The 144,179-nt window shown below is 37.9% G+C and overlaps 6 protein-coding genes and 1 pseudogene across 9 annotated transcripts; 3 read left to right on the top strand and 4 right to left on the bottom strand.

Moving 5' to 3' along the window:
- Window positions 1-263: 263 nt before the first annotated feature.
- LOC137725975 (uncharacterized) lies at window positions 264-1,049 on the bottom strand. The gene is made up of 2 exons (XM_068464826.1): window positions 702-1,049; window positions 264-650 (listed from the first exon to the last, which is right to left on the bottom strand). Exons 1-2 carry the CDS (start codon window positions 1,047-1,049, stop codon window positions 264-266), a joined length of 735 nt encoding a protein of 244 aa, XP_068320927.1.
- A 1,839-nt stretch (window positions 1,050-2,888) lies between these two features.
- LOC137744522 (aspartic proteinase Asp1-like) lies at window positions 2,889-6,707 on the bottom strand. 2 transcript variants are annotated; one of them, XM_068484321.1, is made up of 9 exons: window positions 6,289-6,707; window positions 5,306-5,423; window positions 4,995-5,215; window positions 4,460-4,690; window positions 4,210-4,348; window positions 3,928-4,122; window positions 3,740-3,812; window positions 3,267-3,354; window positions 2,889-3,184 (listed from the first exon to the last, which is right to left on the bottom strand). In XM_068484321.1, the coding sequence occupies exons 1-9, from the start codon at window positions 6,474-6,476 to the stop codon at window positions 3,094-3,096; spliced, it is 1,344 nt and encodes a 447-aa protein (XP_068340422.1). In that variant the 5' UTR covers window positions 6,477-6,707; the 3' UTR covers window positions 2,889-3,093. The 2 variants fall into 2 exon arrangements, with proteins under 2 accessions (XP_068340422.1, XP_068340426.1); XM_068484325.1 differs by having other exon boundaries at window positions 2,889-3,354; window positions 6,289-6,705.
- A 25,393-nt stretch (window positions 6,708-32,100) lies between these two features.
- LOC137725994 (superoxide dismutase [Fe] 3, chloroplastic-like) lies at window positions 32,101-37,273 on the bottom strand. The gene is made up of 4 exons (XM_068464847.1): window positions 37,259-37,273; window positions 34,880-35,071; window positions 32,541-32,638; window positions 32,101-32,197 (listed from the first exon to the last, which is right to left on the bottom strand). The coding sequence occupies exons 1-4, from the start codon at window positions 37,271-37,273 to the stop codon at window positions 32,101-32,103; spliced, it is 402 nt and encodes a 133-aa protein (XP_068320948.1).
- A 1,110-nt stretch (window positions 37,274-38,383) lies between these two features.
- Window positions 38,384-39,819, top strand: LOC137732547 (uncharacterized). The gene is made up of 2 exons (XM_068471869.1): window positions 38,384-38,824; window positions 39,151-39,819. Exons 1-2 carry the CDS (start codon window positions 38,418-38,420, stop codon window positions 39,593-39,595), a joined length of 852 nt encoding a protein of 283 aa, XP_068327970.1. The 5' UTR covers window positions 38,384-38,417; the 3' UTR covers window positions 39,596-39,819.
- A 22,158-nt stretch (window positions 39,820-61,977) lies between these two features.
- Window positions 61,978-72,575, bottom strand: LOC137740965 (aldehyde dehydrogenase family 3 member H1-like). Of its 2 annotated transcripts, none has more exons than XM_068480779.1 (10): window positions 72,262-72,575; window positions 64,583-64,651; window positions 64,338-64,434; window positions 64,025-64,231; window positions 63,804-63,919; window positions 63,579-63,683; window positions 63,325-63,497; window positions 63,122-63,212; window positions 62,636-62,785; window positions 61,978-62,462 (listed from the first exon to the last, which is right to left on the bottom strand). In XM_068480779.1, the coding sequence occupies exons 1-10, from the start codon at window positions 72,487-72,489 to the stop codon at window positions 62,223-62,225; spliced, it is 1,476 nt and encodes a 491-aa protein (XP_068336880.1). In that variant the 5' UTR covers window positions 72,490-72,575; the 3' UTR covers window positions 61,978-62,222. The 2 variants fall into 2 exon arrangements, with proteins under 2 accessions (XP_068336880.1, XP_068336872.1); XM_068480771.1 differs by lacking the exon at window positions 72,262-72,575 and adding an exon at window positions 67,035-67,448.
- A 15,469-nt stretch (window positions 72,576-88,044) lies between these two features.
- Window positions 88,045-92,051, top strand: LOC137746147 (probable L-ascorbate peroxidase 6, chloroplastic/mitochondrial; annotated as a pseudogene).
- Window positions 92,052-104,745: 12,694 nt separating this feature from the next.
- LOC137716457 (protein ALTERED PHOSPHATE STARVATION RESPONSE 1-like) lies at window positions 104,746-110,525 on the top strand. Of its 2 annotated transcripts, none has more exons than XM_068455921.1 (5): window positions 104,746-105,123; window positions 105,385-107,012; window positions 107,661-107,872; window positions 108,196-108,419; window positions 109,146-110,525. In XM_068455921.1, exons 2-5 carry the CDS (start codon window positions 105,557-105,559, stop codon window positions 109,939-109,941), a joined length of 2,688 nt encoding a protein of 895 aa, XP_068312022.1. In that variant the 5' UTR covers window positions 104,746-105,123; window positions 105,385-105,556; the 3' UTR covers window positions 109,942-110,525. The 2 variants fall into 2 exon arrangements, with proteins under 2 accessions (XP_068312022.1, XP_068312028.1); XM_068455927.1 differs by having other exon boundaries at window positions 105,437-107,012.
- Window positions 110,526-144,179: the final 33,654 nt, after the last annotated feature.

The following is a 144,179-nucleotide window of genomic DNA, read 5'->3' on the forward strand; positions in this document are numbered from 1 at the left end:
CTTGGATCTCTAGGGGTAAGCATGGCTTCCTTGGTACTAGGTGTGGCAGTAGCAATGGATGCAAGGCTCCCACTTGCTCCATTAGCAACTCGCTCCTTTGCATGTAACTTTTTCTTCAATACAGGGAACCATTTAGGGACTCCATGGTTTTGGAAATAAGTATCCTCAGTATGGCGGGTTTAACTGTAGAAAGTACACTTTAAATCATCTTTATTTTTACAAGTAAAAGGACGGGAAGTTGTCGATGAAGGTGAGACATACAGTTAGCCAGCAGAGAGTGGCCGTGACAGCATGCCTACGGACGGTGTCGGGATTCCTCCTTGGCTGCCGACACTACTTCCTCCCATCATGGTAGCATGACGTTGGGCTTCACACCTAACAATAGAAAACACCTCATCAACTGATGGTAGAGGTTGAGTTCTGAAAATATCACTACATACGTTATCAAATACGTCATCAAGTCCCGCCAGGAAGGCATAAATCTGGTCCAATTGGATCTTCTCTTGAAGCATCTTCAAGCCAATAGCACACTCCATCTTAATCGATCTTTGATCCAGTTCTTGCCATACTACTTTGAGATCGGCATAGTACACACTAATAGGATGCCTTTCTTGACGAAGTCGAAACGACTTTACTTTCAACTCATAAATCTGAGAAATATCAGAACCATCATAATATGTCTGAGCAACTTCTTACCATACTTCTTTAGCAGTACGAAGATGGATGAAAAACCCCATGATGGTAAGATCCATGGAATTAATCAACCACCATTTCACAATTGCATTCCCAGTTTCCCAAGTTTCATACTTGACACTTTCTTCCTTGGGTTCCTTGATACTCCTTATCATGAACCCTTTCTTACCACGCCCAATGATCTGCATCTCCAATACTTTGGACCAAAGAGGATAATTTGATCCATGGAGTTTTATGGTATTCGGTATGTTTGAAGCATCATTATGTATCACTACAGGGCTCACAACTGAATTGTTGGTGGTCGCACGTGAACCACCATCCAACTTCAGCAGTGGGTTTTCTTCGACCCTAGCCATCGCAACAGCACGCATAAGCAACAAAGAACACAACAGTAATCTCGGCTTGCTACAGGATGCAACAAAGAACAAAAGACTTGCTGTTTTTTTTGCATGACAGTAGCAGCACAGTGGGAATTTTTTTCTAGGGTTACAACTCGACTCTGCTGCCAAATAGAATTTTACGGCTTAATTTTTCATGTATTCCATAATTCTGAATATAAGTACATATAATCCTTGTTACATAAGGAAACAATAAAGGACACAAATATATCTTTCCTAAAACATGACTCTAATATTTACACAATATTTACATTCTCTTTCTCCTAAATATTGCCTTATGCCAATAAATTCAGATACAAAACTAAATAGCAAAAAGAGCCTAAAATCCAAAGCACAAATTGCATAGATTTGATCCACTTCATCAATTTCATCCTTCCATGGTGCCTTCTAAACCTCATTGATACTCAGGCTCAACTTCTGCTAGCCTAGCCTAGACAAACTTTGTTCTAGAAACTCTTTCTGGCAGCTCATGTGCGACCACTCCTTTCTGAACTCCGTCGCTACCACCCACTTCATGATCTCATGGAGGCAGATGGTTCTGAAAGGAATCGTGTCAATCACAATGTTATGGTCGCTGATCGATTGATTTGTTGGGATCTGGTGCTACTCGCCATCACTAATGATTGCTTCTTCATTGCAGAGAAAAATGGGAGATATGGGAGGAGAGAAGGACAAGAGAGAGTGGAGAGAGATGAAAGAAAGCTAGGAAAGAAGAGAGTAAACAAGGACAAGAGAGAGTCAGAGAGGAAGAGGGAAGGAAAATAATAAATTGAAGCGAAAGAAGGATAGAATAATTATTTTCTGACTAACCTAACCCATGTGGCATGCTTCATTGACCTATGTATAATTATTATAAATATATTTTTTGATTATGTCCAAAATAAAACCGGACAATTTTTATATGGCTAAATTATTAAAAATTCTATTGACCTTTGGCTAAATAACCTTTATTATAGAGTAGTGTTATCCACACACCATTTTTACTTTTCACACCTCTATCAAAATTTAACCGTTGGATCAAATGAATTAAAGACGATTAATAAGAAAAAATTAACAAGGATATGTGGGAGGCAGAAATGAGTGTGAATAGCACTATCCTTATTACAATGCCCCCGTTACTGTCGGTTGAAAACGTAAAACTCCATCTCGTATGATCCCTGTAAATATAAATACGGGATCAGAATATGAAACTTTGAGAAGAAGGTTCATATGCCAAAGAGTTGGCTGCAACAGCTGCAGCAGTTGAGCTTAGAAACTTGGTTGAACAAGTAACCAAGCCCTTTTATCAAATGCTGCTGCAAAGGAGGTTCAGTGCCTACCAAATTGTCACAGATCTACTTCATCTGATTTCAAGAGAAATAGCTTAAATGGTCCTCGAGGCCAGGAAAGGCCAGATGATGTAGTTTTGGCCGCCAAAGAGAAGCTTCTCTCTGGAAAAGGAAGCGTCCGAGACAGATCAGACAGACAGAAGGTGATTTACGATGAACGTTGGACAAAGTAAAACGTCGATTTTATTTGGAAAATGAGCTGACAAATATGAAATCGAGAAATTCTGGAGATCACTTGACGTAATGGCTGGCGATTCAGATGTTATGTTCAAAGACGATGAAATCCGTGAAAACCTGAATGAGATGAGATGAGATAGGTACATTACAAGATTTAAACCAGCATCATTCTCAAATCCAGGAAGAGCTTTGGAAACGATAGCAGACGAGATGAACCTTTCTTGTAACTCAAGATTCATGCAACCAGTTCAGTAGAGATGGATCAGGGGTGTAGCTATACATGAATAGAATCTATATAACGGATACCTGTATTATCGGGTACTACAACATACAAAACTAACCTCTCTTTTCCTTCTCTGCTGGAGTAACAGACAAAATAACTGTTGTAAAACTCCTAGGAGCATATAAGTGTATGTATCGGCTACATGAACTTGTACAAAGCTATTTCCCTTTCAACGCTGTCAGTCTCTGGACTGAAGCCTTCACTGTGTACCACCTTATTGATCATAAGCAGGACAATGCTGTTCCAGGATACCCAAATTGGCAACAAAAGGCTGAGAAATACCGTCACAGAGTTCACGATCCACTCTGAAAAAAGAGTTTTCCAATGAGAAAACCCTCACCACATACATTAAACGAAAAACAAATTTATTAAACAACAGGTCACGACTTTGGAAGTCTTTTGCAATTTGTAGGAGCCCATCCAATTCTCTGGTTCTCGTTGTCATATATCACCATTTTATCTTGCATAGTAATATCTGTAAATAGGAAACAAAAGATAAGATGTTGAACACAGAACAAAAAGAAAGGGCCAAATTGCACCAATAGTCTGTGCAGTTTACTCGGATTTTCCAATTTGTCCCTATAGTATGTTTTGTTAATTTTTCATCCTTGGGGTTTCGTTTCAATTTCACTTTAGTCCAATCTGTCAACAAAATGGAAGGACTTCTGCCTCATTTGACGGATTGAACTTACGGTGGCAACAAAATGAAACTACAAGGACAAAAATGCAACAATAGAAACTACATGGATGAAAGTGGAAAAATCCAAATAAACTAAAGGGATTAATAGTAAAATTCAGCAAAAAAAAAATAAATAAATAAATAAAGGACAGAAGGTATTTGTTTTGTTAGCATTAGCTACCTCCAATGATATTCATATTTCCCAGTCCCACTTCAGTGCCATTCAAAATCCCCAAGCATACATTGCCATGTTTCTGATGATGAAGAAATTGTTAAATGTTCCTTTTCAAGTAATTTTTTTCTCAATTACTAAGCAAAACAAAACAAAAAAAAAAAAAAGAAAAAAAAAAAGGAAAATAGGGTGCTCACTGTAACTATAAGATAAGCTTCGGGCGATAACTGCAGCTGAACAGTCTTAGCTTTAGTAAAGCTCAGTGCTAAGGGCTTGAAAAAGTTCTTTGCGTCGCCAACAGATTTGAAAGGTTTGCTACCTTTCCAGCAAATTGGGAGGGATTGATCCTTAGTTGCATCCTTCAGAGGCTTCCCATTTAAATCATTTCGCACCTGATTGCATGAATTGATGGTTAGTTTTATGTATAAGTCATTAACAAGTAACTAAACTAAGAACGGTCTCCTTTGTTTCTTTCTCACCAGATTAATGAGTGCCTTGTAAGCTTGTGAATTGAAATAAGTGTAAGAGCTTCCACTATCAAAAACCATGTTAAGGCCCTTTACACCGGTAGACTTTCCATTAAAGACAAGTTCCGCTGGTCCAGATGAGTAGTGCTCTCTATGAAATTGGCAAAGATGGATTAAATACAAATTGGAATGGTATGTGATCATTCAAAAGAACGACTAATCCTATATGAGAAGGTAAATAGGATTTACTAAGAGCACTCACTGGAATGAATTCTGCAACATTGGTGTCCACATGACTCCAGAAGAAGGGACAAGATCATCCCCAAAGAAAAGAAATCCTCCGCCTTGCCCACTTAGACAGTGACCCACAACATTTCGCGTTAAACCTAGGCGACTTAGTTGTGAAACAATGCTGGCCTTTCCATTAGCTAGGCCAATGACTCCTGAGGTGGCAGGTGTGTTTAAAACATTAATTTTTTGATCATATCCACACCTACGGACAACAGGAACAGCAAAGATTATAAGACCTTAACTCAGAAATACATAAGGTGCCAGTATAGTAGCAAGTAATTGACTTAACATGTTCTAGGCATTCAATTTCAACCTTGACACATTAGATTTATTTATTTGGGCATTTCAACACCAAACAACCTGAAGTTTATAAATGGGATACGTAACGAAATTTCAAAATTCAAATATATAAAGGAAAAAACATGATCATAACCAGAAGAAAATGTTCAGTGTAAAAATTCTATAATACTGCTAAATGATATACAAATCAAGAACTGAATACGCACCCAAAGGCCAAACGAGGACTGAGTCGAGAGCCATTGGTGAATTTCAGGGGGAAGTAGTCATTGACCAGCACACCAAGAGATGACCCGTGATCAGCATATTCGACCTCATAGTCGCATTGATCATCTGGGGTTTTGCATGGGTAGCTTGAGTTGAATGCAACACAAAGAGGGTGTCCACATCCCAGAAGATTGTTGCTGGGTTTATAAAGATGCTCACGGGGCTGCAAATGAGCGCACATACACACAAACGCATGGTGAGAACAGTCATCAAAATGTTAGTCTCACGGTTTCAGAATCCAATAAAGTTTTACCTTGGTACAACCAGTACAAGGAGCATCACATTGGACCCAGGTAAGGTCACTGCCAGTATCAATATCGAGGTCGAAACGCTTGGCTGGGTGGCCTATGGTGATGGACACAGAGTAGTAACTGTGGAGTGAAAGTACAATCAAATCTTGAAACCGTTCACACGCATCAAAAAAAAGAAAGAACAGATAAAAATGGAGGCAGAAGAAAACACAGAATACCAATTCATGGCATCCAAGTCCAACAAATCTTACCCTAAGAGATTACTGTAAAGCATTAAATTAGGGAATTGTTATTGGCTCTCCAAAAATCTCATTTTGCACTTCAAACTTTCTATAATAAGAAATAAATATACGCTTGTAAGAAGTGTAGAATAAGGTTTTTTGAGTGCTATTAACAGTTCCATTAATTGAACTTTTTTGAACAAAAGATACATGCAGGATGCAATAAGTGGAAGTAAAAGAGATCGAAATTTTTTAGTACAAAATTAGATAAAGAAAAGAAAATGAAAAGGGGTTGGCAAATTTTCACCTTTTCTGCAATAATAACTTTAACTTTTGAGCGAGAGAGAGAAAGTTCAGGCAACAAAAACAACAAATCAGAATTTGGTGAAAAGGGCATTCGAAGGACAAGCAAAGAGACTGAGTCAAAATATGAATCAATCAGTAGATTATGCCAACGGCTCATCAAACCAAGAAAAACCCAAAAAAACCCAATACCAAATGGATAACATATATCCAAGAACTTGTAAAGATTTGAAAAATACAGAGTTAATAACCGACTTGGTGAATATATGAAGGATTAAGCATTAATCCGAATTAATCAACCCCAATAACCAATAAGAGAAATTGAACCAACAAAACCAAGACAACCCCACTAAAAATCTGATAAATGCAGTGACTTAGATAACTAAAAAAGCTTAAAAGGAACAAGATTTGAAAGCCTAACAAGAAAGAAACCAAACGAGGGTGCGAAAAACAAATCATACCCAAGAGGATAAACGTTTCCGTGAAGGGGAAAAACAGCGGAAGAACCAGATTTCTGCAACTGGCCCGACTTTCTATTGGTTGGGGGCTGATTGGCTGCCGAGAAAACACAGGGAATACTTGCGGACAGAACCAGAAGGAAGAAGGCCGTCAATGGGAGCAGTCTGTTGGTTTTCTTCTCAGCACCCATCAGAATCTGTCCTCTTTCTCTTCCAATCGGTGGGTTACGATCGAAATTCCAGAAAAGAGTTCGAAGGTTTTGGATCAGAGAAACGCAGGAATTCAAGAAAAAAGGAAATGGCCCTTGAGAGCTTCGAGTCTCAGGTCTACTAGTCTTATAGTCAACTGGCGTGTCGGCGGTGGAAATTGGGTGTTTGGAAGTTTCCGAGAGAGAGAAACACCCGCGTCGAAAACGCGGTGGATGCGAAAATGTCCAAGTGGTATATGTTAATGTGACTCGTAGTTTCGAAAGGGCAAATTGATCATTGGAATTTTTTTGGGTCAATATTAGGGGTGGGCACGGTGCGGTTCGGTGCGGTTCCACCCCTAAATTGGAACCGGAACCGAAATATATTAACGGTTCGATTCGGTGCGGTTCTACTTAAATTTATGACTAGAACATTACGGTTCGGTCTACACCGGTTCCGATTCGGTTCTTGCCGGTTTACGGTTCCTAATAATAAATTATTTGAACACCAAATCATTATGCATTCAAATACATCTTCTAAAACTGATTACATAAAGTTGCATACAACGCATCTTTTTTAATGCAAATGTCTTTGGTAGTGGCACCAAGTCAACAAAAAGAGACAACTAAAATACATATGCACTGGTCAATCAGTTAACAAACAAAAAAATGATGAAACAAATTGCAAGTTTTTAGACTTCAGAGAGCAAGCAAGAAGCAGCAGCTGCTGTACACAATTTTTCAACCTATTATACCATGACATGTGTGTGTGTGTATATAATTTATTTATTTATTATTAATAAAACGGTTCGGTTCGGTTCGGCCGGTTCTTGGTCATTCGAAACCGGAACCGGAACCGGTTTGAACGGTTCGGTTCGGTTTTTCACTCAAAGTTGACTTTTCCGGTCAACACGGTTTTTTTCGGTTTTTTTTCTTACGGTTCAATGCGGTTTTGCGGTTTGGCGGTTTTTATGCCCACCCCTAGTCAATATCCAAAGACTGTTAGTTTTTTATGAGTTTCAACCCCACACCAAGTTCAAGACGAGGATTCTAACCACGAGAGGAAAATTCAACTTGTCTTTCACTTTGTTTTAATTTGTCATCTGATATTTTAGTCTTTTAGTTACGAGACTGATGGATAAAAAAGATAGGTCAGTGGGTATAACAGCTCAATATTAGATTCATTTACCTATTGCCTGTTGGTTTTCAGTTTGAGAATTGTTAATAGCAGTTTAAAAGGTCGTCAATATTTCTTTTTCTTTTTCTGTCTTTAGTGGATCGTGACTTTTTTACCGTGTTTTCATTTTAAATGTTGTTGAAAGTAATACTATTTAGACACAAACCGATTACATGGTTGATAATCTCGATAATATAGGTGAGTCTTACTTGTATTAGAGAATATTTCAACAATGTGATTAATTTTGTGTCTAAATAGTAGTATTACTATGTAAAAATGGTTAAAAGTTGAAAGACTCTTTAGATGGGATTTAAGGCAAGAGATTTAGGTGTTTATTTCCCTTAATGTAGTCCCACTTTATAGTTCTAAAAGACTACTTAAATCAAAAGTTGGGTTAGGTTCATTATTAAGAAAAAAAAGTGTGGTCAACATCAAAAGGTGCACATTTCTTCTTCGATTGTGTTGTTTTATGAACCAATTAAAATGTAGTGGGTTAGAAAGTTTTGTAATTGCACGAAATGACATGCCAATGAAACTTTCCTAGTTTTGCAACGGGTCAGTAGAAAGGCTCCCATCCATTTTTCCCTTTTGCAAGGAGAGCAACACATATATAATTAGTTTATCACTCCGTAGCGTTCCAATTTAATAATACATTGTTATATGGAACAAAAAACTTACGCATAACAATGCATTATTGGACAAAAAAGACTAAATGACGATAAACCTATTTCATGTAAATCAATGCATTATTAGACAAAAAAGGCTAAATGACGATAAACCTATTTCATGTAAATCATTCTCCTTTGCAAGATGGGGTGGATACTTGAATTCTTATCATACATGGCATAGATATATAGGGCCATTTTGCATTGTAGGTAAAGACCAAATAATAAGTTTGACCTAAAACTAAAAGACCTAACAAAATAAGCGATTCCAAAGGAGTTCTTGTATATTATATATTTATATATATAGAGTATACTTCTGTTCATCTAAAATGTAATGGCTTGGATGAAAGTAGAGAAGGCCTGTGATAAGCAAACAGAAGAAGAGATCAACATAGGGGCAGTTTTTCTTCATGACTACATGCACCGAGTGCCTTGCACAATTCATTCTTAGATTAATCTACCAGTTAAAAATTAATTATTGGTGATCGTTGTAATTGATTTAACAATTAAAAAGTATCGACATTCAGTGCTACTAGACATCAAAGAAAAATAAGAATTTTAACGAAACACTTCTGGTACTATTCACTTTTAACAAAAATGACATTTCTACTCTAAAAAGTCACTCCTGGTGCTATTCACTTACAACACATGTTTGTCCATTTGATTAAAACTCAAAATTTTCAATTCATTTTCATTAGTTTTTCTAAGAAAAATGGGCTTAATGAGGCTTACCTATATTAAAAAATGAGAAGAAAGGTGCAAATCTAAAATGTCATGTCATTATGAAAAGTTAGGTTCTTAGTGCAGAAAATCATTAGTTATGTTTGCTTATGATCTCTTATTTAAAGAGAATATTGGCACGAGGATATTTGGTATTTTATCTGGAAGATTAAGGATATGTTTGGTACTCTATTTGAATCTAACTTTTTAAATTTAAAAATAATTTTTAAGTTTTAGACTTTAAAAACTTGTTTGGTATGACTATTTCAAAAACTGAACTCAAGACTAACTCAAAAATATAGTCTATTCTCTAAAAACATAAAAAGTGTTGTAGCTTATTTTATCTGACAAAAAGAATAGGGCCGGCGGAAAGGGTAGATAAATAAAGAGAGATGTGTTTGTAGAATTGTTGGGGAATGTGTGTGTTATCCCTCCTACATAGTGCCTTTATTTATAGTAGTAAAAGGAAAGAAGATATTCCTACATCCCCAAGGAATACAAGTTGTAATAGGAAAAGATAACTAGAATTAAATCTAATCTAGGATTTACACAATCATACTTAAACTAGGAAAGTTTACAACACTCCCCCTTGAGTGTGTAAATACTCAAGGTAGATTTCACATCAAACAGAAGTTGACGAAGTCGACTCGTCGACATTGATTCTAAGGAACAACGCTTATTCTCAATAAGGTAGGAACTTGCATAAGTAAGTAAGTCTCGCTAAAAAACCCTAAGGCTATGACAAAAACCCGAGGAAGGACAAAATCCATAGTCTAAGGAAAAATGCGTGAGAAATGCAAAGTCAAAAGAAACGTCTACGTCATCAAGGATATGACCAGCCCTAGGTGGGTGCCTCTTTAAAACCTAGTTAGGTAGCAAAAACCCAGTGGGAAAAATGCTCCTAATTGTAGGGAAAAAGAGTGCATTAAGATCAAGCAAGTATCTTCAGGAAACTCCCCCTGAATTTGACGCAATTCCAAAGAGAAATAGCAAAGTTACAACTCAGAAAGTTTGCACATACCAATTCCATGAACAAGCTTCTGAATCGTCATCTTCTGCAGTGATTTGGTGAAGAGGTTGATCAAATTGTCTTGTAAACGGATTTGCATGACTTCAATCTTCTGATCCTCTTGTTGTTGATGTGAAAAGAAAAACTTCGGTGCAATGTGCTTGGTGTTGTCTCCTTTAATGTAACCCTTCTTGAGTTGTTCGATGCATGATGCATTGTCTTCAAAGATCGTCATCAGGATATCAACGCACGGGATAAAGATCACAGGAGCTTCGAATATGGCCCACAACTGCTCTCAACCAAAAGCATTCCTGAGTTGCTTTATGCAAGGCGAGAATTTCAGCATGGTTAGACGAAGTGGCAACTAAGGTCTGTTTAGTTGACCTCCAAGAAATTGCGGTGCCTTCAATGGTAAAGACATAACTTGTTTGAAACGCGCCTTGTGCGGATCAGATAAGTATCTTGTGTTAGCATAACCAATAAGGCGAGAATCGACTCAAGAAGCAGGGTGTGTGGCATCACTCGAGGATCCGTAAGGATAGAACAAACCCAAATCCGTAGTACCCTTAAGGTAATGGAAAATGTCATTCACGCCAGTCTAGTGTCTGCGTGTAGGTGCATTATTATATCTTGCCAAAAAATTAATAGCGAAGGAGATGTTGGGTCTAGTGCATTGAGCTAAGTACAATAAAGCACCTATCGTACTTAGATAAGGAACTTCAGGCTCCAAAATCTCTTCATCATCCTCTTTCGAACGGAACGGATCTCGTTTTGCATCTAGCGATCGAATGACCATAGAAGTACTCGAAGGCTTCGCTTTATCCTCATTAAAGTGGCACAACACCTTATGGGTGTAGTTCGATTGATGTACTAGGATTTTATCCGAACAATATTCTATCTCGAGACTGAGACAGTATCGAGTCTTACCTAGATCTTTCATCTCAATTTCTAACTTCAGGTGCGCAGTAGTTTTTGCGAACTTTTCAAGAGTTTCGATGAGGTTCATGTCATCGACATATACTGCAACAATCGTAAATCCGGAATGTGTCTTCCTAATGAACACACAAGGGCATAGTTCATTGTTCACATATCCCTGACTAGTCAAATACTCACTCAGACGGTTATACCACATTCTTTCGGATTGCTTCAAACCGTAAAGTGAACGTCTCAGCCGAATTGAGAGCATGTTCCGGGTAGAGTGAACATCTCAGCCGAATTGAGAGCATGTTCCAGGGTTTGGAAATATTTGAGCCAATCAATGTAAGTCTTTCCAGAACTTTCATATAGATTTCCGTATCAAGATCCCTATAGAGATACGCGGTTACTACGTCCATTAGCTGCATATCAATAAACGGATTTTCACTGGATCGGAGCCTTTCGGAAATCCTCCCCTTTTGGGGGATTAAGCATTCCTTTGAACGCAATGAGAAGATCTAGGGTTGGAAATCACGAAGAGGATTCCCAGACCAACTACTTTTTCAGAAACTACCAAACTGATAAAGTAGCAAAAAGTTATCACATCCATAACGGGTGAATAAGTTTCTTCATAGTTAATCTCAGGGCGTTGTGAGAAATCTTGTGCAACAAGACGAGCTTTGTAACGCACAATTTCGTTCTTCTCATTACGCTTCCGAACGAAAACCCACTTGTAGCTAATGGGCTTCACATGTGGAGGAGTAGGAGCTATAGGTTTAAACAACTTACGTTTCACAAGCGAATCGAGTTCAACTTGGATTGCTTGGTTCCAGTTTGACCAATCAGTTCTACGTCGACATTCATTAACGGAACGCGATTCAATATCATCGCTCAACATGATCTCAGTAGCTACTGCAAATGCTAAGACATCGTCGACATTCATCTCATTTCTACGCCACACATCATCTAAGCTAGCATAATAGAACAAGATCTCATGATTCTTAAGATGAGGATTCATCTCTTCAAGGACGCTTCTATAATCTAGAATTTCCTCATGAGTTAGATAAAATGAGTAAGCAATAGTCGGATTCACAGTAGGTTCTTCGGGACCTTATGTCGGGGGTTTCCTCTTCCGGAGGTGTGAATTCTTTGAACCAAGAGGTCTGCCATGCTTTTGTATAAGGGCAGATGATTGGCTAGCTGTTAATGTACATGGATCACCAAGATTGGCATCCCAGACCTCCAGGAGGGAAGTTCGTCATACATTTGGTACATCCATCTTTGTAGGCGTATTTGCAGCTAGAATATGTGATCTTGGCATGTGCGCTAGATCGATGAAAGCATCTGGCATACTCTGAGCTATGCTCTGGAGATCTAATATGTGTTGCACTTCAGTTTTAGACTGAGCGATGTGGGGATCTAAATGAGACAAAATGGGAGTCACCCACGATAATTCACGTCATTTTTCAGGAATGTTGACATTCTTATCTCCCCCTAACGATGGGAGGACTATCTTATAAAAGTGACAATCCGTGAAACTAGTAGTAAGTAGATTGCCTGTCAAAGGTTCTAAGTAACGAATAATCGAAGGATAATCATATCCGACATAGATTCCCATCCTTCGCTGAGGCTTCATTTTTGTATGGAAGGGCGGCGAGATCGGCACATATACTGCACAACCAAAAACACGCAGATGCGATATGTCAGGTTCATATCTGATAACCAACTGAATGGTGCTATATGGTTATGTCACAATAGGCCTCAGGTGGACCAACTTTGTTGCGTGCAATATTGCATGGCCCCGAGCAGCAATCAGGAGCTTGGTACGTATGACCAACGATCGAGCAATCATTTGTAAGCGCTTAATGAAAACATATGCCAGGCCATTTTGGGTGTAAGCATAGGGTACATGATGTTCAACTTCAACCCTAACCGACATGTAATAGTCATCAAAAGTTTTAGATGTGAATTTTCCAGCATTATCCAATTGAATAAATTTAATCGGATAATCAGGGTGGTGAACCCTGAGCTTGATAACCTGAGCCAGCAGTTTGAAGAATGTTGTGTTCCTTTTGGACAACAAGTACATGTGTGGAAGCGTCAACCAAAACCATAAAGTATCTAAATGGTCCACAGGGAGGGTGAATTGGTCCACAAATGTCCCCCTGAATCTGGTATAGAAAAATGGGAGGATTCGAATGAATCTTGTCATAATAAGCTTTCCCATGGAACATGTTTGACATACGATTCCTTGGATCGAACCTAAACTTCAGGTTAGTGGATGCCTGTGTGATGATTTGAAGATATGACACATCGCTATTCGTCCAAGATGTCCCAAACGATCATGGTAAAGTGTAATTTTATGCACGGTCCCAGTAGTAGGGCCGGCCACATAATGGCTTTCTATGGGGCGCATAGCGGTATATAGACCACTCGGGATATGCTCCATCTTTTCTATAATACACTTCTGGCCATATTCATAGGAAGTTATGCACAGAAATTCAACTATGTTTTCTACGTGGGTTTCAGCGTAGTAATTGTTATCTCTAATGTCCTTGAAACTCAACAATGTTCTTCTGGAATGCGGAGAATAGATTGCCTCATAAAGGGTCAAGATTGTACCTTTGGACAACATTATACGTGCTTTACCGTGTCCTTTTATCATGTTGGATGTGCCTGATATGGTTGTCGAATGTGCATTCTTAGGTATGAAGTTAGTGAAATAGATGCGTTCATGCAAAACTGTGTGCGTGGTTGCATTATCTGCCAGACAACTAACTTCCCTGCTAGTCATACCTAGAATGAAAAATTAATTTGAATCGGTCACATGCATAAAAGTTCTAAAAACAAATATCAATTCAAAATAATTTCATTTATTCAAGGATGGTAATTAATTAAAACTTAATATCCAAAAAAAATCACCAACAAATAATCCAAACATAAAGGAAAATTGTTAAAAAATCGACCAAAAACAAAGGAGGGGTTTGGCCACTAGGTGGAATTAGGCCCCATTGTCTTATTTCAACTAAAAAAAAAAAAAAATTACGTCTAAGATTCTAATCTTCCATAGGGGTGGTATCCTCTTGAAAGTCAAAACCTCCATCTTCGTAGTCTCCGGTTCGTCCACTTGCACAAAGTTTGATTCAAACTTCTTATGACGAGAATGATATTCATCTACAACCTTCTTGGGAGCTTGACAAACACAGGACCAATGGTCTTTTGAACCACAACAATATCACATATCCACATCTATGGTTTCAAGTGCTTTGCCTTTATTCTTGAAGTTCGGGGCCTTGGGATCGAGGTTTGAGCGCTTTTGGGCCTTGTTTCCTCCCTTGGATGGGCCTTGACTCTGTTGAACTTGGTGGGATGCCTTTTGGCCGCCCCTACCATGCCTTTTTTGGCATTTTGGGCATTGGTTTGTGCTATAATGTGCTTCAGGCACATAAGTTGCCTAGTAGGTCGAGCTTGATGATTCTTCATCAACAATTGGTTCTACTTTTCAGCGAGAAGTAAAACAGAGATCAAATCCAAGAACTTAGTGAACTTTTGACTCGTATATTGTTGTTGCAGGACAATATTAGAAGCAGAGAATGTCGAATAGGTTTTCTCCAGGAGATCATCTTCGGTCAAAGTTTCGTTACAAAACTTGAGAAGTGATCGGATTCGACAAACTTCAGAATTATATTCATTATAGACTTAAAGTATTGGAAGCGCAAATGATGCTAGTCATGTCTTGCTTTAGGCAAGAATATGTCATTGTGGTGATCAAAACGATCAACCAAAGCGACCCATAGTGCACGTGGATCCTCATCAGCAAGATACTCAATTTGCAAGGTGTCATGGATATGTCTTCAAATGAAGATCATAGTAGTGGCTTTTTCAGCTTTGCCAACAGGGTTTTCCGTCTCTTCTTCAATAACGGGACATAAGTTCTTTGCAGTGAGATGAAGCTTCACATCTTGGACCCACTTGAGGTAGTTCCTTCCAGAAACCTCTAAAACGGTGAAGTCGAGTTTGTTCAAATTCGACATGTTCCTATCACAAAATAGATGGACAAGATGTGGTTAGTGTAATGGAGAAAAAAATCAATCCATTCGCATAGGAGTAAAACATACAAGTTCTAATAGACATGTATTAGTTTAATTTTGCATGAAAAAAAAACTTAAGGTTTTCAAACAAGGCATGTTTATAAGAAACTTTAGGTTTCAAAATAATTATGAACTTCAGGTTCATATATTCATGCAGGCAAACATAAATATATACACATAAATATGCAACAAAAATAAGCAAAATAGAACTTTAGGTCTATAATTATAATTGAATTAACTATTTGGGCCTAAAATATAAAACCCATTGGGCCTAAAATAATTAGGCAAATAAAACTCGGGGCCCAAAGGAAAAACCTAAGCCCACGGGTGGCTTAAGAAAATGCGGTCCGTGTGGCGTTTCTCAGGTGAGGCTTCATGCCTACGGGGAGGAGAGGAATGAAACAGGCCGCAACAGGTGAGCCCCAAAAAAAAAATCGACAAAGGCTAGGGAGATGGGCTACTGCAGGCAAGCCTAAAACAAAAGTAAAAACAATTCATATGGGCTGCTTCAGGTAAGCCCAAAAACAAATTTTTTTTTTTTTTTTTTACTTTGCAGGCCAATGAAATAGTTGGGCCCAGGGGAGGATGTGATCCAGTGCATCGCATCGTTTGGGGACATCATAGCCCTCAGGCTGGTGCTTCACGTGGGCTGAGCCAAAGGGTTTTGGGTCATTGCAGGTGAGCCCAAAGAATATAAAATGTTTTTTTTTATTTTTTCGGTTTAATGGTCGGATTGGGCTTGGAAAAACAAGCCCAAAGAGAAAAAAATTCTTGCCCGAGATTATACGTGGCCCAGATTGGGGTCGGGTTTTGGACCAAGAAACCTAGCAAAGCTAAGGAGTGTCGCCAGGGAAGAACACCAGTGTCGCCACTGTGGGTGGCCAAATATTGGACGAGGGGAACTCGGGACACCTATGTTAGGTGTTATTGACCATAATAATGAATTGAAGATTGGAAATCTCAACGATTCAACCAAAACCTTGAAAATTAGAATCGGAATTTCAAAAAATTCGATAAGAGTCAAAGGAATCTTCAACCAAGGGACATCGTGGATGATCTTCAGGTCGTCGGGGGTAGCCGAGGTGGCTGGGCATGGCTGCAGGCCATGCAACACGGTGGCTGAAGGGTAGCGACACCTTTTGGGTGTCAGGTTCGAGATTTTAGGCTAGGAGCAGAAGCTCCAACTAGGTTCTTGGCTCGGGGAAGAGGCCTATCTTCATGGATGGTGGAGGTCACGAGTTCGAAAAAACCTTAGGTTTCCTGATTTTGATTTTTTTTTTCTTTCTTTTTTTTTTCCTTTTTTTCAATTCAATTCATATATGATTTAATTTGATGCATATGCAATTCATTAATTTGATGCATGTACATATATTTGATGCAATTCATGGCAAATATCAAATTCACATCATTCAACAATTATGAATATAATGCATACACAATTTATGTAAAATCTAAAATTCAAAAAACATGAAGTTGGGTCATGCATTGTGGTGAATGTTCATGTTATCAGGGCTGCAAAAATATCGAGATAAAAATCGTTGTTTTGAAAGAACCTGATTGCATAATGATAAGGATCAACTGGTTTGATGTAGAAAAATTCTTCAACGTCAAATTCCTAAGCTCAGTGTTAGGAGCGTGCTGATAACCTGTTGTAGCCTATTTTATCTGACAAAAAGAATAGGGCCGGCGGCAAGGGTAGAGAAATAGAGAGAGATGTGTTTGTAGAATTGTAGGGGAATGTGTGTAGACCTGGCAATTTATTACACGACACGTTAACACGACACGTAAACGACACGAAAATAACGGGTTTCGGATCAACACGATAACTAATCGGGTCATTATCGGGTCACACGATAATAACCCGTTAATAACGGGTCCTTAACAGGTTTACACGAGAGTGACACGCGGGTAACCTGTTTCGACACGATAAGAAAAATGCTATTTTGATGATTTTAATTTTTTAAACTACTAAAAAAAACTTACTATAAAATGAAATAGATGTGACATCCCGTCCCGGGATTATTAAAACGTACGTATGAAATTACAATTTTACCCCTAGTGTGTTTTTCGTCAAGTTGTGGGGTTGTTTTGTGTGTTGTGGCATGTGTTGGGCCACACACACACACACCTGCACACTCTCTGTCTTTCCCTTTCCCTCTGTCTCTCTCTCCTTCTGTCTTCTCCCTCTTCCCCGAGTCCTCTATCCTTCTTCTTCTTCCTTCGACGTACGGACGAACATCAAAACCACCCAAATCCTCACAGATCGAGGAAACCAAGGACACATATGAGCTCGTGAGGTCGAGGCAAGCTCAGCCATACCCTTTTCAGGTGAGAAACACATCGTTTTCACGTCGTTTCGACGATGGCCGTTTTGAGTACTGTTCATGCAATAATTATGCTTTGAGTTTTAGGGATTTCTGAGCTTGTGGTTGTGTTTGTGAGGTTCCCAGGAGCTTGGGAGTGGCTCGTTGGTTGAATTTGGACGTCAGGATCCTTAGTTGTGGAGTTGGCCGGTTTTGGGAAGCTTGCACAGGTATAATCTAGTGAGTTTTAGACCTTAAAATGTGTATGGTTGTGTTCTACTAGTTTAGGGCTTTATTTTGGTGCAAGAAACGTGGAAAAAGGTGGAAAAACAAGAGAGTTATAGCGATTTGCAGGTTTTCCGGCGACGGTGCCGGCGACGGCCACGGCGCCGGCGTCGGGGACTGGCCGGAGAAGAAGCAGGAATATTCCGTTAAGTTTAACGGAATATTCCTGACGGCAAGGGTTAAGTCTAACGGAATATTCCGTTAGTTGACGGAATATTCCTGACGGCGTCAACTGACGCCGTCAGTGTGCAGTGCACGTGGCCGCGCGTGGGGGCGCGTAGGGCCGTGCCTTGGCCGGCGCGTGGGGGCGCGTGCGTGGTCCAAAATTTTTTCTAAAATTATGGGCGTGATCCCGAGGTTGTGTAGATCACGTTGGTATATTCATTTGTCCATTTTGAGCAATGTATGAGAAGTTATTGCGAGAAGTTAGTTATGTGCTTTAAAGTTAACGTTTTTATAGTTGTTTCGCATTTAGGTGACACGTACCCCGAGGACGAGCGTGCACACGCGAGGCAGGGGGGCTACGACCCTTCTACATACCAGTGAGTGGGCTTTTGTTTTCCGTATATAATTATATACATATTAATTCCCAGAAATTAGTATAAATGCTTCGTTATATGCCATTTCTTTTATATATAATTGGTGGTTATGCATGAGTAGTGGCATACACGTTTAATTATATATTCAGTTATGCATATGTCATATATATTTATATGTGGGTGCTGTGGAGGCATAGGTAAGTGCCAGGTAAGCGTTCTTTAACGATTGCATTAAATAGTGGTTAGAGATGCTTAGAGAGCTCATAACCTGCACCCCCGGTGTTAGTGCTCCCGCCCAGAGTAGGGCACAGTCCTTCACGTGTTGTTCACCTCCCGCACCATACGCTCAGCTTGGATCCAAGCTAGGTGCATAGGCCTGTCGTACAGACCACAGTAGGTGGTTCCGACTCGTAGGTGACCCGCGATTATTCGCACAGTCTTCACGTGATCGTAGCACTAGAGCGTACATATGTATTACACCCAGGCCTGTCGTACAGACCACTTTAGGTGGTTCCGACTCGTGGGCAGGTTCAGTTATAGAGTTGAGATTTGAGCTCTAGATGCAGCCGTACAGGTCACGTTAGGTGACTCCGGCTGCCAGATGTTGTGACGTTGATATGATTTATACCTGGGCACTTACATTCATATTATGGCTTTGGCATGACATATCTTGAGCATGTTTGGCATACCCTTGAGCATATTGGGCATATCTATACATACGTACATATGTTATTTTCTGGGAAGTATACAGGTTTTACGGCGAGGGGTTAGAATGTATTTTGCTAAATGGTTTTCAAAGAGCTTTGTTTTTGCCCACTCACGCTTTTGTTTTGCGCCCCTCCAGGTTCTAGTTGCTTAGCCGTTGCGGTGGTTTCCCTTGAGAGCTTTTCGGTGTTCTGACAGACACTCCACATTGTAGGGTCGCCTTCGGGCGTACCACTGTTATCGTTTTTGTTTGGACTGCTCTAGACCTGCTCTGATTTTGTATCTCACTTACTAGCACTTATATTATTACCTTGTATGCTAGTTTTGAATTATTCGTACTTTTATATTAGCTTCCGCACGTGCACATGGCTACGTCACCTTTGTGTGACGGCCAGCACGCTCCAATCTCGGTCGGGGTGTGTCAATAGATATAATGAATATGTATATATTGTTTGTTAATTATTATTCTATTATTATTCTATATAAATTTTAAAATTTAAGTTTTATTTATTTATTTATTTTTATAGTATATTATAGGCAAAGATTGAGATTAAAAATCATAAAACACATTAAAAATAAAAATATCAAGTAATTTAAAAATACCAAAAACATAAAAAAATTATAATAATTAATTTCCCGCCTAATATATCAAGAGTTTCATCTATTTCCCACCTAATGTTTGGGAAATTTTGCAACCTATATCCATCCATTTCCCGCCTAATGTTTAACCCAAAGAAAAAAAATAACCAGCTTTTTTTTTTTTTTTTTTTTATCTCTTATAACATTTTAACTTGAATAAAAATAAAATACGTAATAAAAAACATAAATGTAATTTTATTATTAAATATCATCACATACTAATTGAAACATAGTCTAATTAACACTTAAAATATATAAATAATTAATATATTTATTCCAAGCCATCAAAACGATAAGATTCACTAACGCTTAAAGTTTATTTATACTTTCATTAAGTATAACATTAATGCGTATCCCATCAAAATGATGAAAGTATGAATAAACTCTTACGTGTTAGTGAATTTATCGTTTTCACAGGATACGTATCCTACCAAACTAATTTCAACAATCCAACCGTCAAATTTGTTTATACATGCTTCGAGATCGCATACTCCAAAAATTGCAAAAAACAAACATTCAGAGATGAAGTAATGAGACAAAACTTTTCAACGGTTATAAACGAAAAATCATGATTTAACGGTTATTTTAGCTCCAATTTTGATGACTTTTTACAGCTACACTCCTTGACCTTATATGAATACAATGAATGAATTCGATCTTTAATTTAAAATATTTACACTAGTGGATACCACAAATCTTATGTTATCCTTAATGAAAGTATAAATAAACTCTTAGTGTTAGTTAATGTATCGTTTTGATGGGATATGCATCCTATCAAAACTAATTTCAATAATCCAACCGTCAAATTTGTTTATACATGCTTCGAGATCGCATACACCAAAAATTGCAAAAAACAAACATTCAGAGATCAAGTAACGAGACAAAACTTTCGACGGTTATAAACGAAAAATCACGATTTAACGGTTATTTTAACTTTGATTTTGATGATTTTTTTACAGCTACACTCCTTGACCTTATATAAATACAATGAATGAATTCGATCTTTAATTTAAAATATTTACAGTAGTGGATACCACAAAATCTTATGTTATACTTGATGAAAGTATAAATAAACTCTTAAGTGTTAGTGAATCTATTGTTTTGATGGGATACGCATCTTAGAAACTAATTTCAACGATCCAACCGTCAAACTTGTTTATATATGCTTCAAGATCGCATACGCCAAAAATTGCAAAAAACAAACATTCAGAGATCAAGTAATAAGACAAAACTTTTCGACGGTTATAAACAAAAAATCACGATTTAACGGTTATTTTAACTCCGATTTTGATGATTTTTTACAGCTACACTCCTTGACCTTATATAAATACAATGAATGAATTCGATCTTCAATTTAAAATATTTACACTAGTGGATACCACAAAATCTTATGTTATACTTGATGAAAGTATAATTAAACTCTTAAGTGTTAGTGAATCTATTGTTTTGATGTGATACGCATCCTACGAAACTAATTTCAACGATCCAACCGCCAAACTTGTTTATATATGCTTCGAGATCGCATACGCCAAAAATTGTAAAAAACAAACATTCAGAGATAAAGTAATGAGACAAAACTTTTCGACGGTTATAAACGAAAAATCACGATTTAACGGTTATTGTAACTCCGATTTTGATGATTTTTTACAGCTACACTCCTTGACCCTAAATGAATACAATGAATGAATTCGATCTTCAATTTAAAATATTTACATTAGTGGATACCACAAAATCTTATGTTATATTTGATGAAAGTATAAATAAACTCTTAAGTGTTAGTGAATCTATCGTTTTGATGTGATACGCATCCTATGAAACTAATTTCAACGATCCAACCGTCAAACTTGTTTATATATGCTTCGAGATCGCATACACCAAAAATTGCAAAAAACAAACATTCAGAGATAAAGTAATGAGACAAAACTTTTCGACGGTTATAAACGAAAAATCACGATTTAACGGTTATTGTAACTCTGATTTTGATGATTTTTGACAGCTACACTCCTTGACCCTAAATGAATACAATGAATGAATTCGATCTTCAATTTAAAATATTTACACTAGTGGATACCACAAAATCTTATGTTATACTTGATGAAAGTATAAATAAACTCTTAAGTGTTAGTGAATCTATCGTTTTGATGTGATACGCATCCTACGAAACTAATTTCAACGATCCAACCGTCAAACTTGTTTATATATGCTTCGAGATCGCATACGCCAAAAATTGCAAAAAACAAACATTCAGAGATAAAGTAATGAGACAAAACCTTTCGATGGTTATAAACGAAAAATCACGATTTAACGGTTATTGTAACTCCGATTTTGATGATTTTTTACAGCTACACTCCTTGACCCTAAATGAATACAATGAATGAATTCGATCTTCAATTTAAAATATTTACACAAGTGGATACCACAAAATCTTATGTTATACTTGATGAAAGTATAAATAAACTCTTAAGTGTTAGTGAATCTATCGTTTTGATGTGATACACATCCTACGAAACTAATTTCAACGATCCAACCGTCAAACTTGTTTATATATGCTTCGAGATCGCATACGCCAAAAATTGCAAAAAAAAAAACATTCAGAGATCAAGTAATGAGACAAAACTTTTCGACGGTTATAAACGAAAAATTACGATTTAACGGTTATTTTAACTCCGATTTTGATGATTTTTTACAGCTACACTCCTTGACCCTAAACAAATACAATGAATGAATTCGATCTTCAATTTAAAATATTTACACTAGTGGATACCACAAAATCTTATGTTATACTTGATGAATGTATAAATAAACTCTTTAATTGTTAGTGAATCTATCGTTTTGATGTGATACGCATCCTACGAAACTAATTTCAACGATCCAACCGTCAAACTTGTTTATATATGTTTCGAGATCGCATACGCCAAAAATTGCAAAAAACAAACATTCAGAGATAAAGTAATGAGACAAAACTTTTTGATGGTTATAAACGAAAAATCACGATTTAACGGTTATTGTAACTCTGATTTTGATGATTTTTTACAGCTACACTCCTTGACCCTAAATGAATACAATGAATGAATTAGATCTTCAATTTAAAATATTTACACTAGTGGATACCACAAAATCTTAAGTTATACTTGATGAAAGTATAAATAAACTCTTAAGTGTTAGTGAATCTATCGTTTTGATGTGATACGCATCCTACGAAACTAATTTCAACAATCCAACCGTCAAACTTGTTTATATATGCTTCGAGATCGCATACGCCAAAAATTGCAAAAAACAAACATTCAGAGATAAAGTAATGAGACAAAACTTTTCGATGGTTATAAACGAAAAATCACGATTTAACGGTTATTGTAACTCCGATTTTGATGATTTTTTACAGCTACACTCCTTGACCCTAAATGAATACAATGAATGAATTTGATCTTCAATTTAAAATATTTACACAAGTGGATACCACAAAATCTTATGTTATACTTGATGAAAGTATAAATAAACTCTTAAGTGTTAGTGAATCTATCGTTTTGATGTGATACACATCCTACGAAACTAATTTCAACGATCCAACCGTCAAACTTGTTTATATATGCTTCGAGATCGCATACGCCAAAAATTGCAAAAAAAAAAAATTCAGAGATCAAGTAATGAGACAAAACTTTTTGACGGTTATAAACGAAAAATTACGATTTAACGGTTATTTTAACTCTGATTTTGATGATTTTTTACAGCTACACTCCTTGACCCTAAAAAAAATACAATGAATGAATTCGATCTTCAATTTAAAATATTTACACTAGTGGATACCACAAAATCTTATGTTATACTTGATGAATGTATAAATAAACTCTTTAATTGTTAGTGAATCTATCGTTTTGATGTGATACGCATCCTACGAAACTAATTTCAACGATCCAACCGTCAAACTTGTTTATATATGTTTCGAGATCGCATACGCCAAAAATTGCAAAAAAAAAACATTCAGAGATAAAGTAATGAGACAAAACTTTTCAATGGTTATAAACGAAAAATCATGATTTAACGGTTATTGTAACTCTGATTTTGATGATTTTTTACAGCTACAGTCCTTGACCCTAAATGAATACAATGAATGAATTCGATCTTCAATTTAAAATATTTACACTAGTGGATACCACAAAATCTTATGTTATACTTGATGAAAGTATAAATAAACTCTTAAGTGTTAGTGTATCTATCGTTTTGATGTGATACGCATCCTACAAAACTAATTTCAACGATCCAACCGTCAAACTTGTTTATATATGCTTCGAGATCGCATATGCCAAAAATTGCAAAAAAAAAAACATTCAGAGATCAAGTAATGAGACAAAACTTTTCGACGGTTATAAACGAAAATTTACGATTTAACGGTTATTTTAACTCCGATTTGGATGATTTTTTACAGCTACACTCATTGACCCTATATGAATACAATGAATGAATTCGATCTTCAATTTAAAATATTTACACTAGTGGATACCATAAAATCTTTTGTTATACTTGATGAAAGTATAAATAAGGGTAGATTTTTTAAAAATCTCATGAACAATGTTATTTGTTTGAGTGAAAATTAATAATAATAAGTGTGAAAAATGTAATCACACGTAATGAAAAGCTTTACAACTTTCATTAAGGGGTCAACTCCGAAATTTAGTATGTATATACTAATTTAATATTATGTTTTACATTTTTTTGGGTCAAATTATGTTTTTCTTTTCAGTTTTATTGATTTAAAATATAATTTTCTTAACGGGTAACGGGTCGGGTCATATTACCTGATAATATTAACGGGTTGATTTCGGGTCGGGTCATATTACCCGTTTACTTTAACAGGCATTACACGACACGACCCGTTAAGCTATCGGGTATGGCACGAAAACGACACGAACACGAGAAATACGACACGAATGCCAGGTCTAAATGTGTGTGTTATCCCTTCTACATAGTGCCTTTATTTATAGTAGTAAAAGGAGATAAGATATTCATTCATCCCCAAGGAATGCAAGTTGTAACAAGAAAGAATAACTAGAATTAAATCTAATCTAGGATTTACACAATCATACTTAAACTAGGAAAGTTTACAACAAAAAGTGAGTTTTTAGAGTTTTTAAACTTAAACTCACTCATTTCTTTTCTCTCTCTCCTCCCCTCTCACTCCAAATCTATCTTTCTCATTTTCTTCTTTCTCTCTTTTTTTATTTTATTTTTTTTACCTTTTTCGTCTCTCCTCTAATCCACTCTCTTCATTCTCTCATTTTTTTTTCTCTCACTCCTCTTCCTCCCTATCTCGTCCTCTCTTCTTTCTCTTTCCTTCAATCACCTCTTACTCTCTTTCTCCCTCTCATGCGACCCCCTCTTTTTAGATCTCTTTGTCTAGTTTAAGTCGTAAAATTTAAATTTTTTAAATCGCAAACCAATAAAGTTTTTTAGTCTTAAAGAAAATTATTTTCAAGAAATGTTCTTAAGAAATGTTTTGAGAAATAATAAAAAATTTCAAATAGAATACCAAACAGGCCCTAACGTGCCTCCTAAGTTGAAATTTTTCTGTGGTTTATTAGTACAGGTAAGTTACTTTGTAATAAACAATGTGCTAGAAGGTGCTTAACCTCTGATTCTTCATGCAATTTTTGTTCTTGGCCTGTTGAGTCTATTCTCCATATTCTCAGGGATTGTCAGAAGGCTAAAGGTATTTGGGAGCTTCTTCGTGTGTCGTCAAGTGAAAAACTTTTTGAACTGAGCATTCAAGCTTTGTTGCTTGCGAATCTGAAGGTGCGTAATAAGGTGATCAATCAGAGTCCTTGCTTCATTTTATTCCTCTTTACTTGTTGGCATATTGGAAATGGAGAAATCAACCAAATTTTTATACTAATTTTTTTTATACCAAGATATCCTAAAGCTATTGTAGTAAGCGTTGCTTCTGAATGGGTAAAGGCATCCTGGAAAGCTTCTGTGAAGTCAACTAGAATACAAATCTTATTTGCTTAGGAGCCTCCTGCTATTCGATGATGCAAGCTTAATGTTGATGGTATAAGAAGAATGAGTTCTAGGAAAATTGGGGCTGGTGGAGTTCTTAGATATCATTGTGGTGATTGGTTAAAGGGATTTTCTGCTAATTTGGGGCAAAGACAAGTTATGGAGGTAGAGATTTGGAGTTTGTATTTTTGGCCTTAAACTTGCTTCGGACAGAGGTGTATCTAGACTTATTATTGAGACGAATTCAGTAGGGTGCAGTTAATTTGATTAAGCAAAATATGACAGATGATTTTCATCGTCTTCATATAATATTGAGCAAATGCAGAAATATGATGGATTTGGAGCATCATCAATTGATTCATATTTTGAGGGAGAAAAATTATGTTGTTGATCAGTTAGCTAGCTGGAGCTATGACATGGATTTGGGGGTTGGCATTTTCCATGATCCTCCTATATGGATTGGGATGATGCTGATGAATGACTGCTTAGGGATCTCCAAGGCTCGTTATGTCTACTCAGATGTTGTTTTTTAGTTTTGGTTGAGGTTTTTGGCCCCTTTATTTTATAATATATATATATATATATATATATATATATATATATAATTAAAAAAAGAAAAAAAAGTCAGGTTCTTAGGTAATTGGAACTCTTCGCAAAATAGCAATATTGATTTGAAATACAAGGAAAGAAGAAGCAAGGATGACACACAAAACCCTAACAAGTGTTTTAGATACCCCAAGCAAATCAAATCAAATAAATCCTAATTAATCGACTTGTATGTGACACACCTTGACCCGGAATGTCTACTTGGATTCTGAATCGAGCTATGCTGGCCATGGAATATTCTGTTAAGTTAACTGTTAACCCTTTTTCAAAATTTTCTCAGAAACCCTCATAAGTTAATTTCGATGCCCCGAGTCCATTTTTGGCATCCATTTGATGAAATTTTAAAGTTTTAATGTAGTTGACCGCCTCGGCGGCTCGGTTGACCTTTTGGTTGACCGTTGACTTTTTAGGAAAATTGCCCGAGACCTTTCTTAGGGTATTTTGACGCCCTGGTTCCAAATCCGCCGTTCGTTTTGTCAAATTCAAACATTTAAATTGAGTTTTAATAATGGGTCTCTATTATGCTTAGGTACAATTAGCATCAGCGATCCGTATTTACTCGTTTGAATGACTACGACTTCGCAAGTAGTTGTGAGTAGGTCTTTTCTTTTATGTAGTATATATATTTGTTTAGTTTCCACATACATATTTAATAATGAATTTTCTATGTGATGCCAAAAGTAAATTAATATCTATAAGAAAAATCGAAACGTTAAGAATTATGAAATTATTATGAATTCTACAGGATGCACAGGTATGCGTACTATTATGGGATGCCTTAATTATATTTGTGGCCATGAATAGTGTTATGTTGACTAGAATTATCCATTTACCATTGCATGATCATACTTATGTTATCTGCTCATCGTGTGCTACATTGGTGTTTGTACTCGCCCGGGCCAGGGCCAGTCTTCACGTGTATGTTCACATCACACCGTATACTCACTTTGGATCTATAGTAGGTGCCAGTCTTGTCCTAGATTGCTATAGGCAATTAGGACTTGTACGTGATGCGCATAACACCAATCTTCATGTGATTGCAGTACTAGAGCGTAAATTATTTCTTTACACCCAATCATGTTCATGTCAGAATACCTCTATATGAACTCTTGTACCAGCGTATGTTCATGAGTGATACATCGATTTTATGCTATATATTTTACCTTAATCTTATTATTAATTTATTGGTTATTTTGTGAGAATTTTGATACTTTGAATTATATTTCCAATGTAGGACATTCGACTTCCTCTTGAGTAAAAATTGATCAAATGAATAAAATTTGGAGTAATTCCAATTGGAGAATGTTCGTGAGTCTTTCAAGATGATTTTATCAAAGTTTTAGATTTTTCTAGTAAGTCGTTTGACTGTGGCAATGCAACAAAGGCCTAGCCCAGTTTTCCCATATTGACGTTTTTGGACGTTTTGGGTATTTTGGAGGTCAAGATGACATATTTTGAGGAAGATTCCTTATAAGGAATTATTGGAGATGACTTAAGCTTTCAAAAGAGATTTTTGCAACCAAATCAGAGTTGATTTGGTCGGTCAAAATTCTGATTTTGTAAGAAGTTTGACTTTTAATTCAAATGGGAAACCTTTTATTTGTTGTTAAGGGTGGGCAAACGAGCCCTAAACCTGCGGGGATGGCCGATTCCATGTAGTTTGGGATTGGTACAAGATGAGTCTAAAATTTGTACAGAAAAAACAGGGCGGACCGGAGCAGGTTCACAAAATTATCGGGGCAGGGCGGGTGCAAAAGCATAAGGAAACAAGGCCCCTGTTGGACCTGTTTCTCCTAATTCTCACAAAATTATCAAAATATTTGTTGTGGTAGCCTAGGCTTTTCTGCATTTAATAGTTATTATGCATCTGCATGTAAATCTGACACATCCACCTCAAAAGGAACTCATTTTCTCTGTCTCATCAGCTGCTTCCACAAACCTTAAAAGGAGCTCATTTTCTTTCTTTTTTGGCTCATTATCCCCTTCTTTTATTCTTCATGTTTCTTTCCTTTTTCTTTTCTGTTTTTCATTTTGCTTGCTTTTTCTTGCACTTTCTCCGTCACTTTTCCTCTTAATAAGTATGTTTTCACTCATCATTCATCCTCAATGGCTTCAGATTTTATCATCCTTTGCCCTCCATCCTGATCATCCATTTCCATCCAATTTCATCATTCCATTTCCTAACCTTCCCACTTGGCTCCTTCATTCCTCAGCACCACATCAATCTGGATCTGTGGAGCAGGGGATTAGCAAATGGGTTACAATCTGGAGGATTTGCTTAAGGCGTTGGCAAAGACATTAGGGAGGGGAACGAACAGGATGACGAAGACCAGACTTAGGCGTGAGTGAAGATTTGGACTTGTGAGGATACGTAGGAACCGACCCGTTTTAACGGACCGGGTTAGATCCAGATCCCATTTTGAAAAATCCAAAACCCGCCCCATTTTATTTACAAACAGGTCATGTTCGGTTCCTTCAATTTTAGGCCCGGCTCGGCCCATGCCCACCCCTATTTGCTGTTTTATTATTTTACTATGTTTCCTTGTTTTATTCTAAGACCTTTTCTAGGTAGGGTTTTATTTTGTATTAGTATAAATAAGGCTATTTAGCCATTAGGGAAAGGGGGGAGGAACGCAGAAATTTGGAGAACTTTGCTAGGCTTTGACGTTTTGTATTTCAATGTGTTTTCTATTCTTGTTTTTAATAATATTTTGTTTTATGATTGTTCATAACTAATTTTCCATTGCTAGGGTGAGGCCACGAGCCTTAGCAAGAATATCTAGTGTTTTTTTTAATTATTAATTTACTTATGATATTATACATGCAGATTTTGAATTATTAATCACCGACTTAAACTATCTTCTTGTCTTAATGCTTGATCACCATTAGGATATATATTTAGAAAGTAATTTGATGCAATTTTGGTTGGAGGTTGGTCCCTGAAATTGATGAAGGCTTCTTGTGGTTAATATGTGCAAGTTCACTTAGGATGAATACCACATCTTAAGGGTTGCATGATTTTTCAAACGGAAAATTTTTGAAATGTCATATGAACTTGTACGTATTTTTCAATTTGTCAAATAAACTAAAATTTTAAGCAGTTTGTCATACCAACTTTTTGAAATCTTTAATTTGTCATCTCCCCTTAACTCCGTTAAGTCTTCCATCCAATATACATGACTATGTTTAGAGTAATTTCGGTCATTTTAATAACTTACTTTCCTTTTATTAAGTTGTATTTGACAAAAAAACTGTAGGGTTTCTTAGGCAATGTAACAATATTTTTTATATGATAGGACTGTAATGATCATGCAATGCACTATCTTCTGGTTATTCTAAATATGTAATGATGCACAAGCGGGAGTTTGCATTTTAGCATGTCACGAAGACTATATTTCATACGGGCTCTATAAATGAGAAACAGGTTGACATTTTGTGTCATAAATGAAGTTGTAAATGCATATGCGCTAAAGAAAAGTAAAAAATTTAAGTGTTTGTACTAAAGAAATATAAAAAACTTGTGAAAGATGTTAAAATGACCTATATAACCCTGAACACAAGTCATGTGCGAGGCACATGACTTATATTTGATGGAAAACTTAACGAAGTTAGGGTGAGATGACAAATTAATGATTTTGTAAAGTTGGCATGACAAATTGCTTAAAATTTTAGTTTATATGACAAATTGAAAAATATGAACAAAATTATATGACATCTCAAAATTTTTTCCCTTTTTCAAAAGGTTTCACAAAACTTAATGAGTCTTTTATGTTTAGATTTGATTTGAATACCACAGACGGGTTGCATGTTTAATATACACTCTATATTGGGAGTCCAAGTAGGCATACTTTAGGAAAAACTAACCTTCAAAATATGCATATGTAAGTCATAAGTAAATGGAAAAACTACGTAGGATTGTTAAGGTAACGGCGGAACCCTAGTACTTTTACAATTTAATTTCCAAAAGTCCTTTTCTTTTAGTTTAGTTTATCTTGCCTATTAGTTAATTATTTTTCTTAAATTCGTTTTTAATATTATAGGTCATAAATCAACCTTTTCTAAACTTTGTTTTTAAGTAATTAATTAAGATTTGATTTGACATAAATTATTCATCCAATCCCTGTGGAGAAGGACTTTGCTAGAACTTACTATACTACAATTACCTCAATTACCTTGTTCTCTTGCAAATATTTTTAAGTGTTTTTATCCCTACTTTTGCAGGTGGTAAAAATCCTATCAATGAGCACTCGATATGATATTCATTTATGCAAGATATTGTGGTTGCCGGATGTTATGGTTTATTTATGAAATATTGTGAAGTATTGCACTTTCGAGATATTATTGTTTATGGTAAATATTTTCATACTATATGTAGTATGCTATGTTTGGAAACTATACTTATTTTACGACGAGGGGTTATTATGTTTTCGAAAGGGTTTTACAAAGTTTTATTTTTTGGCCCACTTACCCTTCACTAGTACAAAAAACACTTTGCGTGACGCAGGTCCTTCATCGCACAAAGTCAAAAAAACGTCGCGCAAAACTTAGCCCAACGAACCTTCGTCGCGTCCTAACCGTCGCGCCAAGGCAGTGATAGAAGGGTTTGCGTGACGAAGAAGAAACATGCGTCGCACAAAGCGGCTTTGAACGACATAGGGTCATGCATCACGCAAAGTGGCTTTGCGCGACGCAGGGACTTGCATCGCTCAAAGTGGCTTTGCGTGACGTAGGCTGCGTTGCATGTCGCGCAAACCCCTATTTTGGTTTTGGTCAAAAATATATATTTTTTTAATTTTTAATAATATTGTAATTAAATTCTAAACAATAATTAATTAACCAAAGAAAAGTATTTAATTATAAAATATATGAAAATGTACATACAAGATGTCCGAACAAAAAAAGAAAAAACTACAAGTAGTCTTCTAAGTGAAGTGGCTACTGGGTATCGGCAGGGTGAAATGGCTCGAAGGTCGAAGGTGTAGCAAGATCAGGTACTAGTAGTGAGATTTGGAGGCTGGACATCTGTATGGCTCGTACAAGGTCTCTCACGTGCCCGGCATAGGCCTTCATCTCTTCACCCTGGGCCCTCATCTACTCACCCTGGACCGCAAGATGACCCCTTAGGTTTGTCACTTCCTCCTTCAATGCATCGACCTCTGCTATGTTCGATCTGGAAGAAGAGACACCCGTCTCACGAACTCGTGCTTTCCCTCTGCACCAAACAACCTTGCCATGACGATGACCATTTCAAAACAAGAGGAACTACCTATCCATTTTCATAGCCAACAAAAAAAAGTGCATCAAGTGAAACAAAAAAGAATAGGTAATCCGACACTGGGAATCTGTGATAAATTGTAAAGATTATCTGAATCAATATTTATAACAACTAAAACATGTTTCAGGATGCCCAGTAAACACTCCAGTAAGCAAACATTGTAATCAATCAAAGGTACCAAAACTTCATTAGTCTAATTGATATGATCAAAGTACCGTAGAAAAACAGTTTACTTCGTACAAGCCATTCAACCAGACACATGACCATAAAGACTAACTAGTAAACAGGTAGGAAGGTAAGAGAAGCAACTCCAAATATATAGAACTCCAAATATTGGTAAAACCCAAACTAGTTTCGGTCTAACTTAAACCTATAACTGGACCAACTGCAAAATTAGAGCTATTTCCTGCACATAATAAATGAAAAGAACTGAAAATTTTCTTTCTAGATTCTTGAAACAATAGTTAGCAACTGTACATTCAAAAGCATATTATATAGTTCTCCAATGTTAAACAGCTGACATTATATATCTTCTAATTAACATTTAGCTTTATCCATCACACCACCCACAGTCAAAACACATTTTAGTAAAAGAGAGATGTAGACTTGTTTTTTGGGATCAACAGATATATGTAGACTACTTGTGAAACAAGGATCAACCCATAACATTTACTTCATATGGAAAGCAACAAAATTAAAACTGAACATTAGATATTGCTGAAGCTTACAGAAGCAGCCTGTTCTGATTTCAGTCGCTTTTCAACAAAGTTAGCAAGTTTCTTTGCATAAATTTCTCCGGTATCACTGTTGAAACAATTAGGAATATCATTTGGTAACTACTGACTACCATCAAAAGACAAAATTACGTGGAATTTAAAATGCATTATGACAAAAGTAGAAAAAAAATCAAAGGAACAGGTCTTATAATGAGGCAAAGCCAAATTGTATAATAGACTGAAATGAAACTATGGCGGGAGCAACACCATTGTATGTTAGCAAATAGAAACATGAATAGCAGCATACTTAAGTGTAAAAAAATGAGAAAAGAATTGAGGATCAGATAAGTTTGAGCGGTTACTATGCTTTGCATATTTTAACATGAATAAACCAGTATTGTTAATCAAGATAATCAACAGTAAAGGAAAACCTCAAAGGATTGTCTCCTCCAATTCTACCTCTAACATTATCCTTACTCTCTCCATGCCTAGTAAGTAATATTGGGCGGGGAGTGAGGTGCGTATTCACCTACAACAGTGTACCAGAAAAATATGAATACATGACCAAAGTATGAAGAGACAAAACGACCAAAAAAAAGAGCCAAAGGAGCGCAAAAGAGGTGGCGGGGGTGGGTAGGGCGTTTGGGGCTTGGGGATAATCAACTTATCTCAGTTTTTTATGTTGAGATTTTGGTGTGGTAACTACAAGTGCAATTTAAAAGAGGAACCTTTTACTAAGATGGTTAACTGTAATTTCATCAAGTGCAGATATAGATATATTCACCAGACAAGACATGTAATTAAAGCTAGACGAAAACAACTAACAATGAAGACAAATGCATGAATTCAAACCATTTAGAAACAAACTACAACTCAAGGTTCTGTGAGAAAACTAGCTTACTTATTTAACTCGAACTATAACCATTTCATACTCCCACTAACTCAGCATATCAAAGCTCGAAATTAATTCCATAAATAATGAACCAATGTCAATGTCTTGACCTTTTCCCTGACCAATCTGTACTTGATATGCATGTGTTTGGTTCCTGAAGACCTATTGTTGTTCTTAGAATAGAAAATTGTAACAGTATTGTCACAAAGAATCTGTAATGGCCTTTTAATGATATCTAGAACCCTCATTCCTTCTATAAATTTTCCTATCCATACAGTGCAGATATCATTGTACTATGCTCACGATTTTACGACTATTAACACAATCTTCTTGAAGCAATGATAACCCACACATAATCAACCTAACATAAACCAGGATAGAAATTATAAATACAAACCAAATTCCTATGTATCCATCATGATAGCTATTTCAATTAGCTTTTGGATCTCAAGAAAATGAAAACCATATATTACTCTACTTGTGAGAAATATCAGTGTCTCAGGCCAAATGATGATGTTGTAACAACTCTAAGCAGTTTTCAATACTTTGACATCTGCAAGTTTTGTTAATAGTAAGCACATTAGGTGAAAATGAAAATGAAAACAAGGAAAATGAAAACTTTCCTTGTTGCAAATCACTTTACGCAACATGTCACCCGTTTGCAACTTTTTTTCATGCTATGACCAAGACTAGACTTCAAGTTAGCGAGTCTTAAACCAGTCCGAAATTGCACCAAACCTTTAGGAACACCCTATCAGGAAAACTAAAAATTTGAACAAGATTTAGAATCAGTTATGCTTCAGACTACACGATTATATCACATATTGTCCGGTGGTAGTACATTTAGGGGGCTTTTGTTTCACCTTCTTAAATGGGACTGGACTAGCTAGGATTATTGTCCCATGTTTGGTATGCTTAGGGACTAACTTAAATGAGACTAGCCCGAACTCATGTGGACTTCGGGCCTCGTTAGATCGTCCAAATTAGTCCGGCGTTGAACCATGGGATTGCTAAGAACGCCTTCCTCACAACTCTGTCTTCTTCGCCATTTCTCATCTCTCTGTCTCTCCCTCTCCCTCTTTCTCTGCTCTTGCGTGCTCTCTCCACTGCTCTCGTTCTCTCACTAATGCTTGCGTCCTTTCCCTCTCTCCTCACCCCAAACCCAGATCACATCATCTCCTTCTCTCTCCTCGTCCTGCTCGATGTTGAGCCGATCTGTACGACCCAACCTCGATGTCGAGCTGATTTGCACGACCCAACCCAGATCACGTCCTCTCCCACTCTCTCCTCGTCCTGCTCGAATCAGAGTGTCGTTGTTGGGTATACAAGGAATGCAGTTGCAATTTCGATTTCAATTGAAATTGAATTTTTTATTATTTATGTTTTGGGAGCTTTATCAATTCAAATGGAGGAGAAAGATGTGGTTGCAATTAGTGGAATTTGGACGGAGAGCTTTATCAATTGAAATGGAGGAAAAGCTATGATTGGAATCTATGGAGTTTGGACGGAAAAAAGGAGAGGGAAGAGAGGTTTCAAGAGTGTTGTGTAACAGGAAAAAGAAATAGAAAAAGAAAAAGAAGAATTTATTTTATTATTTGTATTATCCTATTTCTTAGTTCAACACTGCACCAAACGATTCACTAAGTTAGTCCTGCTTAGTCTAGTCTAAGCCAGTCCAGCTTAGTTCTTGAAGCTAGTCCAGTCTAAGATAATTCGGTGTAACAAACGCCCCCTTAAGAAAGTCATCTAAGCAAATAACAGCCTGTAGCTCAACGTTTCATATATTTGATCAGTGACCTCTATGCAAGCTCATTGATAGCATTTAAAAATGATCCAGTCAAGAAAAGTATACAAATTAGCTAACGATTTTGTAGATACCTGAGCAGCGTTGTAAAATTCAGGTAAAGGATTCCCATTATTATATGTTGCTTTGACAAGTTCATCAAAAGTGTAGCCATATAGTACGTCACTCTTCTCTAGCTGTTTGTTCAGACCTTCCACATAGTTTCGATGATGGCCTCCCCAGTGAACTTCCAAAGTTCTCTGACTCATATACGGCTCCAAAGCATCCTGAAAACAAAAACATTACATTTCAGTCAAGGAAGATCATATGCATATTGCCAGCATAATATAATTACAGTAATATATCATCACATGACAAGAATAAGCAGCTCGAAACAGAATAGTAATCTCTACACGATAAGATTTACAACACGAGATGGATAACTACCACAACTGAGGGCTTTCATAGAATAAAATGCTACACCACACGAACTTCAGAAAACAAACAATCAAATTACTAAAGTATCTTGCAAATCCAATCAGGTTATAAGAAACCACAAAACTTCTCTTGGTGCACCTAATGTGACACTAGAAGCTGACTTGACCAACCCGATTTCATGTCCTTAAAATTGGTTTAAGGAGACTAGTTTACTTACAAGTTTATAAGGAGGTTTCTTCAATCCATAGTAAGCACAAACTAACCCCAACTTTTGGCCTTGAACGGCTACAATGATTCCAGTATCTTATATGTAACGACAACTATTAACATACATAGAGATAAATTCTTACAAAATCAAACATAAAGAGAGGTACACACATACATACATATATATATATATATATATATATGATTGTTTTTACCATTTTTATTTTCTGGGTTTGTGAGAAAATCAAACAAAAAGCCTTAAAAGTATGGTGCTTTTTGTGTATGGGGTCAGGTCTACAAGGTCTCCATCGGAGCTGCATGTGGACTTTCATGGCCATCCGACCGTCTCGTGATCCAAGTCCTTGATGATTCAACCGACCCTACAATCAGGGTAAGAATCTCATCCTTTTAATGGGTCCTTTTCCTTTTAGTCCATTAGCAGAGCTCCAAGGATCTCAATATGTGCGATTTCAGACCCAATTTCTGGCATGGGATTGTTCCAATGCGCAATGTCCGAGTGGCTTTTCAACAAAATTGGCAAATAAATTAATAAAAATTCATCTGAAATTGTTGCGGCAAATGGTGGAGCTGCAATGCCAGAGGTGGGCAAGCAAGGTCATAAATTAATAAAAATTCATCTGAATTTAGGGTCGATTAGCATTTTTTTTGGCGAATTATGGGTCCCACGTGAGAGGCGTATTAAAATATCCCACATCGATCATATCTCTGAGAAATAAAGAGTTTAAATATCATAACCTTACACCAACTAATACCGAGATCTTTTGTGATAAAATCTCACACCTAACGAATTGTTCAAGTAGTAATTATCAAGTTGGAGACAATATCAGTGCTGTTGAAAGAGACCTTCAAGCCTTCCCTCTAATAATTCTACACTATCTACTTGTAAGCCCATGTTCTTTGATTCTCTTCTCTTGATACAAAATTAATTAATTTTTTTTCGTGTTTTAAGATTATTGAGTTAGAAGTTTTTTTAAGCATAATTTTATCGAAGTTTTACATGTGAAAACAAATAAAGTTCTTATATGAAGTTAAGGCATATTGTTTAGTGTCACTTTAGATCTCAAAAATCTCAGGACCGGCCCTGTCCACAGCTGACCGCTACCTAGGTTCTTCGGTGTTCCTCGAAATCTCGGTTGGGCCATAGCCCATACGAGCCACAGCCCTGGATCCGTCCTACTCTCTTGTCGCCCCCCAACACATTTTCTGCTGCTTTTCTTATATTCATTCTTGCTTCGTTTGTGTAGAACCTCATATCAACAGCTAAAGATGTCAAAAATGATGTTTTAAGATACGGAAAATTAAATTTTATATGTAATGAGCCAATATCCCTTTTGTTGTTTTGTACTTAGTTCTTAAAATACAAACTGCATGATATAAGTAGAGGCTCAAAATTCATATAATCATTTTTCACTAAATCTGTGATATTATCCAAATGATAGAGACGACCATAAAAAATAAAATACAACAAAGTGGAGATATATAAAGATTATATTGTTTAATTCATTTTACATACTATTTAAGTTATTTAAATACATACAATTATTTCCATGGACATTAGGACGAAACTTAACGGAAAATGATTGTCGCCGGATTTTTTTTTGGGGGATCTGGGGGATCACGTAATCATGAACATTCATTGTTTGAAATTTAAAATTTAAAATTAAGTATAAATAGTACCTAACGATAACTGATCGTACAATATACAATGAACGATTATTATCACGGGATTCCCCAAATATCTAGGAAAAAGATCGGGCTATGATCCTTTTCCAACGACCTTTTAAAGCAGTTTAATTAGTAAAAAAAACCTGTTTTTTCGACATCTGTATAGAATATATATTTGGATAATTTGTTCCTCTCTAAAGCAGCTGTACGTAAAAACCTTCTCTCATGCTCAATTACTTTTGACTAGAATTCATCTTAACCCTGGAAGACCACATATATATAACAATAAAAGTAAGAATGAATTATCTGTCATCTCCTAAAAATTTCTTCTCTACAACCAATTTATGCAACTGGTGTCTCACGATAAGTCGTTGCGTTGACTAGCACGTGAGGAATCAGAAATGAGATGCGAGACACTGGATACATATATTACTGTTGTAGGGAAATAATTTCTGTTCCAATTTATTAACTGAATGAGCGAATTATCAACGAAAGGCCTTATAAAACGCTGCTAGCTTTATAATTGGCAAAACACGCATTCTTGTGGATATAGCCAATCTTTTAATCTCTCTTTTGTTACCTTTGTTGTTGTTGTTCTTCTTCTTCTTTCGATCTGTGCAAGGTGCGTAAATTTACCCATGCGCCCTATTACCCCCTCCATTCGGAACCTCTATAGATCTGCCTATAGATCCATTGTCAAGAAATGGCGACACGAGAAAAAAAAATCATCTTCACCTCCAGAAGAGGAAGCCAAAGTCGACCAATTTCGAGACAACGATGTGATTTTCGAGGTAAATATATATTGTCAGATTGCCAATTTCATGATCCTTCAGTATATATATACACACACACACGCAGTCCAAATTAGCAATCTTAAAACTAACATGAGAGCAATATTTGTCTCGCATACAAACTGATCAAAATTTCTAAAGAATAACCATGGTAGAAATGCCTTAAAACGATTTTTTTTTTTTTTTGAATATTTAAGCATGATATTTATTTGCTTATTCATGCGTTAATCTATTTTTGATGCATGCATACAGATTAACGATAACCTTTCTAATCAATATGCTTAATTATTCATATTATTCTTCATAATTAACGATATACATAACCTAGCTAGTTTTCATGTGTTTATCTAATTGCATGCATGCATAGAGATTAACTGATTTTATACGTAGTACTGATCGTACATGTATAAATGTGTATATATACATACAGGAAGTGGATGAGGATACAAGACAGGTAGAAAAGAAAACCATGCATGGATTTCATAGCTTTAGATGCATCAGCCTGCAAAGAATGCGACGCCATGGTCCATCAAGCCCTAGAGGTCTCAAAAGCGTGGACAGCATCTTTAACGTGTCTTCTCCTCGTTTCTCAAAGAGCTCAAGCCGAAAGAGTCGCACCCCTTCACCCTCCCTCAAGAAAACTAAGAGCCGGAAAAGCTGGCCTGATTCTGTGGCGCCCTCTCCGGCGACCCCTACCACGCCGGGGTGTACTACTAAAAGCGCTGACTGCACGCCCGCCCATCCCTTTCTCTCAAAAAGTGAAAGCCGGAAGAGCCCCACCCCCATCATGTTTTCTAACTCATCTGGGATGTTGAAACCCCCCGCCATCGAGAAGCAGCTTGACTGCACCTTAGAGGAGTTGTGCTTTGGATGCCAGAAGAAGATGAAGGTCACAAGGGCTATCGTCAAAGACACCGGGTTGGTTACCGTCTTTCCTTGATTTACTATAAAATTATTCTTGTCACATTGCTGACCGCATCTCTTTTTCATATACTTTACGTATATATATGACTTAATGATTCAAAATGAGTTTCATCTCTGTGAAACATATTATGATTAGTACGAACCGTATTGTTGATTGCATCTCTTATGAAGGTGAAACCCTAAGAAAAAATTGGATCAACAATGTGATTAGTAAATGTGGTACAGAAGTTACTCCGAAAACCAAAAATCATTTGCTCAAAATATATGCGTATAATGGTATGTTTTCATATTAGTTTGTTGTAACTTCTTCTTCATAGCAGGCAATTGGCTCAAGAAGATGAATTGGTAACAATACAAGTGGAGCCAGGATGGAAGAAAGGAACAAAGATTACATTTCAAGGATTAGGAAATGAGAGACTAGGTGCATACCCAGCAGATATAATCTTTTTGATTTCTGAAAAACGACACCCTTTGTTCAGAAGAGAAGGAGATGACTTGGAATTGGCACTAGAGATTCCATTGGTGGAGGCTCTCACTGGCTGCATCATCTCCATCCCTCTTCTGGGTGGAGACCAGATGAAGTTGACGATCGACGACATCATATATCCTGGCTATGAAAAGATCATATCTGGCCAAGGCATGGCAGACTCTAAAGATGAAGGAAAGAGAGGAAACTTGAAGGTCACGTTTCTGGTTGAATTTCCGACCGCCCTCACCGATGAGCAACGGTCGGATGTTCTAACCATTTTAGAGGATTCTGATTGATAATCAGTAATTGTGTCCTTTTCCCCCCTTCATTGCTTTCTGTAAACAGTGTGTAGTACAATCTCATGGTACAGATAGAATCCAAAGCTTCATTTGTATAATATAGGTAGAAGCCTTTGTGAGATAATCATCACCCAAAACAGATTAGATCGATTGGGTCATGCATTTTCCATGGCTTAACCTGGTGTTTATATATTGAAGAATTTAGCGCAGAGCTGGGCGTAACCAAGTTATTTAGAGCATTATGTGTTGATTTATGTATTGCAGTGTAGTGTTTGTCTATTATGCAGAGAGAAAAGAAAGGAGGAAGATGATGATTTCATACAGATTCAGAGAACACAAGTCGTGCTCTTTATCCTATATTCCTTTTTACAATGCAACAGTGCATATAGCCGTTAGAATCTACAAGAAAGAGAGCCGAGCTCATCTCAACCACACTGCCTATAAGATAATGCCACTTGCTCACACTGACCCTAAGGACTCTAACTAACTAATCTTAGCCATCCATTATTAAAAATTTAATAAACAGTCCAGCAAGAAATAAAACATACTCTAATTAGTCAGTTTAGATCCTTAATTCCAACACTCCCTTCTAAGGTCTTAATTGATTGAACTCCAAGCTTGCTTCTCAAGTAATTGAACCTGTCCTTGGTGAAAATACCAGTCAACTGCTCTTCACTTTTACAGTACAGTAGATCAATGATACCCTCATGAATAGCTTCATGAATGAAGTGAAACTTCCTTTTGATGTGTTTAGATCTATGGTGAAAGACATGATTTTTTGGCATGGCAATTGCAGATGTATTGTCCCATGTCAAAGGTGTTGGTTCAACCAGTTATTCCCCAAAGTCCTGCAATATAAATCTAAGCCAAATAGCATATGTTTTAGCTTCAGAGGCACTCATGTACTCAGATTTTGCAGTTGAGAGTGCAACTTTTTTGCTTCACAGGAGCCCAGGAAAATGCTCTACTGCCAAAAGTAAATGCATACCGAAAGTGGATTTCATGTCATCCTCATCTTCACTCTAGTCACTGTCACATAATCCAATAAGAAAAGCAAAATCTCCCTGTTGGAACCAAAAATGCACACCGCTACGGATTGGTGAAGGCACAAATTCGAGCAACCTGCAAAACAAAGAACAACCATGAGCAAGCCTAAGACCAGAGGAGTATGTCGACCAGAGGCTCTCTCCGATGGTCAAATTAGTAAGCAGTTTTAGGCTCAAGCAATGGGTAAGAGACTTAGAGTATTGAGATTGCGTTACCAGAGACGAACCATAGATGGGTATGTTTATACCGCGATGAGAGAGACATTTTAGGATAGAATCCTCGTTCTAAGCCGGGGGAATCCTAAAGGATATCTAGAAGTAGATATTGCATCCTCTTAGGAGTTGTGATTACTTGCAATGCACGACAATTCCTAGATTTGAGAAACTCTCAGACTTATGAGAAATCTGATTGTGTCTATATTTGGATCAAATCTCATGTCTTGCAGAACAAGCATGGTCATCCGGTAGAGTCGCTCAGACTTCTGCCTATTGCCCTGAAACAGGGTGATAGTAGCACCGCTACCCTATCTGATCCAGCATCGCCCGGAGTTGGTGATTCCATGACTAGACTTCTAAGGTATCGATATTCAGATCAACATTACTCTGGCCTTAGAAAATCATGGTCCCATAATTGGCCTTAACTATACATTGGAAAGGCAACCTGTTCCCCTTGAGGATGAATATTTATTCAAAGACCATGCCTTTTGGAATAAGCTGGAATACATACCGATTAGTCTTTTTTCTTCATTTGGTGATCCGATTCTTTAAGGTGTAGTGGAGACGTTTCAAAATCTGACGTGTGGCCTCGAATGTCATGCCATAAAGATCATAATGATTATGTGTATCGCATGGGCACACTTTGCAAAATGAAGGCATTCATTTCTTCAATCTTTGTATACGCAAATCTAGAGGTAAGTAACCTTTTGTATTCAACAACTGGATATCCGAGCGTTTTGCCTTAAAACAACCCCTTTTATGGCGGGGCTTCATCAGATATCATTTCCTCATTTGCACCACGAAGTTTCTTCATCTATTCAACAATCTCCTTCCTGAGCCCAGTTTCCTCTTTGAACCTTCCATATTTAAGATTCTAAAGCCAAAAAACCATGTCCTTATCACTAGCTCATGCTAAGTGAATTTAGGCAAGAACCTATAATCCCATAATAACATCTCTCACTTCTCATGATTTGATCCATAACATTCATCCCTATACATTACCTTCCTCGCAGTCTTCACATACCGGTTCAATCTTGACAAAGTGTTGAGATTCTTTGGAGGGTTCTTCGTCACTGCTTTCTTCCTCACATTGGGAGTGGACAATGGTGTTGACCAAACTTCATCAGAGTTGACGATCCTAGCCAAGTTTGCTTCATAGTCTTCATATGAAAATTTCATGGCAAGGGTGAGGGTTTATCTCCCCCAAGCTATTGTACTTTATCATGCCCTTTTTCTTGGGACTTTGACAATAAACATGTGTTTGTATAAAACTTCTCCAGATTTTTCTTCTTTGCATTCTTTATCCTCAGAAAAATCTTAACCCGATAAATCCTTTCAAAGTAATCGAACTTTTAAAGAAGACAAGTAACAGAGCAGAATACGAGTAAATTTGTGGGCCAGAGACAGAGCTCAAAAACCCTCATTGGTAATATTGATTAGAAAAAACGTTACCTCCCAAACTTAGTATTCGTAAAGCTTTTCATCGCGACATCTAAAGTACCACCTTACTCCGATACCAAGAATTAAACATTAAACCCATGAGGAATCTTTCGCTCTGTACTTGTCAAAATACTTTTATCGAATTAAGCATTGGAGAACTTTGAATTGTACTTGAAATAATTTTGTTAAAAAATGAAACATTCTCTTTTACCTTGCCCCAGCTCTTAGAACAAAGATTTAAATACTTGCAATGTGGTGTCAAGGGGGGATTTTTCCTTAGCCCGAATTGCGCGTTCGTCCCCAATGAAACTTAAAAAAAAACAAAAATGTTCTTTGGGAACTTAGTCATCAACATGTGGGTCGGAAACAGTTTTCGAATCCTTTTGTCAGACCCTATGCTTCAAACCTGAGCGTTTCTGATCGGACTACCTTGACTGCCTTGGTTAAGGCACTTCCACTTATCGGAGCTCCATTGGAATAAAATTCCTCTTGGGGATTATCTAGTTTAGATGCTTCATTTGGACCTGTTAAACACATGGTGTTGCAGAACCACAATTGGCTTTATAAGTTGGTCCAGGATAGAAGTAGTCGTACTCAGGGTCAAAGTTTAGATTCACCCTCGAATGATTTTTGAATCGCCATTTTGACTATTCCTTTGAATGGCATAGAGCCCAGGGTTGAATATTATAACCCAAAACCTTGCTAGTTGTATAAACTTTATGAAGGTTGGATGGTGCATTGAACTTCCAAGTCTGGGCATCATGTGCTAATGCCCATAACCCATCAATCGTGACCATGCTTATTATAATTCCAGTTTCCTAAATTGCTAACGGATTAACACGAAATAGGCTAAGAAGCTCCTCTAACAAGGTTACCCTGAATTTTTAAACTTGCAGTCATGCGAAGTTTTCAAAGTTTATGCTTCGTTCAAATGAGTGAGGCATTTATTGCATCATTGAAAAAGAAAAGAAACAAACAAACATTGAACATAAAATAGATAAATTTCATAACTTCTTTATTGATGAAGGAAATAGAGGTGATTGATAAGGGGTGTGATTGAATCCGGGAAGAATTGCCTACATATCTTTCAGAAGAATAATCAAATCACTATTGTAGTTCTAAGAAAAAATAATATAATGTAGGAATTACATCAGGGATCACTTTTGATAATAAGCCTATGGTGGGGCGTTAGGAGATGAGTTCTCCATGGACTTGTCTTCACACAAATGGTGATGTTGCTATTGAGTTTGGAATGAACAGCCTACATATCTCAGGAAGGGAATCAAACTGCATGTAGTTTTATGGTGCATCTAAGGGTAGTATCACGTAAGCTTAGTGATGTTCCATTTCTTGGTGACCGAGGCTCCATCCATGCGTTCTAAATAATAGGTTCATTTGCCTCCTACTCTTACAATCTTGTAGAGTCCTTCCCAGTTTTCCCTGAACTTGCCTTCTCAGGGGATTTTGGTATTTTTCGAAGACCTTTTTTAGGACCAAATCCCTAACTTGTAGACTCCTATGTTTGACACATTTATTGTAGTATGATCGAATCTGTTGCTGGTAGGTGGCCAGTCGGGCTTGAGCACATTCTCGACGTTCTTCGATAAAGTCAAGGTCAGACTTAAGGATTCCCACGTTCTCTAAGGCTGTCCATTCTTCGGTATGAAAATTGAGCATAATGGTGACTTGGACTTAAATGATGGCTTCTGTTCCGTAAGCCATGGAGAATGGTTTTTTCCTTGTCGCTTTCTGGATTGCTGTACAATATAACCATCAGACTCTAGGCAGATTTTCTAGCCACTTACTTTTCCTTTCAAGTTTTTTCTTCAAACATTGCAAGATGGTCTTGTTCGAAGTTCCCTCATATCCATTGCCTTGTAGGTATCTTGCAGTGGAAGTAAGGTAACGAATTCTTAATTCTTTGTACCAATCTGTGACTTCAGAACAGGTGAACTAAAGCCGGTTACTGGTGAGTATTGTATGTACGATGCTAAATCGGCTGATGATGTTCTTTTAGATGAAAGACTTGACAGTAACACCAGTAATTCTTGTCAAGGGATTTTCTTTTATCCATTCGAGAATAGCTTGTTGCCATTATTAGGTATGCCCTATTTCCTTGAGCCTTCTTAAAAGGCCCAACTAAGTGGATGCCCCATTGCATGAAAGGTCTACAGTCCTGTCAAAGTATTGAGTTATTTTGCATGTTGATGGTTCATAGGTGCATACCTTTAACATTAGCGTATTCTGAGTCAACGATCTTCCTTCTACGTTATTGTTGCACACTCCAAAATGAATGTTGCTTAGGATTTGTAGGCCTACCTCCGGAGTGACACGTAAGGTTTGGGGTTCGGAATAGGAATGTATGTAAAGTTTTCCACATATGACTGTATCTTGAAGCCTTTTAGGCCAGTTTCCTAGCCAAGTGGTGGTCTACTAGTAGTTTATCATGTCGTATGTCTCGTATGTAGTCAATTTTGTCTATCTAATTCTCTCGGGCATCAATAACAGCAACCACTTCTGGCTTCGATTCGCGAATGCTTAGAATAGTGAGGTACTCGAAAGGGATCATTCGTCGAAGAGAATAGTTAATGATCGAGGCAGTGTTCGCTAATATGTCAACATGGTTGTTTCTCCTCTTGGGATCTACATGATTTCATACTTCTCGAATCTCTCAAGTAACGCTTTGACTTTGTTCAAGTAAAGTCCCATGGTGGGATGATAAGCAACATAATCTCCTGTGACTTGGTCAACTATGAGCATCGAGTCACAGCCAATAGCCTCAGTGCATGAGAAATCAAATTGGATAAGAATTGTATAGAACAACCCACTCTCTATATAGCAGTGTAAAATACACCGAAGATTGATAAGAGACGTTGACTCCAGGAAAGACTCGCCTCCTTGAAAGCTTTATTTTGATGACCAATAGGAGGAGATGGCTTGCCCCGTTGAAGCCAATCCTCAATGGTGAAAGATCTGTCTACTGCAGTCAAGCACTATGGGGATTCCCGCGCCATAGTTCGCTTATAAGTCATAAATATCTAGCCATGAATGTCGTAATCCACCAAGGCATGCAAGAAAAAGAATCCAAGCATACGGAGGAAAAGGAAAGCAAGGCAAGATGTGAAGATCTAGCCTAAGAAAACAAGCAAGCAGGCCTAGGGAAAGCAAAATCTACAAAATTTGAGCATTTCATGCAAAAGGTGAGGGTATTAACTAGGGAGGACGCGTCGCCTTGGCTTCTTATAGAGGTATCGATCACCGCCAACAAACACACTCTGAAGACTTCCCATTCTTGAAAATCGACTCTGGCCCTTTGAAATTTAACTCCATCCCTTCTCTTTGAACACTTTTGAAAAATGGCAAACTCATCGAACCTTAGCTTGGAATTGAGCCTTAGCAGTGATACGGGCGCGCCGCGTCAAGGTAACGTATGGCGCCCTTCTTTCTTATCTTCTAACGGTCCTCTTACAGGTAAAGACTCCGTGATGCAGGACGCCACAACAGCTACAATAGTAGCTAGAAACCTCCTCACTCCAAAAGATAGTAGGCTGCTGTCAGGACGGTCCGATGAGTTGGCCGTTCAAGAGTCCCTCGCACTTAGTGTTCAGTGTGCGAGTTCTGTGTCCAACATGGGCCAACGCCTGCTTGCCCGCTCCCGTCAGGTGGAATCATTGATGGCCGAAGTGGAAAGTCTTAAGCAAGAGATCCAGCAGCTTAAGTGCGAGAATAGAAGTTTGCATGTGCTTGCAAACAACTATTCGACGGGCATGAAGAGGAAGCTTGATGAGCTGCAAGAGTCTGAAGGTCGGATTCACAGTGACCGTCAAAGGTTTTCGTCTTTCCTCCAAAGGCACCTTTTTCCTGGCTCATCCAGCGCTTGGCCAAGTATTGAGGCCTGGAATGCTCTAGCTCCGATGCCTCCCGCTCCGATGCCTTCCGCTCCGATGCCTTCCGCTCCGATGCCTTCCGCTCCGATGCCTTCCGCTTCGATGCCTTCCGCTTCGATGCCTTCCGCTTCGACGCCTTCCGCTTCGACGCCTCGTAGTGGGGCTTCACGTAAACAACCTTTGTGAAGCTCCACCTTTCTCCATGTTTAGTATCTTTTTTTTTTATTTTTATTTTTATTTTTATTTTTATGAACATGCTTTGTTTTATTCAGCGCATTGGGTTGCCTCCCAAGTAGCGCTTTCTTTTACGTCTTGCAGCCGAACGAAGAACCCAATCACTCCAGGATATGTTCACAAATCGGGTGAGAACTCCGAGTCATGAACTAGTACCTAAAACAAGAAACAAAACAAAATTAAGAATCTGGAAAAATAAAAACAAACAAAAATAAAACAATCCAAGGGATTAGCAAATTTTCTAATCCCCGGCAACGGCGCCAAAATTTGATGCGAGATTTATACGCACACAAATTAACCCTCTTTTTATCATTTGTAGTATAGGTGCAAGTAGGGATCGTTCTGGACCGGGGATTAGGAGGGATTGTTAATCACTTGGATTTGACTCAAAAACATAAAAACAAAGTTAAAAACGTTCACAAAGACTCAAAGGACTCAAAACAACACAAACACACTCAAATCTGCCTAAAAACCACTTTCTGGGCAGATTTGACCACAAACACAAATTTGGACGAATTTGTGTAACAAAATGACTCAAGAACGTAAAAACACAATATAAAACACTAAACTAACTCAAAGAATGTAAAACTAAATGCTTGAAACACTAAAACAAACCAAAAGACTCAAACATCACCCAAAACACTCAAAACTGCCTTAAAATCACTTTCTGGGCAGTTTTGAGCACTTTGGTGAATTTGGACGAAATTGGGAAATAAAATGAATCAAAACACTCATAAACACAAACTAAGATACTTTCTAACTAAATTGGACAATAAAGTAAAGGGGGAATTAGATTTGACGAAATTAAATAAAATACACATATTGTAATTAAAACAGATTGTAAAGATGAATTTGATGAAAATATGGATGGAATTGAAATGAATGAATGCTAGCTAAGGGGTTCATCTTCACATATGTTACACTTGTATAATAAAATGATTTCCAATTGCGTTTCAATAAATCATTAATACTCAACACCCCAAGTTAACCGTGATGCACTAATTAACCTTCAAATCTTCCTAACGTTATTGAATTGGATGATGCATGCGACAATTCAAAACATTCCCCACAAGTCCTCAACATGAATGCATAGAAGAGGCACAAGCAAGAATCATTACGCTCTATGAAAATTATAAGTGTTGACGAGGCATTCGTTACTATGAATGCATGAAACTCTTGCCAAGAATTCGTTTAACGCGATTGTTTATAAGCAACCTCCACTACTTATGAATATAAGTTCGTAACTATTAGGTGAAACTCACTTATATTCTAGCGTCATATTCATGCATGAAAATTAAGCGTGCACTCTCAATAAACATACATAAATAAGTTATCAATAAAACGGTTAAACAAATTGAATCACAACTTATGAAACGCAATTAGAAGTAATCAAATCAAAATGCAAGCATAAACATATATTCGAATCACCCCCCAACCAAGGGGGAGTTTAGTTCCTCATGGTACAAAACAAAGAGAATCAAAGAAACACCTAAACATTCCAACAACTCAAACTTGAATTGTATGAACGTTTAGGCCCTCTTATCATCCATTCCTCATTCGTACAAAACAAAGAGCATTGAAATTAAACATTGAAATCAAAGAAACACCTAAACATTCCAACAACTCAAACTTGAATTGTATGAACGTTTAGGCACTCTTCTCTTCCTCTTCGTTGTAGCACAAGGTCTAAGGATAGTTTGATGGTGTAAATGGTTTGGGGAGTGGTGGAGGAATGGAAGGATGGTGTTTGGATTTGTAGGGAAGACTCACGGCACAAAGGGGGTGGTTTGATGGTCTACATTTCTGCAATGGATGAGTTTATGGAAGAGTGTTTGGAATGGGTGAATTTCTGGCACAAAGGCCTTATTTCTGTGGTGAATGGATTGTGTATGAATGAGTGTGAATGAATGAGTATTTATAGGTGAAATGGGGGGAACATGACAGCTAGGTTGCATGTGCACATGTTGGTTGAATGATTATGAGTGCATGTGGCTGAAATAGCATGTGGAATGGCTGGAAATGCAAGGAGAAGGCATGTGCACGGTTTTGGGAGAGAATGGGAGTGCAAGTGGCTGAAATGTTAGAGGAACAAGTGCATGTGGCTGCATTGTGGTGCAATGATGGAGGAACAATCTGAAAATGCAAGGTATGGCTGGAATGATTGTGTTTGTTTGAATGTGCATGTGATTAAATTAAAGGATGCAAAGTAAATAAATAATGAATGCATGTGTTGAATTATGAAGATGCATGTGCAATGAAGTGGAATGACAATCTGAAATGGGATAGGTACCCACGGCAATGATGATTTCTGGTGGTGTTTTGGGTGCATGTGGAATGAATGATTTCTTGGTGAGTGGATGCATGTGTTGATTAAAGGGGGAATGCAAAGGAAAAGCTAGAAATGCATGTGGAGTGGCTGCAAGGTGAATGAATAAAGAAATGGGAAAGCATGTGCAAGGTTTTGGTGTGAATGATTGAATGTGCATGTGGCTGCAATGGAGGAGGAATCCTTCAATTTCGTCCATCCTCTTGGCTCCAAGCATATGATATCCATTCCAATCCCTAATTTGCTCCAAAAGGCTCCAAAAGGCATCCTTTTGCATACTTTGCCCTTAGAACCTGAAAACACACAAAAGAAGCATAAAGGACTAAAATAACTAAAGAAACATAACGTAAATGCACGAGAACAAGCCATTTAAGTCGCATGAATATGCTCCTATCAAATACCCCCACACTTATCTTTTGCTAGTCCTCGAGCAAAACAAAACAACAAAAGAACACAAAACTAGACAAAACGAACAAAACACAACCTACACCTTCCAACAATCGTCTCACGGATTTCCAATGCACATGACAAGTTAAAAATCATTAGTCCCATAGATTTTAGTCATCTTCACACTTGAGTACATTCTTAATCATAGTCACCACATACTATTTCACAATTAAGCATTTAAAACCATGTTTTGAATGTAGTAACATGCCTTAGAGAATTTGCTCAATTCCTTACTAGATGTACTCTCGTTTTTCACACAGATTTTCTAACTTCACACCCTACACTAGTTATATGTGAGAAGATTGATGTAAACATGAAAACGAACACTCACATATATGTATCATAAAGAGAGCAATTTCTGGAGTTAATAAGCATGTTTAGGTATGATCTCATGAATGGAATGCTACTACTTAGAAGCGAGAACCAGTGACACCATAAGCTTATACCAAGTTCAAACTCCACAAATTGAAATACATAACACTCAAGATAGAAGCATAAGGGTTGAAACGGGGCTAGGGTATTGGCTAACAATGAAAGGTGAAGGATAAACAAACATTCTTAAAGCAATAGTGAGCAAAGTATTGAATTAGGCACTTAGAATTCCCTTTAGAACGCAGAAGTCAACTTTGAACACCCAAGGGGAAGTCACAAAACTTAGTGCCATATTCAAACTTTTTGGGCCCTTTCTTCAACAATCACACTTGTGAGTCCATTCTCACTTATTTTCACTTTTTTTTTTTTCTTTTCTTTCTTTTCTTCTTCTTTTTCTCACATTTTTTTTTCTTTTTCCCGTGCCTCCTTTTAGACTTAGGCACATACATACACACAAAAATCCCTTCCCCCACACTTATTTTCTGCAACATATTAATAAAAAGGAATTCATTATCCGTCAAGCTTACTATGCTTCAAGAACAAGGGTACGGATGGTCCTAATCTAGGCTAGGTAAGGGGTGATGTGGTTAGCAAAGAAAATAGGCTAAACGAGGCTCAACGGGGTTAAAACTAATAACAAATACGAAATATGGGAAATAAGGCTATTTGGTTATGGTGGCAATTACACAACTTCATCTTGATATGTGTTATGCAATTCAATGTCATGCTTTGAATGAAACGGATATAAATTCTAGCATTTAGTTCTATCATGATACAATTGCATTCTAAGTAGCAACCAAGCAAGGAATAATGAGATCATGCAACAACTTTAAAAAAACAAAGAATCACAGAAAATAGCTCTCCAAAGAAAGTAATGGCTCGAGTCTCACAGGGATGTAGCGTTTGTTTGAGTTCCTTCCTTCAAGCATGTTACAAAAACGAATTTTTCTTTTATGATTGCATGTGAAGTCATACATTATAACCATAACCAAGCATATACCAAGAGTAAATCAAACTTTTCTCTATGTTCATAACTCTTTTAAACAGTCATGCAATTACAAACCAAATCCTTATCATTGTGTTGGAAGGTACCCTAAGACACAAACACACAAAAACGACTCAAAACACTCTTTTTAGGCTTTTCAAAACAATTTTTTCAAATTTTTATGGTATTTTCGGAGTTATAAAAACAAAACATACTAAAACACTCTAAAACAACTTAAAAACATCTTAAAACAGCAAGGAACAACATTTGAAGTAATGGGTGATAAAATCCCACGAATTTGCATTAACAACATTAGTTACCCCCTCACACTTAAATCAAACATTGTCCTCAATGTTTTAAGCATAGATTTAAACAAAGCATAAGTAAACACACAAAAAGCATTTAAACATACTAAACATGGCAGAATGTAATTAACAAAGAGAAGAGTTTAGGGACGCAAATCTGGTTATGGAGTGTAAATTCCCTCTTCTCCTTGGTAATTGCATTGAGGCTTTGATCATAGTGACTCCACAGGCATACTCTTGAACTGGGCTGCATGATTCTTTTGGTCTCCTCCACTTGTTGATTTTCCTTTGTGCTACTGGGCTGGAGGATTCTTTTGGTCTTCCCCGAAGGTCTGAGCTTACCCCTTTGGTCTGTTTCTTTGTTCAATCTTTCCAATTCGTATTGAAAAGGGTTGGAGGATAACTCAGCCTAAGTTTGTCTCCACATGCTTCAATGTATCATTTTCACTTGCCTTACTCGCTCCCCTTTGCAGAAGTGGTCCCTTCTCTGGAAGTGTATCAACCGTTGAAGATGACTACTCGAGAGCAACGCTAGGTAAGCAATCAGGAATAGATTCCAGGCAGTTGGCTCCAGATCGGAAGACTGACTCCAAGTGTCGGCTGATTGCTTCTTTTACTTTGCCATGCGAGTAAGAACAAGGACAAAGAAAAAGACAGGGAAAGAGCATGATATGAGATACTTTTGCTTTTGACCTTGATGATATGAGATACCTTTGCTTTTGAAGAAGCGGTGAATGAATCAGCATACTTCAATCCGCCGTTTCCTCCTGGGTCATCTGTACTCCAGGTATCTGGTATCATCTTTGGGGAAGAAGAAAGAATTGAGTATTTCGAAAGGCTTTGCTGGGAGTGCGCCCTCAGAGGTGAGAGAGAGTTGGGCATGGTTCTTCAGGTTTGCCTTGCCATAAAAGACGAAGGTCGACATATATAGAGATAATATCAAATGGTGGTACTATTCTTTTACCCTTGTCGACAAATGTCTCTTCGATATCAGAACGACGCCTCTTCGATTTCTGAGCAGACGCCCCTTCGATTTCTGAACGACGCCCCTTTGCTTTCTGAACGACACGTGGTAGTGCGGATGCGGCTCCTTTTGACAAAGCTGCACGCGTTTTCTGAAAAGCAGAGAAAGCGTCGCCGAACTTTGCGCTTGTCGGCTAAAGACGTGTAGTTGCGATGATGGCCTCCACGTGTTTTCAGCTTTGTCAGAAATCTTTTGACAAAGTTGAACGCGTTTTCTGAAAAGCCGAGAAAGCGTCGCCTAAATTTCGCCGGAAATTCCGGCTTTTTGAATCGGAGGACGCGTCGCCTTGGCTTCTTATAGAGGTATCGATCACCGCCAACAAACACACTCTGAAGACTTCCCATTCTTGAAAATCGACTCTGGCCCTTTGAAATTTAACTCCATCCCTTCTCTTTGAACACTTTTGAAAAATGGCAAACTCATCGAACCTTAGCTTGGAATTGAGCCTTAGCAGTGATACGGGCGCGCCGCGTCAAGGTAACGTATGGCGCCCTTCTTTCTTATCTTCTAACAGTCCTCTTACAGGTAAAGACTCCGTGATGCAGGACGCCACAACAGCTACAATAGTAGCTAGAAACCTCCTCACTCCAAAAGATAGTAGGCTGCTGTCAGGACGGTCCGATGAGTTGGCCGTTCAAGAGTCCCTCGCACTTAGTGTTCAGTGTGCGAGTTCTGTGTCCAACATGGGCCAACGCCTGCTTGCCCGCTCCCGTCAGGTGGAATCATTGATGGCCGAAGTGGAAAGTCTTAAGCAAGAGATCCAGCAGCTTAAGTGCGAGAATAGAAGTTTGCATGTGCTTGCAAACAACTATTCGACGGGCATGAAGAGGAAGCTTGATGAGCTGCAAGAGTCTGAAGGTCGGATTCACAGTGACCGTCAAAGGTTTTCGTCTTTCCTCCAAAGGCACCTTTTTCCTGGCTCATCCAGCGCTTGGCCAAGTATTGAGGCCTGGAATGCTCTAGCTCCGATGCCTCCCGCTCCGATGCCTTCCGCTCCGATGCCTTCCGCTCCGATGCCTTCCGCTCCGATGCCTTCCGCTTCGATGCCTTCCGCTTCGATGCCTTCCGCTTCGACGCCTTCCGCTTCGACGCCTCGTAGTGGGGCTTCACGTAAACAACCTTTGTGAAGCTCCACCTTTCTCCATGTTTAGTATCTTTTTTTTTTATTTTTATTTTTATTTTTATTTTTATGAACATGCTTTGTTTTATTCAGCGCATTGGGTTGCCTCCCAAGTAGCGCTTTCTTTTACGTCTTGCAGCCGAACGAAGAACCCAATCACTCCAGGATATGTTCACAAATCGGGTGAGAACTCCGAGTCATGAACTAGTACCTAAAACAAGAAACAAAACAAAATTAAGAATCTGGAAAAATAAAAACAAACAAAAATAAAACAATCCAAGGGATTAGCAAATTTTCTAATCCCCGGCAACGGCGCCAAAATTTGATGCGAGATTTATACGCACACAAATTAACCCTCTTTTTATCATTTGTAGTATAGGTGCAAGTAGGGATCGTTCTGGACCGGGGATTATGAGGGATTGTTAATCACTTGGATTTGACTCAAAAACATAAAAACAAAGTTAAAAACGTTCACAAAGACTCAAAGGACTCAAAACAACACAAACACACTCAAATCTGCCTAAAAACCACTTTCTGGGCAGATTTGACCACAAACACAAATTTGGACGAATTTGTGTAACAAAATGACTCAAGAACGTAAAAACACAATATAAAACACTAAACTAACTCAAAGAATGTAAAACTAAATGCTTGAAACACTAAAACAAACCAAAAGACTCAAACATCACCCAAAACACTCAAAACTGCCTTAAAATCACTTTCTGGGCAGTTTTGAGCACTTTGGTGAATTTGGACGAAATTGGGAAATAAAATGAATCAAAACACTCATAAACACAAACTAAGATACTTTCTAACTAAATTGGACAATAAAGTAAAGGGGGAATTAGATTTGACGAAATTAAATAAAATACACATATTGTAATTAAAACAGATTGTAAAGATGAATTTGATGAAAATATGGATGGAATTGAAATGAATGAATGCTAGCTAAGGGGTTCATCTTCACATATGTTACACTTGTATAATAAAATGATTTCCAATTGCGTTTCAATAAATCATTAATACTCAACACCCCAAGTTAACCGTGATGCACTAATTAACCTTCAAATCTTCCTAACGTTATTGAATTGGATGATGCATGCGACAATTCAAAACATTCCCCACAAGTCCTCAACATGAATGCATAGAAGAGGCACAAGCAAGAATCATTACGCTCTATGAAAATTATAAGTGTTGACGAGGCATTCGTTACTATGAATGCATGAAACTCTTGCCAAGAATTCGTTTAACGCGATTGTTTATAAGCAACCTCCACTACTTATGAATATAAGTTCGTAACTATTAGGTGAAACTCACTTATATTCTAGCGTCATATTCATGCATGAAAATTAAGCGTGCACTCTCAATAAACATACATAAATAAGTTATCAATAAAACGGTTAAACAAATTGAATCACAACTTATGAAACGCAATTAGAAGTAATCAAATCAAAATGCAAGCATAAACATATATTCGAATCACCCCCCAACCAAGGGGGAGTTTAGTTCCTCATGGTACAAAACAAAGAGAATCAAAGAAACACCTAAACATTCCAACAACTCAAACTTGAATTGTATGAACGTTTAGGCCCTCTTATCATCCATTCCTCATTCGTACAAAACAAAGAGCATTGAAATTAAACATTGAAATCAAAGAAACACCTAAACATTCCAACAACTCAAACTTGAATTGTATGAACGTTTAGGCACTCTTCTCTTCCTCTTCGTTGTAGCACAAGGTCTAAGGATAGTTTGATGGTGTAAATGGTTTGGGGAGTGGTGGAGGAATGGAAGGATGGTGTTTGGATTTGTAGGGAAGACTCACGGCACAAAGGGGGTGGTTTGATGGTCTACATTTCTGCAATGGATGAGTTTATGGAAGAGTGTTTGGAATGGGTGAATTTCTGGCACAAAGGCCTTATTTCTGTGGTGAATGGATTGTGTATGAATGAGTGTGAATGAATGAGTATTTATAGGTGAAATGGGGGGAACATGACAGCTAGGTTGCATGTGCACATGTTGGTTGAATGATTATGAGTGCATGTGGCTGAAATAGCATGTGGAATGGCTGGAAATGCAAGGAGAAGGCATGTGCACGGTTTTGGGAGAGAATGGGAGTGCAAGTGGCTGAAATGTTAGAGGAACAAGTGCATGTGGCTGCATTGTGGTGCAATGATGGAGGAACAATCTGAAAATGCAAGGTATGGCTGGAATGATTGTGTTTGTTTGAATGTGCATGTGATTAAATTAAAGGATGCAAAGTAAATAAATAATGAATGCATGTGTTGAATTATGAAGATGCATGTGCAATGAAGTGGAATGACAATCTGAAATGGGATAGGTACCCACGGCAATGATGATTTCTGGTGGTGTTTTGGGTGCATGTGGAATGAATGATTTCTTGGTGAGTGGATGCATGTGTTGATTAAAGGGGGAATGCAAAGGAAAAGCTAGAAATGCATGTGGAGTGGCTGCAAGGTGAATGAATAAAGAAATGGGAAAGCATATGCAAGGTTTTGGTGTGAATGATTGAATGTGCATGTGGCTGCAATGGAGGAGGAATCCTTCAATTTCGTCCATCCTCTTGGCTCCAAGCATATGATATCCATTCCAATCCCTAATTTGCTCCAAAAGGCTCCAAAAGGCATCCTTTTGCATACTTTGCCCTTAGAACCTGAAAACACACAAAAGAAGCATAAAGGACTAAAATAACTAAAGAAACATAACGTAAATGCACGAGAACAAGCCATTTAAGTCGCATGAATATGCTCCTATCACTAACTTCCCTTGCATATTCTCATACAAAACATATGTATACTTCTATGTGGATGCCATGCCAACAAGCCACAAAATATAGGGAGCTTGAGTCAAAGAAAGCACATCGCAACAAAACCCAAGCAAGAATAGACCATATGTGACTGAGCAATCACACCTAGAAAAACAATGTGATCAATTAATCCTATTTGGATATACACCAGCAAGAAATCAAGCCGAACTAAATGACAATTGCAAGAAGAAATCCACAAAAGGAAAACATGTAAAAATCCAAAATCAAAAGTCGTAGAAAGACATGAGTTTGATTTCCCAAGGGAAAGTAGTGCCCCTTCCCTATGAAGAGCAAAACCCTAAAATCTTTTAAGTGTGCAAGGAGGAGAAAAAGACAAAAGCCTGCTCAAATACATCATCGAAATCATTAAAAAAATACAAAAGAAAAGAAAAAAAAAAAAGACTTTTCCTTACTTGAGAAGAGTTCAGCGTAGAAGACAGTAGAAAGCAAACAGGAGTTAAAGAAAAAGAGAAAGATGAATGACAAATTAAATGCATGTCCTAGGGAGATGAGAAGTTTAAAGCAGTTACCATATAAAAGGTAGGATAATACCTAGTGTTTCCTTCAAATGATGAGATATGCATGGGAAACAAGGGCACACATCATCGTGGCCCCCCTTGCAGCCACTCGGGAAGGGGAAGAACCCCATCAAGAAGGATGTGTTTAAATATTTGTTTGAGCCTGGGTTTGATTGCTTAGCCCATTCAAGATTTATGCCCAAACAATCAAGGGGGCTAATGTTGAGGCCCAAAAATGTCATGAGCAAGCCCAAACAAGTCTCAAAGCCCAATTGTCATACAAACCTCTATTCAAGCCCAAATGCATGCAAATGAGCGAGATCGAGGAAGAAATATATTTACAAACCTGTCATGTTGCGGTAATTAGACCAGATATTCATAAATCACGCCACGTCCTATCTATCACGTTAAAATAAGCCTAAGTCACATGCTCGGGGCTTATCAAGAGAAATGTAGTGTAGATGGTTACAGCGGGCCTATGTGGAATCAAGGTTACAGAAAACTTTGGGCTACTTAGAAGGCCCAAATATCCTAGTCCATAACCTTTGGAGTCCACGGAGACTGGTGTTGAGAGAGAATCAGCCAAGTTTACCTTTTTCCCTAGCAACCTAACTAGTTCAGTTAGGACTAACCAAATGCCAGCCCTTAGTTCATGCGAAAGCCCTTCAAAACAGGCATTTAATGATGACTTTTCCTTCCTAGCTTACGCAGAAGTTCAACGCGCGAAAGCCATAAGGCACGCTACTAAAAGTAGCGCCTGAAGAAAGCTGACCTGGGAAAGTGAGTCTCGGGAAGGAGAAGCAAGAGGGAGGGAGAAACAAAAGAAAAATAGAGATTCCTTGGCAAGGGGTCATTCAGCTACAAATAAGTGGAAATAACCTTAGAAAGGGGATCCCCTGATCCTCCAGCTTCACACAAAGAACCAGAAATATCCCAGAAATATCACCTTGCAACTTTAATATTTTCCATGTCCTTCCTCTTAGTATCCCAACTATCATAAACCTTGCCATCACCATATGAAACCTAGGTTATCCAACATAAAGCACAATACAACCACCCAATCTCTCTTTTTCATGCAAAAGCTAATGAACTTCTAGCTTCTACACCACGCTTCTCTTGATCAATTCATTATTCGTTCAATCATTCTAACATTCGAGTCATTGATCTAACCGGGATATTTTCTAAGTCGAACTAACTCTTTTAAAATATTTCAGGACTTGGTACTAAACCAAACCAAGGGAGACAAGAGGACATTCTCAAAGCCCAAGTCCAACTTTTCCTAAAAGTCCCCCAACAACTGCTTCACCCTAGATTTTTAATGGTTGTTTCTTCTCATACAATGATATTCCCACAATGGTATGATTTTTCCTCTCATCAATTCCATTTTGTTGTGGAGAATATGTTACTATCGTTGATTTTTAATTCCAATATCTTCACAAAACCTTTCAAATTCCAATGAATTGTATTCTCCTCCTCTACCACTTCTGAGCTTCTTTAGTTTGAAATCACATTGTAACTCTATTGTGGCTTTAAACTTTTTAAAAACAACAAACACTTCTGACTTGTTCTTCAAAAAATATACCTAACACATTCTTGATTTGTCATCAATGAAGGTGAAGAAATACTTGCCTCTAAGGGTCTCTCACATTGGTCAACAAACATATGTGTGAACCAATTCAAGAGAAATATAAGCTTTCTAGGTTTTGTCTTTAGCAAAAGCTTCTTTGTAAGCCTTTTCTGTTGCACAACCTTCGCATACATGTTCATAATTAGCAAGTAGTGGAATGCCATATACCATATTCCTTTCTTGAAGTATTCTCAAACTGTCATAGTTTAAATATTCAAATCTTCTATGTCATTTCCAAGAAGAGCCTGCAACAATAGCTTTATTTTCCATCACAAGATCCACACACTCAAATGTGAGTGGGAAGCACATTTTTCCTTTCATTTGTACTGGGGCAATGTGATCTTGCAAATCCCTCTATCCAAATATACAGGCCATGAAATCACCTAGCCAATATGCATGCTATACCATTTGTCCTAACTGAGCAGATTTTCATCAAGTCCTGGCACAATCATGACTTCAGGAATGTATCTATAGAATCATGACTTTAGGAATGTATCTAGTGCCTTTCTTGCTGTCTACAAGGTTCATTTGCCACTGATTCCACAAGGTCATTAGTGACCATTTTACTTTGCAAAATGTATCTAGTGCCTTTCTTGGTTTCTACAAGTTTAAATAGTCATGTGGTTACTACAACCACATTCTAGGTACCAAACTCCACAATCTTTCTGAATTGGAGCCTTGTGACAAGTATAGAATATCATTGCAAAATCTTGGACTTGATTTACATAATTTTCCTTCTTTGGTTGATGACAATCTCTCATTATATGTCCAAATTTATCACAACTATGACACCTAACCTTTCCTTTGAACCAACACTCCCCATATAGCATTGTTAAAAATTCTACACATTGGTTTACCCAAATCTGTAGCTCCAACATGCTTCTCGGTTGCTTAAGTTTGGGTTTTCCACATCTTGGGTTTTGATTTCCAGTTCTTTGCTTTGTCTAGCACCTCCATGAACAAATGACTTGTTCTGAGCTTTTGAAGTAATGCACATGCTTGCAAAAGCCTTCTAAGAATTCATAGCATCTCCTAAATGCCTATTTAGTTGTTGCACATAACTATTGAGTGAACCAACAACCTCTTGCACAGTGACAGTGTTTAAATCTGAGGTTTTTTCAATTACTAGAAATATTGGATAATACACCTTAGAAAGACTAATCAAAACTTTTTGCACCTCTATGACAGGTTAGGTTTTCACCAAAAGATTTTATTTCATTTATCTAGTCAAATAGCCTAGTAAGGTAATCAGATAATGATTCATTGTCCTTCATTCTCATGTATTCAAATTCACAACGTAAACTCGAAATTTCACTAACATCACTTGTCCATCACCTCAAATTCTTCCTAGAGCAAATCCCAAGCTTCTTTGGATGTCTCCTAATTCACGATTCGAGAGAAAGTCTCCTTAAACACAACACTTTGAATGATACCCAGAGCTTTGGCATCCATCATTAGTTGCTCCTCAAGGAAAGCATCAATTTCTTCATCGCCATCATCAAATTATGAGAAATTCTCCTTCTTCTTCAAATTTTCCTTTGATTTCTTCTTTGAATCTGGAATTACATTCCCTTTGTCAACAAGCTTCCAAATCCTCTGAGATTTGAAGATCATGACCATTCGAACTTTCCAACAATTGAACTTAGTACCATCAAATATAGGAGTCCTTAGCTCACCACTTTCGAATCCAGCCATTTTAGCTTGAATCGATTCGAATCTGAGAGTTTTCTCATTGGATTTCTCTTGCGATTCACACAGTGAATGACATCCAATTCAAATCAAACATGAGCTCTCGATACCATGATGATCTATGTATTGCAGTGTTAGTGTTGTATATTTTGCAGAGAGAAAACAGAGGAGAAAGATAATGATTTCAAACAAATTCAGATAGCACAAGTCTTGCTCTTCATCCTATATTCCTTTTTAGAATGTAACAGTGCATACAACCATTGAAATCTGCAAGTGAGCGCCTATGAGCTCATCTCAACCATCTAAACACTGTCCCTTAAAATAAAATTCACATCTGAGCCTAAGGACTCTAACTAATCTTAGTGGTCCATTTGAAACAATTTAATTAATACACCAGCAAGAAATAAAATAGACTATAATTAATCAGTTTAGAGCCTAAATTCCCACATTATGATCTTTCGACTACCCTCAAGTTCAAACTTATTTCTCTAAGGATAATACTTAAGTACTCACTAAGGAATAACCAATTTACTAACTTCATAATGTGGCCCGATGAGAATAGGCCACCTGTTTTATCTAAAATTGCCCCAAACATTGGTTATCTTTGTAACCAAACATCAATCATCTCCTTCACGCTCAAGCCTTGTTTTCTTCGTGCACCCCAACAACAACCCAATCAAAAAGGACAGGAGTGCGATTGATGTCGAAGAGGACTAAGTGGGGTCGCCGAATGAGAGATGGGTGGAGTTGGGGTCGCTAGGGAAGGAAGGGATTGGAGGTGAGCTCGCCGAGGAAGAGAGGGTTTGGGGGTGGGCTCGCCTAAGAAGAGAGGGATTGGGGTGGGTTCACCGAAGAACTGAGGGATTTAGGGTTGGTCTCGCCGGAGAAGATAGGTGTTGTTCTCACCGGGGAATAGAGAGGCGGAATCGTTAAAGAAAAGAGGGGGTTGTCTGCACAGCAAGAAAGGAGGAAGAAGGTGGTGTTTGTTTGGTTATAAGGATAGGAAAGAGTTTTGGGTGAAATTCATTTGACGTGTCAAATCTGTATTGAGTCATGCAGGGTATTGAGTAACATAGGTACTCTTTCCCCTAATTTATATCAGAATTAAGGGTAAATGACAAAAAACTACCACAACTATTGGTGTCACGTCACTATCATACCTCATATTTTAAAATTGACAATGTCATACCTCATCTTTAGAATTTGGTCCAATGTTATACCTTCCGTTAGCTTGGCCGTGAATTTCTCAGTTAAATGCTAACGTGGCTTGATTTGAGACCCACTTTCTATTAAAAAATTAATAAATATTAAAAAATAATAATTTACCCTTAAAAAAAAAAAAAAAAAAAAAAAAAAAAAAAAAAACCCAATCTTCCCTAACCCCTTCCCCTTCCCCTCATCCTCCCATGTCTTCTCCCCATCTTCATCTTCTTCCCCCTACCTGCAACCCAGAAAAAAAAAAAAAAAAATATCCCAGTTCGTCTTCCCCCCGCACCCACCCTCTTCCCTCCTCTACACACCCCACAATCCCAGTTCGTCTTTCACCCACACCTATCCTCCGCACCCACCCTCTTCCCTCCTCTACACACCCCACTCCTTAAATCCACACCCATTCCCCCCATTTTCTCCACGCCCAGGTTCTCCACCCGCGAGATCGGCCTAGCGAATGGGGTTTCCCAATTCCACCTCACGAATCCGGCGATGACGGCGTAGACAGGATCTGGCAGGTAGTGGGTGCGAGGGTGGGTGCGGAGGATTTAGGGAAGACGGGAGGGGGGAGAAAGGGGTGGTTGCAGGGAAGGGGGGGTCAGGGAAGATGAAGATGTTTTTTTTTTTTTTTTTTTTTTTATGGGTTGTAGGTTGGGCTCAGGTGGGGGAGAAGAGGGGATGGGGAGGAGGGAAGACAAACTAAGGGTGGGTGCGGGGGGAAGACAAATGGGGATAAAGAAAGAGAAGGGGGAAGAAGATGAAGATGGGGGAGAAGAAAGAGAAGGGGGGGAAGGGACGAACTGGGGTTTTTTTTTTTTTTTTTTTTTTTTTTTTAAATTTTTACACTTTTCTTTATTATTTAAATATTTAAAAAATATTAAATGATTTTTTTTTTTAGTTTTTAATAAAAAGTGGGCTCCGTCGTCTCAAGTCACGTTAGCATTTAACAGAGGAATTAACAGACATCTGACGGAAGGTATAACATTGGACCAAATTCTAAAGATGAGGTATGACATTGTCAATTTTAAAATATGAGGTATGATAGTGTCGTAAGACTAATAGTTAAAGTAGTTTTGTGTAATTTATCCAAGAATTAAATATGGCTCGAATAAAACAACGAAACGCTTCAGCTTTTGAACATGATGGTATGATACAATCACAAACACATTTAAACATATCAATTCATGATATTTACCACCAACTTCTACAATTTCCATTTTCCCTTTCCATAAATAATCAAGCCTTTGTCCAAATTGAAATCAGAACCATATTTGTATATTGTACGACGAAAGACTTCCATAAATCTAACCGAAAGAAGAAATCACATGAGCAAAGCCAGATCCTAGTGTCTCTTAAGCCTTAGGCCTTCCGAACAGAGCACAGATTATGCTTAATATGCCACCGCTGATAAGAGCCTTCAGAATTCTTAGCTTCCCCTTTGTGTATGGTGGGTATCTTATGGAAGCATCACCGAAGAAACCTCGATAAACAACTGCCTTCTTATGGCTAAAAGCGTCGAAAGAGAATTTTCCATGGTACGCACCCATTCCGCTTTCCCCAACTCCTCCAAAAGGCAAGGAGGGAACAGCAAGCTGCACAATCCAGTATATATAATCCAAATTAGATTCTAAACAGATTTCAGAATAACGGAAATAGGTTAACCAGCGTGCACGTATGTGTTATATGTAACAGATGGAAATGCCTAAACTGTAAAGGATGAACATGTACTGGTTTGTTTCAACAAGTTTGAGGACGAAGTATTTACATGTATGGTAGTGTCATTGACAACCAAACCACCGGCAGAGACGGTATTTACAAAGTGCTCCTTCAGCTTCTTCTTGTTGGTAAACAAATACGCAGCAAGAGGCTTTGTTCCTGAGTTTATCAAATCAAAACTGTCTTCCATTTTGTCGACCTGTTACAAACAAAAGGGAAGATATTGCATTTGATCTCCAACCTTGCGTGCATAAAATGCAGAAAAAATTCAATCTATGAATGCTGCTCCTTCAAAATGTTTCCGCTATTAAAACACGCAACGATCAGCCTACCTTTTTGTGCAAAATGAAGGTAGCTATACTACTTTCCCATTCAAATCACCCCCACCCATATGAGAACCATGTTACATATGGTGAGACTGCCAGAGCTATTTAAATCAATTGGGGAAGGCAGTCTTTTATCGAGAGAAAAAAAAAATAAAAAAAAAAATTCGTTGAGAGCATAAATTCAAGACAACAAAATTTGTGTTTCTTACCGTGAGAATGGGAAGCAAAGGGCCAAATATTTCCTCACTCATGATCAAAGAGTCTTGTGGAACATCGAGCAAGATGGTAGGAGCTATCCTCCTGTGATCAAAAGAAGGGAGCACTAATCCCGCATACGGTACAATATAACACCCTATTAAATCACAGAGAGAGAGAGAGCTAAGAAGAGAACAATCGAAGACAGTATACATACAAGTTGGTTTTGTCCATTTCACCTCCATGGACAATCTTTCCACAAACCTTATCCTCATACAAGAGCTTCGTCAAGCGAGCAAAGTGATGAGGATTCACAATACGAGACAAATCTTTTGATTCTAGTTGATTCTTTCCATAGAAGTTCTCCAATTCTTGTTTCAGAGAATCCACCTGTGAACAAAGAAAATGACGCAGATGGCACAAACAGCAAAGCAAATTCAGATCTTCAATGGCATACAAAGGTAACCTTACCAGCTTAGGAGCAAAATCTTTTGTTGTTATGATATAATCAGGGGAGACGCAAGCCTGTCCATTATTACACCCCCACTTACCAACGATTATTCGCCTACAAGCAACCTAGGAGAAACAAAATATAAGTTTTACATGAGATGAGATGAAAATCACAACACCGTTAGTAGCAGCAAGTAAAATATATCAAATATTACTGATGGTATGCAAGAAGGAAGATCTATATACTTGTAAGTTAATGCCAGAATCAACAATAACAGGAGATTTTCCTCCAAGCTCCAATAGAACAGGTGTAAGGTGCTTTGCAGCACTAGCCATCACTATACGTCCCACTCTTGCATTTCCTACAAATTTAAATATACATTTTTTTTCAATCAATTATATAAAAATCAACTGTAATCTAAGGAAAACGAAAGATGAAAATGAAAGGGAGGAAAATGACGAAGAACCTGTGTAACATATTTTATCCCACTTTTGCTCTAACAGTGCAGATGTTTCAGCAACAGCCCCCTCAACGACTCTTATACAAGAGCTATCCATATATTCACCTAATAGTTTTGCAAGCAATGACGATGAGGCTGGAGCAAGTTCTGATGGTTTAAGAACCACAACATTACCAGACGCAATGGCTCCAACAACTGGATCAAGTGACAGTACTGGAAAACAGATACTACACTATTACTTTTGTTTGAAGACAGGATTAATTAGGGCTATAGAGCTCAATGCCTAAACTTTAAAAAAACATGTCCGGTATAAACGTACAGAAAGGATAATTCCATGCTGAAATTACTAGTATAGCACCAAGCGGTTCAGACACTATTTCAGCTGACGCAGGAAAAACTGCTATCGAAGTTTTAACCTGTAGTTAAAGGGAAATATTCCGATGGAAATATTACTCATCGGAAATTAGATTGGAAACAAACATTGAATTAACTCAAGAATGCCGGTGTAGACAAACAAGATGACTTAACGGTTGCCATTCATCGGAGTTGCTGACAAAGACATACCTTTTCTGGCTTCATCCATTTCTTCAGCTCCTTAATTGCCAATTTACACGAGTTTTTTAACATAGATATCTACACGAAAACCATATTACCAACATATGAAGTCAGTAACAAATAAAACATTCATGTGCAGGCCCTACATAACTGGATGACTTTATTGGTTAGGCAAGCATTTTGTTTCAACAATTTTATACTTCACATATGTAGGCGAGCCAAATGATTGTGTTCACAACCACAAGCACGCAGTGGCTGGGAAAAGATGCTCTCCATTTGTTTACCAAATGAGGAGAGCCAATTTTTCAATCGAAACTGTTCGGGTGCAGAAACATCCGGTTCGGGTGGACCACGAAATCCACAGTTCAGATTCCGACCCACCCTCTCCATCTTGTATAGAGTCAAAAGAGAGCCATATCCACAATAGTACATATGTAAGATATCTATAATTCAATACAAACGTATACCTGTATACGTATGTAGGTGTGTATATATTTGCTCGATATCCTTTATGTCGTTAGACTATGAATTAGCATCGCACATATTTACCTAATCAGGAATTTGAAAGTTTAAACATCCATCTCTACTATAGGTTTAAAAAAACCCAACCATATTTATTGTTGTCAGATTATTCCTGTAAGTTTCTAAATAGTTTAAAACGTTTTTGTCCTGCATGGATAAAAATAACAGAAGTTGACTCCCCAAGTTTCTGCAGATATCCTATGCAGTTTATGGCAGGTTCATTCTTTACCTTTTCTCCGCATAACACCTAGCTTATTACAGTTACTCGAAAAGACAAGGTTTAACTATTTTCAAGATCTACCCTGACACCCAACAGACATGAAATGTGCTCCTCTGCTTTCAAGAGTTAATACTAATAACCCCAATTATAAAGCCCTACCCGGCTACCCACTCCCCACCAAACAAAATTTAAAAAAATAAATGCTAGGCTTTCCTTCTCATCCTACAATATTAAACGATTTTTTCGACCACCTATTTTCTTGGTTACTATTTAAAGATCTTTATGCAAAAAATAAACAGACTCCCAAATCGTTTATTCATTTTCTGGTTACCATTTTTCTCATTTAAACACTGAAATTTTGACAACATTAGTCGAAAGGTTAAACTATTTCTAATTTGGTTGAATTTTTGCGGAATTGATCTTGAAAGCATGATATGAAATGTAACAATTCTAATCATCAGATAACATTGCACGATAAAAAGGAAAGCCGAAAAGATTCAAGTAAAAAAGTTGCCCAGTCTCCCAAAAAAAAAAAAAAAAGGCTGCCTTTCAAATGGAGGGAATGCATCCTCACAAATGGTGTGAGAGACGATTTTGTCTGTGCACTAAATCCGATCCCTGCACATCTGTCACAACTCACCAACCATAAAAGTAGCAACTTCTAGACAAAGAGCAAAGTTTGGCTAGTTTTTTTTTATGAAAGTGCAAGTGGGGTCATTGGTCGAAAAGGATCATCTTCGAATTCTTTTTATTTAATATTCTTTATTAAATAATTTAGATCCTTAAAATTTGATCCAACGATTAAAAAAACGAACCCACTTTAAAATTTATAATAACTTTAATAGTTGGATTAAATTTCAAAAATCTGAATTATTTAATAAGAAGGATTGGACGAAAGGGATCCAGAGACGATCCCTTTCCCCATTGATTAACCCTGTGATCCACTCCACCCACTTTTTACTTTCTTCCTGCATGGCTCATTAAATTCCCTCAACACTTGACTAATCATTTTGAGCATAGTAAAGTAACAGAGCTAACTTGTGACACCTTAATGCTTCACTGTTACATATACCCCACATAAACTACTACGTGACAGAAGCACGTTTTACCCCCACATGTGACAAGGACTCCCCACCTAATTCCAGAAAAATTTGGAAATTATGACCCGGATTTAGAGTCCATGAAATGGAAAATGGAAAATGCAAAATGCAAAAACCAAAAAGACTGCTATCTAATCAAGAAACAAATAGCAGTTACAAACTTTTAATCAAAAATAGAACCGAACTAATTGAGAAATAAGACCGTTTGCAAACCTTCAATCGAAAATGAAAGTGGACGCTTATTTTTGTTTAGTGGGATCAATTTGTGCATATTTTTCTAGGCAATGATGTAACAAAACAACTGAGTGAGCAATCAGCATATAATAGAGTGTTGTATTGAACTACATCAACCACCAAATTCTGATCACAACCCAATTCATGATTTAGCATACAGAGATGAATCATTAACATGTAAGAGAGAGAGTTGGTGAGACGTGAGAAGTGCATCAATCAATCAGCATGTGCACACCAAAACAGTCAGCAACCAACTAAAAAATTCAAGACCCAATTCATGATTTAGCTGCGCATATAGATATGAACTATGGACATGCGCGAAAACAGAACACCATGTGAGAGAGAGAGATAGTTGGTGAGATATTAAATGAGAAAATCGGATGACCTCGTAGACTTGGGATTCGAGTTCGGGCTTGGAGAGGTCGGAGCGGAGAGCGTCAACGATCTCCCGCTCGTTTTTGGTGATGAGCTTGAGTATGCACTTGAACTGCGACACCCTCCATTGATAGCTTCGAGTCTTGCCGGAGACGAAGGACGCTCTCAGCTCCTTCACCACCGCAGAGGCGGCTTCTTCGTCGAAAGGCTTGGCCGCCGTCTGCTTCTTCTCCTCAATCGCCATTGAACCCATGGTAGAACTAGAAACGGATAGATAGAAGAATAACGTATGTGTGTGTGTGTGTGAGTATATATGAATCGAGTGTGTGCGGCAAGGAGAAGTGGGAAGATCTCTCCCTATCTAACTTGCGAAGGAAGAGAACAAAAGTTTGACCGGTGAAGGAGATGATGTCACACACGGAGAAAAACCTGATCAGATAGAGGCTTGGTCTCCTGCAACTTGGGGTATTTAATAATCTTTTTTTTTTTTTTGTTTTTTTTTTTTTACACTCAATTATTTTGATTTGCCCATTAAAATTTGAGGAACTGTTTTTCTTTGAATTTGTGAGAAATTGTCAATTTTTTCTATAAATTTTAATTCTGATTAAATATTCTTTGAACTTTTATAATTGAACAATTTTCTCTTAAAATTTAATTTTAGCCGATTGCCTTCGAAAATTTATAATTGGTCAATTTCCTAATTGAACTTAATTTTCGCGATTACCCTGAACATTTATAATTGGACTGTTTCTAATAATGAATTTGTTGAGATGAGTAAAAGCAAAGTTCGCTTGGAACGAAATTATAAACCAAAGAGAGGAAAGTAAGGCCCAAAAGATGAGCACAACAGCATCAGTCCTACACCAATTGATATAATGTTTTACATGAACAATGATTTGAGACGTTTAAGGCACCAAAGGCACCGCAAAAGAAAGAAAATTTTGAAAAATCTATATAAGGTAGGAAATATAGATGGATAAATCTACGAATTTATATCCCTTGCTTCAATCTCAGAGGATCCAACATTGTGGAAACAGTCTAGATGAAAACTGAAAACCAAATTACGATTTTCCAGGAAAAACAAACATGTAACCTTTGCAAATTCCATGATTCCAGGACCCTCACACACCAAATAAAGATAATGCAGTGCAACTCAAAAAAGGTAACCTCAAAATCCCATGATTCCGCCAAATCTTATCTCGAAAGACAACCTCAAAATCCCATGATTCCGCCAAATCTAATCTCGAAAGACATCATCATTTTGAAGTCATTGTCAACTCCCTATCGGATCAGGATCCTCTCCTGATCTTTGTATGGGGATTCTCATGACCAAGAATTGTGGGTTGTTGGATGAAAATCCAACGGTTATAATTATTATAACTTTAAAGGGACCCTCATGTTTGTAGCCGTTGGATTTTCATCCAAGGGCCCACACTTCTTGGTCATGAAAATCCCCATACAAAGATCAGGAGAGGATCCTGATCCCTCCCTATCTTCCTTGTTTTTAATAAATAATATTACATATACTAAAGGATGGGAAGTGGATTAAGTCTCACAATGGTAGTAATTATGTGGTTCAAATTCACATTTGGCGAAAATCGAACCTAAGATTTCTCACTTGAACCTTTCACAATTATTTAAAAACATAGTTTTTTGGGTTAGTAAAAAGATGAGACTCTCTCAAAAGTAGGACTATCTATGGATTTATGCCATCTCAGATTTTTTGCACAATGGTTTATAATATTGACACATGAGTCTATTATGAAGAGTCCCACTTTATATGGCTTAGCCTACTTTTCCATCCGCTTAATATAGATAATATTGTTAGTTTGAAAACAAACAAAATTCAACACTAGGCAGTCTAGGAGTTTCAGTGGGAGAATGGGTAGGTGAATCTATAAAATCAATTAAATTAAAGTTTAACGGTCAAAATGATAAGTCTTCATTTATATTAATGTTTTATACGCATTCTACAGCATTTTAGCCTGTTTTTTAGAAACGTATACCTGTAATCTATCAACTGAGAAAGTTTATCAACGCATAGCACGAACAAATAAAAGACAAAAGTTTCTTAATACGATCTAGAGAATAGAAAGGGAGATTATATTTACGCACTCCAAATTACTTCTGTAAGATCCCATATCGCCTAGGGGAGTAATCCTTATATGTATATTCTCATCCCTACCTAGTACGAGACCTTTTGGAAGCTCACTGGCTTCAGGTTCCATGGGAACTCCGAAGTTAAGCAAGTAGCGCACAAGAGCACTCCTACGATGGGTGATCCACTGGAAAGTTCTCGTGTGAATTCCCAGAAACAAAACCGTGAGGGTGTGGTAGGGGCTCAAAGCGGACAATATCGTGCTATGGTGGTGGAGCGGGCCTGGATGTGGTGGGGCCCAGGTCGGGATGTGACAATTTGGTATCAGAGCCTAACTCTGACCATAGTGTGCCGACGAAGACGTCGAGCCCCTAAGGGGGGTGGATTGTAAGATCCCACATCGCCCAGGGAAGTGATCCTTATATGTATATTCTCTTCCCTACCTAGCACGAGGGTTTTTGGGAGCTCACTGGCTTCAGGTTCCAATGGGAACTCCGAAGTTAAGCGAGTAGCGCGCAAGAGTACTCCAATGATGGGTGACCCACTGGGAAGTTCTCGTGTGAGTTCCCAGAATCAAAACCGTGAGGGTGTGGTAGAGGCCTAAAGCAGACAATATCGTGTTACGGTGGTGGAGCGGGACCGGGATGTGGTGGGGCCCGGACTAGGATGTGACAACTTCTCCCACACTTTTTTAATTTTTTTTAGTGGTGTGTGAAAAATATTTAAAAATTAATATTTTTCTATCACAATAGAAATTCGAACTCTGAAACTCTTGCAAAAGCAAACGTTAATATTCTTTAGTCAGTAGACTCAGTACAACGTTGTCAGTAATTCAAGTGAATAACCCATCATGAATATCATGAGTTGATATACAGCTAGAAATCTTCGTTATAACATAATAGAAAAATAATAGAGTATGATTCGCTCCCTTCCAAATCCTCTTTCCCTTCAGTCTTCTCCTATTTGAACAGTCATAATTAATCCACGTTAATATTTTGTGTTGACTTTTTTATAGAGATAGAAAGACAAAGAGGAAGGTGAGAGAAGATGTGAAGGGATTGGAGGGAAGGGACTAATGCTCCAAAAAGAATGGCCAGGTCATCATAAATGGAACCCATGAGTCAGTAATCACATATTTGGATCCCATTCGGATCCTCTTTGTGAGGATCCTAGAGATCCTCAAATCCTATCTGTTCATCGTACATCGTGCAGCCATAAATCGTTTTGAATTTTCTATTTAAAATTAAACGCAAATAGTACCTAATAAAAGTTAACCATTATGTACGATGAACATATAAGATGTGAGAAGGATCCTCATCCATTAGTCACAAACCATTACATAGGGCTTTACGAAACCGATTCACCGTGGTAGTGACGTTTTACTTCAATAGTGTATTGATATACCTCGTAAAACTAGTGAAATTTAGCTAACCATTTTCTCTAATACAAATCTTGGGGTTGGAACTTAAATCTACAACTTTCTCATCTTATTTTGTGATTATCACATGAAAATCGATTTCGTAAGCCAATTTATTGATTATGCATCACAAATGGTGACATGACAAAGTCAAGCCTAACAAGTAACATCATGACAAGATTCACTACTTAATTAATTAAGGGACCTCTAAAAAAAATTAAGTAAGGGACCATTCTACCCACAAAAGGACCATTCAAAACCCTAGATTAGGTTATATTTTCAATCCTCATCATTAACAACTTGAATAAACCCATCCAAATTTGTATCTTTGAGAAAAATGTTTTATAAACTCCATAAATTATTGTGTGATACCAAAATTTTTACATATGGTGTTACCATGATAACATTACGTAAACGAACGTCTCTACCATAACACATAAATAAGTTATATATATGTAACAGTATTCCAGTACCATAATATAATTTTAAGCTCCTTTAGCTCCCCACATGTTTTCAAGAACAAATAAATCAACACGCCCATCTACCACATGAAAACTCAAAAACCATGAAGCACGAGCACTCCAAACATTTAAACACTTCACATGCAAATTAACTCAAACAATGAAGCAATGTTTTGAAATGGAAGACATGTACCACCAGAAATGATCTGCGTCTGCGTACGTAATTGAACGTTTCACACTTTCAAGTTTGAACATGTATAGTAGCCTAGCTAGCAGACTTTCTGTTATGCCACATCAGTGCAACAGAAAAAAGCTGTTTATGAAAATAAATTGATATCGAAATTATTATTCACGATATTTGTATTAAAACTTGTCAAAATAACCAAGTTGACATGTTGTTGACATGTTAACATTCTCTAAATTTTATTACCAAAAGAAACGAATGCATGTTAGACCAAATTATCTATATTTTTACACCCAGCTAGAAAAGCAATCACTATATCTTTGTTATATCAGTTTTGTGTCAGTTATTTTTTATTGAAGCACATATATATATAGTTTCACCCTGGAAATTTTCAATGAATTAAATATGAATCATTTCACTACTAATTGTATCAACATCTGTTGTATAAAACTACACATCTAATGAATTGTACTTACAACTTTGGAAATTGGCTAAAATATGTATGAAACTTAAGTAATTGGCTAGAATGATCAGAAACTAAATATTGATCGTCAAACTCACCTTTACAAACTCATGATACCTTCAAACATCATTGGGTAATGCTTAGGAAACTAAATTTGTAAACAAAATTTGCAAACTAAATGGTGTCACCAATCATCAACTTTCATGTCATTTAGTTTACAAAATTTTATTTATAAATTTAGTCTTCCTACAATTACCCAATATCATTTCGTCCTTATAGATCTTTTTTTTAATTGATTAATACTTGTGTATTGTAGACGCATTAAAACAGCCAATTTTCTTTGAAACTTTAGCAGTTTTTGGTGACTGGTTGAAAATTGAAATGACGAATATATCGCTGCAATATTTACCAAATTGGGCAGCTACCCATACCACCTGGTCCAGCCCAAACTTATATTCTCTCTCACATGCATTATCAATAATAACCCAAAGCCCCAACAAACCAAAAGATAAATTAAAAAACACACAAAGATTAGTGGGAGAGAGAGAGAGAGAGAGAGAGAGAGAGAGAGAGAGAGAGAGAGAGAGAGAGAGAGAGAGAGAGAGGAACCTAACCTCATGAACGTAGGCTTCAAATTCAGGTTTGGAGAGGTCAGAGTGAAGAGCATCGACGATCTCTTGTTCGTGGTGCTCCGCCACCTTCACGAGGTTGTTCAGCTGCGACACCCTCCACTCGTAGCTTCTCGTCTTGCCGGAATTATAACTGGCCCTCAGCTCCTCAACCATGGCCAACGCATCTTTCGAATCAAAATACATCCTCTTCTGCTCCTCCACGGTCGCCATGAATATATCAAATGATATATCTTCTAAATAAAAGGGAAAGGTAGCTTGGTCCCAAAGATATATATTTATGTGTATCTGTGTGTGTGTGTGTGTGTGTGTGTGTCTGAGAGAGAGAGAGAGAGAGAGAGAGAGAGAGTGAGTATATAGAAGCCAGGCAAGAAACAAAAACAAGGTTACAAGTGATATGTGTCTTGTTTGTATGCATTAGCTGAAAATGCTTTTCAATATAGTATGGTAGGTGACGTTGGTGGTCTCTCTATACTCTCAAGTGGGGTATAACACACGTCGGGGGATAATATTTATTTGTGTTTTTGTATGAAATTACAACAAAATAAGGACAATTTTGTTAGGAATTTTCGAAGGAGTTTAAGGCGTAGGAACGGAGAGAACAAGAGTTTGGCCTCTCGTAATCGATGCGATGATAAGTGTTCTATTATTGAAATTATATATAAATTCTCATTTTAGGAAATCCTTTATATTATCAATAATGCTTGTATCTCTTTATGGGGCAACGTACTTTTTCTCTAGTTACAATTAACAAAAATTTATTGTCCACATATTATAATCGAAACCGTTCATTCTTTTTATCATTATCGAAGGAGTTTTGAATGATAATAAAGAGAATGAACGGTTCTGATTATAATATTTGACCGGTAAAAGTTCGTTAATTATAAAATGGAAAGACAAGTAATTTCTTCAGAGATAGAAGCATTATCCTATTATTAGAGTGAATGTCTTCGTTGAGAACCTCCATGCCGAAATAAAAGGAGGAATATGCACCAGGCCACAAGGTCATCTGGAGAATGAGGATTAAAACAAAACTAATTCAAAACAAATATTATTTTCAAATTTTCAACACCAAAATGTTGAATTTTATGTAGTACTATATGGAGTTGGTTGACCCAACTTTGTAAAGTCTGCCCTTGATTGAGATCTATATTTGGTGAAATATAGATTGTAAAAATTAGGTTAACGACTTCGTTCATATTTCCAACAGATCAGAATTCAAGAAAATACTGCTTCTTTTTGGTCAAGAAATCTGAATCGAAAAGTACTCTTGCCTAGCAATCAGCTTTACAATCCCCTTTTGCAGTCCGATGGTAGTGGAAGATAAAGTACATTTCTAGCTTTATCACTCGGTAAGTAGTGGATTACTCTTATAATTAGAATTTAATATTTCTCCGTCTCAATAATTTTATTTAAAATAATATATTTTAATTAAAATAATCTCTGAGATTTGCATAATTCTTCATTTTAATCTCTGATATTTGAAATCGATAGAAGTGATTCCTGAGTTTGTCTACTGTCAATAATCTTGGTCATTCCATAAGAATTCTCTGTTAAATAAGGAAAATGACAAAAATACTCATTTAATAAACAATTGGCCAAAATGATTTGACAAAAATTGAGGTTATTTTTGTTATTCTATCCTTATCTAACGAAATTTTTTTACGAAATAACCAAAATGATTGATAATGGACAAACTCAGGACCAGTTCTATTGATTTTAAATCTCAAAGACCATAGTAAAAAATTACGTCAATGTAATTGATTATTTTGACTAAAAAAAAACCTTAAAATAATGATATTACTTGTAATAAAAAAAAGTTACATCAGTTTGAGAATTGTGAGCCATTGATTAATGATTCTGTAATGGACTAAAGTTGTCCACATATAAGAGCAGCTCCACAGGGAGGTGGTTAGGCCGGCACTCAGCCAAAAAACAAGGCTGGCACTCAGCCAATCTACTCCAGCCCGTTCCATTGCCTGGCACCCAGCCCAAGCTGGTTTCCAGGCCAGCCCAAAATTGACAGACCTTGGGACTGGTCCATTTGACGTCAAAGTGGCGTCAGAGGGAAATGATGTCAGCCTTTTTTTTTTTGTTTTTTTTGCGCCAGAGAAGGAGTTGTTGTGGAGGCTGAGGAGCAGAGCTGGTCAAGGCGGGAAAGGGTGTCAGGAGGGAAGGAGCCATGGAGGGAGAAGGACAGGAGGATGAAGCGACAGCATCGGAGGTGTGGAGATGCAGGAGAACGAAGCGCGGCGTTGAAGGACAGCAAGTGTAGAGGAGCTTGTTGTTGAGGTCGACTTGGGATTTGAAGGATAGGAGGGCAACGGCGTCGGAGGATGGGAGGAAAAGGTTTGGAGGCGGCGGTGGGAATGGATTATCTGTGCTGGGGTGGATGGCGTGTAGGAATGGAAGGGAAGGGAAATGTGGAAGATGAGAAAATAAAAATATTTTAATAATATTATTATTATTTTATTTTTTTATAAAGTCAGAAATTAAAAATAAAATTATTGTTTTTTATTATTTTATAATAAAAATAATAATATTTTAATAAATTGACTAGGTTATTTTTTTTAGGGATGGAGATGTTTTGGCCTATTACTGTTCATTGAAGTCTATTACTGTTCACTTGAGTGGATAAATGCGCTAGATGCTGGCGTAAAGTCTTTAGGGGTGAAATTGCTCTAAAAACTGCTTAGCCTAATCATTTTCTTTGTTTAATAGCATCCGTAGCACCAGCCCATCAATTCAAGAATGATTATGTCAAATTATGGATATATACAATGAATGGGTAGAATACTCTTGCTTAACGACAGGATTGTCGAATGTGACTCTAATGACTCAATAAGTTACGTATTGTGGCGTCAATGTCATGCGTGTGGTCAGATTATCACATATTTATCTTTATGTATAACTGCTATTAGGTCTAGTAATTTCTAATACAACCTGTTAATTTAATACGAAATTAACAGATTTTCGGGTCGAAATGATAATGAATCACATCATTATCGGGTAATCTGATAAGCACATATTAAGATAACGGATCGGTCCAGGTATACAAATGGGTAACCCTTTACACGATAAGAAAAATATTAATTTTATACCATTAAAAAACACTTTGTTAACTGCGATAAGTGTGACAGCCCGTCCCGGACTTTTCGTACCGTAGGGGTGAAATGACGGTTTTGCCCCTAGTATGTTTGTTGTTTGTGTGGTTGTTTTTGGTCCTTGGTTGGTTGCATCCCAACCACACATCCATCATCATCCTCATCCTTCTCTCCTATTCTCCCTATCTGTCCCGAGACCCTCTCTCTCTCTCTTTCTTATCCTTTTTGTACGGACGACACCCAAAACCCTTGAAATCTTCACAGATCGAGGAAACAAATTACACAGTTGTGCTCGTGAGGTCCTTAGGAGTTCAACCATACCCATTTCAGGTAAGGATACCTTCATTTTCACGTCGAACTCGAGATTCTCGATTTTGGTCACTATTCATGCACACGTTAATTCTTGTGTTTTTGGGAATTTCAAGCTTGTAGGAAGCTTGGTGAGGTCCTTAGGAGGCTTGGGGTGGTTCGTTTGAAGGTTTTGGACGTCGGGATCGTGAGTTGCAGGTTTGGCCGGAATTGGTGGTGTTTTCCCGGCGAGATTCTGTTGGTTTTAGTGCTTGAAAGTGGTATGGATTTGTTCCTCTTGTTGTAAGCTTCATTTTGGTACCAATTTTGTGAAATTTGGTTGAAAAACGAGTGAGATATGAAGTTTTGAATTTTTCTCGGTTTTTCGGCACCGACGACGGCGCCGGAGGTTGGCCGGAGAAGACGACGGAATATTCCGTCAGTTTGGAATGAATATTCCTAACGGCGTTAACGGAATCAGTTAGATTTAACGGAATATTCCTGACAGCGTTAACTGACGCCGTCAGTGTGCCAGGCACACGTCTGCGCGTGGGCAGCGCGTGTAGCCGTGCCTTGGCCGGCGCTTGGGGTCGCGTGCGGCGTCGAAAAATTATTTTAAAAATATGGGGATGTTCATGAGGTTGAGTAGATCATACACCCTATTTGAGCATTGTATGAGAAGTTATTTTGTAATGTTGGTTATGTGCTTTAAAATTTACGTTTTTATAGTTGTTTCGCATATAGGTGAGACCTACCCCGAGGACGAGCGCGGTCACTCGAGGCAAGGGGGTTACGACCCTTCTACATACCAGTGAGTGGGCTTGTGGTTTTCCGTATATACCTATATACTTATGTTTTTCCCAGAAAGTGAAATGAAACGTTTATACGTTTATATGCCATGCATATTGCTGCCCAGTTATTTATGCATTATTGTTGCATATTTATATGTGTGTTGGTGCTGCGGACGCGCAGGTAAGTGCCAGGTGAGTTATGGTTTATGTTCATGTTCAGTAGTGATTTGAGATGCATAGAGAGCTCATAACCTGCACCCCCGGTGTTAGGGTTCCCGCCTAGAGTTGGGCACAGTCCTTCACGTGATGTTCACCTCCCGCACCACATGCTCATCTTGGATCTAAGTTAGGTGCACAGTCCTGTCGTACAGACTACCTTAGGTGGTTTCGACTCGTAGGTGACCCGCGATTATTCGCCCAGCCTTCATGTGATCGTAGCACTTGAGCGTATTTATTATACACCCAGTCCTTTCGTACAGACCACTTTAGGTGGTTCCGACTTGTGTGTAGGTATAGTTAGTGAGTTGGAGATTTGAGCTCTAGATTCAGCCGTACAAGTCACGTTAGGTGACTCCGGCTGACAAATTACATGGCATTGTTTGGCATTACCTGAGTACTTGCATTTTATTTCGAGGCATTTGGCATCGCATATTTTTTTAGCATGGTTATTATATATATGTATATTCTATTTTCTGGGAAGTATACAGGTTTTACGACGAGGGGTTAGAACTTTGTTATGAAATGGTTTTTGAAAAGCTTTGTTTTTGCCCACTCACGCTTTCTGTTTTACGCCCCTCCAGGTTCTAGTTTGGCTAGCGCTTTTGGTGGCTCCCCAGAGGATTTCCCTGCTTATCTGACAAATTATCACCAGTGTAGGACCACCTTTGGGTGTGTTGATTTAGTGTTGTTTCTCCCGGACTGCACTAGATTTTCCGTGCTCTGAACTTTGTTTTTCACACTTACGCTTGCACATGTATGTTATTACTTTGTGTATAGCTGGTTTTTATTTATTCGTACTTTTACTATTATTTATTAGCTTTCGCACTATGCACATGGTTACGTTATTTCCACGTGACGACCAGCATGCCCTGATCTCGGTCAGGGTGTGTCAGTAGGATTCAATGATTTAATCCCGAACCAAATTGAAAGTTAAAATATATATATTTAAATTAAATTTAGAAAATTTGTGACATCCCACATCGCCCAAGGGAGTGATCCTTAAATGTATATTCTCATCCCTACCTAGCACGAGGCCTTTTGGGAGCTCACTGGCTTCGGGTTCCAAATTGTCACATCCCGGCCTGGGACGGATCACTTCCCGGGCCCGCTCCACCACCGTAGCACGATATTGTCCGCTTTGGGCTTACCATTCCCTCACGGTTTTGTTTTTGGGAACTCACGAGCAACTTCCCAATGGGTCACCCATCATGGGATTGCTCTAGCCCCCTTCTCGCTTAACTTCGGAATTCCGATGGAACCCGAAGCCAGTGAGCTCCCAAAAGGCTTCGTGCTAGGTAGGGATGGGAATATACATTTAAGGATCACTCCCCTGGGCAATGTGGGATGTCACAAAATTGATCTCTCTCATCAATATAACTCTTGAAGACAATAAATCAAGTCAAAGTTCTAATACCATTTCCCCATAATTGTCGATGAAAATTCAAGGATTTTGTAAAAATAACAACATGCAAGCTTTGAATTTTATTAGCAAGCTTTTAACTTCTGAGAAAGACTTCACAACCTTGAAAAGAAAAACACCTTCATTTTGCATATCCTTGCACATTTGATATTTGTAGTAGTGTAATACTTAATGACAAATGTGTTTTTATGTTTTGAAGAAATAGTTATGTGGAAATGTGGTGTGTACAAATTTAGAAAAAGAAAATACTTTTCTTAACAGGTCATAACAAGTTGAGTGATTTTACCTGTTGGGTAAAATGACCCATCCTGTTATGAACCGATTAAGATAATAGGCGTGACACAACATGACCCATTAAGATAACAGGTGTTAAATGAAAACAACATGATCACTGCCCGACCCATTTGCCAAACCTAACTGCTACGTTTCAATTATGTAAATTATTGTATCAATTCACATTATAACAAGTACATTAATAATTAAAATGTCACAATATAACTGTTACCTTCTAATTATGTAAATTTCTCGAGCGTTATCTACAATTAAACTTGTTCAATTAATCAAGTATTTGGGGGTTCAAAAAATCAAAAATCGAAAAAAATGGGACCGAACACTGAAACAAAACAGAAAAACCAAAAATCGAAAAAAAAAATGGAACTGAAAAAGAAAAAACTGAAACGAACTGAACCTTATTGGTTCTGTTTCAGTTTTGGAGGTTGAGAAACCGAACCGAATCGAATCCTTTTACACTTTATGAATGTATGCCCATGATGTTTCATTCTTTTGTGAAACTTTGTTGCCAAGTTTGAAGCTAAGCCTGTGACTTTTTCAATGAACATACTTGATTTAATTAGAGAGGATATTTCATTGGTTATAGAGGAAAATTTTGGAAGGCTTTGAAACTTGAAAGAGCTTCTCTCTTTGTTTGCTTTTTGAATGGATAGGTGATCTTTTTTTCTTTGCAATTGAGGTTGTTGATAGAATATGATTGGTTTATATGATCTTGTATATGTACAACTACCTTCCTACTTTCCACTTTCCCCATTTTCTTATTATTAGTCTACCAATGCAAACCTCTTTTCTAAATTCCACACTAAAAAAGATCAAGTTTTATAAAATAAAAAAATAAAAATAAAAAAACAAAATCGTACCGAAACAAAACCAAACTGAGAAAAAAAAAACGAATCCGAAAAAAATTGAAAGAAAATTGAACCGAATTGAACCGAAATTTTGGTTTGGTTTTAATTTTGACAAAAAACTGAACCAAATGAAACCAAACCCAGCCTAAGCTATAACATGCAGCTGGGACTGGTATACTGGTATATACATCATACATGGAACTCAACAACTACCTCTAACTGGAATTGCAACATGCATGCATGCATGCAGTAACAAATTGTGGTGTTTGCTGTTATGATATCGACCAAGTCTACGTACGTACACGATTTGATCACGTTTGCCCAGCTACGAACGTAACTTGTTCAACCAAACTGAAACTTCATTATATTTGTATTGAGATTGTCAAGCCGGTACAACCAAGTCTAGCTGAATTTTGAGTTTCTCACACGCTACAATATCATATTACTCAACCCTTAATTAACAAAAACAATAACAAAAAACAAAATATGCAGCAATTTGGTTACTGAAATTAAACTATATTTCAAAACTGAAAATTTATATAGTCAGTTTGCAAGTGATTTATAGTACAAGTGGTTTGAAACGGTTACCTTTATTTTCGAATTTTGTGATTAATTTCTTCCTCCCCTGTATCGTTGTACTACCATAAACAAACAAGTGATTCTTCCACAAGGCCGTATCTTTAATTATGTTAGACACAAATTTTTTTAGTTATTTTTTTCCTCCACAAGTGCTAAAAAAAAGAAATAATAAACACATAATTTTATTCCTCTTACACACTTTTTAATTTTGTTAGTTATTTTCGTTTAATTTATTTAATTTGATGAGGCTAAAAAGGTTGTGTTGAAATCAGCGCACATATAAAAACACAAAGAACTCTTTGTATTTGTGTGTGTGGCTGCATGGACACGTTGTTTATAATCACACACTAGACTTATAGACCACTAGATCCAGTAGTAGATTTTCTACGTGCATCGGACCCCAAGTATCAGCTACTTCAAACTTTTTAACTGTTAAACCTTTAGCTAAAAATACAAAAATTAATATCTAACAATTAAATTATTTGAAGTATCTTATATTTCGAAGCATTAGAAATTTTGAATCCAATAGTTCTAAGTTTGAAAGTTTGATTCGGGCTTATTCAACCCGCTTTACATAGGGAGGTTGATTGCTTATAATTTTGTTGACCCTAAAAACTACAAAGACCCTAAAAACTACAAAGCCTATGTGGCGTGCAGGCCAAGTAACTAATGAGCTAACTACATCCTTCGGTTGATGCGGGGTGCCAACTCGTCAGCCGAGCTTGGTCGAGGAGTAAAATTTGTTGATGTTGTGTTGAACGCGCTACTGACTTCTTGATCTTACAACTATGACCGAGGAAGGAACACGTCTCAGCCTTTGGGTCTTTGAGCTTGAAGACAAGGCTGCTAGTTCTATGAAGTTCACGAACCGTCGGAGCCGGGTTCAGTCATGGTGATTATATTCGTAAGAGTATAAGCACGTCGAACCGGCTCCAAATTATACGGACACAAGTACTCAAAAGGGATGTATGTCTTGATGGTAAATGTGGTTCGGCCGTTAGAATGCCGAACTCTGAAACTCACTTGTGAGTATCCAATCATAAAACCACTCGCCGTTCAATGTGCCGAATGTAGTAACATGTAACACCTTACTTCACCAGGAAGGCTAATAAGATGACCTCTGCCAATAAGGATTCGGAAACCCTTCTCGACCTAGACTTGGATAGGTAACCAGTCGGCCTTGACGCAGTGCTGTTTATCTAAACTGAAGGTGCTCCTCGGTCGGCTGATTCTACGGCAACAGTGTTGTTTATCCAAACTGAAGGTGTGTTAGCGGAAAAAGAAAATAAAAAATCTCAAGATGTTTGAGAGGTTTGCGCAGGGCGATTTGTGTGTTGAATTGGAGGGGGCTTGAATGACGCACTCTACTCTCTATTTATAGCAACAAATTCTCCTTACGATCGAGTTAAAACCATATTCATATTAGCACTTCTTATTCTGATCCAACCTTATCTCGACCAATCCTACACCTATTAAAACTTTGAACTCAACCCCCTTTTCAGGCCGTATTCATTTCCGACCAAGAATCCTCATTGCATTAGGACCCCTTATCGTACTAAGACTTCGACCCATCCGCTCTTATCCAAATCACTCCTTCTTACAATAGGACTCGACCACCCTAACTAAGCGGCTTAGGACCACCAGATAGCTCGTAGTACATTTGAAAAAGTTTTGGGCCGAACATAAACCTACGCTCGGCCCAATAATATTATTTTGGGCCCAAACAAATTTATACGGCAATTGTGAGTTTGATTGCAATATGTTGGGGTCGGCAAAACTGAAGATGGATTATAAATTTGGGGGAGTTTGACGTGACACTGGTTGTTATGAATGATTATATAATTGTTCAGATAGAATTCACGATTAAGAAATATGAATAACCCCAATCAATTTAGCAATTCTTATCAATGTAAGTGCACGTAGTAAAATATCCAATTAAGTGCATGAAATAAGAATAGCCAACGAAGATTGGTTGAGTTGGTAAGAATCGTTACCTTCGCTAAATTAAGATTTAGGTTTGAGTCCGGTGATTCTTCTTGATGGGTGATATGTAAAAATAAAAAATAAAAAAAGCTAAGAGCCCTTCTATAAGTTCTCAAAGAGACTTGTAGGCCCCGATTCTGGAATGGAGTAGCCTCACGTCACCTCTCCCTAAACTGTTACAAACAAACAATTAAAACGTGCACAACCTACATTGAAAAAGAAAACACTCAACAAAGTAACAATCAAACATCGATGAACATTTATAAATCATGCAAAATCTGCCCACCCCAAAAAAGAAAGAAAATGAAATCCAAACTAACATTGCCACACTACCATGAAAATAAAAAGTATTGACGACGATACATCATGCTGATAATTAAAATCTGCCCACCCCACCCCCCCTCGCCCCCACCCCCCCCCCCCCCCCAAAAAAAAAAAAGAAAGAAAATGAAATCCAAACTAGCATTGCCACACAACCATGAAAATAAAAAGTATTGATGACGATACATCATGCTGATAATTAAATTTTAAAAAATGCAGATAAGAGATAGGGAGATGAACCATTATAAATCATCCTAAATCTGCCCACCTCCTTGACACACCCCGACCGAGATCCGGGCGTGCTGGCCGTCACGCGAAAGTGACGAAGCCACGTGCACAGTGCGGAAGCTAATAAAATCGTAATGCAAAAAGTACGAATAATTAAAAACTAGCATACATAAGGTGATAGAAATAAGTGCTAGCGAAAGTGAGACACAAGTTCAGAGCAATAAACCTACAGTAGTCCAAAAGAAAATGATACGACAACAGTACACCCGAAGGTGACCCTACTCTGGTGGTCGTCTATCAGAAATGCCGGAAAAGCCCTCTGGGAAACCACCGAACCTGCTAGACAACTAGAACCTGGAGGGGCGCAAAACAAAAGCGTGAGTGGGCAAAAACAAAGTTTTTCGAAAACCATTTAATAAATACTTTCTAACCCCTCTCCGTAAAACCTGTATACTTCCCAGAAAATAACCATATGTACATGTATATAGATATACCAATTATGCTCAAGAATATGCCATGTCGGAACCTCATAATGAAATGCAAGTGCTCAGGTATAAATCATATCAATAACATATAATCTGGCAGCCGGAGTCACCTAACGTGACCTGCATGGCTAAATCTAGAGCTCAAATCTCAATCTCAATAACTAAACCTGCCCACGAGTCGGCACCACCTAAGGTGGTCTGTACGACAGGCCTGGGTGTAATACATATAAACGCTCTAGTGCTACGATCACGTGAAAGCTGTGCGAATAATCGCGGGTCACCTATGAGTCGGAACCACCTAATGTGGTCTGTACGACAGGATTGTGCACCTAACTTGGATCCAAGCTGAGCGTGTGGTACGGGAGGTAAACATCACGTGAAGGACTGTGCCCTACTCTGGGCGGGAGCACTAACACCGGGGGTGCAGGTTATGAGCTCTCTAAGCATCTCGAATCGCTACTGAATGTAAACATGAATAACACTTACCTGGCACTTACCTGTGCGTCCACAGCACTCGATATGCATAAGTATATATATATATATACAACTAATAATGCACTCAATGATGCATAAACAATGATAATATAGTGCATGGCATGAAACACATAACTCTTTCAATCAATTTCTGGGAAAATAAATGTATATAGGTATATACGGAAAACCAAAAGCCCACTCACTGGTATGTGGAAGGGTCGTAGCCCCCCTGCCTCGAGTGACCACGCTCGTCCTCGGGATAGGTATCACCTATATGCGAAACAACTACAAAGACGTTAATTTTAAAGCACATAACCAACCTTTTGTAATAACTTCTCATACAATGCTCAAATGGGGCAAATGAATATACCAACGTGCTCTACTCAACCTCAGGATCACACCCAAATTTTTAGAAAAATTTTCCACCGCCGCACGCGCCCCCACGCGCCGGCCACGCGCAGGCACGTGCCTGGCACGCTAACGGCGTCAACTGACGCCGTAGGGAATATTCCGTCAGTTTTGACAGATTCCGTCAACGGCGTCAGGAATATTCCTTCAGACTTGACGGAATATTCCGTCTCCTTCTCCGGCGCCGTCGCCGGCACCGGAAAACTGGAAAATTTTCAAACGTTTATATCTTCTTCGTTTTTCACCCAAATTCGACAAAATTGGTACCAAAATGAAGCTTGGAACTAGAGGAACACAATTATACTACTTTCAAGGGTTAAAAACACGAAATCTCACCTGTACAAACAACCCAACTCCGGCCAACTTCGAAACTAGTGATCCCGACGTCCAAATCCTTCAAACGAACCACCCCGAGCCTCCTAGGGACCTCACCAAGCTACCTACAAGCTTGAAATTCCCTAAAACGTGAGAAATCACGTGTGCATGAACAGTACTCAAAATCGGACGTTGTGGATTCGACGTGAAAACGATGATGTTCTTACCTGAAAATGGCATGGTTGGACTCCTACAAGCTTCACGAGTTCGAATATGGTCTTGGTTTCCTCGATCTGTAAAGGTTTGATAGGTTTTGGGTGTGTGTCCGTACGTTTTCAAAGGAAATGGAAGGAATGAGGACTCGGGACAGTGCAGGAAATAGGAGGAAAAAGGCTGTGGTGTGTGGGAAGGTGTGTGTGGCTCCCAAACATGCCAACCAAACTCACAACAACAATTAAACGTAAAGAAATCGAACTAGGGGCAATTTCGTCTTTTCGCACGTACGTTGTAATATTTCTAGGACGGGCTGTCACACCCCCCCCCCCCCAAAAAAAATGAAAGAAAATGAAATCCAAACTAACATTGCCACACTACCATGAAAATAAAAAGTATTGATGACGATTCATTATGCTGCCCACCCCACTCTCCACCACCCCCCCCCCCCCCCGCCCCCCGCCCCAACAAAAAATAAATAAATAATGAAAGAAAATGAAATCCAAACTAACATTGCCACACTACCATGAAAATAAAAAGTATTGATGACGATACATCATGCTGATAATTAAATTAAAAAAATGCAAATAAGAAATAGGGAGAGAGTTGGGACCTATTGGATAAGGGTCGTGAGATATTTGTTTAGTTCTCAATTGATATCTAAGATTATATTGAAATGGATACCCCACTATAACAAAAGTATGTTTGAATGCTAAATGAAGAAAGAAAAAAAAAGTGTCCAACTTGAAGGTGAAAGATGAATTACTTATTCTTACCAAAAAAGTGACACAACGAGAATATATGTAAAGAGAAATCAAACGAAAATCCTACATACGCTGGAATCCACTAGCAAGCCCTGGAGTCCACTAGAAACATAGAGAGAATACTTACTTTTATTGAATAACTATTGAAAAGATAGTAATTCTAACACCAAGAGGTATGCTTATACGTCCAAAACATTAAGCCAAACCCTAGAAGGACTTTAACGTTCCAATAGGAAACAAAATAAACGGTTAATAAATTTCCAAAAGTATTCCTAGAACTTAAAACGTTGTTTTGAGATTGTGAATGAAGTACTTTGGCCAAATTTGTCACTTTGTCACAAGCTTCGCTCGTATAGTTCCCCACGTCTTTCTCTTTGAAATGATAAATTATAAGCCTAATTCTGACACTTACGCCCAAACATTAATTTCACGAACATTACCGCCAGTTTGCGTCTTCTAAACCGCTCTTCAATATACTTATTCATATATTGTACATATAAGGAAAGATAAATTACTTATTAAAAGATTTTATAAGTTATCAATTCCAATCAAATCGTAAACAACAAACGAGGTTTAAGGGTTTAACAAAGCATTGGTAGGCGTCAATTGCTCAGTTAACAATTTCAAATCTGTGTTTGATTAGCTCAACCCATCCAATTCTAAGTGGCTGGTATATGGTAGAAAAACTGAAAATGTCCATTCATGGCATGATTGCTTACTTTGAATCGGATGAGTCATGAATCAATACAAGATGAGTAAGGATGTGAAACAGTCGGTATGAGATAAACAACGCCTTCCTTCGTTAACCTACATATAATTTTTTAGATGTGTCATATGCAAAATCAATATGAGAGTCTCACTTAGTTTGACTCTTGCCAATCCTTCGAACTTATGCTTCAGTACAATTTTTTAAATTAAAATAAAAGTCTTTTATTATCACTAATGCTATATTAATAACAAACTATTAAGGTTAAGTTTTATCTTTGATAGTTTGTCATTAACATGCTAAAGTCTAGTATCTTCAATTGAAAGCAAAAAGTTTGACTCAATTAGCGAATTTGATGTCTAATTGTAACTAGCGCATTGTTTGAATTAATCATAACACTCCTACTTCAATATTTTTTAAAAGGAGAGTTTGACTCTTGTTTCTCTATTCTAAATTCTATTCGAAATTTAAATTTATGTAATTTTCTTTTATATATTTTAAAATAGTCCACTATCTACCAACCCATTAACCCGATGACTATGTGAATCGTGACACCAAACAAAAACAAATCTCTGCGCCAACGGGCGATTGGTCAAATTAAATGAAAGTGACTCCATGGGACCTCTACAGAGATGTTAAAATTTTAGATGGAATGTTACCGTGTGTATTTGATATAAAATTTATTTTCAACCGACGCGTTATTTGTTGATTAGATTTAGAACCTTTGTGATTAGGAGTCAAATTTAATTTATTTTTAATTAAATTTAATAGTGAGTCTCTTATTTAATAAAAATTTTGTTCTAACATTTTTTTAATAACTACAACCATTTAAATTTTTATTTTAATAAAAAAATAACATTTGTCAATTCAATTGAAAAAGAACAAAATTTAATATAAAACTTTAAATTGCCATATCAACTATCAATTCTAATTTGAATGCTATAGTTTAACATTTTTTTTTGGCGATGTCTAACAGCCACCTATCCAAATTTCCAAAACTTTCCACGTCAAAAGGAGAGAGCGAATAAAGCATCTCCAAAGAAGACGTTAATTTTAAAAAAAAATTTAAAAAAAAAAAAGTTAATTTCAAAACATCAAATTTCAATTTGATGGTTAACTTAGCAATTTGACATATTATTAATATTTTCCTCACCCGATATGCCAAAATTTATTGTTTCATTTATATTTTTTTTAAACAAAAGTAAAATAAGTTGGGTTGTTGTTGGTTTAAAAATAATAAAATAATACTTAAATATGTTGTGTTTAAGGTAACGCAAGTGGAATGCTTTTAGAAATAGCAAAAATAAAATTTGAAGACAGCTTCGAATTTGACATCTCTTTGTCCATGTCTGCTTAGCCTTCCTTTCCATGTCATCTTTAACATCTCGCTTGAAAATGAGCCCCACATTGATGGGAGAAGGGATCTTGTATGAGTTTATAAGAGGTTGAGCTACTCTCCATATAACCAATTTGTTTTATGGTGGAACCTCAACTTTCTTCATGGTATCGTAGCAGATTGTCCCATGTGTGAAGTCAAACGGTCACATGCGTCATCCCATTGTGTTGTTCACGTATTAGGCTCAAAAATTCACCACAATTGTATTTTTGACGTGGTCTAAGATCATCTCCAACCGAAGGGTCCAGAGGGTCAGAGGGCCAAAAATAGCCCGAAAATCGTCTCCAACCGAGGGCTAAGCCAGAGGGCTATGGAATCTAAGAGGGCCCCACGGAATCGGAGAATGCTAGAGGGTTGGAAGGCTAGCTGCAAACAGCCAGCTCGGGGCCGGCCAGAAAATATAGCTTTCCTGTCGGTTATAATCGACAGGAATATATTTATATTAAAAATTAAATGTATTCCTGTCGATTATAACCGACAGGATTGCTTAAAAAAAAAAAATTGAATATATCGGCTAGTCAACTAGCCATTGTAATCAAAATTTTTTTTTTTTTGGGCCATTTTTTTTTTAATTCTTAAATATTCTTTTTTTTTTTTTTTTTTCCTTATAGATACCTAAACCATTCATTAAATTTAAATTCTAATTTTTTTGGTTTTTTGGGCCAATTTTTAAATTTAAGTTGTTAGATTTGAATTTAAGTTGTTGTAGTTTTTAAATTTAAATAATAAATTATGTTTTGCCCTATGGTTTTCGGTTGAAAACGATTTTTTGTGGCAGGGCTAAAACGAGTCCTCTGACCCTGTGGCCCTCGGTTGGAGACGAAGACAAATATTATCATGTATTGTTTATTAAAATATTAATATATTGAAGAATCTTGGAAGGGCTAAAACAAGACTTGTGGCCAGCACTCATTTGGAGATGGCCTAAGCTGTCATCCAAAAATGTCGCACCCTCTCTCTCTCTCTACACCGCCACCGCTCTCCTCCCATTCCCACACTTCAACTCCCGCCATGTCCTCCGTCGCATTCCGCAACGCCGCCATTACTTCCCGCGTTCTTCCTTTCTTCTCCGCCAGATTCTCCCTCTACCACTCCTCCTCCATCTCACTCAAGTCCCTCAGCTCCGCTCCCCTCATTTCCCACCTCTTCCTAAACCCCAAACTCCGCTCGCCCCCTCACGCGCTTACCCGAGCATACAGCCCGGCCACCGCGCCCAAATGCCTCGCCTCCGACCCGGAGCAGCTGAAGCTCGCCAGAGAGGACATCAAAGAGCTCCTCAAGATCACTTTTAGCCACCCGATTCTCGTATCTCCATAACCCAATTCGTACATTTTCGTTTTCTTCTAAAGGCATCGAGAAAAGTTGAGCTAAAGTGACGATCTTTTCTTCGTTTTGTACAGGTTCGGTTGGGGTGGCACGATGCTGGAACTTACAACAAGAACATTGAGGAGTGGCCGCAAAGAGGTGGAGCCAATGGGAGCTTGAGGTTTGAGATTGAGCTCAAACATGCTGCCAATGCAGGTAATTAACAAACCCAATTTCTAATTGTTGTTAAATTATGCTTGTAATCTTTGTGCTGACCGAAGCGTAGTCAAGTTGGCTATCCAATTTCGAATCCTGCTTCATGTAGTTTAGTTTAGCTTAAATTAGATTATCGCTCGAATGTCAATGATAATGAGCTTACATTTCTCAAATTTAGGTCTTGTGAATGCATTGAAGCTCGTTCAGCCGATAAAAGGCAAGTACCCTGGTCTCATACGCCGACTTGTTCCAATTGGCCAGTGCTACTGCGGTGGAGGTGATTCTTAGTCTTCCTCTAACATTCGTATGAACAAAATTTGTACATTTGTGACAAATTCATTTAACTGATTGAGATCGTTTCATTTTTCAGGAGGCAGGGGGCCCGAAGATTCCAATGAAGTATGGGAGAGTTGAGGTCTCAGGACCTGAGCAATGCCCAGAAGAAGGGGAGGCTTCCTGGTTAGTAAACCATTCATATTTTTCTATAATGGTATTCAAGATAAACATGGAATTGGAATTATTTGGGTGAAGACCATATACGCTTTTGCTCTTCAATTTGCTCAATTCATTTTGAAATATTTGTCTCGGCTTGTTTAGATGCTGGCCCTCCTTCGCCTGCTGATCATCTACGTCAGGTTTTCTACCGAATGGGGTTGAATGACAAGGTGACTTTTAAGTGATGTAAACTTGGTTTCTGGACATAACAATGTGCATGTGATGGTTACTAATGAACCTGCTTGATATGTAGGAAATAGTTGCATTGTCTGGGGCACACACTCTTGGGAGGTCCAGACCTGATCGCAGTGGTTGGGGCAAGCCAGAGACAAAGTACACAGTATTGACTCAGAATCTCGTATTCACTTAAACCACACTTAACAGAAAAGAATTTGCCACTGTCAAGTGGCTTATTTAAGATATTTTCTGTTCCATCTATCACTCGAGGTTTTGAGATTTAACAACCAGAACATGAGCTTACTGAGTTGATTAAGGTTAATGCCAAATATGATATCTTTAGCCATTATTTAGTAGTGGTGGCTCACACCTACAAGCCTACGATAAATATTATTAAGGAGAAGAAGAATAATTTCACCACAATAGCTAGAAAGTTAACTAGCATTATTTTCATGGCAGAAAGACGGGCCAGGGGCACCAGGAGGACAATCGTGGACAGCACAATGGTTGAAGTTTGATAATTCCTGCTTCAAGGTATTCAAATAGTATCCCCTTATTTGGGTGTGAATTCTCACACTCCAATAGGAGGCTGGTGGGAGTTGGTACAAGGTTTTCCTTTACTCACGGCGGGTTTTCTCTACAGGATATCAAGGAAAAGAGGGATGAATATCTACTGGTGTTGCCAACTGATGCAGCTATTTTTGAAGATCCAGCATTCAAGGTAAAACAAAACAAAATTGAGAGTGATGATGTCCGATGTGTATCCTTTGTTACATTGAAATTTTGCAGATATATGCTGAGAAATATACTGAAGACCAAGAAGCCTTCTTCAAGGATTATGCTGAAGCTCATGCTAAAGTCAGCAACCTGGGGGCCAAATTTGACCCTCCAGAGGTTTGCTAACTTTCAATGTTTCCTATGTTGATTCTGTTATGGATTAGCAATCCCCCATGAATAATGCATGTTAATGCTTACTGTATGAAAACTTTATTCCTGCTTCGATTTTCGTGAAAGGGTCCTCCGGTGTTGTTTTGCCTATTAACCTTGAGACTGATTATTAAATATGATGATCAGGGTATTGTGATCAATGATGGTCCTTTGCAGCCTATACCAGAAAAGTTTGTGGCAGCCAAATACTCATCTGGCAAGGTTGTAAACGCGGAACTCCCACACCTCTTAATCAATAATCTTTTGATCAATAATTAACAAATCCCTTGCATCTGTGAGGATTGATGACAACTCTGGGGGGAACTTTTTCCGTACAAAATTTTCATGTTCTTTATTCGTACGGTTTTCTGCAGGAGTAAAAAGCCAGTATCAAGCTTTCTTGGGCTATCTGCTTTAACAATACAAGATGAAGCTATTTTCAATACTCAAGTGTAATAGTCGGGATTCTTAAATGAAGAGGAAAGGAATAAATTCAATAGTAACCTCTGCGACTGTGAATTGCAGGGAGAGCTCTCAGATAATATGAAGCAGAAATTCGGGCGGAGTATCAAGCAGTTGGTGGAAGCCCAGATAAGCCTCTACAGTCTAACTATTTCCAAGATTTCATCAGTACTTGCACACATTGTTTAACATGATTTCCAGTCTTCTCAGTACTTGCACACATTGTTTCATCCATGATTTCAAACAACATCAGTACTTGCACACATTGTTTAACATCAGAGTAAGTTAAGTTTTTGAGAATCGCACATTACTGAAAACTTTTTTTTTTTTTTTTTTGAACAAATTATTGAAAACTTATGTTCTGGTAACGTTGCAAGGTGATGTTCGAGCTCATACATTTAAATAGCAAAAAATTTGCGTTAGAGCAACCAGGCTTTCACCTGTGAGGAGACATTTCTGGATCTATCACTCTGGCAGTATTTCATATCAATATTCCACTGCCATATGCGTCAATGGTTTGGGATACCGTCCACATTGACATCTGGTTTAGGCAAGTCATTTGTTCGTAGGGTTTTAAACGACGTTAGAATATCAGTTATTCCTATCTATTATTTCCAGGTTGACCATTTACCTTGATAAATTTGAGGTTTTAAACGACGTTGGAATTAAACAAGGGTGTGTCAGGGGAGAAAAATATGGTTATGGAGAGAAACTCTCTTGCAACCAATATATCGTCCTAGTGGCACTAGCAATGAAGCCAGTGAGGTTGGAGTAGATTCCAAGTTTTAAATATGACGATGAGGGTACCAATGTCTTTTTACGGTCGAATTAGTGATAGTTGTACTAGTAAACGTAATATAATCCTAACATCTGTTAATTATAATGTATGTGGACGAGTTTAGTCTAATAATATCGCACTAATAATCTGTAAATCATGGTCAGGAGAAAATGCATAAATTTACTCTGCAAGATGCGTTTGTCGATGACGGCAGAGATTTTCTTGATAGACAATTTGACACGTTATGTTATTAGATTATATCGATCTCCGTTCTTAGGCAAATGAATTTGATTCGGTTTTGTAATTCAGCTTCAGGGACAAACAACGCAGCATGCCAAAACAAGACTGACTCGATAGGATTTTGTTTTCCCAAGTATGACCTATTTTCTGTGAAGCGTGTGATCCTAATTTCATGACAATTTGCTATCCAGCGTTCGCACCACATCAATTTCTGTGACGCTTGTTACGAGTGGGATGCTATCTCAGTAGTACATTCTCGTTGTACTTTTCCTTTATTTTATTTTATAATATTGCACGATGATTATAATCGTTTATTTTTTAGTTCATGTTTTAAAAATCAACTCTGCATAAAACAACGAAACTAAAATATTTGAACAATTCAATTAATGCCATCAAAATTTTAGCGTTGATTGAATAACGTGCATGGTCAATTATTTATTGGATAAACATTAAATAGCCAAACGATTTCGTATTTGATTAATTTTTTTTGTAGAATAATTGTCAAATGGTGACCTTAAAGATAAACAATCTGAGTTATCATAGAACATTACATAATGAAAAGGGTGACCTTGTTAACATTCATTCTTCATGTAAAAAGGACTTGGATACAGTACGGAACCACTATGGAGTCATTATTTGTCTTTAATCTTATCAACTTCAAAAACCCCATGTATATTTGTTTATGTATTGTACTGAAACCCTATAACAACTAAGGCAAACTAAATTACAATGTCATTCTCCTACTTCTTTTATTTTCTTCTATCATATTTGTCTTTATTTTCTCTTTTTTTTGTGTGCAACTCTATTGTGCGCATCATTTGCTTGATTAAACACTTTAGTTGAAAAACCTTGATAATTTTCAACATTACTCTACAATATCATGTATTCATTATCGACAAGTCTCTACAAATAATAATAGTTTTTGACATATATAGAATAAACTTTCAGTATATGTTGATAGCAATTGTTAAGTACTTATAAAATGCTAAACAAATGGTCCAATAAAATCTTTTTGGCTGATATTACAACTCCATTATTTGAAAATTCTGAGTACTTGAACATGCTGCTTGGTCAAAGCACGGAGCAAATGACCAGAAGGCATGTGACTTTCCCCTTGGAATAAAAGTGTAAAGAAATAAAGAGATGATCATAAGTAGCTGAGCTCTGCAGCCTGCAGTCCCCCAATTTGGTGGCACACAGGGTTTTAGCGCAATGATTGTTCTCAATGGAGGGAGAGAGCCTATCGAGTATTGACTACTGAGTGCCGTGATAAAGCCTAACAAGCCATGGGCCTATATGGCAAAAGTTGCTTGCCCTTTTCCATATGGAGCCAAGTGAAAGGGAGCATTGAATAATCAAAACTACAAATGTTAGTGTGAAAGCAAACTCTATAATTTTAATTTATTAAATGTCCAACTACATATATCATTTTCTCTGTCACTTGTTTCAATTTTTCTAGCATGAATTATATGACCGTTTGATCGCTAGCACATTCAAACGTTCATTCTCTCAGTCTATATTTTGAGTTGATCTATACTAGAATTTTTGCACTTCCTTGGGCATGTTCAATGTGCTTCACAAATGAGCACCTACGTTAAAATTTAGGGAGAAGTTAGAAAACATCAATTCCAAACATGTTTCATATTATGCTCTTAAGATTATGAACGCAATTTCAATTTGACTGAGTAAACAAAAAGGACCCAAATGCATAACATCGAGGATGGAAGCAACTATTATCAGAGTTCAAAGACCAAAAATCTAAGGTTTGTTTTGTCGTAATAAAAGGGTTCAAAACCAAATATGATAGGTTAATTAAACAAGACTAATCAATAAAATTAGAGCATCTTGAATGAAAATGTCAAAAGATAAATGTTAAGTGTTACTTTGATTCCTGACGTGGCAATGTAAGATTTCCTCTTCCTCCAACTCATTTGTTTTTTTTTCTTGTAAATGATATTTGCAGGACTCACCTTTTCTCATATGTCAAATTTGACGTATAAAAATTCATATGTCAATCCACATAGGTTTGACATACGATTGGAACTTATTCCTACCTTCAACTTTAATTGCATTGCATTGCATTCCACTTATGATTTGATATCTCATGTGAAGATGGTATGAGATGGGATCATAGGAGTAGGATTTGGATCCCATTCGGATCCTCTTTATGAGCAATGGTAGAGCCACTTGAGGACCAAGAGACGTCCCAACCTACCCTGGAATTTTTCATTTTGTAGTTTCTGTTTGTGCGCTTTTAGTTGGATACTCTGCATTCTTCAACTTATGTATGTTTGCTTCCGGCTAGCTTTATTGTGTTTCATAGACCAAAAAAAAAAAAAAAAAAAAAAGGTTTTACAATAGTATTGTTATGAAACCAAAGACATATATCAACTAGTCTTCCTTAGTTAGTTCACTATTTTGCATGATAGGGTGTTATTTTATAGTGAAACCATGCATATATGGAATAGAGAAAGAATTTATCTTGAAAGATAATTTTCATAGCTGGAGTTTTAAGCCATGATTATTAATTTTTGTTCAACTTAAATACAGGAACTTGTAAAGAAATTTGTTGCTTACAATATAATTATCTCAAAAAAAAAATAAAAAAATAAAACTTTGTGACTTCATTACTCTTTTTGATTAAAGTTTTTGATTCACTACAAAAAATGAACCTTCTTCTTCCATTAGTTATATATTTTTTTTCAATTTCTTTCTTATGCCTTTGAGACCCTTCCTAACTTTAATTTCGGGTTCCGTCACTACTTATAAGGATTTTAGAGATTCTCACATTGTATCTCATCATGTATTGTGCGATAAATTATTTTAAATTTTTATTTAAAATTAAACATAAATAATATTTAAATTATATAATATTCAATAAATAGATAAAAAGATTCTTAACAAAGAGAATCTAAAGAAGATTCTCACCCTTGCGAATAGTCAATTTGCAAGTACTAATTTCGTGATGGTTCGTAATCCAACGCGTTGTGGTGGTTGGCATCGACAAGACTCCACCAGAGACGTACAATTATGATGCAACAATGAATGCGCTATTTATTTGACAATTCGTGCACACAAAAGAGGTTAAATAATAAAACCATTTTCTAACATTTATTACGATGATGATGCAAAACAACAATATTCCATGCACTGCGAGAAATTTTTCCAAGAGCCGAGTACACATGAGTGTTCCCCACCTATTAGCATTTGACATCTTGGATATCCTTCAATCTTATTTTTCAATAAATAAATAAAACTAAATGCTAATAGGTGAGGGAACACCAGGTGTCATGTGTACCCGGCTCTTGGAAAAATTTCTCATGCACTGCATGCGAAATTGGATAAGGATTATCTGCCTTCTCATTTTAGATGTTTTTTTGTTTTGTGTGATCATGATTAAGTCACGTTAATATTTTATATTTTTTTTAAAAAAAATAAAAATAAATAGTAATATAAAATATTGACGTGACTTTACACAAACAAAAAGTTACGAAAGAGCATGGAAAGTAAAAGGGCAAACAATCCTTGTCCTGCGAAATTAGCAATTTGACTTTCATGATCATTACGCACTTCTTTATCCCCCCGAAAGTTCGATTTGGTTTAGTTTGGTCATCAAACCAAACCATACAAATGGTTCTGACTGGATAAAATTATTTAAACATACAAATATTAACTAGACACATTTGTTAAAATATATACACACACACACGTGAGTGATAAAATGGCATGTTGGGTTTTTTTAGCTTATGATGAGTTGTCCTAATCTATTAGAAATTATATTCTTAGATGATTAAATTGTTTTTTTTATTAAAATTGTTTTTTTTAATTGGATTAATATTCCTTATTGAAAAAGATCTTTGTCATGTCTGCATAAAGGGATTATTATCTAGTTTGAATTGGAGCAGAACAATAAGTTGTAGTCCACTGAAGGAGTTAGAGTGAGAATATTGTAAGTCAAACCGTGTGCAAGAGAAAAAAAAAAAAAAAAAAAAAAAAGAGATAAGAGTGTCTTTCTTGTTCTTGTTCTTTCAAGGTTTTCTTCAAGTCTTAATCATAGAGGCTTGACAAAATTCTTTGTTGTACTCATTATTGACACAGTGAAAATTTGTTGTTGTTGCTCCATGGACATAGGCACATAGCCGAACCACATAACCTCCCAGTGTTATTTATCTTGGTTATTTTGTTTTCGGTGTGTCAATTATTGTTTTATTTGTTCGTCTTTTAAATGCGATACTCACAACAACTAGTATAAGAGCCAAGTTTGGTTGCTATTCGTTTAGAATGGAGAGTGTGATTAGCACCATAATGAAACTCATCCACTTCAACTGGGTTACGTGAAAATTGAAAATTAAGGACGTGCTTTATTGTAAAGATTCTCCATGAGCCAATTGGAGGTGTTAAGAGCAAGTTAACAAGTATGTATGATGCTGATTGGACCAAGATGCAAATGAGCAATGTTTTTTTGGCAAAGAAGTCTATAATTGCCTTTGTTAATGACGATGAGATTGAAAACGAGAAATTGTTGTGGCAAATAACACAAGAACACGTGTACAAATAAAGAATGTTTTATCAATGTAAATGTAGGGTTACAATCTCTTTGCAAAACTTGAATTCTCTTATTCAACCTCCAGGGTGAAAATATGTGTGTTGTTGATCCAAGGGTCGTGATGACTTGATCTCCAATGAACCAACGCCTCAAGGTTTTGGCTTGTGGCGATGGAGGAATCGGCACGTGTAGGGGTACTTCGTGGTTCTTCACAAGTGTGGCGAAGAATACAAAGAGCTTTCTGAATCTTCTAATTGTTTGGGAATTTAGGAGTTTGAGAGTTTGAGCGTTTGAGCGTCTGAGTGCTTTGATGAATTTCTGACTCTTTTCTTTGTCTTAAGGCCTCGTATTCGTAAGCTCTCTAAGTCTTGCCTATGGCTAGATTTGGCCTTGATTAATTGACCAAAGTACCAAAACTCGACTTGTGGTTTAGTTTGTGATTTGACTCCATCAATTAATATTTGATTTAACCAAATAAAAATTAAAAAAAATCCATCTTCCCCAATTTGGCATTTTCATTTGATTTAAATTTAAATTAATTAATTTGTTTAATTTAAATTAAAATCAAATAATTCCTTTCCGCCAAGTGTTGACACGTGTCTCTCTTGACGATTGGTCCAATTTTGATAGGTCACATGCTATGTGTACGATTTGTGAGACACATGGTGCATGCCACGTAAGCCCTGATTATCCAAATTTTAATACGTCGATGAGTATTTATTTCACCTAAATTTACATGTCTGCAAAGATTTCTAGACTGGAAGAGCCTGGTCATGATAAGTTTGATCAAGAAGAGCTTGGTCAATAGAAGTTTGATCAAGAAAAGTTTGGTAATGAGTAGTTTAATTAGGAAAAGCATGGTTATGAGAAGTTCGATCAATGTGAGTTTGGTTAAGAGGAACAATCGTATTTTTTAAACACGAAACTCACTGCATGACCGAAACATATTAGAGAGTATGTTAGTGTGTGAGTTTGTGCATTCAAATATTGTCACTCTTGTAACTAATTCAATTTAATTATCATCATTTTATTGATTAAAAAATTCACTGCATTATAAACTAAATCTGAAAACTGCACGACAAACAAATGAAATGTTTATTTAATTTTTTTTTTTATAAAGTTGGATATATTAACCAGGAAGAAAGAAAGCCGAAAGGGAACAACAAACACAACGCAAAAGAATGAGGATAGGGCATACAAAGACGCCGCCAAACATGGCACCAGCATCAACCCTTCCCCATGAGCCAAAAACAAACTACGGAGGACATGGTAGCCTGTCCTTGTTCAAGATTCTTACAAACGAAGATAGGGGTCTTTCGACCCACACTGAGTCGCTCATCTTCGTAGACTGAAACGATGCCACGAAATCCGCCGCTTCATTCCCCGATCTTGGAACCCAAGACCAGTTGCATATGGGTAATGAATTACTGACATCCATTATCCGAGACAAAACGGGGTATGTCTCCCAATGAGTAGTTTCCATACTATCCAACAAGCCAATGATTATATGTTTGCAATCAGATTCCACTACTACTTGGGATGGATTATTCTGTTGGGCAAGCAAGCATCCTTCCAGAATCACATTGCCTCAGCTGCATACACACTTTGCATAGCAATCTCCTTCATTCTTACCGCCAGACACTTACCCAAATGATCCTTCATCACCACCCCAACAGCTCCACGAACATATGCGGGGGTGGATGGGTCTAAGATCACCACCCTATAGTTTAACGGACCTCCAAACCAAACCCGAATCGTCAATGGGCAAAGAAGGAGAACATGCTCCACTAATTCCTCTTGTTCATTGCATAATGGACAAATGAAATGTTTTAAAGTGAATCAAGTAACGTAGAGATGTTCAAGCCATGTGAATTCTCAATAGTTCCCGAGGGAAGTGAGCAGTCTCCGATCAGCCAATAAGTAGGTGTCAGTCTGACGTCATTCCACGTGGTGCGCATGCTTCAGGGGGGGCCAAACATATTAAATTGTTAGGCTGCTACGTGCATGTCGTTTCCGATCAAACGACAGTGGACCTTGGTCCTCTCCTCAGTGACCCCTACTCTCATAAAAAAAATTTCAGTGCGATCGATACACGAGATGGTATACCATATGTCACTATACAAATAGTGAGATATGCATGCTAAAAAGTTAATAACTTAAAAAATAAAATTTTTCACCACTTCTATTAAAACATGTGGTGTATCACTTGTGTTCCCATCAAAATAAAAAATTTCTTCTACTCCCACAGCATTAAAAGTTAAGGTATAGGTCCCACATGATAAGTGAGTTTAGGTCATTCACTAGAAGTCGAGAAGGAGTGGACACATTACATCCACGTTGAGAATGTTAACAATAGATTCACATTGACACGCAATATTAATTTTTGTGTTTTACTTTATTTTTGCGGGTTAATTATATTATTGATGTAGCATAAATTTAGACTATTGTTAATAAATAAATGCATATGTTATAACGTGAGTATATTGATTACACAATATATTTATAAGAATATACGTGTTCGTGCAACTATTCCTCTAATGTGGTATTGAGGGGGTCGAAAGTGGAACACAAATTTAATAGTTCATAATACTAATCACTTGTATTGCAAGATGCTCAGTACTTTCAAGGACGGAGCTAGAATTTTTTTCTTGGATGGGCTAATTGAAATTAATGCCATAAAATCATATGTTTATTTTTTACATAAAATTATATGATAATCAATATAAAAAAAATAACAATAGAATATAAACAATTCTTGAAATCATAATCCTAACAGACTACTTCAAGGACCATATAAATAATTAACCTACTAAATAAATCAAGAATAAGTAAATAAAGCGATTAAGAGTGTACCGAAGGTTACATTCATTGAAAAATCGTAACGAAAAGTAAGGAATTGCAAATATAGGGATTTAATTGTGAACTAAATTCTTAAGTAAGAAGTCTAGAGGCTAAATCACATATGATGAATGATCTTTTTCTTTAACGAATATCATAGAAAAGGGGTGGGGGGGGGGGGGGGGAGGAGATAGAACTAATTATTAGTTTTAGCATAAAAAATATTATTTATTACCTATCCTCTACTAAATATAATGAAATAATAACATGTGTTGGAATTGAGTGGGTTATATAGGCTACATGCATTAACATAAGCTATTCAAGTATGAGCTTAAAAAAAGGATAGTGATATTCACATACCCTTATTATTTTTTTGATTTGACACAAAAGCCGAATATTTAGAGAAATGTGTGAGAAATAAAATTTAAAAATGGATGTGTAAATAACACTACACTTACAAAAAACTCCCTTGGCTCAGCCCACCTTAGCCTTGTGGGTGGTTTCGCCAGTGAGCGCTATGTCAAATAAATTGAATAAGTTTTTACTAGTCACGTTTGTAATTCATGATAGAGAAATAACTTTTACACTCTTACTCTATTGTTCCGCACTTCATCTTGCTCTTGTTTCGCAAATCCAATAACGTCTAAGAAAAAAAAAGTACTTTGAAAAACAAAGAAAAATAAGTGCGGTAATCATTTTTCTTTTTAATAAAGATTTTATGGTCTTTTGATTTTGTTGTATCCGAATTTTATAAGGGGTTTATTGATAAGAAAAATAATGACAATGAGAGGAACAAAAGTCAAATGTCACTCATGTATAAACTTACACATTATATATTGCCGAAAGTTAGATTCTCCTTTGATGATTGTTATTTATTGATGTCTTTGTATTAGCGATATAATCAAACACAAGTCATCGAAAAAAGATTTAATGTTTTTTCTTTCAAGAACGGAAGATTAGGGAAATCGTTTTGGTCGTAGCTATCTCAGTTTAGAAAATATATTGTTCTAATGATCAATATTATATTTGTGCAGTAATTTTTACATTTTTAGTTTCTCATTCAGCACGATTGATATTTTATTGAGGTAGGTTTCTCATTTGTATAAAGCACGCTTTATGCCTTCTTAGGTTAGTAGAGCATCCCGCTCTTAACGATTGGTCTCCAAAGGAAATGTCAAATTATAAAAGTCAAATTCCAATTAATAGTTGATGTGACAGTCTACAATTTTATGTCAAATTTTGTACATCTTTAACCGAATTGTCAAATATTATTTTATTATTTAAATATAGTTTTAAATGCATGTAATAATTTAAAAAATATTGAAACAAAATTTGCATTGGTTGACATGTTAGTGGAATGAGAGATTTTGACCTCTTAATTTGAAGGATTATGGTAGTGAATGGAGGAAATAGATCATCTTCAGATCTCTCCCTCCACAGCCCAGGGATCAAGTGATCTGGGCTTTAAAAATTTGATCCAACCGCTAAAAATTATTATAACTTTTAATTTTTTTTTACTAACTTCTCTGTTTTAAGCCGTTGGATCAATTTTTAAAGGTCTAATTTTAAGCCGTTGGATCAATTTTTAAAGGTCCAGATTACTTGATCACTGGGCTTTGGAGGGAGAGATCCGAATACGATCTCTTTCCATGAATGGATGGCGGGATGAGGACAAATATTCTTAGAATTACCAAAATGTCCTACAATTAACCCGGGAATCTGGTTAATGAGATTAAGATGGCCAATGCCTATTGAATGTGGTGGGGTCCAACTATCCAAGTCTACCAACCTCACTACATAAAGTTGATCAATCGTGTGGTGGGGATCTCATATTAGAATTGACCTCATTTAGTTAGTGGGCCCATGTGGTGAAGTGTCCTTTTTTTTTTTTTGGTCAAATGATACTTCATTAACAAAACAAGCATATACACATTAAAGGTCCAAATACAATATTCGCATAAGCAAAATAATGGACCTCAAAAGTAACCCACAATAGAGAAACAGACACCTAACCCTAAAGGTCTTCTTCCAGCACCTTCGTTGATAGTCGCAGCTCCTCCAACGGTCTCGAAACATCACCACCAACCATACCCGTACCAGCACCTTAGAGATAGAAAGAACAAGGATCTCGTCTTCCAGCAAATAACAACACATCGAACACGACCACCAAATAGACGAAGCTTGTGGGCATACGACAGACAACAGTGCCAGATTCGGCAGACAAAGAGAAGGAGGTGGTGAAATCACCCGAGCCGGTGTAAACTCGGAGCTCTACTCACCTTCAGAGATGATGACTGCAACAGCTCGCAGTCAAAATTAGTTAAAGCTCGGATCCGAGGTGAAATCGGTGGAAGGTAGGTGAAGTTCATGTAGATGGGTGTGTAGATGAGTGGTTTGAAAGTTGGATGTGTGGATTTGAGGGAAAGAGAACAAGGATAGTCGATGGTGAGAAGGCAAAACGAAATAGGAAGAAAAAGCAAGAAAAACTAACAGAAAGAAAAAAAAAGAGGGTTTCCGCCGACCCTAAAAGCATTAGGGCCGGCGGCAAGAGGAGAAAACAAGGTTTTGTACTGCTCTCACATAGAGAGAAAAAGCTCTCACCCTTAGAGAGAAAGTCTCTCACACCTGGAGAGAATGGACACTGATTAGTGTCCTTTTTCTCAAAGGTTTAGCCCAAAATAGTTGGTCAAAAACTAACCCAATTTGTCAATAATTAAAATAAAAACAAATAAAATTTGTCTGGCCATTCAGTATTACAATTCGGTGGTATTCTTTTTCACCTGTAAGTGAGAGATATTAGGTTCGAATCTCATGGATAACGAATTCAATACCAAATTAGATTGACCTTTGTGTGGCTTAGCCAAATTCTTCCTACTAAAAACAAAAAAAAATGAACTATATTTTATACGGAGGAAAACCAAAAGTGGAAGGTGGGAGTGGTTTTTACATGGATAATCCTCCTTCCCTACTACTTAAACAAGAACGCCCTTTTAGGATTTTTATTCATGTCCCTTTCAACACCAACCAACCACCACCTTTATAGCTCCATTTCTTTTGGATTTTGGAAAGCAATTTGTGCTTTCTCAAAACAAAAAAACCTACTTGGAATAAACACTTGTTCACATGATTATTGACAAAGTTCTAGAACGCTGATTGGCTCCTTATCTATAAAGATCTTTCATGCTTATTTGATTGTTACGAAACGTCTCTAATTACAATTTGTCTGTTAAAAACAGAATTGACTTATTGGGGATAATACCACAACTATTTTTCCAAAGTTCTATCCAAACCTCTTTCACACTCAATTCCTCACACGCTTGTAATGCGACTTGTATGATAAGTGCAACAAATTTTCCGAAAATACTTAGGTTTGGGACCCACTACTGTTGAGAGTATTCTACATTTAGAGATGGAAGTGTTGCTTTAGATTCAGGAGAACCTTTGCCGGATTCTCTTTGTGAGGATTCTATAAATCCTCCAATCACATTCATTTATAATACATTGTATGGTAAAAAATTATTGTAAATTTTTATATTTAAAATTGAATATAAATAATACTTCGTAAAAATTGGCTGCACGATGTACGATAAACGGATGTGATTGGAGGATTATCGAGATCGTCGCAAAGAGAATCCAACAAGAATCCTCCCTCGCTTTAGATGCGTAAACTAATTATCTTGAGTTTCTTCACTCATTGTCAATTGAATTTGAATTTGACCATCACGTTGTAACAACTGTATTTCACCCCCGCTTACTATGTGAAAAGTTGCGTCGTGTGTTGGTTTGCTTTCGGTCTTAATGAAATCCATAGCCTATGATGATACCATGTCGTGTGACAGGGTAATTTACCGAAAGCTATAATGATTATTATATGTGTGTGGATTATGAAAGGGTAATTTGAGTTTCCAAAATTAGCCGAATGGGTGTAAAGTTATAGGTAAAGCTTTAAGTAGTAATATTTAGCGGATGATGATCCTCCTTGAATTCTCTTTGTAAGAATTTAGGAATCATTTTATTGTAAATTGTGTGGTCAGTTTTCGTCAAGTATAGTTTGTGTTTAATTTTAAATAAAAAAATTCAAAATAATTTCTAACCGTAGAATAACAGATGAATGGACACAATAAAGTGATTCTTGGAATCATCACAAAAAGAATCTGAATAGGATCCTATTCCATATTTAGCGTCTATTTTACTCCACTTCCTTAATTTTAGCTGCTTTTGAACATGTTCCGGTGGAAAGGGGATGATTAGAAACATTCTGCTCACCAAACAAACCCCAAATTCTCACCCCTCAAAATTAGCTTTTTGGCTTTTCCCTCCACATTTTAACGATTTGATTTTTTATGCAAGTTTGACCAATACGGATGCAATGCGCGTTCACGAAGGTCAAAATCCCTGGTCATTCAGTGTAAATGAACAGAAAATCACACGGACTTTTGATTCACAATTCCCGCGTAGAATTTTTGACATGTCTCCCCCTACGAATTTAATTACTCACGCATAGCGTGTGGACATATGACTAGTTGTTTGCCAACCATCTGAATCGAAATTGACAATAGTTTGTTAGAATATGCTGTTTTATGTTGTTTCTCCACCAGCTGAAAACCAATCCAGTCAAAAACCAATTCTTCTAGCAAATGATACTTTATTGCAATGACGGTAATAATAATACTTATGTACTCTGATGTGGATTCTATCTCCACTGATTTTTCTTCCTTCTAACATTTAACAATTTAACGTACTAACACTGTCTTTTATAAAAAGAATAGAAAAAAAGAGAACCAATTCTTCTTAAAACCAGGAGTTTAATTTATGATATTGTGTTTGCATCATTTGTGGGAACGCGCTGCTCTTATATATGTAAAGAGAGACATTTTCACATCTTTTTAACTGGAAATGGTTGGAGAGATTTTGACATCTATATGAATGGTAATCATTTAAATAATCTGAATTTGAAATCGGAATCTTGATTTTGATTTCGATTGAGAATTAATAAAGTTGCTTAAATTGTTTCTTAATAATAGTGTTTCTATTTTTGTTGGAGAATGTCAACATTGTTATATAAAGTCTGTGTGGAAGCCGGACGGTGCTTCGAAGCTTGTTATAGATGCAATCAAAGGATTTTTTTACAACTCCTTGGCGATTGAGAAACATTAGTGAAGACATTTTTGCTTTCGATTTCATATTTTAGAACTATGTTTACACGATATATGATGAACAGATATAATTTTAAAATTCTCAGAATTTTCACAAAAAAGATGTGAAGAGGATGCTCATTCTTTCTTGACAGATGAAATCACTGCTACACCTGCACGGTAAACTGGAATAGTTAATGGATAAGGATTGTCTGCCCTCTCACTTCCGGTGCCTTCCTGTGCTCTCCTGTTTGTGTGGTCACGGTTAAGCCAAGTCAACATTTTATATTACTATTCATTTTATCTTATTATCTCTATAAAAAAATAATATAAAATGTTAATATGATTTAACGGTGATCATATAAAATAGAAAAGTACGGAAGGATACCGAAAATGAAAGGGTATACAATTCTTGTCCATAGTTAGTTACCAAGAAAAGGAAGAAAATAGTAAATACCCACTTTCTTGCGGTACTGCAATAATGTCAAGTTCTGTATCCAGTGTGGCGGGTTCCACCTTCGGTCCTCCCTCTCTAAAATTTATTTCCTTTCAGACACTTTCTCTCTCCCCTCTCTCTCTCTCTCCTCTCTCTCTCTCATCAAAATCCGAAATTCCACGAACAAAACGAGAAAAAGCACCCTGCGTTCTTCGCAACCTCCAATCTCTCGTATTTCCACGCCCTATTTTGTTTTCTTATGCACAAAATTAATTTAATCAAAATTTAAATTTAAAGAAAATTAAATTAAAAATCTGTTTGTATTGTATCTGCTGCCTGACTGCCTGCCTGCTCCTTTTTCTCTCAAACTCTCAGAGAGGAGAGAGAGAGACTCGTCTCTCTGAGCCTCTGTCCCCTCCTCGCATGGACAGTCATTACTCGTCCCCATCGATCTCAACGGTCGGATTTGCTTCCCACCCCTTCACTTATTTTCATGCACCGGATCTCGCTACCCCCCATGGCTCTAGATGTGTTTCTATTTCTATATCTATAGGTCTGTGTATGTATGTGTGTAAATGCATGTTTGTGCTGCTCACCTTGTAGTTTCTGCTCTAGGGTTTCCATTAAAATCTCGAATTTTCGTTTGGGTTCCGTTAAAATCTGGAATTTTGATCTTCATCTGAATCCAATTTTTTCCTTCTCTCTCTGTGACCCGGTTAGATCGTAGTCGGATCTGCGGTGGTTGTTCACGATGCTTCGTTTGTACGGACAGGCATGGAGGAGGACGCCATGAGGAGGAAGACCAGGTCCGCTAGGCGCAGAGTTGGCGGTGGCGGTGAGTGGCATTGGCTTGTAATTTTGGGCTCTCTCCAGGGGTTACTTGACGGATGATATGGGCTGCGGTGGCTCCAAGGTCGACGACTTGCCGCTAGTCACGCTTTGCCGGGAGCGGAAGGACTTCATCAAAAAGGCGTTGGACCAGCGCTACGCTCTCGCCGCAGCCCACCTCTCCTACTTCCAATCCCTCCAGCACATCGGCGACGCCCTGTGCAAGTTCGTCGACGAAGACCTTATTATCTCCGGCGCCGGCGGGTCGTCTTCGCCGCCGGGATCCCCAGTTCTCACGTTACCCTCTGACGAAGGCAAGCCCAGGAAAAGTAAACCCCATACAAACGACTCGTCGTCTACGTCGATTTCGCACTCTGTTTCCGCTGATTCGCCGAAAGCGGACGACTTTGACGACTCTCACATAAATTTGTCGTCTGGGTCCGAGTCAGAATCCGAGTTAGACTTGTCGTCGGGTCACATTCACATCGAGGACAGCCCGGAGCAAGAGGTACCCTCTTCTTCTTCCTCCTATCGTTACCCTTCGAGTTACCCTTCGAATTACCCTCCGAATTACCCCCCGAATTACCCTTCGAATTACACTCCGAATTCACATATGTATTATATGAGAAGGACAGAGACGCCGATGCAGACGGTGTATTACGAAGAGCCGGAGAGATATCCGACCCAAAATGGTCCTTACCTGGATCCTTATCCGGGTTATTCGGGTTTTCAGCCATATGGGGGTGGTGGGTTTTTCGGGTACCCAATGGGGTCACCGGTGAATAGTGAAAATCCTTACAATAGACGGCCGCCGAGCCCACCATCACCGGCCCGTCCTCCACCTGCACCGCCTTCGCCTCCGACAACCTCCACTTGGGATTTCCTGAATGTGTTTGAAACTTATGATAATACTGGTTACCCGGGTTCCTATCCGAAGGCTAGATACGGGTACGGGTCCACGACGAGCAGTCCGGACTCGAAGGAGGTGAGGGAGAGAGAGGGAATTCCTGATTTGGAGGATGAGACAGAGCAGGAAGTGTTGAAAGAGGTTCACAAGGAGAAGCGGAAGGCGAATGAAGAGGGTAATGTGAATAGGAATAGGAATCGAAATTCGGGTGAAGGGACTTCAAGGGCTGTGCCATTGAGGCAGCCAAGCAGTGAGGGGAGTTCAGGGACAGTGCCATTGCATAGCAGTGAAAGTTCACACTCTGGGCGTGGGAAGGAGATAAAGAGCAGTCCTGATACAATTGGATCCAAAAACTCTGAAGAGGAATCTGTGAAGAAAAAGAGGGTGAGTTTTGAGTTTGAGGTTGAGGTTGAAGCTGCATCGACGCACGATGTTGGATCGTCTAAAGGGAGTAGCTTAACTACATTGTCAGTCCACGGTCCAAGGGATCTTCAGGAGGTTGTGAAGGAAATCAGGGATGAGTTCGAGACTGCGTCTACTTATGGGAAAGAGGTTGGCATGCTGCTTGAAGTGGGCAAGTTGCCTTATCAGCCTAGAGGTGCTGCACTTAAAGGTAGGAGTCTAATCCCTAGTCGGCTTGGTACTTTATCATACATATCCTCATTCTGTTGATTGCTTCCACCGTCTTGTTCGACCGCATTTAAATGGTGAAGTTTTTGTCTGTTGTTGGGAATCTAAGCTGTGCGCTGTCTATGCATTACATCCCAGCTCCATTGTAACAAGGGCTTACTTTCTCTGAACTAAAATGCATACTTATCGACCCAAGTAGCATAAAATACTTAAGTGTTGACACTGAAAAAAAGTATTAGTACCTCCCTTGTTCATGTTTGCTTTAAATTAGAAACCAGCATGTTACGCAATAAATTTTTTGGAGATAGCTGTGAAACATTTGTCACTGGAGGACCTTCTCAGGTTTTACTTCTGAGGACCTTCTCATGCTTGAATTTGTGTTGATAATTACTTGGCTCCGGATTCCTTTTACACATTGCAAGGCTTCATCATACTGCAATGACCAAAAACTTAAAAGTCCAAGTTACACCTGAATGTTTTGAAAAAAATAAATATAAATCTCACTGTTTCGACCGTAGAATGCTTGTAGGATCGATAATCAAATTCTGTTATAGTCTAATACTTTTTATTGGGGTCTTTATGAAGAAGCATTATTGCTCTGTTTCATTAAAACTTATGCATGTCCATGCAGTGGTCTTCTCAAGGATCCTTTACCTTGTAGCACCTTCCATGCTGTCTTCACCCCCTTCATCCAGGCCACCTGTAAAATTAAGTTCTAAGACCGTGAAATTGGCAAAAGCTTACCAGGGAGAACCGGGAAAAGATATCAAGAAGCCTGGAAACCTCTCATCGACTTTGGAGAAACTTTATGCATGGGAGAAAAAATTGTACAAGGAAGTTAAGGTGAGAGAATCAAAATTATGGACGTCATGCAGCTCATAATTACTACTATGATGACACTTAAAAGACTAAAGTCCTTGTTAGCTCACAGTCACCAAATCCTTTTATTGCAGCAGGTTGCAAAAATTATTTCATTCCCTCTGATTTAACAAGTACAATGCATTTGCACTCATAGAAGGACCTGAATTTCTATATTATAGTTTTTTTTTGACCTGTACTAGCTTCGATTTGATGTGTCAATCATCACTTTTTTTGTTCTTCAAGTGGCTTGGAGCTTGCTCCTGTTGACATCTGTTTAATATGTATTCGTGTTGCACTAATTTTAGGACGAAGAAAAGCTACGGGTTGACTATGAAAAGAAGTGCAAGAAATTGAAAAATCTAGATAATCATGGAGCTGAGTCTGCTAAGATTGATGCCGCACAGGCTTCTGTACGGAAGTTATTAACCAAAATTAATGTTTGTATCAGAGCTGCTGATACCATATCGAGGAGGATACATAAGTTGAGGGATGAAGAATTGCTTCCCCAAGTCACGGAATTGATTCACGGGTAACAAATCTCTTCAACTTCTTTCAGCAACAGCTTATCACTTTGGGTCACAACAATATTTGCATTGGTTCACTTTTATTGTTGGATGAATTAATCTGAATTATGTCCTGCCTTTTTTTCTTTCATTTCATTGCTTTTTTATTTGTGTAGAATTTGTATATATGAGGTTAAGGTGATTGTGTTGGAGATTATTTCCCAATAGTTAAATCAATAAGTTGGTAGTGGTTCGTATTGAGCCCCCCACCAACTCAACGGTGATGACTTTTGCTTTCTATTGGGTCACTTTCCCTCATGCATGATGCTTTAAGACTATTGGTGACAATTTTGGTAGGGGGATTCGTAAAAAGTATGATTCCTGAACTTGCATGTAAAGATGCTTAAACTTTCCTACCAACAATCCATCCGTACATCGAGGGATAGATTATGGTGTGCTACAGGGAATCCTAGCCCTTTTACATTTTCTTTCCATTATTTTTGCCCTCCTGCCAAACATAGGTTATTTACTGGTGATGGAATATCTATTACTTGCAGGGACTTGACTTTATATGTTGATATTTTTACGTTCTAAGTTTATTTTTTAAACTCACCGGGGATCTTTTGTTAATTATATGTTCTATCTATTACTTGCAGGGACTTGACTTTATATGTTAATATTTTTATGTCTAAGTTTATTTTTTTTAACTCACCGGGTATCTTTTGTTAATATTAGGATCTTTTTATCTGCAGATTGATAAGAATGTGGAAATCCATGCTTAAATGCCACAAGAAACAGTTCCAAGCTATTATGGAGAGCAAAATTCGATCTCTTAAGGTGAGCACTGGCCTTCGAAAAGATTCTGGTTTGAAAGCTACTCTTGAACTTGAAATGGAGCTTCTGAGCTGGTGCGCCTCCTTTAACAATTGGGTCAGCACCCAAAAGTCCTATGTGGAGTCCTTAAATGGGTGGCTTTCAAGGTGCATTAATCAGGAACCTGAAGAAACTACCGATGGAGTTGCCCCTTTCTCCCCAGGCCGGATGGGAGCTCCACCCATTTTTGTAGTTTGTAATGATTGGTGCCAAGCAATGGAAAGAATTTCCGAAAAGGGGGTGGCAGGTGCGATGCAAGATTTTGCTTCAACCTTACACCAGTTATGGGAAAGGCAGGACGAGGAGCAACGTCAGAGGATCAAAGCTGAGTATGTCTCCAAGAATTTGGAGAGCCAACTCAGAAAATTGCGTATGGAGAGAGCAAAAAGAGACCATGACCATGATGCATCAACAGACAAAAGTGCTCTGTCAAAGTCTCCTTCCGATAGTGGAGTTTCACCACTAGATGATCTGAAGGTGGATTTGGATTCAATGAAGAAGAGATTAGCCGAGGAGAGAGCGAGGCATAAGGAGGCCATCAAATTAGTTAATCACGCAGCTTCCAATAGTTTGCAAGGTGGTTTGGTCCCAATTTTTGGAACTTTAGATAGTTTCACTTCAGAGGCTCTGAAAGTTCACGAGCAAGTCAGACTTCAAGATGCCAGAGGCTCATAGCGAATGTAAAAATATATTTATACAAGTCGGACGTGTGATCTGTGGAGTAGCTAGAGCCCGTCTGTATATGTACAGTTGTTTCTTGAGATCGCATACATTTAGAAATGGTAGGTTAGCAGAAAAAGAAAAGGGAACTATATGAAACTTTAGACATGACAGAGAGCCTCGAGAAGGTATTTAGAAAGGTTGATAAACAGTAGAGTTGATCCCTTTGGGTTGCCTGGAAGTTGATGCATTCTCATCTCGACTAGGAGATATTTTTTGGTCTGGCGGATGTACTGCATCACCTGCGTCGCCTCCACACAAACATTGGGGGTGAGGACCTTAATACCATAGGGTTCCGTTCTTTGTGTCTGTGTGGTCTGGCTGGTGACGTGGTCCAAGGCAGAAAGCCAAGAATGCCTCCTTTAACTTGATATCTTGTACTGCACAACCCCTCTAACAGATGGCAAATTTGTACAGAAAATTCATTTATTGGGTTTATTGGTTTTTAGGTGGATGTATTGCCTGTTGTTGGAATGTGTAGGATGTCAGCTTAGAGAAACTGCGAGTCTTTATTCCATTACCGAAATGGTTTGTCTTTTCTTGTACCGTCTGGATCTCTCTTATGCTTCATCCCCTTGCATTAATTAAAGTGCATGGTGCCCGTTAGAGTTGCATTGTGTCTGAACGTGAGCGATTTCTGACTATCAATGCATGTGGACAAGGGCGGATGGAAGTAGGGACCAAGGTGGTCCTAGGATCATCTAAATATACATGTGAAGGTTTTTCAGTGACTCTTTGAATATTTGGTACGGGTTGTTTTTGTGCTTACTAAATGTTTGATGTAATGCATGCTAGACATATTTTGACATGTTGCGTTAACAACACTTGACAATTTCGGCTCAATCAAGGAAGAGTCAAAAGATGGTATTTAGGGAATTTATTCAAATTCCTTTCATCACTCCTGATCAATCCCTTGTTGATTTTATTCAAAGAGTAACTCCCAAAACTACCTATTTTAATTAGGAATAATTATCATGTTAATTGCAAGATATTATTTCACATAATATCTTGCAATTATCCCCCATCACCACCATAAATGGCCGGCCACCCTCCTATAAATACCTTATTTATCTCATTAAAATGCTAAGTCATTTGCTATCCACGTACACTTGAATACATTATTTTCAGAATTCTAAATTTGGCACGTGAGACTTTTGACCTTAATCAAATGTGTTATTATTTTGCAAATGTATTTTTTGTCAAAGGAAGAGATGGAGGAAATTTGCATCCACAAATTGGTGTTTTCATTGGGAGATTGATTCATACGCTCAAAGAAGACTTTTGCATTCAAAGTTTCTCATTTCTTGTTCATTCTAAATTTTTTTTTGTATGTTCTTATTCCTAGATTTTTTTAATTCTTTGAATAGATGTATGAGGAAAGTACAATGGTAGGGAAATTCGGAAACCACGATGAATGAAACTTTCTACGTTCAAAGATCCGGATCAAATGATGGAGATTGCGATATAGCCCCACAACGTCGATCCATGAGACTCAACTCGGCGGCAAGAGGAGTAACTTTGCTAGCATGGAGCACCACCACCATAGCAACCACGGCAACTGCCATGGCAGTGGGACAACTTTACAGCAGTGAGGCCATGGTGAGTAGGCAGCAACAAGGCATCCATAAGCCCAGGCCCAGGCCCAGGCGCCAGAGGTAGCCCAAGCCGTTGCTCCAGCAACGTAAGCCTAGGCCTAGCTAGCGCGAACCCAACTCATGACCTAAGCTATCTAAACCCAGACAACTACAGTTGCAACCATGGAGGAAGCCTAGCACTCGCAGGCCCAAGGCCAGCGTGAACCCAGCGCGCCTCCAAGCCAAGTGGGCTAGGCCAACTCGGACCAAGCCACGTCGACGGTCCTTTTGGCCCAGATCCAACGCACTTTTAGCGCTGCACTGCGCCTACACGCCTTGCACATGGCTCGACCCATTTATGCGGCCCCACCTGCTCCCGCGGTTCACCTAGCAATCCTGACAAGTTCATCCTGTAAACATCGAAATTTCGGTGAAATAAATGTTGACCAATAATTAAAATTTCAACGTTCACGTATCACATAAATTTTACACGTATCATGTAACTTAACAAAAAATCGAACAAAATCAGAAAAGTCATCAAATAGGACATGTGTCAACACTTGGCAGAAATGATTTATTTCATTTGAATATTATATTCAAAATTTGGCCTTGAAAAATTCTATAAATAGAAGCCAATTTCATTTATTTCACTTCACCAATTCACATCACACCAAAACCTTGAAGCTTTGAAACTCTAAAGCTCTCAAGCAAATCCCGAAGGATCAAGAAAGCCCTTTTCGTTCTTCATCAAATCCTCCTTCAAGATTAAGCCCTGACAACCCTTGAAGAACTTCCACCAATTCAAGATCAAGCCCCGATGACCCTTGAAGAAAGTGTTCATCATTCATTAATTGTTCATCAAGATCAAGCCCCGAAGGCATTGAAGATCCGTTCATCCTAAGATCAAGCCCCGAAGGCCCTATGGATCAACAACATCAACAAATATGCACCATTGTTCATCCCTAGATCAAGCCCTGACGACCCTTTTGGATCAACAACATCAACAAATCTGCACAATTGTTCATTCCTAGACCAAGCCTCGACGGCCCTTTGGATAAACAACCCATCAACAAATCTACACATTACGAAGATAAAATTAGAAGATCAAATTGTAAAAGAGATTGTAACCCCAAAATCAATACAAAATATTATTTTGTACACGTGTTCTTGTTTTATTCATCGCAGGGATATTAATGTTCACAAATTTGGCACGCCTAGTGGAACTATCTCTACCTCTCATCTTTATCTTCAAATCCACAAAAGGGCACAAATGGCGTCAAGGAAGGTTCAAGCTGTTCCCGCAACCAAGGTGAAGGACAAGAACGTCTTCGCCACAAGTGGTGGCACTTTGGGCATCATAACTTGAAGTAAGGCAATAGCTTTTTCCATCGCTTCTTCCACCCCTACATCAACTTTGCCGAAGGAACAAGAGCACCCGAGACACAAACCTGTGATCACCCTGGCCTCGATAAGAGCACCAAGGGAGGAAAGTCTGAAGAAGTACTCCGAGTCCCTACTCTTCGATGCCGACTCGAGCGGTAGCATAGCCATGCAAGTCATAACCACCGGAGAAACTTCGATCGAGGAGCAGCTAGCTCAAATGAATGAAGCAATCGCAAAACTCACACGGACTGTGGAGGAGAAAGACTTGCAAATTGTCGCACTCGTCAACCAACTGGATGGGTATCCCAACGTGAAAGTCGACCTAAAGGTTGATCCACTAAAGAAGGAAAACGACGAGGATGAGGAGCCTCCAGTGGAGAAAGTCGAAGAGAAGCTAGAGCTGGACCAAGCAGCGGTGCTTATGGGATTTTTCTCTATCCAACAGCTACAGGAGATGATCGCCAGCACCATCAAAGGCACAGTACGAAGGGAGCTCACATACCTCCGTGTTGTACTCAAATCCATACTCCAAAAAGATTGACGACCTGAAGATGCCGAGGGGTTATCAACCACCAAAGTTCATGCAGTTTGATGGAAAGGGAAACCCAAAACAGCACGTCGCCCATTTCGTTGAAACTTGCAACAACGCGAAGACGGAAAGAGACTACTTCGCGAAGCGGTTTGTTCACTCTCTGAAGGGGAATGCATTTGATTGGTACACGAACTTAGAGCTTGAATCCATCAACAACTGGGAGCATTTGGAGCGGCAATTCCTCAACCGTTTCTACAGGACCCGCTGCACTGTAAGCATGCTGGAGTTGACAAGCACAAAGCAATGGAAGGACGAGCTAATCGTGGACTACATCAACCAATGGTGCACTCTAAGCCTCGATTGCAAAGACAGGCTCTCAGAGATCTCCTCGATCAAGATGTGCGTCTAAGGCATGCAATGGGGGTTAAACTACATCCTTCAAGGCATCAAACCACGGACTTTTGAAGAGTTAGCTACCCGTGCCCACGACATGGAGTTAAGCATCGCCCATCATGGAAAAAATGAGCCAATCATTGATTTCAAGAAGGATAAGGTATTTGCTCCGAAGGTGGACAATCATGGGAAGAAGCCCGCCAAGGAAGCTTTTACTATCAACACTACCTCTATTAAAACTTCCACTGCGCCCATCAAGATCTTCTCTAAGAACAAAGCAAAGGAGATAAAGAGAGATGAGCCTTCTCGCACCCAAGACAGGTACAAAAACACCTTGAGGGAGCTGGAGCAAAAGACGTACCCTTTTCCTGACTCAGATATGGCTGCAATGTTAGACGACTTGTTGGAAAAGAAAGTGATCGAGCTACCCGAATGCAAGCGTCCCGAAGAGATGAATCGCGTAAACGATCCTAAGTACTGCAATTACCATTGTATTGTGAGCCATCCTGTTGACAAGTGCTTTGTCCTCAAAGAACTCATCATGAAGCTAGCACAACAAGGGCAAATCAAGCTTGACCTTGAAGACACGACCGCAACACATACTACTACAATTACGTTTAGATCATTCGATCCCGTGCCTCTCCAAGTGACACCTGACCATTAGGCCTGGCAATTCCTGACACTACCTGATAACCCGACATGAAATTAACAGGTGTTCGGGTCAACACGATAACGAATCAGGTCGTTATCGGGTAACCCAATAAGCAACTGTTAAGATAATGGATTGGTTCGAGTATACACATGGGTAACATGATACACGATAAGCAAAATATTAATTTTATAATTTTATAACCCTAAAAAAATACTATAATAATTATATATATTAATTTAACAATTTTATACCCCAAAAAATAATAATTATATATATTAAATTAAATATTAAAAATTGGTAACCATTGGATCGGCTTAAATATACATACCATTCAATTTCTTAAGTCTTATACGTACAAAATAAATAAATTTAAATCTACTTAATAAATATATATATACTATTGAACTTGATGAGATATGAATTATACGAAACTAATTTCAATGATCTAACCGTCAAACTTGTTTGTGTATGCTTCAAGATCGCATTAGTAAAAAATCGCAAAAAATAAACATTCAGAGATCAAGTAAGGGGACAAAACTTTTCGACGGCTATCAACCAAAAATCACGATTTAACGGTTATTTTAACTCCGATTTTGATGATTTTTTACGGCTACACTCCTTGACCCTATAGGAATACAATGAATGAACTCGATCTTCAATTTAAAATATTTACACTAGTGGATACCACAAAATCTTATGTTATACTTAATGAAAGTATGAATAAACTCTTGAGTGTTTGTGAATCCGTTGTTTTGATGGGATATGCATTCTACGAAACAAGTTTCAATGATCCAACCGTCAAACATGTTTATATATACTTCAATATCACATACGCCAAAAATTGCAAAAAACAAACATTCAAAGATCAAGTAACCGGACAAAACTTTTCGACGGTTATCAACCAAAAATCATGATTTAACAGTTATTTTAACTCCGATTTTGATGATTTTTTACAGCTACACTCCTTGACCCTATACGAATACAATGAATAAACTTGATTTTCAATTTAAAATATTTACACTAGTGGATACCATAAAATCTTATGTTATATTTAATGAAAGTATGAATAAACTCTTAAGTGTTAGTGAATCTATTATTTTGATGGGATACGCATTCTACGAAACTAGTTTCAACGATCCAACTATCAAACTTGTTTGTATATGCTTCGAGATCGCATACGCTAAAAATCGTAAAAAAACAAACATTCAGAGATCAAATAACGGGACAAAACTTTTTGGCGGTTATCAACCAAAAATCACAATTTAACGGTTATTTTAACTCCGATTTTGTTGATTTTTTACAGCTACACTCCTTGACCCTATATGAATACAGTGAATGAACTCGATCTTCAATTTAAAATATTTACACTAGTGGATATCACAAAATCTTATGTTATACTTAATGAAAGTATGAATAAACTCTTAAGTGTTAGTGAATCTATTGTTTTGATGGGATACACATTCTACAAAACTAGTTTCAACGATCCAACCGTCAAACATGTTTGTATATACTTTGAGATTGCATACACCAAAAATTGCAAAAAACAAACATTCAGAGATAAAGTAACAGGACAAAACTTTTCGACAGTTTTCAACAAAAAATCATGATTTAACGGTTATTTTAACTCTGATTTTGATGATTTTTTTACAGCTACACTCCTTGACCCTATATGAATACAATGAATGAATTCGATCTTCAATTTAAAATATTGACACTAGTGGATACCACAAAATTTTATGCCATGATATCGATGAAAATTAAGGATTTTGTAAAAGGAATAACGTGCAAGTTTTGAGTTCCATTGGCAAAGGTTTAAACTTTTGAGAAAGGCTTCACAACCTTGAAAACAAAAACTCTTTCATTTTGCATATCCTTGCACATTTAATATTTTGTAATAGGCTAGTAGTGTATGGATGTTTGTTTATCAGGCTCTTATTTTCGAGTGTAGAAGTAGTACTTAAATGACAAATGTGTTTTAATGTTTTGAAGTAATATTTATGTGGCAATGTGTGGTATGTGCAAATTTAAGAATTTTTTTTTTCTTAACGGGTCATAACGGGTCGGGTCACTTTACCTTAAGGACCCGTAAAGATAACAAGCGTGACATGACACGATCCATTAAGATAACATGTGTTACACGAAAACGACAGACACGACCCGTTTGCCAGGCCTACTGACCATTCCTGTCAATTCTCAAGCTGCACGACACCTTCTGCACAACCATCACTGGGGGTAAGCGACCAAGATGCACATACCGATGATGAAGAAGGATGGACATTGGTGACCTACAAAAAGACAAGGAAGCCAAAACCATGAGTCACACAGCCAAGGGTGGAACAAGGAGGAAATCACAACGGACAAATACAATAGGAAGCCTAAAAGAAACATAAGAGCTAATAAGCCAACATATGCTGGGGAACCTATTGAGCAAGAGCCACACATTCCCGTCTCCTTGCACAAGTATTTCCCGAAGGACTCTTTCTAACAGTGCACTACCATCGCTTGTCACATGTTGAAGTAGAGATGGAAGAGCCTTTAAAAGGCAAAACTATTGCCATTGAGGGAGTAAAGACCCTTATGCCCAAAGAAGGTTTGCCAACACACTTTAGCATCGAGGAAGCGCTACGATTTACAAAGAAGATGTGAAGAGCACTAGCAATGGTCTTGGTAAATCCCGGCGACCATGAAGTGCAAGAAAGCAAGGACGAAGGCTTGAAACTTCGGCCACATGAATATGCCACATGTTGTTTCGCCTATGATGTAATCAACTTCACTAACGAAGACTTACTGCTGGGATCAAAGCCTCACAATCATCATCTCTTCGTCTCAAGGTACGTAAGGAAACACAAAGTCAACCGCGTGCTTGTAGATGGTGGGTCGACCATTAACATCATGCCAAAGTCAACAATAACCATAATCGGCATCAAGGTGGATGAACTATCTCTAACTTGTCTACTGATCCAGGGTTTTAACCAAGGAAGACAAAGGACGATGGGCATGACCCGAGTGGAGATGACCATAGGTGAACTTAAATCAAGCATGATATTCCATGTGATTGATACAATAACTTCCTACAGCTTGCTCTTAGGAAGGCCTTGGATCCATAGGAATGGAGTAGTGCCATCCACCCTCCACCAATGCTTAAAATTCTACCAGGAAGGAGTAAAGGTGATACTAAGCCATTCACCGAAGCTGAATCACACTTTGCAGGTGCCAAGTTCTATATGGATGAAGACATGGTGCCCGAAGCTCTTCCAGAAGAGATTAAATCCACGGGCAAAGCAGCACCTAAAAAGTAGGAATGGCAAGCCATGCCCAAGAAACAAGAAGGCCAAGCCATGCCATCTTCAAGCAAAAATGATGACGAGCCTGCCAGATCTGCAACAACCAAAGGGAGTAGGATGCCTTCAAAAGGACCAAACACACCTATATTCCGATACATCCCGATGTCAATAAGAAAAAATGGTCAATCCCCATTCGAAACTGGAGCAAGCAAAGCCGACACACAGTGGCACAAGGATAATGTGAAGTTACTCTAGACGAATGCAGTTTTGCCTCTGACACAGCTAGGTGACGTTAAGGTTGTAGGATTATCGCAAAGCTTCATAAAACCTTTGCCAAAGGGGGTGGAACCAAGCTTTATTCCAACCAATAGGACCGAAGAATGTTTTGATCCAAACATCTACAAACTCATGTTGAAGGCTGGGTACGACTTCGCTTCCTCTTCGAATCCTGGAAAAAAAGTTTTAAACACCGTCAATGACAAAGAACGTAACCTCACCAAGACTCAAAAGAAGTTGAAGGAGCATGGTTACGGAGTTGACAACAACAAAGCTGGACTCGGGTTCACACCAAATGTACCCGTGAAGATTTCAAGCAAAGCGAAAAACGCTAGCACTCAACACATGCGTGAGCGTTGGACAAGATCAAGAGGAGCTTAAGTCCGCCCCTCGGACGTTAGTCTTCGATAAGATGAATCGTTTAAGGCCCAAAATTTCGGCACTTGATCGCATTAGTGGTCAAGACCAAACCTCCATTTTTAAGAGGCTTAACACGCCAACATCCTAAAGCTCTGTTTTTGAAAGGTTATCAAAACCTAAGAAACAAAGCAACACGGCTAGCTCTCCTCTGCGATGGTCAGCTTTGGAAAGACTTGAAGACAACAAGAAGCCTTCTAGAAAGAAGGAAATAATGCTAAAGGAAGAAAAGCTCGATGGTCTGGCAGGAAAAGATGATGTTCGAAGCTCTATTCTTTCAAGGATAAAGCACCAAGCATCTTGGAGGCTGACACAATTAGATCACTGAAAGTGAAAAGGCGCACCATCATCCACACTGGCCAATCCTCACACCAACAAGCTCGAAAGGATGACGTTGAAGAGGAGGTCTAAGACGTCTTCCACATCACGATCCCGGAAGGCAAAGAAGATGAAATCCCCGAGGAAGACGTCACTGCCGGACCACCACAACTTGAGGATGAGGGGCAAGCCACGGTTGATGATCTCAAAGAGCTCAACTTAGGCACAAAAAAGGAGCCGAAACCTATCTTCATAAGTGCGCTGCTAAGTGCGGACGAGATAGAGGAGTATTACCAACTATTATTAGAGTACAAAGACATCTTTGCTTGGACCTACAAGGAAATGCTTGGCCTTGACCCTGTCATCGCTGTGCATTATCTTACAGTCAAGCCTGGAACGTGACTGATAAAGCAAACTCAAATGCGCTATCGATCCGAGCTCATCCCACAAATTGAGGCCAAGATTGACAAGCTAATTGAAGCAGGCTTTATTCGAGAGATGCAATGTCTTAAGTGGATCTCAAACATCGTCATTGTCTTTAAGAAATCTGGACAAATACATGTTTGCGTAGACTTCCGGGACCTCAACGAGGCTTGCCCAAAGGACGACTTCCTCTTGCCAATCATTGAAATCATGGTGGACGCAACCACTGGCCATGAGGCACTATTATTCATGGACAGCTCTTCTGGATACAATCAAATTCACATGGCTCTTGAAGATGAGGAACTAACAGCCTTCTGCATGCCAAAAGGTATCTATTGCTACAAGGTGATGCCCTTTGGTCTAAAGAACGCTAGAGCTATATATCAACGCGCAATGCAGAAAATCTTCAATGACATGCTACACAAAAACGTAGAGTGTTACGTAGACGATGTGGTGGTCAAGAGAAAGAAAATATTTGATCACTTGAAAGATTTGCGAATAGTGTTTGAAAGGCGGCGAAAATACGACCTCAAGATAAACTCGTTAAAGTGTGCACTTGGCGTCACCTCTGCAAAGTTCCTCGGCTTTATTGTTAAGCACCGTGGCATTGAAGTGGACCAATCAAAGATCAAGGCCATTCAAAGCATGCCTGAACCAAGAAACCTGCACGTGCTGAAAAGTCTACAAGGACGACTAGCCTTCATCAGATGCTTCATCTCCAACCTTGCAGGGCGTTGTCAACCGTTCAATCAACTCATAAAGAAGGATGTTCCGTTCATATGGGACGAAGCATGCCACAATGCTTTTGAAAGCATAAAAAAATATTTATCAAGTTCACCTGTCCTGGGGGTGCATATGCCTGGGAAGCTGCTCATATTGTACATCGCTGCTCAGGAAGGTTTTGTTGGAGCACTCTTGGCACAAGAAAATGAATCCCAGAAAAAAGGAGCACTTTACTAACTCAGTCGAACTCTCATCGGTGCTGAGTTGAATTACTCCCCAATAGAAATAATGTGCCTTGCCTTGGTGTTCGCCATTCAGAAACTTAGACATTACATGTATGCTTACACCATCCACTTGGTTGCTAAAGCTGACCCAGTCAAATATGTCATGTCTAAACCAGTCTTGACAAGATGACTCGCTAAATAGGCGTTGCTTCTGAATTAGTATGAGATCATCTACGTCCCAGCTAAAACCGTTAAAGGACAAGCGTTAGCAGACTTCCTTGCCGATCACCTAATCCTAGCTGATTGGAAAATCTCAGACGACTTGCCTGACGAGGAGGTGTTTTACATCGACATCTTCCCGACATGGATGATGTTCTTCGACGGATTCACACGAGCAGATAGAGCAGGGGCAGAAGTAGTATTCATGTTGCCACAAAGGCAAATACTACCTTACTCCTTCCAACTAAGTAAGCTATGCTCCAATAATGTCGTTGAGTACCAAGCAATGATCATTGGGCTCCAAATGGCGATCAACATGGAAATCATAGCTCTTGAGGTATATGGCGACTCCAAGCTCATAATCAATCAACTCTTAACTGAATATGAGATGAGGAAAGATGATCTCATCCTATGCTTTTGGCTGGCAACTCAGCTGCTACAAAAGTTTGAGGCCGTGACACTAGAACATGTGCCAAGAAAGGAAAATCAAATGGCAGACGCTCTCGCCAATTTAGCCTCGAGTATGACACTAGGAGAATATGAAGCTGCAGATGTGCCAGTTTGCCAAAGATGAGTGATCCCACTTGTTACTCAAATGTCATCTCAGTACTTCCATTGGACGCTAAAGAGATGAGATAGTCGCTGATCAACTACTTGGAGCATGGAAAGCTTCCAGATGATCCTAGACACCACTCCGAAATATGTCGACGAGCATCTCGCTTCCTTTACTACAAAGGAACACTTTACCGACGCTCTTTTGAAGGAGTGCTCCTGAGATGTCTAGATGAGGAAGAAGCCAATCAAGCTATGGAAGAAGCATACTCAAGTGTGTGCGGAGCGCATCAATATGGACTAAAGCTACATTTCTAGCTCAAAAGAATGGGTTGCTATTGGCCAAGCATGGTGAAGGACTGCCTGGAACATGCCAAAAGGTGCCAAACCTGCCAATTCCATGCCAACTTCATACATCAATCGCCTGAACCATTACACCTTATAGTTGCTTCATGGCCGTTTGACGCATGGGGATTGGACGTCGTAGGACCAATTACGCCAAAGTCATCTGTAGGCGAAGCTTACATCTTAGCTGCAACAAATTACTTCTCTAAGTGGGCTGAGGCTATACCCCTAAGGGAAGTCAAGAAGGAAACTGTCGTTCGTTTCATCAAGGAGCATATCATCCACGGATATGGTGTGCCTCGTTACATTATCACTGACAATGGAAAACAGTTCTTCAACCGACTCATGGACGAGCTCTGCGAGAAATACAAGTTCAAGCAACACAAGTCTTCCATGTATTGATGTGATATATTCTAACACATAAATTAAACCTTATAATTGTAGTACGTGCAAGTAAGGATTGTTCTAGGCTGGGGATTAGAAGGGATGCTAATCTACACAATTTAAACTCTAAAACACTAAACTAGACTCAAAAATAGAAAACTAGACTCTAATAACTCAAAACTGACTAAAATGACTCAAAACACACAAACTAAGTTAAATTGACTCAAAACAGGTACTAGAAAGTGATTTGGATGAAAATTGAACTAAAAAGACTCAAAATACTAAATTGGACAGATTTCAACACGTTTCTAACTAATCTAACACACTTAATTAAAGGGGGGGATTGATTTGGACGAAACTAATTAAACTAAACAGATTGCATAAACTAAATAGGTTAGACACGAAATTGGGTGTTTTAAGGGTAAAAGGCTAGCTAGAGGGTCATTCTCCACATATGACACATATGTATATAAATTGATTTCCAGTTATTATTCCTATAAACCATGAATGACAATGCCCCAAATTAACCGTGAATTGCACAAATTAACTCTCAGATTTTCCTAATTTCATTGAATTAGATGGACAACGCATCGGCAACCAAATTATTCTTCAATAGTTCCCTACATGAACAGTATAATAGAGATACAATCAAAGATCATTAAGTTTTGTGAAAATCATAAGCATTGACATGACATTCGTAACTATGAACTGCATGATACTCTTGCCATGGATTTACTTAACACGATTGTGACTAGCAACCTCCACTACTTGTAAATATAAGTTCATAACTATTAGGTGAAATTCCCTTATATTTTAGCATCAAATTCATGCATGCAAACTAAGTGTGCACCCTTAATCAACATACAAGAATAAGTTATCAATCAAACAGATAAGTAAATCGCATTCATGTTTTATGAAACAATAACTGGAGGAAATCAATTCATATCACATATATGTTTATGGCTTTGAATCCACCTCTAGCTAAAAAGAAATTAGTTCCTCATGCTCGCAATTAAACAAAGACAATCAAATTTAAACATTGAAAACTAAGATAGAATACACCTAGAAACGCTCCAACAATCCAACATCTTAAATGGCAAGCACGGCTCTAGGTGGTTCTTCTTCTCCTTCCTTGCGTAGTTGTGGCATAATGGGGATTTTTTGAGTTTATGGCTCTTGTGTGTGGTGCGAATTATGGTGTGAATGTATGGGATGTGGTGGTCTGATTTGTGCGGCATAATGAGGTATTTATAGGCTAGGGTTCACATAATTTATGAAGGGAAAAAAAGTGCACAATCCTAGGGGAAAATGACTAGGGTTTGGTAGAAACCAAGGGGGAAAAGGTTAGGAACCTACGGCAAGGAATTAATACTTCTAGAAAGGAGGTTGTGGCAGTCTTCTAGGATTAGGAATAGGGTGTACACGGCAAGGATTTGGGCCTTCTAGAAGGGAATAGGTGCATCACCAATCTAGGGACAGATAGGACCTTCTAGAACCATATATTAGGTGAATTAATATGAAATTAAGTTCTCTTTGCATCTGGAATTAAGTGGAATAAGATTAGGTTAGGATAAGATAAGATAAGGTTGGATAAGATAAGGTTATTTGGATAAGGTTTCCTTCTTCTTAGCTGATTCCTTATCTTCCAAGTCTTTGATTTAATTCTTCTAGATGTTAAGCACATTGCTAGTCTCTTTTGATCTTCAATTTCGTCCATCCACCTTGCTCCATATGCAAGCTATCAATTCTAGCCCAAAATTGCTCTAAAATGCACCAAAATGCACTTTCTTGCCTCTTTTGCCATTTAAACCTACAAACACACAAAATAGCTTAAATTACTATAATATATAGAAACTAACTATGTAAATGCAAGAAAACAAGCTAACTAAGTCGCATAAATATGCTCCTATCAAATTCCCCCACACTCAGGTTTTGCTAGTCCTCGAGCAAAACAAAGAAAACAAAACACAGCCTAAACCTTCCAACAATTGCCTCAGGAATTTCCAATGCAACATGACATGTTAAAAATCACTACTACCACAAATTTTAGCTATCCTTACCCTCGGGCATATACTTAATCGCAGTTACCACTCACTACTCACATTTAATTAATTAAAACAACATTTTGAATGTAGTAACATGCCTTAGAGAATTCTCTCAATTCCTCACTACTCTTTATTTTCACACAGATTTTCTGACTACACTCCCTACACTAGGTATACGTGAGAAGATTGATATAAACATGTAGTCTAGCACTCACATATGTATAATCAAAGAAGGCACTTTTTGGAATTATTAACATGTATATGTATATGATCTTATGAATGGAATGCCACTACTTAGACGCGAGAACCAGGGATACCATATGCTTGTACCGATTTTAAACTCCACATATTGAAATACATAACAATCAATATAGAAGTCTAAGGGTTGTAACGGGGTTAGGGTATTGGCTAACAAAGAAAGGTAAGGATAAACAAAAGTTCTTAAAGCAATAGTAAGCAAAGTAATGAAATAAACACTTAGAATTCACTTTTGAATGCATAAACCAACTTTAAACACAAAAGGAAGATTCACACAACACTTAGGGCCAGATTCAAACTTTTGGACCCTTTCTTCAACAACCAATACTTGTGAGTTCATTCTCACTTATTTTCAACTCTTTTTTTTTTTCTTTTCTCAACTTCTTCTTCTTTTTTTTCTTTCCTTTTCATGTTTTTTTTTTGTTTTTTTCTTCCGTGCCCTCTCTCTTTCTTTGGCACACAAAACGTACAAGCTCATAGAATTCCAAAGAAACACCTTCCCCCACACTTGTTTTTCTACAAATTGTAGATTAAAAGGAATTCCCTCTAAGTAATGCTTCACTATCCTTTAAGAACAAGGGTATGGATAATCCTATTCTAGGCCAGGTAAGGATAGTGTGGCTAACAAAGAAAATAGGTTAAATAAGGCTCAAAAGGGTTAAACCTACAATACATATGCAAAGGGCAAGGCTTTTTGGCTCTGGTTTAACCAAACAACTTCATCTTATTGTATGTTATGCAATCAATTTTATGATTTGAATGAAACGGGCATGAGTTCTAGTATTTGGAACTATAGTGATGAAACGCATTCTAAGTAGCAACCAAGCAAAGAAATAATGCGATCATGCAACGACTTTAGAAAACAAGAATTCACAGATTAATAACTCTCCAAGTAAAGTTTAGGCTCAAGTTTCTCAGGGTTGTAGCGTTAGTTTGAGTTCATTCCTTCAAGCATGTTACAAAATTGACTTTTTCCTTTTGTGATTACATGTGAATTCGTAAATGATAACTACAACTAAGCATAAACCAAAGAGCATATCAAACTTCCACCCATGTTTGTAACTTTCTTTAATAGTCATGCAATTAAAAATCAAATCCTCATTATTGTGTTGGAAGGTACCCTAAGACACAAACAAACACACAAAAACAACTCTTTTTGGGTTTTTTCAAACACTCTTTTTCGATTTGTTTTTCAAATTTTCGGATTTTTTGTTATAAGACACATAAAAACACTTAAAAACATTGAGTAACAACTTTAGAAGTGATAGGTGATAAAATCTGACGAAATTTCATGAAAAACACTTTGTTTACCTTCTCCCCCCCCCCCCACACTTAAACTAAACATTATCCTCAATGTTTCAAACATAGACTCATACTCAAACAATCAAACAACACAACGAACAAATATGACAATTATGGCAAAGTAAAAGCAATAAAGAGTAGGGTTAAGAACGCAAATCTGGTTGTGGACTGTTGGAGATTCCTAGGTCTTCTTTATTTGAATGCATGGGTTGCCTCCTAAGAAGCGCTTGCTTTAACGTCTTTTAGCCGGACGATACCTCCTTTTAAGCTTCATTGTAGCCCATGGCATGGAGGGGTACATCCTCCACGGCATGCTCCTCAAAATACTCATAATAAGGCTCAAAGAATGGGAGGGGATATTGATCCTTCCTGATTGTGGCGTTGAGCTTCCTAAAGTCTATGTAAACTCTCTCACCACCTTGGATTTGATTGGGAACCTGCACCAAATAAGGTAACAACCTATTAGTTGAAATGGGAATTGGAATTAGAATAAGTGGCTCACCAATGTATTGCAATGAAGACTCAAAAGTGGCATCACAATCCACAAAATCACTATGGATGCTCTCGGCTAGATTGGGTTTCTTGATGGCAGGGGCGTGTCCCTTGTGTTTTTTTTTCTTTCTAATTCCCTCTTCATTGGTGGTTTGAAATGTATCCTTCTTAATTGGTGTTGAACGTTCTTGCCCTATATTTTTAATTATATCAATGGCAAAACAAGAACGAACATCATTAGGATTCTCAATAGATTCAGAAACTTTAAAGTTAATCATATCGCCACCAAACTCCATAGTTAAGGCTCCCTTGGCCACGTCAATCTTGGTGTGGGCTGTTTTCATGAAAGGTCGTCCAAGTAAGATTGGTGATGGTGGAGAGTAGGCTGAGTCCTCTATGTCAAGCACTAGGTAGCAAAAGGCACAGGTACACCCATATCTTGCCCACTCCACCACCAATTACCACGTCTCTGAAAGCTTCATGAGGACCCCGACATCATGCTCTCTCTTCTCAAAGTTAAAGATTTCTAGCATTACAACAAAGAAATCCATCAATGGGGTACAAATATTATATATAAATAGCCACATTATATTACATTATATATATACACGGTGATGGGACAAGGGACAATCACGTTACACATTTATATATATGGCCCAAAAGATCAAAGTCGTCCCATGTTTAAAGTGAATAGGCCTCACAAAATAAAGGCTGTACAAAGGAATTTGCTAGGCAGCCCTGCCTTCTATTCTTCCCGTTCGCAGCAATGGCTTTCTCTTATCTGCAATTAACTCACTTGTGATGACTCGTGCCTCGTCTCCACCATAACCGAACTCCCACAAATAGCACGGAGAACTACAGAGGTTAAAGAGGTGGAAAGCAACTCACCCTTGCGGTTCAAACCTGCACTCGCAACCATTATTTTTGTCCAGCACCATGTTCAGCAGGTGGCAGACGCGGAGAACGCAATGCAGCGAAGGAGCAGTACGGTGTAGTTGTGATTACAGTCAGTAGCAGCGCAGGATTGCAAGACAGTGCAGTTTGAATGTGAAACAGCAAGCAAGTGCAGTGGCCACGCGATGCCCTATATGTATGTGTATATGCATGTATATATAATGGTCTCAACAGTTGCAAATGAAACTAGTCTACATGTAGTGCAGTGATTGTGCAGTTCTACATATGCATAATGATCTCCCAAGTGTTATTGACCCGTATAAGCAAAAAAGGGACGGTGACTGTGCAAACAATGATCCGCATGCAGAGAAGGATGCAGTGCGGTGATTGTGCAAGTAAAAAATGGTCCGCGTGTGGAGAAGAATGCAAGGCGATGATTGTACAAACAATGATCCGCATGCAGATAAGAATGCAGTGCGATGACTGTGCAAGTAGAAAAATGGTCCGCATGCGGTGCAGTAAATAAGCCCATCGAGGAACCCAACATTGTCAATCTACCATACTCATCATCGAAACATACACACACACACAAAAAGAAGATGCACGCTACTATTAGCAAGTCAAAAGAAAAAAGGTGGTGGCGACAAAATCATTGAAAGATAGAAACACAAATAGGGATGATGGTGCATCAAACACCATCTAAAAAAAAAATAGAAAAAGAAAAAAAATATAAAAAAAAGAGAAAGGTTATGGTATGGTGCACGGCATCATTTTGAAAATATGATAATAATAATAAGGAAAGTAACACATCTTAGTGAGATATATGTTTCATTTGTATTTAGCATAATACATTGAATAAAATAAAGCCCGTATATTGACATCTCTAGAAATTACAAATAAGGGAGGTTGCTCATGTGCCGCCATAGTACTTGGCGGAACTCCAGGGAGAAGAGGCACCAGTGGTTGATTATTCGGAGCCTCAATACTTGGTCAAGCTCCAGATGACAAAGGCAAAAAGTGCCTCTTGAGTACAGCTATAAACCTCTGATGGTCATTTTGAATCCGACCTTCGGAGTCCTGCAGTTGATCAAGCTTCCTCTTCATGCTCGTCGAATAATTATTTGCAAGCATGTGCCAATCTCTATTCTTGCACTTGAGCTATTTGATCTTTTGTTTAAGATTTGCCACCTCGGCCGTCAATGATTCAACTTGGTGAGTTCGAGCAAGTAGACGTTGGCCTATATTAGACACAGAGTCCACGCACTGAACACTAAAAGCCAGGGAGTCTTGGACAGTCAACTCATCGGACCGTCTTGAAAGTAGCCTATTATCTCTAAGAGTAAGGAGGTTCCTAGCTACTACTATAGCCGTTATTGCATCCCTCATCATGGAGTCTTTAACTGTAAGAGGGCCAATCGAAGATAAGAAAAATGGGCCCCATATATTACCCTGATGCGGTGCGCCTGTATCACCCCCGAGACTCAAATTTAAGCAAATGTTAGACAGGTAGGCCATTTAAAAAAAAATGGTAAAAGAAAAGGGTCGTATGGAGTAAAATCTTAGAAATACACCAGAGACAATTTTCACAAGTTGTATCACCCTTAAGACTCAAATTTAAGCAAATGTTAGACAGGTAGGCCATTTAAAAAAAATGGTAAAAGAAAAGGATTGTATGGAGTAAAATCTCAGAAATACACCAGAGACAATTTTCACGAGCGGGCAATCTTCAAAGTGTGCATGTTGGATGTGATCGATACCTCTATAAAAGGAGAGGCAACGCAGCCACCAATTCAAAAATCGAAGAGACACCACTCTACGAATTTCAAAAGTTGGATTTTCCTGCATAAAATCCATGAACACTTTTCAGACACGACCTCATCTTCTTGGATAACATGTGCAACTTTGTCAAAGATCTCTGACAAAGTTGAAAACGCATGAAGTTCACTATTCCAACTAACATACTTTTGCCTATAAGCGTGGGTGATAAGGCCACACCTGCACCACTATTTGCTATTGGAAAATCCCTATATATGTCGACCTTCATACTCCGTAGCAAGACACAATTCCAAAACGCCTGACTATTCGTCCTTACCAATAATGCATTTGCAACCAAACCTCTCAAACATACTCAGTTTTCTTCCCTCTTGAAAACACCTCTTCAACCAGGTTACACCAGAGCAAAAGTATCTCATATCATTAGGGTAGAAAGCAAGAGTATCTCATAACTTGCTTTCTCCCTATCCTTTTTGTTGTTCTTATTCTTCCTTGCAGGACAAGGAGAAAAAGAACAATTAGCTGGCACTTGGAATCAACCTTCTGATTTGGAACCAACTGCCTGGAATCCCTTCCCTGATTACTTACCTAGCACTACTCTTAAGTACTCATCTTCAACTGTTGATGTACTTCCAAAGAAGATACCAGATGCCTGAAGAACAGATAAGACAAGCAAATGAAGGAAGATTTGTGAAAAACAAGTTCATTTGAGCAACATCAACAACATGCAATTAACAATTAAAAGGCGGAATCATGTTTATATGCACTCAAAAACAAAACTTAACCCATGAACTTCAAAGCTTAGTAGATAGGTGAACCAAGACTCAACTCAAAACAAAGTGAGTTGAGAAATCAATACCTTTATAGATTCCTCTTTGCATAAGCAAAGGCTAATCACCCAAAGAGAGGGCCTTCATTCCTTGCATCTTAGATCCATGGATTTGGATGGATGAAAAGGTTTCTCCAAGTTCCCAAAATTGAGAACCTCTAAGTCTCCACACCAAGGCATATTGAAGAAGAAATGAGTGACCTAGAGGAAGTAAGATTGCTAGCTTTTCCCCTCTAGATTGGCTGGCCTCTTTGAGAGCAAAGGGAGGTTTGTGTTCTCATCTTTACTCCTAAGAAAACCCTTAGGATGAAATGGCTATAAAGTTGTCTTTATACCACCTCACAATGGAGTGGCAAACTTGCAATTAAGCCAAGTTCACTACCCTCCTCTAAATGGCCGGCCTAAGGGGATTTATTGGGCTATTTGGGCCTTTGTGAATCATTATTCATTAAGTTGTCATACAACTTAAGTCAATGGACTTGACGTTCGAAGCCCATTGGGCCTTAAGGTCCAAAACTATCCCGAGGTCTTTAACGAACTTATTCGTTTGATTAATTAACATATTAATTAATCCTTGCCATAAATATTTAAACCATTTAATTATTCTTACTCATCTCCGTTGAATCTTCAATCTCTACCTTACACGGTGTACGATCCATTAGGTTCCTTTTAGCGAGGCAGTGGGCGATTCAAACTCTTTCAAATCGATTGTGAATTGAAACTTACTTTCAATTCTCCCGTTAGTGATAATACACTTTTAGGGCTTCCACAAACCATGGTTGACGCCTAGCAGCATGTCATGGTTACCCAAGCTAATCAGAAGAGGTGGAGAACCTATTCAGTATTAGGATTACAAATGCAATACGGTCTTTCTCTAATACAATACTCTTGACCACATTGTTTGGTTTGATAGTTTATTCATGTCTACTATCCAATGTGAGTCTTGTGCTTTATATGATTACTTTGAATGTGATTTGGAACACATTCCTAAATCTCATTCATACTTTGGCCAAAGATTCTTAATCATATCATAGAGTATTCTCCCTCAAACAGTTTGAAGGTTAGAGATCCCTTGTTGCGCATTCACTTGCCTTCATGGCTAAGTGGCTTAACCCCAACGATGCTGTGGACACCCTCCTGATGGAGTGACTTTGACATAATCAAAGATTAAGGACCTAACCATAAGACAACTGTGATGCCTCAGGTCAAAAGACTAATTTGCATTATCCCAACCATGAGTTCTCATGTGACATGAATATGAGAACTCTTCGTTGATCGTGTTCAGTGAACTCATTCTCTATTGAGCACCTACATACTTGTCTTGATGTCACACACACCAATGACTCGAGACTAGTCACTCTCCCTGAGAGAAGACATAGCACGTACTGATCTTAACGGACTGTCAATGCCCAATTGACAATCCTATGATCAGGAACGTTTAGGATGTGTCAACGAAAGAATGGTCTCATGAATCTAACTTCTTTAGATCGCATTCTTCCAATCACATATTCCTTGGACTTATCGTTTAAGCATATAACATTTATATGAGACGGCTCAAACAATAATCTTTGCCCTTTACATTTAAACTACATTAGTTTAACTTTGTGAAATGTCCGTAAAGTATCATCATATGATTGGTTTTAGGGCACATTTCCAACAATCTCCCACTTGCACTAGAGCCAATCAGCTTGGTTATCAATAATGATACCTCTTCTGTAATTCATTTCATAAATGGCTGAGTAGTAGGCCTAAACAAGATGGATATCTATATGTTATCCATAGAAGCAACCTTGAGAATAACGACGTCACCATTATTCATGATTCCTAATCATGTGGTTCAGTCTCTCACACATAAGGTGGCCACACCTTATCATCCTCAAACGAGCGGGCAAGCCGAGGTTTCGAATAGGGAAATCAAGCAGATTCTTGAGAAGACCGTGGGGCCTACAAGGAAGGATTGGAGTTTGCGCTTAAACGATGCATTGTGGGCGTATCACACTGCCTACAAAACCCCCATTGGGATGTCACCTTTTCGGCTCATCTATGGGAAGCCATGCCATCTTCCCGTCGAACTAGAGCATCGTGCACATTGGGCCGTTAAAACGTTCAATATGGACCTTGATGCCGCAGGTTTACATAGGAAGCTTCAATTGTGTGAGCTTGATGCAATCCGAAATGAAGCATATGAGAATGCCCGGATTTACAAGGAGAAAACAAAGGCATTTCATGACAAGATGATTCGTGCCAAGACGTTCTCTATTGGGCAGAAAGTGTTGTTGTTCAATTCTCGCCTTCGGTTGTTTCCGGGTAAGTTGCGTTCCAAATGGGTTGGTCCTTTTATTGTCACTAATGTTTTCCCTCATGGTGCAGTGCAAATCAAAAGTTCAAGGACACAGCAAGAATTCAAAGTGAATGGGCATCGATTGAAGCCCTATTACGAGATGTTTGAGGAGCATGTCGTGGAGGAGGTACCCCTCCATGCTGTGGAACCTAGTCAAGCTTAAACGGAGGTACCGTCCGGCTGGAAGACGTTAAAGCAAGCGCTACTTGGGAGGCAACCTAATACACTGAATAAAATAAAGTTGTCCATTGATCTCCGATTTGATTACAAAAAAAAAAAAAAAAAAAAAAAAAAAAAGATACTAAACATGGAGAAAGATGGAGCCTTCACAAAGGATGTTTACGTGAAGCCCACTACGAGGCGTCGAAGCAGAAGGCATAGGGGCGAAAGGCATCGGAGCTAGAGCATTCCAGGCCTCAATACTTGGCCAAACGCTGGATGACCCAGGAAAAAGGTGCCTCTGGAGATAAGCTGCAAGCCTTTGACGGTCACTTTGAATTCGACCCTCAGATTCTTGCAGCTCATCAAGCTTCCTCTTCATGCCCGACGAATGGTTATTTACAAGCACATGCAAACTTCTATTCTCGTACTTAAGCTGCTGGACCTCTCGCTTAAGACTTTCCACCTCTGCCATCAATGATTCCACCTGACGGGAGCGGGCAATCAGGCGTTGGCCCATGTTGGACACAGAGCTTGCACACTGAACACTAAGTGCGAGGGACTCTTGAACGGCCAACTCATCGGACCGTCCTGACAGCAGCCTACTATCTTTTGGAGTGAGGAGGGTCCTAGCTACTATTGTAGCTGTTGTGGTGTCCTGCATCACGGAGTCTTCACCTGTAAGAAGACCGTTAGAAGATAAAAAAGAAGGGCGCCATACATTACCTTGACGGGGCGCAACCGGATCGCTGCTGAGACTCAAATCTAAGCTAAGGTTCGATGAGTTTGCCATTTTTTCAAAAGTGTTCAAAGAGAAGGGGTGGATGGAGTAAATTTTCAAAGGGCCGGAGACGATTTTCAAGAATGGGAGATCTTCAGAGTGTGTATGTTGGCGGTGATCGATACCTCTATAAGAAGCCAAGGCGACGCGTCCACCGATTAAAAAAAACGGAATTTCCGGTGTAAGTTAGGCGACGCTTTCTCGGCTTTTCAGAAGACGCGTTCAACTTTGTCAAAAGATTTCTTCTTTTCAGAAAACACGTGGAGGCCATCATCGCAACTACACATCTTTAGCCGACAAGCGCAAAGTTCGGCGAAGCTTTCTCTGCTTTTTAGAAGACGCGTGCAGCTTTGTCAAAAGGAACCGCATCCGCACTACTACGTGTCGTTCAGAAAGCGAAGGGGCGCCTGCTCAGAAATCGAAGAGGCGTATTTAGAAATCGAAGAGGCGCCACTATTTCAAAAAGCCGGATTTGCGGGATTAAAACGTTTGTCGACAAGGGTAAAAGAACAGTACCACCACTTGCTATTATCTCTATATATGTCGACCTTCATCTTTTATGGCAAGGCAAACCTGAAGAAAATGCCCAACTCTTCCTCACCTCTGAGGGCGCACTCCCAACAAAGCCTTTCGAAATACTCAATTTTTTCTTCTTCCCCAAATATGATACCAGATGCCTGGAGTACAGATGACATAGGAGGAAACGGCGAATTGAAGAATGTGCTGATTCATTCACCGGTTCTTCAAAAGCAAAGGTATCTCATATCATCAAGGTCAAAAGCAAAAGTATCTCATATCATGCTCTTTCCCTGTCTTTTTCTTTGTCCTTGTTCTTACTCGCATGGCAAAGTGAAAGAAGCAATCAGCCGACACTTGGAGTCAGTCTTTCGATCTGGAGCCAACTGCCTGGAATCTATTCCTGGTTGCTTACCTAGCGTTGCTCTCGAGTAGTCATCTTCAACGGAGCAAGTAAGGCAAGTGAAAATGATACATTGAAGCATGTGGAGACAAGCAACAACTGCATATGCTGAGCTATCCTCTAACCCTCTTCAATACGAATTGGAAAGATTGAACAAAGAAACAGATAAAAGGAAGAAGCTCAGACCTTCGGGGAAGACCAAAAGAATCCTGCTGCCCAGTTCAAGAAGTAGCACAAAGGAAAATCAACGATGGGCGGAAACCAGTTCAAGAGTAAGCCTGTGGAATCACCATGATCACGCCTCAATGCAATTACCAAGGAGAAGATGGAATTTACACTCCATAACCAGATTTGCGTCCCTAAACTCTTCTCTTTGTCAAGTTACATTCTGCCATGTTTAGTATGTTTAGTTGCTTTTTGTGTGTTTACCTATGTTTTGTGTGAATCTATGCTTAAAACATTGAGGACAATGTTTGATTTAAGTGTGGGGGGGGGGGGGGGTAACTAAGTATATTTAATGCAAATTCGTGGGATTTTATCACCCATTACTTCAAATGTTGTTCCTTGCTGTTTTAAGGTGTTTTTAAGTTGTTTTAGAGTGTTTTAGTATGTTTTGTTTTTATAACTCCGAAAATCACATAAAAATTTGAAAAAAAAAAACATGTTTTGAAAAGCCTAAAAAGAGTGTTTTGAGTCGTTTTTGTGTGTTTGTGTCTTAGGGTACCTTCCAACACTATGATAAGGATTTGGTTTGTAATTGCATGACTGTTAAAAAGAGTTATAAACATAGAGAAAAGTTTGATTTACTCTTGGTATATGCTTGGTTATGGTTATAATGTATGACTTCACATGCAATCATAAAAGAAAAATTCATTTTTGTAACATGCTTGAAGGAAGGAACTCAAACAAACGCTACAACCCTGTGAGACTCGAGCCATTACCTTCTTTGGAGAGTTATTTTCTGTGATTCTTTGTTTTCTAAAGTTGTTGCATGATCTCATTATTCCTTGCTTGGTTGCTACTTAGAATGCAATTGTATCATGATAGAACTAAATGCTAGAACTTATATCCGTTTCATTCAAAGCATGACATTGAATTGCATAACATATATCAAGATGAAGTTGTGTAGTTGCCACCATAACCAAATAGCCTTACTTCCCATATTTTGTATATATTGTAAGTTTTAACCCTGTTGAGCCTCGTTTAGCCTTTATTCTTTGTTAACCCACATTATCCTTACCTAGCCTAGAATAGGACTTTCCATACCCTTGTTCTTGAAGTATAGTGGAGCATAACTTAGAAGGAATTCTTTTTGAGTGACATTCGTGCAGAAAACAAGTGTGGGGGAAGGAATTTTTGTGTGTATGTGTGTGCCTAAGTCTTAAAGGAGGCACGAGAAAAAGAAAAAAAAAATGTGAGAAAAAGAAGAAGAAAAGAAAGAAAAAGAGTGAAAATAAGTGAGAATGAACTCACAAGCGTTGATGGTTGAAGAAAGGGTCCAAAAAAGTTGAATATGGCCCTAAGTTTTGTGTGACTTCCCCTTGGGTGTTCAAAGTCGACTTCTGCGTTCTAAAGGGAATTCTAAATGTCTAATTCATTACTTTGCTCACTATTGCTTAAAGAACCTTTGTTTTCCATACTCCTTCTTTATTATCCAAACACCCCAAGCCCCATTATAACCCGTGACTTCAATCTTGAGTGTTATGTATTTCAATTGTGGAGTTTGAACTTGGTATGAGCATATGGTGTCACTGGTTCTCGCATCTAAGCAATAGCATTCCATTCATGAGATCATATCTAAACATGCTTATTAACTCCAGAAATTGCTTCCTTTGAAATACATATATGTGAGTGTTCGTTTTTATGTTTACATCAATCTTTTCACATATAACTAGTTTAGGGTGCGTAGTCAGAAAATCTGAGTGAAAATTGAGTGCATATCTTGTAAGGAATTGAGCAAATTCTCTAAGGCATGTTACTACATTCAAAATATAGTTTTAAATGCTTAATTGTGAACTAGTATGTGGTGACTATGATTAAGAATGTACTTAAGTGTAAAGATGGCTAAAACCTGTGGGAATAATGATTTTTAATTTGTCATGTGCATTGGAAATCCCTGAGACGATTGTTGGAAGGTGTAGGTTGTGTTGTGTTCGTTTTGTTTTGTTTTTGGTTTCTTTTGTTTTGTTTTGCTCGAGGACTAGCAAAAGCTAAGTGTGGGGGAATCTGATAGGAGCATATTTAGGCGACTTACTTAGCTTGTTTTCGTGCATTTATATTGTTAATTCCTAGTTGTTTTAGTAGTTTAAGCCATTTTCGTGTGTTTTTAGGTTCATATGGCTAAGGAAACAAAAAGATGCATTTTGGAGCATTTTGGAGCAAAATTGGGCTTGGAATGGATAGCATATGCTTGGAGCCAAAGTGTTGGACGAATTTGAAGGCCTTGTATGCACTTTGGACATAAAACAAAGGGCCTAGCCCAATCAAACAATCCTTTGAGCCATGCAAAACCTCTAGCCCAATCAAACAATCCATCAAAGCCATGCAAAACCACCATCCACACACACTTCACACAAACCACAACCCTTAACCGTACCTTCCCATTGCATTTCCAGCATTCCACTTCATCATTACACCACATTCTCCCTCTTTAATCCACATGCATTCATCATCATTCACTCTAGTTTTAATTCACATGCAAACACATTCATTCTCCAACATTGCACATGCACTTTGCCTTTCATCATTGCACCACAAATCAACCACATTCACACATCACCCATTCACCCTTTGTCGTGCATCACTCCCATTCTTTAATCCAATTCAGCCATTTAATCATTCAACCATGCTTTCCCATTTCATTACTCATTGCACATGCATTCACACCCCTTTAATCCACATGCTTTCACAACCTAATTCACATGCACATTCAATCAAACACAATCAATGCCGTGAGTTCCCCCCCCCTAACATTTCCAGCTTTTCTTCATCTTTGCAGCCACACTTCCACATGCATTCCCTATTTTCCTAGCTGTTTTTCCATCATTATTTCATCCACATGCAATCTCAATCATAACAGCCACATTCACTCTTAAACAATCATCCACATATTCTCCCATTCCCCCTATAAAAACCCACGCATTCATACACAAAAACACACTCTTCCATTTCAGAAAATCATCCATTCACACACACAAACTCCCTTTTGTGCCGTGCCTTCCCCATCAATCCATTCTTCCATCTCCAACCACTCCCCACTCCATTCCACATACACCTAAAGCCCTAAACATCTCCTTAGACCTTGTGCCACAACGAAGAGGAAGAGAAGAGTGCCTAAACGTTCATACAATTCAAGTTTGAGTTGTTGGAATGTTTGGGTGTTTCTTTGATTTCAAAGTTATAATTTAATTCTCTTTGTTTTGTACGTATGAGGAATGGAAGATAAGAGGGCCTAAACGTTCATACAATTCAAGTTTGAGTTGTTGGAATGTTTAGGTGTTTCTTTGATTTCAAAGTTATGAGGAACTAAACCCCCTTTAGCTAGGGGGTGATTCGAAACTATGTTTATATTTGCAATATGAATTGATTAACTTTCGTTGGAATTTCATAAGTTGTGGATTCAATTTGTTTAACCGTTTGATTGATAACTTATTTATGAATGTTTATTAAGAATGCGCGCTTAATTTTCATGCATAAATATAACGCTAGAATATAAGTGAATTTCACCTAATCGTTATGAACTTATATTCACAAGTAGTGGAGGTTGCTTATAAACAATCGCGTTAAATGAATTCTTGGCACTAGTTTCATGCTCATCATAGTAACGAATGCCTCGTCAACACTTATAGTTTTCATAATGCTTAATGATCTTTGATTGTATCTTTATTGTGCTTTTCACGTAAAGGACTTTTGGAGAATGTGGTGAATTGCGTTGTGCTAACCCATCCAATTCATTAACTTAAGGAGAACTTGACGGTTAATTTAAGCGGACCTAATTAACCCGGGGTGTTGAGTTTCATAACTTATCGAAAGACCAACTGAAAATCAATCTTGTATGCAAGTGTAACATGTGTGGAGAAGAACCCCTTGGCTATTCCATCATCCATATTTTCATCACATTCATATTTACATTTTGCCCTTAATTATATTCTGTCCATTTAATTTAATATCGTCCAAACACATTTCCCCCATATTTCGTTGAGTCTTAATCATTCGTATTTGTTTTATTTTTGTGTCTTTAAGCATTTGGAGTCATAAACACTTCCAAATTCGTCTAAATCAAGTTCTAGTTTCTGTTTAAGTCAATTTGATTGTTTTAGGCAGTTGAATATTTCAAAGTTATTCTGAGTCATAGAGTCTTGTTAAGAGGCTTTACATTTAGTTTTTGTGTTTTCAAGTCAATTCAAAATAGATTAGCACCCCTAGTTAATCCCCGGTTAGAACGATCCCTACTTACATCATTACTACAATTGTCACAAATAGGGTTTAATTTGTGTGCGTATAAATCACGCATCAGAATTAAGAGGTGCAACTCTATGACATAGTCATAAAGTTCAAACCATTCAACTGAGATGGTTTATAAATCTTTCTGGACTACCTTGGAGCTTGTGGTATAGGAACTAGGTTGTCTTAGAAGTATATATATATGGGTAATTGATAATGTCCAACGAACTAAATCTTATTCATGTTCATTCTTCTCCTAATGGAGAAATTCATTATCTTACGATGCTACTTTCCTTGATATTTTTCAAGGAAATTAATCTAAAGTGTTACTTTTTCCTTGGATCAAATCTAAGGAGGTAAATACTTTAGACGTCTTACTCATCTACTTACATTTCTTGAATTCTTTGAAACCTTTTGCAAAGTATTCGGACTTGTGTTTATTCAAAATAAACTATAGTCCAATCGAGAGTGATCTTCGGTGAATGTCATACAACATGAGTAGTATTATGTTGTGGACAAGTGCCACTAACATATAAGTGAATTAACTTCAACAACTTTGTGATTCTTTCTTCTTTCCAAAAGAATAAAGATTCGAACATTTCGCCTCTATACAATTTTAACAAGAAGGTATTGGATCCGGATCTTACGATTCAAAGCATCCATCTATGACCAACTCGTAACTTATGTTTTAGAGGTATCACAACTCAGTTGGGATTAGTCACTACCTTGCAACCTTTTGGGTTTTAAGCATCATCGTATTCTAAACAGTTAAACTACTATATCATCTCTACTATAGAGACAACCAATTAAATTACAATAATCTAATTATTGATTAATAAAGAACAATGTTTTGTCAAACAAAACATTTATCCATCTCTACTATAGTGACGGATTTAAGTTCCTTAAAATTGGAATGTAAAGACAATCTTTAGTATTTTCCAATTTCTTTGGTAGTTCATATGAGGAAGTAAGTACAATCCGCTTTCGCAGAGATCTATATTTTATTCACTTTCCGAATGTGAAGTACTTTCTCTTCTCTCATTAATCTTCTACTTTTTATTAGCACACTTTTACAACAATTGTAAAACATAGTTACTAATACGGAATCAAGCATTCAAGTAGAAGAACCAACTATTTTGAACTATTTCAAGAACATATTACAACACCTTCGAAAGGTGTGTTTTTGACACTTGCAAGACATTTCTTGCAAATACCCCTTCCAATGTCCATCCTTTCATAAAGAAAGTTTGTTCCCTTGGAGTTATTTTGCCTTCTTCATTTGACTTCTCCTTTGACTACAATAGTCATGGTCCCTAAACTCCCACTATCTCTCTTGAAACTTATTTCAATTGTGTTATACACATCAAACAATTTGGAGAGTGTGTGGTTATTGTTCACTATATAGTTTACAATAAACTTAGTGAACCATTAGGATAGGGACACAAAGGTGAAGTCCTTGCCTAATTTCCGTCTCGTTAAGTGGTTTAACACTTCAACACTCAATGATTCAAAATCATCATAAGTCCATGTTGATGGACTATTTTTGTCAACCAACCATTATGTTCTAAACATAATTACAAACTTTCAAGAGTTGTTCAAGGCAACTCTCATTTCTTCATACAACAATTTGTAAGTGAAGAATCATGGCACATAAAGCGTCCATGCCCTTGTGCTTACTTCAAAAGTTCCTTGTTTATGTAACAAAGAAACAAGCACTAAAGTTTGTGTTGATTAAGGGTTGTTCAAAGCAACTCTTATTTCTTCATACAACAATTTGTATTTGAAGAATTATGACATTAAAAGTGTTGTCCTTCTCATGTTAGACTTATCTAACATATTCTTCCAATGATACATTATCAATAGGAAGATTGTGAGGATGAGACTACTTAGTTACATCTACAAGCCATTAAAGACAATCTATGGGATTGTAGAACTAAGTCTGGAAATTAAAGCATTCGGCTTTTCTTTGTCAAGTTTTGGATAGCGTTTGCAAATATATTGGTAAACAAATACATAACGAATATAAATTGATTGATTTTAAGCCATTTGATTCGGGTCTTTAAATCAAATAGCACCACCCACTATTTTTGGCAAATTCCATATCGCTCATCGGAATTCGAGAGTTATGTTGAACTCTTAGCGGGGTATGGGAGACTCACCATTACCAAGCCCACCTCAGAATTATATCATGTTGGTTAGCAAAAATAATGATGAGAGAATAACACTTTAGTCATTTACAACTCTTGTAATTACCCATCTAGTTTGGCCTCTAGAGAATGAATGCCTCAGAATTATATCATGTTGGCACCATTGCACTTAGTTAAGTTATTCCCACCATGCTTAGTTTATGTAGAGGTTCAAGCATAACCTCAGAATTATATCATGTTGGTCATACTCGTTGTCTACACTCACCTCATCATATGTTTATGGACTCCTCCTGGATGTAAGCACATACTTTGAACTTCCCCATTATAGGGTGAAGCCGGTGTACAAGTCACAAACGATTGGAGCCCACCACGGTGGAAGGCCTACGAAGAAATGTTCAAAGCATCTCTCGCTTATCAACTTAATAATGGTTTGGTTGAGGGTTTTAGGTCTCATCACATAAATATACATTTTAATCCAATTAAAACATTTTGGTCCTATTACAACTATTGGTCCATATGATTGATTTAGTAGTATATAATACTCCCACTATGCTTTTAAAACGGTTTTTAAAGCAAGACTATATGGTACTACTAACATAAGATTTGCATTCATTGATGGACTATATAGTTGCCTTAGGGCCTTAGGATGACTATGAACCTTTGATTCGATTCAACACGAGCCTAGTGTTGAATCTCGGTCTAGGGATGGTGATTGATTTTAGTTACGCGTTTAATCACATTAAGGTGTGTTGTCTTATTGGGCGTTGGACCCAACCACTCCAATTTCATGCATATCGAATAAAACAAGAAAGGAGTACTTCAAAGTAAATAAGAGCTTATGCTCTTTTACAACAATTGATCAAATCAAATTACTTTAAAGTAACGAAGAGCTTATGCTCTTTTACAACAATTGATCATATCAAATTACAACCAAAATTTAATCTACACATTCCCATAGTTCAAACAAATTTGAAACGGCCTTTCACATAGCTCAATTATAGTAGGCTTAGGTTCATAATCACCCTTTCTTTAATTAATTAACGCTTTAACTAATTAAACTTGAATGCAACATTTTCATTTGGTTTTTGTATCCATAGAATTGATTTAAATGGAGCTAAATGAAATGAAAATCCAATTCTTATTTAAAGAGACAAAATAATTTTGTTCTCTACCTAATTTGGGCCAAAATGCTATGACCTCAACTTGTTTGGGCCATAGTGCAATTAACCTCAACTTTTGGGCTATTTTGCAAAAACTTTAACTTTTGGGGTCACTTTGTAAAAACACAAAAGTCCACTACTTCATGTAATTACAACTAGAACCCAAAAATTTCCACAAAAGCTAAAACTTCATTAAAGGTGCAAAACAATTTGTCCTTTTAGTGATTTTGGACCTTTACGTAAAAACGTAAACTTTTGGGTCATAGTACAAATACACAAAAGTATCAAAACTTTATGTAATTGCATGAAAGCCCCACAAGGACCCTAATTGAGTAGGGTGGCCGGTTTTGAAGCAAAGTAATAAAAAAAAAATTCAAAGTTTTTGTAAGTGGGGTGTGTGAAATGGAATAAATCATTACACACCTACCCACTAAAATTTCTTTAATTTTTCAAAATAAATATCTAATATATTTAAACATAAGAAATATTTCAAAACAAAAACTTTATGAAATAAATCAAAACTTTGAATCAAAACACCAAACCTTTTGTTCTTGGCAAGAACATATCAAGAACAATGAAGAACATTCATGAAAAACCCATAAGAGCTCCATGAACATTCTTCATCCAAAAACATCCCAAAACCACTCAAACTTAAGGGAAATAACATACAACCATACTAGGGTATATAGGGGTTCCAAAAGTCACTTTAAAACACTTTTAACAAGTCAAACAAGAACCCAAAAATCCACCCTTTGGATTTGGCCGAATTTCCCCAAAAACATGGCACCAAAATTTAGCTCCAAAATTCATGCTCATATGAACTACATCTACAACATTTGAGATGACAAATTTTCTAACAAAATTTACATTCAAAGAAGCAAGAATAAAGCTTGTAACAATTACAACATTCAAGTCACAAACTATGAACTACAAAACCTAAAAGGATTCACCAACTACTAGACTTAGGCTCTGATACCACTTGAAGGAAGATTTGTGAAAAACAAGTTCATTTGAGCAACATCAACAACATGCAATTAACAATTAAAAGGCGGAATCATGTTTATATGCACTCAAAAACAAAACTTAACCCATGAACTTCAAAGCCTAGTAGATAGGTGAACCAAGACTCAACTCAAAACAAAGTGAGTTGAGAAATCAATACCTTTATAGATTCCTCTTTGCATAAGCAAAGGCTAATCACCCAAAGAGAGGGCCTTCATTCCTTGCATCTTAGATCCATGGATTTGGATGGATGAAAAGGTTTCTCCAAGTTCCCAAAATTGAGAACCTCTAAGTCTCCACACCAAGGCATATTGAAGAAGAAATGAGTGACCTAGAGGAAGTAAGATTGCTAGCTTTTCCCCTCTAGATTGGCCGGCCTCTTTGAGAGCAAAGGGAGGTTTGTGTTCTCATCTTTACTCCTAAGAAAACCCTTAGGATGAAATGGCTATAAAGTTGTCTTTATACCACCTCACAATGGAGTGGCAAACTTGCAATTAAGCTAAGTTCACTACCCTCCTCTAAATGGCCGGCCTAAGGGGATTTATTGGGCTATTTGGGCCTTTGTGAATCATTATTCATTAAGTTGTCATACAACTTAAGTCAATGGACTTGACGTTCGAAGCCTATTGGGCCTTAAGGTCCAAAACTATCCCGAGGTCTTTAACGAACTTATTCGTTTGATTAATTAACATATTAATTAATCCTTGCCATAAATAATTAAACCATTTAATTATTCTTACTCATCTCCGTTGAATCTTCAATCTCTACCTTACACGGTGTACGATCCATTAGGTTCCTTTTAGCGAGGCAGTGGGCGATTCAAACTCTTTCAAATCAATTGTGAATTGAAACTTACTTTCAATTCTCCCGTTAGTGATAATACACTTTTAGGGCTTCCACAAACCATGGTTGACGCCTAGCAGCATGTCATGGTTACCCAAGCTAATCAGAAGAGGTGGAGAACCTATTCAGTATTAGGATTACAAATGCAATACGGTCTTTCTCTAATACAATACTCTTGACCACATTGTTTGGTTTGATAGTTTATTCATGTCTACTATCCAATGTGAGTCTTGTACTTTATATGATTACTTTGAATGTGATTTGGAACACATTCCTAAATCTCATTCATACTTTGGCCAAAGATTCTTAATCATATCATAGAGTATTCTCCCTCAAACAGTTTGAAGGTTAGAGATCCCTTGTTGCGCATTCACTTGCCTCCATGGCTAAGTGGCTTAACCCCACGATGCTGTGGACACCCTCCTGATGGAGTGACTTTGACATAATCAAAGATTAAGGACCTAACCACAAGACAACTGTGATGCCTCAGGTCAAAAGACTAATTTGCATTATCCCAACCATGAGTTCTCATGTGACATGAATATGAGAACTCTTCGTTGATCGTGTTCCGTGAACTCATTCTCTATTGAGCACCTACGTACTTGTCTTGATGTCACACACACCAATGACTCGAGACTAGTCACTCTCCCTGAGAGAAGACATAGCACGTACTGATCTTAACGGACTGTCAATGCCCAATTGACAATCCTATGATCAAGAACGTTTAGGATGTGTCAACGAAAGAATGGTCTCATGAATCTAACTTCTTTAGATCGCATTCTTCCAATCACATATTCCTTGGACTTATCGTTTAAGCATATAACATTTATATGAGACGGCTCAAACAATAATCTTTGCCCTTTACATTTAAACTACATTAGTTTAACTTTGTGAAATGTCCGTAAAGTATCATCATATGATTGGTTTTAGGGCACATTTCCAACAGCAAAAATGATACATCGAAGCATGTGGAGACAAACGCAACAAATACATGTGCTGATTCATTCGCTACTTCTTCAAAAGAAAAAGTATCTCATATCATCAGGGTCGAAAGCAAAGGTATCTCATATCATGCTTTTTCCCTGTCTTTTCTTTTGCCCTTGCTC

Source organism: Pyrus communis, chromosome 1, assembly GCF_963583255.1.
Source record: "Pyrus communis chromosome 1, drPyrComm1.1, whole genome shotgun sequence".
Taxonomy (NCBI): Eukaryota; Viridiplantae; Streptophyta; class Magnoliopsida; order Rosales; family Rosaceae; genus Pyrus; species Pyrus communis.

Excerpts from the sequence above, each read along its gene's own strand:
- LOC137740965 (XM_068480771.1), bottom strand. The coding sequence starts at position 67,277 with ATGGGTTCAATGGCGATTGAGGAGAAGAAGCAGACGGCGGCCAAGCCT. Across the intron at positions 63,920-64,024 it reads GGATAAAATATGTTACACAG|GAAATGCAAGAGTGGGACGT; the intron begins GTTCTTCGTCAT and ends TTAAATTTGTAG. Across the intron at positions 63,498-63,578 it reads AAGATTTTGCTCCTAAGCTG|GTGGATTCTCTGAAACAAGA; the intron begins GTAAGGTTACCT and ends CTTTGTTCACAG.
- LOC137725975 (XM_068464826.1), bottom strand. The coding sequence starts at position 1,049 with ATGGCTAGGGTCGAAGAAAACCCACTGCTGAAGTTGGATGGTGGTTCA. Across the intron at positions 651-701 it reads ATCTTCGTACTGCTAAAGAA|ATTTATGAGTTGAAAGTAAA; the intron begins GTATGGTAAGAA and ends GATATTTCTCAG.
- LOC137732547 (XM_068471869.1), top strand. The coding sequence starts at position 38,418 with ATGCGACGCCATGGTCCATCAAGCCCTAGAGGTCTCAAAAGCGTGGAC. Across the intron at positions 38,825-39,150 it reads GCTATCGTCAAAGACACCGG|GCAATTGGCTCAAGAAGATG; the intron begins GTTGGTTACCGT and ends TCTTCATAGCAG.
- LOC137725994 (XM_068464847.1), bottom strand. Across the intron at positions 32,639-34,879 it reads AATTTTACAACGCTGCTCAG|GTGAATACGCACCTCACTCC; the intron begins GTATCTACAAAA and ends ACACTGTTGTAG. Across the intron at positions 32,198-32,540 it reads GGAGGAGACAATCCTTTGAG|TGATACCGGAGAAATTTATG; the intron begins GTTTTCCTTTAC and ends TTGTTTCAACAG.
- LOC137744522 (XM_068484321.1), bottom strand. The coding sequence starts at position 6,476 with ATGGGTGCTGAGAAGAAAACCAACAGACTGCTCCCATTGACGGCCTTC. Across the intron at positions 4,123-4,209 it reads ACAAGGCACTCATTAATCTG|GTGCGAAATGATTTAAATGG; the intron begins GTGAGAAAGAAA and ends TCATGCAATCAG. Across the intron at positions 3,185-3,266 it reads AATTGCAAAAGACTTCCAAA|AGTGGATCGTGAACTCTGTG; the intron begins GTCGTGACCTGT and ends CTCTTTTTTCAG.
- LOC137716457 (XM_068455921.1), top strand. The coding sequence starts at position 105,557 with ATGGGCTGCGGTGGCTCCAAGGTCGACGACTTGCCGCTAGTCACGCTT. Across the intron at positions 107,013-107,660 it reads TAGAGGTGCTGCACTTAAAG|TGGTCTTCTCAAGGATCCTT; the intron begins GTAGGAGTCTAA and ends ATGTCCATGCAG. Across the intron at positions 107,873-108,195 it reads AATTGTACAAGGAAGTTAAG|GACGAAGAAAAGCTACGGGT; the intron begins GTGAGAGAATCA and ends CACTAATTTTAG.